General features: G+C 37.4%; 7 protein-coding genes across 9 annotated transcripts in view; 4 read left to right on the forward strand and 3 right to left on the reverse strand.

Moving 5' to 3' along the window:
• Positions 1-8,701: 8,701 nt before the first annotated feature.
• LOC134742971 (coiled-coil domain-containing protein 6) lies at positions 8,702-20,667 on the reverse strand. Its single transcript, XM_063676204.1, has 11 exons — positions 20,361-20,667; positions 20,154-20,283; positions 19,923-20,013; positions 18,101-18,250; positions 16,451-16,594; positions 15,230-15,369; positions 13,843-13,920; positions 12,787-12,901; positions 12,044-12,136; positions 11,337-11,447; positions 8,702-10,690 (listed from the first exon to the last, which is right to left on the reverse strand). The coding sequence occupies exons 1-11, from the start codon at positions 20,383-20,385 to the stop codon at positions 10,505-10,507; spliced, it is 1,263 nt and encodes a 420-aa protein (XP_063532274.1). The 5' UTR covers positions 20,386-20,667; the 3' UTR covers positions 8,702-10,504.
• A 1,330-nt stretch (positions 20,668-21,997) lies between these two features.
• Positions 21,998-66,815, forward strand: LOC134742789 (putative mediator of RNA polymerase II transcription subunit 26). Its single transcript, XM_063675975.1, has 30 exons — positions 21,998-22,150; positions 22,691-22,832; positions 23,569-23,766; positions 25,186-25,296; positions 29,456-29,563; positions 30,113-30,328; positions 31,451-31,714; positions 32,175-32,342; positions 36,897-37,104; positions 37,317-37,744; positions 38,139-38,317; positions 41,693-41,787; positions 43,597-43,745; positions 44,026-44,148; positions 44,730-44,832; positions 46,085-46,199; positions 47,379-47,483; positions 47,588-47,651; positions 48,776-48,901; positions 49,414-49,504; positions 57,614-57,720; positions 58,670-58,871; positions 59,416-59,656; positions 61,203-61,672; positions 62,056-62,174; positions 62,910-63,019; positions 63,802-63,898; positions 64,634-64,756; positions 65,166-65,337; positions 66,085-66,815. Exons 2-30 carry the CDS (start codon positions 22,707-22,709, stop codon positions 66,609-66,611), a joined length of 5,145 nt encoding a protein of 1,714 aa, XP_063532045.1. The 5' UTR covers positions 21,998-22,150; positions 22,691-22,706; the 3' UTR covers positions 66,612-66,815.
• Positions 66,816-85,506: 18,691 nt separating this feature from the next.
• On the forward strand, positions 85,507-87,635 carry LOC134742972 (programmed cell death protein 2). Its single transcript, XM_063676205.1, has 5 exons — positions 85,507-85,790; positions 85,900-86,079; positions 86,537-86,692; positions 86,779-87,177; positions 87,447-87,635. Exons 1-5 carry the CDS (start codon positions 85,611-85,613, stop codon positions 87,597-87,599), a joined length of 1,068 nt encoding a protein of 355 aa, XP_063532275.1. The 5' UTR covers positions 85,507-85,610; the 3' UTR covers positions 87,600-87,635.
• LOC134742973 (transmembrane protein 242) lies at positions 87,589-88,981 on the reverse strand. The gene is made up of 4 exons (XM_063676207.1): positions 88,833-88,981; positions 88,321-88,422; positions 88,088-88,224; positions 87,589-87,781 (listed from the first exon to the last, which is right to left on the reverse strand). Exons 1-4 carry the CDS (start codon positions 88,864-88,866, stop codon positions 87,644-87,646), a joined length of 411 nt encoding a protein of 136 aa, XP_063532277.1. The 5' UTR covers positions 88,867-88,981; the 3' UTR covers positions 87,589-87,643.
• A 1,243-nt stretch (positions 88,982-90,224) lies between these two features.
• On the forward strand, positions 90,225-98,306 carry LOC134742974 (tRNA-dihydrouridine(20a/20b) synthase [NAD(P)+]-like). Its single transcript, XM_063676208.1, has 2 exons — positions 90,225-90,557; positions 97,248-98,306. The coding sequence occupies exons 1-2, from the start codon at positions 90,421-90,423 to the stop codon at positions 98,287-98,289; spliced, it is 1,179 nt and encodes a 392-aa protein (XP_063532278.1). The 5' UTR covers positions 90,225-90,420; the 3' UTR covers positions 98,290-98,306.
• Positions 98,307-111,470: 13,164 nt separating this feature from the next.
• On the forward strand, positions 111,471-119,789 carry LOC134742790 (zinc finger and SCAN domain-containing protein 12-like). Its single transcript, XM_063675976.1, has 7 exons — positions 111,471-111,581; positions 112,438-113,481; positions 114,582-114,737; positions 115,801-115,982; positions 117,078-117,163; positions 118,817-118,984; positions 119,574-119,789. Exons 1-7 carry the CDS (start codon positions 111,471-111,473, stop codon positions 119,780-119,782), a joined length of 1,956 nt encoding a protein of 651 aa, XP_063532046.1. The 3' UTR covers positions 119,783-119,789.
• A 1,244-nt stretch (positions 119,790-121,033) lies between these two features.
• LOC134742981 (PR domain zinc finger protein 1) overlaps positions 121,034-144,179 on the reverse strand; it is a 27,695-nt gene continuing 4,549 nt past the window's right edge. Inside the window, exons 1-9 of one of the 3 annotated variants that reach the window (XM_063676233.1) lie at positions 137,055-137,358; positions 129,489-129,567; positions 128,686-128,940; positions 128,446-128,562; positions 128,162-128,203; positions 126,560-126,708; positions 126,357-126,457; positions 124,055-126,274; positions 121,034-123,834 (exon numbers count right to left, since the gene is read on the reverse strand). In XM_063676233.1, the coding sequence (XP_063532303.1) occupies positions 123,587-123,834; positions 124,055-126,274; positions 126,357-126,457; positions 126,560-126,708; positions 128,162-128,203; positions 128,446-128,562; positions 128,686-128,940; positions 129,489-129,497 (3,141 nt within the window). In that variant the 5' untranslated portion in view covers positions 129,498-129,567; positions 137,055-137,358 and the 3' untranslated portion in view covers positions 121,034-123,586. Of the gene's footprint in view, positions 123,835-124,054; positions 126,275-126,356; positions 126,458-126,559; positions 126,709-128,161; positions 128,204-128,445; positions 128,563-128,685; positions 128,941-129,488; positions 129,568-137,054; positions 137,359-144,179 lie in introns of those variants that run through there. The other 2 variants (XM_063676235.1, XM_063676236.1) reach the window with 2 other exon arrangements.

Here is a 144,179-nt window from a genome sequence, read left to right on the forward strand (position 1 = left end):
TAGAAAAGCCTTGAAATTGGACATGTGCCGCCGGATTTAGTAAGTAAATAAAATACCTACCTATCTGCCAACGTTGAATACAAATGGACAGTCTTGAATTCGGGGCAGGCTTCGCCGATAAAACACTATTTAGTTGAGTCAACAACTGATGTAGGCTTCACAATCCAAATTGTAGGTCGTGGGGTTGGCAATGTATAGAAAAAGAGAAGCAGAAGGTACCTACATTGAAAACCACAATGCATCATGTGGCAGTTTTGCCAGGGGCACGAAGAGCGAAGGCATTAGATGTGCTGCAATCGAGATCATATCCAAACCTGGCGGCCTAGCCAGGGTGACGAGGACAATCGCTTGCGCTTCGCCATCGAATCGCTTTGTGTCTCTCTATCACTCTTCCTTATTAGTGTGACAGTGACAGTTGCGTTTCGCACCTTGGCTAGGCAGCCAGATCTTATTTCGTTTTATTCGCGCTCATAAAATAAGTAGTAAAAATAATAATAAAATTTTCGTTTCCGAAATAACTACTGACTCATACGTATGCCTAACAAAACCTGAAAATTATATACTGGTCCACTCTCCAGGTTTGACTAAAAAGGTATTCTCGCTATTCCGACGGGCATTGCTCTCACTGGTTTCTGTTGGCTCTACACTACTGCTTACCTGTACTTTACGATTTCGTACGTAAACCCACAAACAGTCTCCATACTCGTCCACTTTAGTGTTTGAACATGGTGACAAACTTGTTCGATAATTATTGGAAGGATCAATACCGTCCAACTATTCGACTCTAGGCAAACATGGTTTATGGCTCGCTGCGCTTGAGTTTCTATTTGAATCTTAAATTCAAACACGGTTTACTTGGAGTGCGTCGAAACCTGCGACTATGTATTTACTGTATGTAGGCATACTTTGTTGCTTGGGCTTGAAATTCATCAGGATTTATGATTTTAGGGTCATTGACTGGACTTGTTATTTTCGCTACGACTGAAAAATTACTGATATATACCTGCTTTTAGTTTAAATTGTGCCAGCCTACTTTGACAATAGTTATTTACGATACAAGTGCGGAAAAGAGGAAATTCGAAACGAGTGGCGATAAATTAAAACACGCCGCAGGGAGTGTTTTAAATCGACACGAGTTGCGAATTACCTATTCGCACGTGTATCGTACAACGTTTCACAGTACACAATACATATGGCCGTTTAAACTTTCGACATATGCACGAAAAGTGCTCTTTTACGCACTAGTGCGAGAAAGAAGCACCATATGTACTGTAAAAAGTATTAGATTAGGTTGGGAACATTGTTTAAACTAGGTTCTCTTGAAATAAACTCTATTATTAGTTTATTTGTCTTACATACATAATATCAAGCGAACATACTTACGTCATTACTGAATTATCCGGCCAAGCTGCGAGGCGGACTCGCGCACGAAGGGTTCCATAGGTACCATTACGCAAAAAACGGCAAAAAATATCACGTTTGTTGTATGGAAGCCCCACTTAAATATTAATTTTATTCTGTTTTAGTATTTGTTGTTATAGCGGCAACAGAAATACATCATCTATGAAAATTTCAACTATCTAGCTATCACGGTTCATGATATACAGACAGACAGACAGTCGGACAGAGGAGTCTTAGTAATAGGAATAGGGTCCCGTTTTTACCCTTTGGGTACGAAACCCTAAAAACTATCCTATGTCCTTCCTCGCGGGCCACAAACTATCTCCATACTCTAATGGCATTAAGTTCACCTTTTGTACGTTTGTATTTCTTTTGTGCAATAAAGATTAAATAAATAAATACCAAATTTCATCTAAATCGGCACAGCAGTAAAGGGGCCCACTGATTATCAGTCCACCGGACGATATCAGCCTGTCAGTTAGAACAAAAGTTGACAGTTCCGAACAACTGACAGGCTGACATATACCTATGCTGACATCAGTGGTAAAACTTACAAGTGTAATTCTGGCCTTATAGACGTACTTACGTCACTTTGCCACAGATTAATAAATAGTTACTAACTTTGCGTAGAGACCACCTCTATCAGTAACAATATTTACTAGCAAAATCACACTGTACTTAAACATTTTGCTTCCGACGGGCATGCAGATAGGCCCATAGGTACCTCTACCTACAGCTACACTATCGATGACCTTTTTTAAAGGGAAGGTGCAATTAATGCAAGTGCACCTCCCTCCTAGCCTACTTACCAACTAGGTATCTCGTGTGTTGTCACTTTTCCCCCTGTTTGTGCGACTTTGTAAAATAGCTACTAAAGCTACCTAAATATATTATTACCTATAAGCTAGGTATAATTTATGACAGGTAAAATGACAAGGTAGAAAACTATCGGGTGGTAAACAAAAAATTGTTTCTTTTTCAGGGTTCCGTACCCAAAGGGTAAAAACGGGACCTTATTAGCATATTACTAAGACTCCGCTGTCCGTCCGTCTGTCACCAGGATGTATCTCAAGAAACGTGATAGCTAGACTACAGTTGAAATTTTTACAGATGATGTATTTCTGTTGCCGCTTTGACAAATACTAAAAAAAGAATGAAATAAATATTTAAGGGTCCCCGGACTCCCCGGTTCTCTGTACAAACGTAGTTCCGCTCTCATTTTAAAACCACAGATTGCTCTGAAACATTTTACTTACAATAGGATAAGGTATATCTATGTCTGTATTTAGTTTATGTAGCTTCAGATACCATAGTTAAAAAAATACAGCGAATTTAAGTTTTTCATACAAACAAGTTTGGGAACAAACCAAATTATTTTATTGGGCCTATTAGTGGGCCGTTTTTTGCGTAATGGTACGGAACCCTTCGTGCGCGTTTCCGACTCGCATTTGGCCTGCTTGGCCAGTTTTTATATTTTTATAATATTCAACCTTAGAAATACATTAAAACACATGTCATCTCATCCCAATCAGGAACTAGCAAAGGTAGGTAGGTAATTAACTTACCTTTCGCAGTTTTGTTTACACTGCCCTAAAAGTCGCCTTTGCGACTTATTTGAGGGTCATAAAAATATTTTTAATATGGTCAAGGCATCGTGGGGGGCAGTATGCAAATCACTCTACCTGTAACCTAGCTTGGGCAAATACGCCTTATCCTGTGTTTGCACAAAAAGGCTTAAGCGACGGGTGTTGTTTTGTTTAAACCGTCTTTTTGTCTTGGGTTAGTGGAGTTTGCTTAGGTTTATGACAGGAGTAAAGTGCGATTATGTGGTCCATTGAAGTTGCCGAATGGATAACAGCGGTAGGACATGATTGCGTTTTGGTGTTGGTTATTCCCGCTTGTTAAGTTTGCATTTGAGTAAAAATCTTTTTTTTTAATTACAATTTAGTAATTAAATATGTAATAGGTAATACCCATATCATGACCAACGTCTCGGCCATTCATATCTGAAGTCGAATAGCTCCCCTAGTATTCCAGTATTTGACATTTAATTTCAACCCGCATTTTTTTTATTTCTCCGTGTTTGAGGAACTGAAAGCTATGCTGGAGCATTCCACGAAATTGTCTACTGTTGTCACAGAATAACTAATAGTGCTGATGCTGTTGTCCCGTACAAAGCTGAATTTCCTGAAAATTTGCAAGTATAGGAGTTCTGTTTCACTGTTTGTTCTGTTCTGTCGCAATGGATGTAAAAAACCGGCCAAGTGCGAGTCGGACTCGCGCACCGAGGGTTCCGTACCCAAAGGATAAAAACGGGACCCTATTACTAAAACTCCGCTGTCCGTCCGTCCGACCCTATTACAAAGACTTCGCTATCTGTCTGTCTGTCACCAGGCTGTATCTCATGAACCGTGATAGCTAGACAGTTGAAATTTTCACAGATGATGTATTTCTGTTGCCGCTATAACAAATACTAAAAACAGAATAATATAAATATTTAAATGGGGCTCCCATACAACAAACGTGATTTTTTTGCTGTTTTTTCCGTAATGGTACGGAACCATTCGTGCGCGAGTCTGACTCGCACTTGGCCGGTTTTTAGTATTTGTTGTTATAGCGGCAACAGAAATACATCATCTGTGAAAATTTCAACTATCACGGTTCGTGAGATACAGCCTGGTGACAGACAGACGGACAGAGGGACAGACGGACAGCGGAGTCTTAGTAATAGGGTCCCGTTTTTAGCCTTTGGGTACGGAACCCTAACAATCGTCAGAAAATAATCATCGACTTGAAACGTTGAAATCGTCTGTGTGAACATTTGTGACGTTTTCAACCAAAAGGTAACACATTGTCGCTCGTCGATAAGGCTGATTTCGAATTGAAGCTATATGGAAATAGCGCCTTATTGACAACCGACAATAAGTACCCTTTTGGTTGAAAATGGCACATTTTCGTCGAATAAGAAATAATAAAGAAATGATAACTACTTACCTATACACGGTGGCTAAAAAATAAGTGCATTCCCGTTGCCAGGGAGATTTTGGGATTATACTAAGCAATTTTTACTATGGGACAACCACGAAATCGCGAAAAAAAAAATTTACCTTCCCATAGAAAATGGACCAACCAAAATGTATGAAACAGGCAAAATTTTTTTCGCGATTTCGGGGTTGGTTTCATAGTAAAAATTGCTTAGTATAATCCCAAAATCTCCCTGGCAACGGGAATGCACTTATTTTTTAGCCACCGTGTATAGGTAAGTAGTTATCATTTCTTTATTATTTCTTATTCGACGAAAATGTGCCGTTGCCAGGGGAGCAACGGGAATGCACTTATTTTTTAACAACCTGTCTAACCTGTCTGTGTCTGTTATGGTCAGTCGTCTGGTATAGGTAACTTTATTTCAGCAGTATGGTGGGTGATGGGACTCACAGGTGTGATGTGTGACAAACGAATGCCCATAAAAGTAAAGGGAAACATCTACAAAACTGCCATAAGACCTGCAGTACTTTACGGCTCTGAGTGCTGGGCCACGAACAAATGCCATCTAAACAAACTTCACACCACAGAGATGCGCATGCTGCGTTGGTCTGCTGGCGTCACTCTGTTGGATAAGATTAGAAACCAGTACATCAGGGGCAGTTTCAAAGTCGCACCGATAACTGATAAACTTGTTGAGAAACGCCTACGGTGGTACGGGCATATTCAGAGACGACCTCCCGAACATATGATCAATGTAGCCTTAGCGATGCCTACCACGACGCGAGGACGCGGGAGACCACCAGCCACTTGGTTGACGACGGTGGAGAAAAGCCTGAGAGAGCAAGGAATAAAGGACGCACACCTGGCACTAAACCGTGCAGAATGGAAGAAGAGGACAGGGAGGGCCGACCCCAAGTAAATGGGATAAGGTCTGGGAAGAAGAAGAAGATGGTGGGTGATGGGAGGATACAAGATTAAAACGAGAGCATAAGTTTAGTGAATTTATTTTTGTTTTCATTAATCATAACATTGAAAAAAAATAAACTATATTTAAGTGAAAATATGCAAATTATTGAATAGCGTCCGAGGATCACCCACTACTCCACATGTCCATCGAACTTCTTTTTAACCATAACACAACATAACAAACTATAACCATGTGGAGGCAATTCGCTCAACTCAGATGTGATAAATGGAGTACAATACATATGCAACGGTACAACGAACATATATCATTGCAAAGAAGAACCTTTTCCCTGCGTGCTAAGATTCGAAATTGACCTTACAATGATCAACCTCTAAACCCTAAGGGCACGTTCACCTTAGACTTACAGCTAGCTGCGTTTATTCAGAGTCGTGAACGCTCTTAGGTAAGCTGAACTGGACGACGATGGCTCACCGTGAAATTATAAGCCTAATGTGAACATACCTTAAATTACTATTCCCTAAAATACCTGAAGTGATTTTAGTACACAGCCAATATAGAACTTTCTGCCCATAATTTCAAAAGTATTCAAGAATGATTCCTATTCAAATACTTATAGCGGTAGCATTCGAGAAATATAAATAAAATAATTGCCCATTAGAATCGAGATATTCTCGTAAATTGTATACTTATATCTACCAGAGATAGATATAACTCCGTAATAGACGGATACAGTCTAAGGAAAAAACGTGCCTGGAAAATCACAAAAATTTGATTCTCGATTAGATGGCGCCACTACCTTTGGCCTACTCTCGGATAGATGGCGTTGACGGTTTCGTTTGTTATTTAACAATTTAACGCATATCAGTGAAAGATCATGGGTCAAAATCATATAAAAATAATTTATGCAAATAAAAAAATTATTTATCCATATATAAATGCATTTTATCGTATTTTTACAAATCTTCATTTTTAGTTATAAAGTGTGTCGATAGATGGCGGTGAATTTTCTGTGGTTACAAAATTTACTATGACAGTACCGCTCTATCCTATTATATCCTTTTTGTATCTACTAAACTAGAAAAAAAAAAACATGTTTTTGCAACACTTACTAAGACACTGGCTAGTGCTGCCAAAGTATGAAGTGTTTCTAGTTCAGTACATATTTCTGAAGTTATCCCAATGCGTTTTACCCACGATTACTATACGACTGTGAATCTTTTCAAAAAAACGTTTACTAATTTTGTGTAGAAGCCGCCGGTCGAATATGCCTTACGAACTTCGCTTGATCTTACGCTAGTATTTTTCTGTGCATGATATTCTTCAAACTCAAAATTACTTCGACGATTAGATTCTTTTTCAAAAGCTTGCCAAACAATTCAGCAATCAGCAATATTATCGCGTAACAGTTTACTGAAGAAAACATGCTTTTAATGACTGATGTCATGATTTAGTTTGAATAATTTTTATTTACTTAAATAAACAAGGATATAAACAGCTTTTCACACAATCCTAGACGATTCCTCGAGAATCCTAAATTCAGATTACAGTTATTTTGAAGTGATTTCACCTTTTAAATAAATAAATAAAACGATCACTAACAAATGAATTTAAAGGCAGGTAAGAAAACCTTTTTTTTAATACCTATTAAAATAAAGAAGAGGGATATGTTATAAAATTACACTTCCTTGAAGACTAAAGTTTAAAGACCCGTCCATAACCTAGGTTTTATTATCTGCAGTATTTAACTGTCATCGTAACATACGCTTGATAAGTTCCAAGGCAAACGAGTCACTAAGAAGTAAAATAAAATGGATTTGAAAGATTTGTTTGCGTACAATGTTGCATGAACCTCGGTAAAGCTAATAAAACTCGTAATTTGAATGACCTCACGCGGAGTCTATTCGCATAGGTATGCCAGTACCCATATTATGACCCAGAGATACTCTACTATTTATACAGAAGAAAATAGTCGTGAAAAAAAAAGAGAAATCAACCCATCGCGCCTGATTTTCAAATTTGCCGCCTTTTTCTACTAAAGAAATTGGGTTGCCAGACAAGTTGTATTATCTTTAGCCGGAGAACCGGAGATTTATATTTGTCTGCCAGTAGCGGTAGGTAGCTTTTTGAATTGATATAAATTTGCCGCCTTTTTGAGAACTGCCGGCCTAGACAACGGCGGCGGTGACAATCGCTATCGCTACGACAACGAAACGCTTTATGTGTCTCTCTATCACTTTTCCATATTAGTGCGACAGTGACAGTTGCGTTTCGATCGCTACGGAGCGTAAGCGGTTGGCATGTTGCCTACGCGGCCTGGATGGAGATTTATATTGGTCTACCAGTAGGGGCAGGAAAGCTTTTTGAATTGCTGCTTAGTTCCGAGCATATAAACTGGTACATTATAGTTGCGTTTATAACACAGCATAGATTTGTCAGTATGCTAATAACACGCGGTTATATTGCTGATTGCTCACATAAATAAGCGCAAACATTGACGTTTACAGCTGTCAAGCGTAGATTTGTCAAAAGTTTCTTTCCCCATTCCTCAAGTGCTCACCACTTTGATGGGCTCTTAATGCTCAAATAGTGTCCTAGGTATTCAAGGCTCTGCCCTGTTAGTTTATATAATTTTGGGAGTACATATATTCTTTAAACATGAGATAGTATTATATTACCAAGCTGTACATAATGATCGATAAATATGAAAATAAACAATCGAACTTCTTTATATTGCCAAAGTTTAGGGCGCATTCTCATTAAAACATGTTGATAATTTCCAAAGAAGAAAGTGACATATCAGGTGTTGTCTGTATTTTTTTTACATTCCTCGAAGTTATTAGTTTCCAAGGTAGGTATTCGTTTTAAGTTTCGTACAATATTAGTTTCTCAGATATTATAATAGCGATCGCTTAGATTTCTCAATTTACTTAAACACACATTTGACCTGATATTACAATCTATGAAAATTTGAACACGATTTTTTCACACAACGCCCCCTGCATGCATACTTAAACGTGATATTCCGGATTATAATGAGAAATCTGACAGCAAAAAGAAAAAAATGCGAATCGGAATTTTTTCGTGAAAATCTTAGATCATACTATATTAACGCGGTGATCAGAATTATACACCGCAAAAGTGAAATTGCTCTTTCTAATTCTAAATATCAAGTATACCAGACCGCAGCACGACCTGCGTTGTTGTCGCGGGCGACGTATGGTGTCGCGCGCGACAACGCAAATCATTGCTAAGCTGTGCGCTCTTGTCACCTATTTTGAAGGACAAAGTAATATATTAAATATGTATGCAGAAGATTGTGGCAAGTGAGCCGAAATTATGAACTATCCGACGATGGCGACGGCACCTCCCCTCCCAGCGAATACCCTGTTCATAATTTTATAACATCTCGTTTTAATCTAATCTAATCGACTATTTAAAGATTAAATATTATCTTATAACATAAAAAAAACCAGAACATATTAATTTCAATCTCGAATATACAAGCCGTGCGAGGAAACTTTAACAATAGAAAATCACTGAGTCAATTTTAATAATAATTCTTCCATATTTCTTTCTACAGATTAAACGATTGGATTGTTGGACATTCCTCAACTTTATATATTTTTCATGGAGGAATTATTACCAAAATCCACTGCACACGAAGACTGGACTACAAATAAATCCAGTTTCACTGGAACGGACGCTGAATGTGTGCGGAAGCAACCTTACGAACAAAGCTGCCGGAGACGTCCACCTAACTACAATATCTATTTGCATGTTTACAGTTTTTATACAAATTTCGAAATATACACCACCATGACTGCCATTCGTCTCTTAGAAAAATGAGACACCAAAATCTTTACACAAACTATAGAGCATTATACCATGTTTTTTTTGCCGCATTGATAAAACTCAATTATATACATCTCTTGCGCACAAAGAGACCATAGAGTTAGATGGTATACCAATTGGTCCATCATAACTTTTTAACGAGTATGTAAATGCAAGACAAACGTGTTTCACATCGTCTATCAGTCGAGAACTCAGTATTGGAATACACACAAAGCTTAAATTACAGTATCCATCCTGTCTGGCCTAAAGTAACCGGTCAGCTGACAAAGAGTACTGGTATCAAATCTGGTACCAACCTGTAAGAATACTAATAGCAACACTCTTACCTGATCATTGGTGGGCCATGTGACTTCGTTACAGTAGAACCTCGATTATCAGAACCCTTAGTTATCCAAACACCGACTTAGTTTATCCGAACGTTGGCCTGAATTTGTTGCTGCATAGGTAGGTATCGAGCGTGTTGAAACGCGTTTTGTTACATCGAATGTTGTTAGACCACTTACGTTAATATGTATATATGTAATTGTTTTTGATTAATCTCGTCTTAAAAAAACCCACATTTTTATTATCCGAACTAGTCTCGGTCCCAATTACTTACTTAGTTCGGATAATCGAGGTTCTACTGTATAAGGTTTACAGTCTAAACGATGGAACTTTAATTGCGCCATTAGGTACGTGTGCATTTCGAAATTTGTAGTACAACGGTAGAACCGCGGACCGACCGAATCATCAGTTTCGATATCTTCGCCAATCGACAGCGATCGTGTTGTACACTTACGTGCTTAAAGGACGTGCTTTCGTCGTCGACGACGAAAACCGATATTAATTGGTTTCATTGTCTGATTTTCGACCTTATTTTAAAGTGCGTTAGGTTGCGCGATGCTGGAGATGTATAATGCCAAGGTTGAAATGTTATTATGGTGTTATCCTTATTTTTTGAAATGGTGAAAGAGAATGTTAAGCGTATGTTGGAATGGAATAATGAAGATATCAGTGATTTTTATTTAAAAAAAAATGCTTTTTGAGAATTATATGGCAACATATGTTTGTTCGTTTGCATCGGTACATCGGGGAAGGACCGTTAAGCGGCCTCAACATTATACGAACGGAGCATCATTAACCCTTCACCGCACACAATGCTATAAACGGCGAATATGATATTCAACTCTATTGATAGTTATTAAAGTTCAAATTTAAACAAATATTTTTTATTACAAGGGGTTAAGACCATAATGTTTCAGAACGCTTTAAGAAATCGCGATTTTAAAGTCCGCACTGGATAAAATAAGGTCGAAAATCGATTACAAAACCACGCACCGGCCTTCTACATTATGTCGGCTAGTCTTTCGACGAGGTGTCCATGGGGCTGGCCGGCTGCAGGGCGGGCTCGGCGAGCGCGACGGCGATGGCGTGCGCGGGGGCGGGGGCGGGGGCGGGCGGCGCGGGGGGCGGCAGGGGCTCCAGGCGCGGCAGCCCCAGCGACGGCGGCGCCGGCTTCACGAAGCGCTCGTTGGGCCGGCGCGGCTGCAGGGAGGGGGGGACTTAGCGACCTGAACATTAGACCCACCCCCCACTATCGTCTAGTCAACTCTATAGCTGTTGCTCGACGCAACGTTGGCGCCACCGACGCCATTTTCCATATCGCTGACTAGACGCCGACGCTAGTGTGGGGTGAGCCCTTAGAGAGTTGGTAGCATTTTTATCATCATTAACCGACCTCAAAAGAGAGATGGATGCGTCGGGGTTTTTGTTGTGTATGTTTCTCGATTGCTCAAGGACTCGACAGATTTAAAAAAAAAAATATTTTTTTGAGAAGACTACGTCGAGATCTGATGATGGGGGATCCTAGAGAAAGCTTTGAATTTTGCAAATATTATACTGATTCGAATATATGTATTTTATAGACAACTGGTGAAAACTTTAAAATGATGCACATATTAAATTGTTTTAAAGATTTAAAAAAAAAAAGGTTCTTTTATAACAAATGATCCCTATTCATAAAACTTTACGGGCCGGATTCAGTTAAATTATGTTTTATCCCTTTCTTACAAATACTTAAGTCAAAATGACAGATAAAGACAAACGATTCATAGCTAATTCAGGCTAGTAACACATGAATAACGCCATGAGTGTATGCGAGTCAGTCAGTCAGTGTCAGTGTGTGTAGTACCTGCGAGTTGAAATGCATCGCGGGCCTGTGTCCGGCGCCGGGCAGCAGCGGCGAGGCGTACGGCGACAGCGGCCGCGACCCGCCCGGGGACGACACGCTGCGGGACCGGGCCTGCACCAAACACACAATAGTACATTGTGCAACGTGGGGGGTAGGTAAGTCAAACGATGTACGAGTCTATATATTCACGACAGCCGTAGGCTGGAGTGGATTAAAGACTCGAGTAACAATATTCTTACCCCCGGAGTTACATTGTTTTTCATCACACTTGCAAAACCTAAATTTTATTCGAAATCATTCTTAAATACGGTGACATTTCATACATTCGTCCGCCATTTTGAAACCATTTGGCAGTTTAGGCATCGAAGGCACAGACCCATCGGCATTCAGCCGCAATTGAAAATTGAAAAAATATTTTTAACGGCTATTAAATTAATCAAATTAGATATCTTAAAGCATAAATAAATAAAAAATTGATAAACGGCAGTATTGACAAATGTCAACTTTTAAGCAAACAGAATAATTTACGAGGGCGTACATCTACATCACCGGACAAATTCTAGGTATGAATATTTTTTAAATTTTATACCTCCTACTATTACTAACTTTTTGGCTTGCATTACTGACCATTGACCAACCAACAACTTTTAAATGGAAAACACAAAGCAATCGAAGTATTAATGTTACTTAAGATCAACAACGCTTACACTTAACGCTTCGTTAAATTGCCGCTCCTCCTCCATTTCCAATGAAGATTCGCTCTCAGAAAGATGCCGGCATAGCGCTTCGCGGCGCTCAACCTGCAATTAGAGATTTGATCAAACTTTTTTACATTAACAAAGTTACAATCTCAATCAAGTAACCTTTTGATTTGAGCGCCAATAACAAATACACATTTGCCTTGTCAAACAACCACAGAACGCACGCTCCGAACGAGCACGCTCGACGCTGACACGCTCGGGATAATACTGCAATGTTCTGTCAGCAGAGTGCAGTACTAGCCTTTTTAGTAAACCATAGAGTAACTTATACTGTACCTTTTTTGACAAGTTTTCAGAGATAATAAAATATTACATTGATGCATAAAGGCGGTTTGTTTACAGAGGATCTACCGGGAAACGTAAATCCGACATTTCGCTATCTGCCTCTTTATCGCTTGAATATGCAAGACTGACAGAGATGAAATATAACGAAATTTCGATTTTCTTATTTTTTTGCGATAGACCCTCAGATTGTGGTAATGGCGCCACCTACGCAGAGTTTCGTAAAATATTCCCTATACTTATTTATTTTATACTCTGCTTAACCCACTTTGTCAGTAGGAAAAGGCGCGAAATTCAAATTTCCTATGGGAAGACAACCCTTCGTGCTTACATTTATTAAATTTGCCACCATTTTTTATTGACGGAAATGGCTGGCCAAACTACCTCCTAACAGCCTGTCAAATTACCTCTTGCTGAAGTTTTCGTTGTAGGCGAACGTTTTCCTCTCGAATGTGTTTCTCCTCTAAGGCAAAACGATGCATCTTCTCTTTGTTTTCATTTTGAGACACGGCTAATTGATTCCTGCAACAAACAAGAATGTGTAGTTTAGTTTAGTTAGAATTACAACTCGAGAACCAGTGTAGTTATACAAAATAATTAAATTATTTAATTTTATTACATTTTGAAAAATGGCCCCGGAAAAACCTCGGTTTAGTTATAGCTTCGAGCTAGAAGGAGCATATGTAGAAAAATAAATTAGTCAGAATCAAATATCTTTGTTTTTTCGTCTTCATTTCGGAAACCCACCAACCCACCCTCGCAGGTACAATATTTTTTTTATTCAATTCTAGTTTTGGGGAGGATTTAAGTTTAGTGAGCGTTATTGTTGGTAATTCATATTTGAAGAAAATTTGTCTATCGACTTCAAAGATACAGTGTGGGTGCAAAATTGCCCTATTTTGTATTAAAAAAGGACAGTATGGCTGTGCCCGTTTGTTTGCTTGACTTGGCGGGGCTACCACCGTGCCCGTATATCTATGAATAGATTAAGAATAGAATATCCGTTACAAATAAATATTTTTCCTTATCTGTTAAACAATTGTTTTATTGGAATTCAAGTTAATTAACAATGTTATCTCAATCTCCATTTAGATTACATTCATTAAAAAAGTAAATAAAAGTAAAAAAGTAAAAAAAGTTTATTTCTAACTAGTCGCCAGATTTATTTTTGAATAAGTTTCATTTTTAAAACAAAAGGTATCTGACTCTGTGTGAGTATGAAGGGCAGATCCGGTCCGAGTTCCTCACGATTCCTTTATGATTCAGACTTCTTTTCTAGCACATTGAAAATGTTTGGTATCAGTATTTTTAATTTCAAATTATTTATACATATATTATTTTTCCATAAAACTTTTGTTTTTTACTACAGGGTCATGCCTGTAGACAACTGTGACTCAAATCATTACCCAAACGAACGCTTATTGCTCAGATAATTATAATAAGCAAAAAAAGTAAATAAATACCTTAATTTGACAACCTCCGAGCGTAATGTTTGAATATGATTGCTAAGATTCGACGCAGTATCACCGTTGCTAATGTCTCTGAAAGGAACAAAAGTAAATTAATTAGTACGTACTTGTATAGTATATGTATACCTGGCTGCCTAAGCATCAAAGTAAAGTTAGAGTTTTGAATGATTCACGGTTAGTTTCATTAGACTTATATTGACCGGGCTATAGACCGTGATTACCTTTTGTATTTAATATTGTCTTCGGTTACCGCGATAGTTACTCATGAAATAAAACTATGAAAACGGATTATATCGCGTATATTGAATTTATAATACATCCCGACGTTTCGAACCTTTTACATAATGGGGATCGGGATGTATTATAAATTATACAATATACGCGATAATTAATGTATGAGACTAACTAATAGGTTACTAAACCACTGATACGCTAATATGTTAATTTTATGATGTTACCTTAATTGCAATGTGTAAATTAGAATTAATAGAATAGAAAAACTGTACTATTGTGTGCCCTTACAGGGTGTCATGAACTGGCTATATAAAATGTAACACCTTATTATGTACATGACAATGCAATATTGAATAAATGACTAAATGACTAAATGACTAATCCGTTTTCAGTTTTATTTTACCTTTTATACAAACAACGGGAGCTCATAAACAATACAAAAGGTAATCACGGTCTATATCCCGGTCAATATAAGGCTAGAGTAAAGTTAATTTTACGTTTAACTCGCAGCGAAAAAAAACCGCAGTAGTTTAGCTTAGCAGTACATATAACGACTGAATAGGTACCAGGGAAGACCGTTATAGGGCAAGAACTCTCGTATTTGTATACGTTCGTCGCTCAGACACAATCAGAAACGAAGAGTTTCACTCCTTCTGCTCTACAGACCTTCAGTAAGTCGAGTATGTGTACAAACGCAAAGTTAAAAGCGACGAAAAGCTTGTAGACAGTCTTCCCTTATAGATGGTCTTCCCCACGTTGACCTTAAATATATTAATTAAATGTCAGACACACAACAGATCTCTTTCCTTCAACGGGGCAACGCTGCCAGTGTCGACTTGCGCTGCAAGAAGTGAGGATTTGGCCTAGTTCAATTTAGTGTTTAAGATTAACTAATCCTGTTGCGGATTATATCATTTGTTAGTAAATGACGAAGCCTGTAGCTGATTTGTTGTTGTAAGCACTTGACGAAGCCTGCGTTGCTGATCATGAACTATGTATATTTGCTACTAAATTAAATAAATAGTTTGGGTTAAAAAAAAATGTCATGGCATATACATACTAGTATATACCTATACATATTGCACCTGAACTGGTTCCGCCACCTGTTAAAAATTAATGCTTTTTTCTTAATGTCTTCCTAACATACCTTGGACTAGCAGGATCGGAGACTGGCTGGTCGAGGCGGATCTGCAGGGAACGTTTCTCAGCCTCTAGTTTGTCCATGCGTTTCCACAGCCTGTTCACGAGCGCTTCCTGCTCTTGCTCCAATGTGTTTTCCAATTCCACCTGAAATTAGCAAGTTAGTAAAGTTTTGTGTTTGAACCCAGACCCAACCTTTAGTCTTCTTAATCAGATCAGCTCTATTTAAAAAAAAAGCATTATCACTGTTCTTTCATAAGAATCATAAGTACAGTCAAGGGCATAAATATATATACATTCCCAAAGTTTCAAAAACATGTGTAAGCTCTTACACCTTAGACAATAAAGTCGTGTTCACATATTTTTGAGCCATTTGTCTGGATCGATATTTTGCCTTCGACTGTATGTAAAATTTCAATCAATTGGATACCAAGAAGTAGTTGTACACTAAAAATATAACACTTCAGAACTATTACAATTATTTAACATTAAAAGAATTCTGTTTAATATTAAAAGTTTTAAAAATACCAAAAAACAAATAAATCCTTAAAGTAAAAATTATAAACTAAATTTAAAAACTACATAAAACTAAAACTATAAATAAAAAACTGGTAGTTTGCAAATTTTGAAGATTATTTACACCTATAGATTTGTGACATAACAGCATTACAAAATAAAGTGTATCTTGCAAAAACGAACTAAAGATTAAATGTAACATTATTTCAGGGAAAGAAAATATGACCTTGGACTACGACATGCATCACATGCATGCATGCTATGCTATGTCGTGGGTGTAAGTCGCCTTGTGTAGAGCTACCTTCAACAGAATCACCCAGCAGAATAAGATTAAGTATACATAAAAAACCGGCAAAGTGCGAGTCGGACTCGCGCACGAAGGACTCCGTACCATTACGCAAAAAACGGCAAAAACATCACGTTTGTTGTATGGGAGCCCCACTTAAATATTTATTTTATTCTGTTTTTAGTATTTGTTGTTATAACGGCAACAGAAATACATCATCTGTGAAAATTCACGATTCATGAGATACAGCCTAGTGACAGACGGACAGACAGACATATAGACAGACAGACAGCGAAGTCTTAGTAATAGGGTCCCATTTTTACCCTTTGGGTACGGAACCCTAAAAACCTTTTTGTTCCAATCTCCAGCCTGTTTGGGTCTTACTTTTGGATTTGACACACGGATTAATGGCCAAGCTTTGCTTACCTTTTCCCTGCGGAGTCTTTCCAGATTAGTCTGTTTAGCAAGAGTCTCAGCCTCAAGCTTCTCAATCTTCCGCATGAGTTTGTTCACTAAGCATTCCTGCTCTTGCTCCAGCGTCTGCTCGAGGCGACATTTTTCCTGACGTAACTGTAAGAGTACCTTTAATTTAAGAATAGTGGGCTGGGCTAATCTAGAGATGCAACGGATAGTTGTTTGGCCGGATACCGGATATTCGGCCTGACCATAGGCCGAATATTCGATATCAGGCCGCCAAATATTCGGCCGACGGAACTATATCTACATTTCGGTTATTCAGGTGCGCACGCGCATTGACCTGTTTTGTAGTGAACGTTCGCGCGGACTTATGTGCAAGTGAGTTGAATGTTTAAATTGTTTTAAAATAAACGAGTACGACCGTAACTTTCTTAAAATCAATTTGTTTACTCCGAAAGCAAACAATGATACTATTCGGTATCCGGCCGGATAGTAAGTCACTGTCCAGTATCCGGTCGGATATTAAAATAAGGGCCGGATACCGAATAGTAACCGAATATCCGGTGCATCTTTAGCTAATACACTGATCAAAAATAAACAAGGTAATAATAATCAAGGGTCAGATGCAGAAGTCTGAAGTGACTGTAGTCATGGACGCAGCGTGAATAGTCCGTCTCTAAAAGAACGCTCCACCGCTGGCAGCACCCTAGGTTAGGTTTTTTTTTAAATGTATTTACGTTTTTTAAGCCAATTCCAAGACAAATAACTCTAAAATAAATATATTTCATGAGTAACTATCGCGGTAACCGAAGACAATATTAGAAATAACTCTAATTGTATTTTATTTTACTGTTCATACATAACCAAAGTAAAATCAAGGGAATAATAATAGTAAGAATGATTTAACTGATGAGAAGAATGACCTACTCAACAGACTCATAATCCTCATCAATGATTAATTTGACCCAATGCTATTTTCTTGAATTAACAAAAATTTCAATTGTATTACGTATAGGGGATAGGTTTTGACATTTGAGCAGGGACCGGCCCGCTATCCCTTATCCGGGTTTTATAAGGCTTAACTCACCATACAATTTGCCAGACCCTGTCTCTGTGTTTGTCGTCTGGCAAAGGGTATGGTGAGTTAAGCCTTATGCAATACCCTTATAAAACCCGGATAAGGGATAGCGGGCCGGTCCCTGCTACTGACCCCTCTTTAGGGTTGTCATATGAAAATTTAAAATATGACAATATGACATCACCCTAATAACCTGACATTTCCTTGACGATAAATTCCACAATTTACTTTAACTTTTTAAGCCTTTATAAGGCAGAGGGAATATATTTCCCACCTGATTTTGAACTTTATTTCAAAGTGATAGGGTTCAATTATGCATAATTCCTGACTCCCTTATGCCTTATAAAGCTACCAAGCACCTTATGCTGTAGCTACAGCAAGTATAACCTTCCCTTTACCCAACTCCAAACTTTTAGCTAGTGGTTACCTGAAGTTTCTAAAAAAACCTGACACTCGCAAAGTTCCCTGACAATCCAGATGAACAACTAAAAATCTTGATATGTCAGGGGAAATCCTGACATATATGGCAACCCTACCTCTACATAACAATTTGGATGATGGTATGTATAACCTGTTCTTACCTGAATTAATTTTCTGGACAGATCATTTGTGAGACACTCTTCTTCCCTTTCATAATGATGTGCTAATGTTTCCTTTTCCTTCTTCAAGGCTTGAATTTTTTTCAATAGTGTGTTGGAAATGTATTCTTCCTCTTGTTCAGCCTTAGCTTGCTGTAAAATAAACGCTTGTAAGAATCTAAGTGCCATTTTTCACTACTCAGTATCTAACCCTTTATTATGTAATTTAAATTAAATTAAAATTAAAATTCGTTCATTTCGAGTAACATAATGAGCCATACATATTAATTTAGAACAGTACACTTAAGAGTCCCCGGCAAGCTCAGTTCTTCATACAAACTTATTCGGCTCTCATTTCAAAATGTAATGTAGGTCAAGCACAACATAACTAGGCTCTCTTGCATTTTTTTTTCATAATCTGAATCATTAGGATTAGGACTATTGACAGTAAGGAGACTTGGCTATTTTGTATACATTAAAGGATTAATTTGGGTAACATGTTAACTGTTCACAAGTAGCCAATAGTGTGCAAGAGAATAGCGACCCACCCTAACAATTACCTAAAAACTATACGATAAAACCTTCCTTAAGAATTACTCTATTGATTGGTGAAAACCGCATCAAAATCCGTTGCGAAGTTTTAAAGATCTAAGCATACATAGGAACAGACAGACAGCGGAAAACGATTAAGTTGTTTTATACTATGTAGTGATGTTGGTACTTTTTGTCTGCTCATTGAATTGCTCAAAGATTTACTTTTAATCTAGCTATGTACGGTGTAAGTCTATAATATTGATATGGACAAATGGCCAAAAATATCTACACACTACATTAATGTCAAAGCAATAAGGTTATGTACACATATTTTTGGTGATTTGTGTCTCAACAATTTAGACTTTGACTGTAATTGTCTTGTGCAAAAAAGTATTTTACAACTACTATTTAAAAAAAATATGTTTGCTCAGTTTGCTCTGCACTAGTGTAATTGGAACAAGTATGTAACATTGTAAATTTAAACAATGTCCCATTACATGGCTGTACATAGACATATATGTTTAGATCACTCAACTATAGCAGGGTGATTGCAAAAAATGTGTACATAGTTAAGGACCTGTAATTATAATTAGACTTGAGTTAATTGATTCCATTGCAGGGGTCGGAAACCGGTATTTGCTCCATACAAAAATACCAGTATTATTATGTTCTTTTTCGTTCTTTTGTTTATAATTTCATTTTTAATGGGACGTTTTAATAATGCAAAATTGTTTCCTAAATACATGATTCAGTCCTACGTAATGAGCATAAAAAAAATCAAAATATTGGGCTATTTCAGGGTTTTAAAAAAATACTGGTTCCGAGCCCTGATCCATTGTGTTACAATAATAAAGCACTTTCTTGTTAAGTTGTTCCATGTACGAAAGTGTATTATCATATGCTATAAAGTTTATATAAGTTTATGGTATAAACTTATTAGTGTAAGAATTAGGTACAATAAATACAAAACAATACAATTTACATGGTAAATTTTTGTAACACAATGAAATCAATTAACTTAAGACTAATTACAGATATAATATGATACCAACATTCCCTTTCCCACAAATACATTAGTACAAGAATGACATGCCAAGATTGATGTGAAGAATGTTCCTTAATCACTAACCAACATATGTTACAAAAGTAAGTGATATCACTTATATCATTACAACAGAATGTAGTGAGTGAGTTGTCTATAGATATATATCTGGAATGGCCGTATGACAGTAATGCATACAATGGGACTGAATAACAAGTGCCCAATGGAGATAATAATGTAAATGCATACTATTGATACAGAAGCTTGTCTCAGTGCGCGATTTTCTTCCTGCAGGGCCTTCACTCTGAGCTTATATGTGTCCAGCTCTACTTTTAAGACCCTGAAATCATCACAAGTATTTGAACAACTGTTTTAGTAGATTTAAACATCATTTGTTGTATAAGAATACAAGTAGATGACGTCCAATAAGACTATTAAATGTAAAATAGGTTAAATAGGTATAGAAAATACGGTAAATACCTGTTTTGCTGTTGAAGAGATTCAATTCTTTTTTGTAACTGATCACGAGAAACCGTGGTAGGAGGTAACATCGCCCCGCCATCGAGAGAACTGGAATCGCTCTCCGATGCAGAGTTATCTATTTTATTCCCTAAAAAAAGAAATAAACAGAATTGAAAACCAAATGTCATTTTATAAGCCTTGACGAATTACAAACACATTTCGTACCTTGGGAAATCACAGAATCATCCATTAGCACGAATGTAATGAGGACGGTCAAAATATCTACGAATTGAACTGGTAGTGTTTAAAATTTATGATAACTATCTTATATATCCAAACGAAAGCAACGGCAATAATAAATTTTGAACACAACTTCGAGGAAAATTATTGAATTGCACTTAAAAACACATGAAAACTGTCGTTGTAGGCAGCCACCCATTAAGCACGGTGTTTTTCTTTAAGATACAAGCTCAGTTTTAATTTCTACCAATACTTTTACGGAAAAACATTTACGATTGACGCTCCTAAGAACGTCATTGGTCGAAAAGTCTAAATGAAACCACGTGATGTAACTGGAGGAGATTTCAACTAATCAAAGAATGGTAAAAAGCCACAGACTACGTATCTTACTTTTGAGTAGTAAGGAGCACAATCGTAATTTTACCTTATAAATCTTATAAGGTAAAATATCGGTTTTTACTACATTAAATAAATTCACTCAACATAAACAAAAAAAGCCAAGTTCGACACAAGATATAGATTAACATTTTTGCATTATAATCAAAATACTGAATGAATGTAAATAAACTTTACATGTTTTCTCAAACATTTCACTACGTAACACACATAGAACTGTGTTCTCAAGTAAAAAATCCTGCTATTAAAATAGGATCTGGCAAACCAATTTTGTCAGTAGCATTGGGCTTAAAAACGGTATGTTTCCCTTTTTATGGGGTAATACAGCACAAAAAAGACAATATGATTCTCTCTGGGCTCTGGCTATGCTCCAAGCTCCAAGCGACCGTTGCCAAACTATAGAAAAATTTTTTTCCTATGCAGCACCGAGATTGCGTATATCACGATCAATTAAAATAAATAATCTTTATACAATTTATAGTGTTGATTTGCTTTTATTTTTAAACAATAATGTTGGTTTTTTATTTTAGTAAAGTGTATTGGAAAATTTACTTCTTTTGTGTAGAACATAATGTACGTTTTTTTTAATAACGCAAAATTCAGTGGATTCGGTTTAAACTTTAGTTACGTAGGTAAATTTAATTATTTTATTTCTAAACAATAGTTTAGGATAAGGTCTCAATGTTAATCTAATAATGAAGATATACAAAAAATGTGTATTTAACAAACGAAAACACTCAAATATGGTGATTGTTTATAAGAAAAAGCACATTTTTCCCTTCAGTGTAACTTTTTTGAACTTGGCTTTTGCACTACAGTGCCCTCTGCCAAAAACAGCTGTTCACGCATTTTTTTTAATCTGTGAAGACCAATTTCTTGATATTAAATTTTAAATAAGTCTAGAATGTAAATTTTCGTTCTATAATCATCCAAGTATTATAAAAAAGTAGTAGAAAAAAGAGCCTTGAAAGCACTATTGATATAAACTCTGCCGTTCTTTTAAGACGTGTTGTGAAGGTATTTATAGTATAATTATGAGGTAAAGTCCAAATTATAGATACTAAAGACTCAAAAATACATATTAATCGAATAAAATACGAAAAAAAATCATTACTTTCACTAAAACTACAAGAATATTCCGAGATCTGTTTGGGAGTTGACATCCAATTAATGCTCTAGCTGGCAACTCTGGAACTAACGCAACCTTTTCGCAGCAACACCGAATTAAAAAACATACAATTATAAAAAAAAAGTGACACACACGCCATAATGTAAATTGCTTCTGGATTTGGCGTTTGTTAAAAAATTACAATTTCGTGTTAAATAGTTGATATTTTAATGGATAAATACGGCATATAAAATGTCCAACGTTAATATTGGTGAGATATACGTTAACATCTTTGGTTTTCATGCAATGATCTTGCAGGACATAATGTAGGTTGTATCAAAGGAATCGAAGCCATTTCGTTTTATCCCTTGATATTATAATCGAAAATGCTTTTGTTGACACTATTGTAATAAATTATAACATCATAGCACAAAAAGTGCGGTGAATCTTTTGATCGTAAAACGGTCGATGTGTCGTCGCCATAGTTGAGTCTTCTTACGGTTTACGAAGTCATTGGTTCTGGGTTGTGTACGTACTGCTCCGTAGGGAAGGTGTATGAATATCTGTCATCTTTATATGGGTTTGTTCAATGTTTGGCACATTTTAACTTTTGTTTCTGTACATTATCATTAGGTCAGTGGTTGAAGTGGTTCACGTAATTAATTTACTAAAGTTGTGATTGATGTAAACAAATTGTTTAAGGAAAGTTACGTTTGATTACATGTTCGTTTTGAGTATAAAAATATATGATTTTCAATGTTTTAACTTGCATCAATGTGTTGTGTGTGTGACAAATGATGCTTTTTTTCAGGCTAAGGCTTATTGCAATGGCTCAATATTATCAGATAGTTGGACAAGCCGGTCGCACGACACTTACTCTTGAAGATCTACAAAGATATTGTCCTAACATTTGCTTGGTTAATCAAGATGATCAGCAGTATTCTCAACAACAGGTAGGCTACTATTACATTGCTACAACACTGTATCTTTCCTAGATAATGTCATACAAAATTTAACTGCTAAATATCTAGGAATTGTCACTAATAAAAAATATGTAGCAATTATCAATCCACAGTTATAAAATTGTTAAATGCCCATCTATTCTTTTACACATTATTTATCATTATTTAATTCCTCCATCTAATCACTTATCTTGTTTTTTAACCATTGCATACCTATTTTGTATGTTACAAATGTTACTAGTAGATCTTAAGAAAGTCAGTATTTAAGTAATTTTCTGTCTCAGTACTAAAATAAGCTAATTGTAAAATAGATTAGCTAGTGAATTTTTGGTAGACAGACAATCTATTCTATTTGGTTAAATCTAATATTTTATTTGTATTTATACACTGACTGTTTACAGTGTAGTGATTGTAATAAAGACAGATAATGATACTAATCTCATTCTTATTGATAGTCTAAACAGTTTTTTTCACATTACATTATATTTTCACTATTAAAACTTACTGCTTACTGCTAGCCTTTCTCTACAGACGTCTAGTTGCTCTTGGCATAGGCCTCTCCCATATTCCTCCACAAGTCCCTGTCCAGAGCCTGTCTTCTCCACAAGGCTCCAGCCACCTGCCTGAATTCGTCTACATCTCATTTTAGGTCCTCCATCATTCCTTTTTCCATCTCCTGGGTACCATGTTGTGATATCACAACTATTAAAACTATTTATCTGTAAAGGTGGTGGTCCAGCCAGCAGATCAGCCTAATGATATAATAGTAAGCGAAGGAGTCCAACCTCAACTAGTTGTGGGCGATGGCGGCCTGCAATACCAGCAGCAGTACATCATCCGCCATGACCCTCCACCACCGCCCCCGCCTACGGACTTCCAACAACAACAGCAGCAACAACAGCACCAGCAGGCGTTGCACAGACAAGTAAGTGTAGCTAGTAATATGATAGTATATTAGCAATGTGGTTAGCCAGTCGAAGTATTAACAAGATGGCACCAGCATAGCTTGCCCTGTCAATCCCTAGAATTCTGTCAAGTTTTCTTTTTTATGGAATTTTATGCCCTGGATGCCAGCCCTTTAAGCCTTAAAACTTCATAAGCTTAAGCTTTTCTCATAGAAAAGGGGGCAAGCTATGATGGCGCCATCTATTCAAACCTTTGGTAGTTGCCAACCCGAGTCTCATAATGAGTGTATATAGGAGTATATAGGAGTTTTCTGACAGAAATGGGTTAATCATATGTATTTCTTGATGTGTTTGAAACAAATTATGGTAAATTTGCTTTTGTTACTTTAAATCTGTAGTTCAAGGAGCATAACCTGCTATTAGGGTTTGCAATGAATACCCAAATTTTAGATCCCGACCCACTGTCTACTAGACACACATTTCTGGATTATCAAAGAATGCAAGATAAAGATATTATTCAGATAGAACATGGCATGTTAATGAAAGGTCATAAAGACACACCACTGTCTATTATAGCAATACATAGTATTCATACCACTAATTTTAACAGGTCCTTTTGTCTCTTAATCATGACTTTATAAAGGTCTATGGAATTTTACAATCAAAATATTCAAAAAATCAGCAAGCATTGCAAACCCTACCTTGCTGGCAGCAAGTATGTAATCCATCATTTATTTGTATAAAAGAGGCAAAATGACTGTACTTTGCTGTTTTAGGTGTAGGTCTCCTACTAAAGGTCATTTATTTGCCTAAAAAGAAATTGTATGTTGTATCAAGGTAGACCAACATATGTCAATAGCCGGGTCCACACAGAGCGAGCATACGCGCGAGGCGATTTCTTTGCGCACAAAACTGCCAGTGTAGACGTTCCTCGGCCGAGGCGCCGCGCGCGGGGCACGTCCACACTGGCCGTTTTGTGCGCGAGGAAATTGCCTCGCGCATATGCTTGCTCTGTGTGGACCCAGCTAATTAATGATATTTTTTAAGTGTTGGAAGAGAGATCTTATGTGTATATCTACAAACTGTGAATGTAATCTTTTCTGAAAACAACATGGACATAAATTAAAATATTTGTAACAAAAATAATGTGTTGATTGGATGACTTCAATGCTTCTCAAACTACTTCTAATGTTTTGTACTAACTAGCATGCAAACATAATTTTTCAAAATTTTTATCTTGGTATTTGTAACCAATATAATATTTCTATCTCTATTTATTTTATGACAAAATTAACTTATGTCCAATGAGTGCAGTCTGTATTAGGAATAGGAATACTTATCCTGAGACACAAGAGTTCTTAGAGTTCTTTATAAGTAAGTTTGTGTTAGATAAATGTTATATAATGTAAGTTGTGTGTTCATATACAATTTATTTGTAGGTTTACTACACATCTGATTTACCAGTGGATGCTCAGGTTGTCTTGCAACAGGCTCAGCAAATCATTGACGCATCTATGATGCAACAGTCCTCTCCACAACACCCTCAACATGTATGTTGGCTAGATAATTGTGCATTTCATAGTACACATATACTATAATACTTGTACTCTTAGTAGACTCAACGCAATTCTAGATAGATCCTGCTTAGCATGAAACTGTGATCTATTTTTATGTGGTTCACACTTAACATGCCATTAAGTCAATTGATTAATTTCAGTTAGCAAGTATGCTTTTAATAATTTTGTTGTTGAATTAGTTGCAAGAGCTTGGAATAACAAACACTTGGTAACCAAAGGTACAAGGAATACTGTACTGTTCACATTATTTTACCTACATTGTCTTTCCCACATTAATTTACCTACATGTTACCTTACCATAGCATTGTTCTTTTGTTTCTAACTCCAGATGATTCTCAGTTTCGTAAAATAGTATCCAGCACTTTTAGTCCCAGTTTCTTCAATTCTTACATCCCAAGGGTTTCCAAATTCGGCGTATGAGATTCAGATCTTGCACTTTGGACCCGCTGAAAGAATGCAGGTGAGCCAAAGGCCATATTATAATCCGGCCCGCGGAAAAAGCAGTAGCGCCCAAGGCCTGACCCTGACCTTCAAGTCAAAAAGTTTGAAGATCCCTGAAGAACCAAAAAATATTTGGTTTTGAAGCTCATGGCCGCAAAATTGTTAAGTTAATTAAATACAGCCACAACTGATTGTGGGTGTGGCTTTAAGAACTTAGTTTGGCTAAAACTTGTCGAAATTTTAATTTATGTTTGTGATTATTTCTTTATCATAATTATGGAAATTAATCCCATCAAATTAATTTCTAATACTTTTGAACTTTAGAATTGTAACAAAGCACGGATACTAACACTAACATTTTATAAACATCCAATGTATGTGACAACTTATACCTGGAAAATAAGTTTATATAATTTTTGTGGTAATTTGTTTGATTACTTACTTCTGGTTAACTTTTATTTTTTTGTTATATTTAAGTTCATTGTATTAGGTAGAGATGTAGTAACGTGATTGTATAAAAGTTCAATTATTTTGTTAATGCTAAATCTGGCTACATGTAGGCAATGAATGGTGGATTTCATAAAACTGATTTTATTAGGTAAATGTAATGGGATTGGAGACCAAACAAAACTGCTTTTTTTCACACATTTCATACACTTTTTTGAAAACCACCAATTTCACACGTTGAATTTGTTATAAGCTTGTATTTTTTATTATTTCGTTGATTACAACTTACAACTTAAAAATAGTAAAAACATTCTAAAATATAAGAAGGAAACATTTGGTGTTGATTATTTAAATTTTTAATAATCACTTTAAAAATACAAGTCTTGTAATGGTTTGCTATTTAATGGTGTCTTGTGTACAAATATATCCATAGAAAAAAATCCCCAATATTGGGTAGGTACTTTAAAGATTCAAAAAATTCTGAATATTAAAAACGCTCACGTCACGGGAGTTTTACATTATATACAAAAAATAAATATTTTTAACGCCAATTATTGAAACTAAATATACAAAATAAAAATATTTATAAAAAGTAATAGTTGTTACAATAAAATTAGAAAATGTCCATAAGTCATTGGCTTGGCGAGAATGAAGAACTATGTTGTCACTCTCCTGTTATTCATGTTGCAAGCATGAATAACTTGATTTAGCAATGATGCTGATATTGGTATACTTAGAATGAATCTGGTTTCATAATATAAATGAACATTATTATAAATTGGAATGCAATACAATGTACCGTAAGGTCGGGGTACTTTAGCCCTCCAAGGTTACTGCACACCCATGAAAACCTATTTTATTGAATTGATACATTCTTAAAAACGACATTATGTGATTAATCTGTTTTTGTGTAAGCGTTAAGTGTCGTTTTTAAGAATTTATTAATTCAATAAATGGGGTTTTTATGGGTGGACAAAGTAACCTTGTAATAACGGCTAAAGTACCCCGACCTTATGGTATATGTACTATACATTTTGATTTTCACTCGAAATTTTAGGTTTTCGACGCATCTGGCGGGCTCATCTAATATTTTAATTATAATTAGATAGGCTTTTGTAATTAACCTTTTTTTCACAACAAATGGGTATTTTTGCACTTACTCTGGTTGACAACCAGAATTCTCTACCTAACAAAAACTTCCATAGAGTTTTTTAACAATATGGATAAGTACTGAACTAGTCAGCAGTAGAAATAGCTAAAAGTTCAAAGTTATCTGAACACAACTTTGTTGTGAAGAGGATATAAGAGCATAAATAAGATAATTATGGACATCTAGGGGGACATCACACTATATAGGGGGGCCTAGATAAGACGACAATCGGCTGCAGAAAACGAAACAATATCATTTCCAATTTTCCATATATTATTTGTATGTTTAACTTAACGTTTCGTTTCGGTTTCTGCATACAATTTTCATTTTGGCTAGTAGGCCCCCTGGTCCGTTAAGACATTTCTGCTACTGACTTTACTAAGCTAAAACTAATTACAGTTTTGGTTATAAACTGAATATTTCACCTTTTAATATGCTTCAATTTACTTCGCTTGTACATATTATGTCCTTCCTGTGTCATCTCGTAACATCAATGTCTCAAAACTGGGTCTCTATTGTTTTCCATAAAGTTTTTAGCCATAAAGTATTGTTTGTCCGCATTTTTGTTAGTCATACCTAATTTGTTATTTTTTTTTCAGAAACGCGTGACTTTTCAGGATTATCATAAAACAAACCTAACTTAACCTATCTATAACCTTATGAAAATCCTGAAAAGTTAACGGTTTTAGAATTATGACTAAATGATAATCTGACAATCATTACATTATGACTTTCAATAATTATGTCAAACAAAGGGATCCCCTCAAAACTACGTCATGGGTGTGGTGCGATTCGCTACTACTGTCTCCCTTTGCTGCTTTATGAGCTAACTTTTAACACACAGATTACAGAGATGGTTTTGTGTTCGAATAATTTGACTGACTGGGCGACATTATGCAATAATAAACCATGAAGCAAGTTCAAAGTTTTGATTTGAACTGGTGAACTACCCATTGTTTTTGTATGTTATCTCACCAATATGTTTAGATAAATAAAACAACTTAGATAGGGGTTAACATTACTAGCATCTGGGCTTTCCGATTTATTTAATCTTTTCCTTCTAATTAACAGCTATTAATTTTTTTTTATAAGATAACAAAAAAGTAGTAACATTTTCTCTCCTGCTTGATCATGAGGGTAAATACGACGTAGACGTACGATAAAATATAAAAAAAAACTACTAATCTGTAGCAGCATTGGTGTGACGTAGTGTTAAAAAAACGCCGGGGGAAAATATCTTGTTTAAATAATTGCACTATGGGGTGGGTCATGTGTATGTCCATGGCAACCCAAAAAGTAGCGATCAATGGTCTTTTTTTATTTTTATTTTTTCATTCTTAATTTTTATAGAGGCTTCCGTACACTCGTGGTGACGATGCCAGCCTCATAGGGGAGTTCACGTGTATAACTAACCTTCAGACTTGAGTTCCAGATATTTTTTATAATATGTAAACATTTTCTCAGCACCTTCTGATAGCGGTTGAGAAAGCAAGCTATTCAAGGATAATGCGCTGTCCAAAATATTTCCTAAAATGTTTTTCCGCTCTACTTGGCCTCTAGTGTTAGACGTAGACGTACGATAATATAAAATAAAAACTACTAATCAGTAGCAGCATTGGTGTGACGTAGTGTTAAGAAAACGCCGGGGGAAAATATCTTGTTTAAATAATTGCACTATGGGGTGGGTCATGTGTATGTCCATGGCAACCCAAAAAGTAGCGATCAATGGTCTTGAATTGTTATTTATTACACAAATCGATCTTACCACCAAGGCAGACAACGTTTTAAAATCGCATTTATACCTGTAGTTCAAGCATGTTTTAGTTTACAGTATGATAAATATTAAATAGTATTCGTATATTATCTTTCTTGTGGCTAACATTTTATTTTCACAACTACCTAAACTTTAGTTGTTACCTATATCTAAACCTTGTTTTTATATTCCAGATAGGTACTAAAGTGACAGATCCCTAATATTTTTGACTCTTCTGCTTTACAATTTTAGTACAAAACCACTAATTAGATCGTAAAAATTGCCCAATTGAACTGCCATTTTAGTGTCCAGGGTGTAAGTAAAAGGCGTATCATTTTCAGCTGGTGAGCCCCGCTCATGTGCTGTCTCAGCCGACGGTGATACACCCGGCGCAGCAGCCGCCGCCGCAGCCCCCGCCCCCTCCGCCGCCGCAACATGCTCCGCAGCCGGTAACCATTTAAAATTTACTACACGAGGGAACCGACAATTTGAATTCGAATTTAAAGTTGACTGTTGGACGTCGATTGGTCGTTGTTTTTGAGATATCTGTACGCCATTGAGCGTAGTCCGGCTACACATTGCATTAAAATCGCCATGTGACCAACAGCGCTAGGACTGAATACTTGCCAATTTCCATTGCTTTAGCCGTCAATACAACTGAAGGCCAGGCTGTGTGTAATAACCTAAACGGCCTCTTTTCATGTTACTTACATAATTTATACTACTAAGTATTTTCTATCATGTAGCCATATACCAGCCAGCCATTCTCAAAGTGTGCTCCGCGGACCCCTAGGGCTCAGCAAAGACTGTGTTGGGGCTTCACGAGAATACTTGTAATAATAAGAAAAAAACAGCTCTTCTATCAGTATATCTGATCCACAGTGACCAACGGAATTCTTAATTTGGGAGTCCGTCAAATATTTCGCTTTCCAAAAGGGTTCAGTCACCAAAAAAGTTTGAGAACCGCTGACTAGTCATTCGCAATATATTTGTAACAGCCGCAACAACAACAAATGCCGCGGGCAGCCACGCAGCAATCCCAACTTATGCAGCAACTGCAGCAGCACCAGCACAACATACACATGCAGCAGTTGCAGCAACAGCAATTGCAGCAGCATTTGCAACAGCAGCAGCAACAGCATCAGCAGCATATTCCGCAGCAGCAAATTCAGCATCAGCAAGTTGTGATGCACGCGGCGTATATTAACCAAGCTGTAAGTTGGATAGTATAATATGTTAAGTTTTTAGAAACGCCCAACACCCAATTGAAGCAATAGGATTGTTGACACATGTTCAATTTTGTAACTAAATCTAGTTATATAGATAGAAAATGAGCAATTTATCACAATAAATTTAAAACTAAAAAAAAAGTAATATAACGGAATAATAACGAAACGAAACGAAAGACCACAAAGTTTCAAAATTTAAGTTTTTTTAAACATCTAAAAAAGAAAAAAAATAATGGTACCATTCGATTCCTTACATTTTATTAAAAATAATATTATATGGCAACAAATACATAAACGCAACATTTCATTGACAAAATCGCAATTTCCTTCTTTTCCATACATCGAAACTGCTTCTAAGCATAGCGACATTACATGGTGACGTCACGATGTATTGACATTTTGTTAGAAGCGTTTCGTCAGAAGTGCGGGCGCCAGACTTTGACCATCATTTGTGACCTTTATATTGCTTTAAGACAATGGGTCCCATACAGACATTTGATCCTCAAAACAAACCTGACCGACTGATTATACCATTCATAAAAAAATGACAAAATCCCTATTGTAGCAGTGTCTGAAACAGGACCAGCAAGTTGTTACGCGTGCAGTGTAAGTTGGGTAGCATATTGTATACAAGTTAGTCATCTCATAATAATTTTTACCGGAGGGCTACGGTACGGTTGGTGCGTTGCGTGGCTGAGACGTTAGAAGGACTAAATTGATTAGTATAACTAGTTTCTCTAACTAAACTAAATCTAAACTCTTTAAAATTTAATAATACTTAACTTCGTATCATTTCTTCTTCGCTCTCTTAAAACCACATACTCAGGCCAACCAAAAACAAATATCTGTGTAAACTTAAAAAAAAGATACGGCGGTTTATGCCGCAAAAAACGTAAATTTCGACACTCAAGGGAATTAAAATTGGTAGGGTTACTTCCCGTTGTCCTAGAACTATGAAATTTAGCAAGTAATATCGCCTTAAAACTGTAAGCTTGTAAAAAATAAATAAAAAAGTAGTTAAATTTTGTATGTTTATGACCATTAGAATCTTACAAGATACCAAAAAGCTTTACCACCCACCTCTTCATCACTGATATTTTGGTACAGGGTACACCAACTCGCCAAGCGCCCCCAAAGCTCCTCAACCAAGCGCTAAGCAGCCCGGGCTCTGTGACCCTCGTACGGACGCCAGTGCGGACCGTACGGCCGCGGCGGCCCGCCGTGCGCCCGCCCATGCCCAACCCACAGATGCAGACACGTCTGCTGAACCCCCAACACCAGCAGGTGGGTACTGTGGGTTCGGTGACGCTGCCGGTGCGGCCGCCCGCGTCCGTTCCGCAGATGCAGACGCGGCTTCTTAATCCCCAGCAGGTCAGTTTTCTTATCACATTACGTGATATATAGCTTTATATAAGGTACACAACACATACACATATATCAAAGAAATAAGATGCGTCAGCAATTTGGCAAGCGGTTTTTGTACCGTGTGAAAAGTTCCTTATAAAAATTGTAGTTTGTTTTGTATGTTTTTTTTTCTGATTCGAAATATATACAGGGCCTTGGAAGAGTCTTCCAAATAACGCTTAGACATTAACGCTTTCAATTTCACGTGGTTGTTGCACGAAAATTGAGCAAAAGAAGGTTATAATTGTTCACAACAGGGTGCAAGATTTTCGAATACGAAAACTGTGGATACGGAGCCCATGGAAGCGTGAATCAGGGTGTGCTGCGGTTGAGTATCTGGCGCGTGATGGCCAAACGGGTTGACACACTGCTTCCTCAGACTTTGACCTCGAATTGTATCAGAAAGTAAACGGTAATTACTTTGCAGGGTGTAGGCAGCGTGACGCTAGGCGGCGCTAGCGCGCTGCGCGTGAGCACGCCACGCGCGACGGCGCGGGCGCCGGGCGTCGCGGGCGGCGTGCGCGCCGAGCCGCGCCTGCTCAACCCTCACGCGCAACAACACCGCCCGCCACGACCGCGCACTCCCATCAACCAGGTATGTACACTGTTTAGTCGGGTGTAGGTAACGTGACGCTAGGCGGCGCTAGCGCGCTGCGCGTGAGCACGCCGAGCCGCGCCTGCTCAACCCTCACGCACAACAACACCGCCCGCCACGACAGCGCACTCCCATCAACCAGGTATGTACACTGTTCAGTCGGGTATAGGTAGCGTGACGCTAGGGGACCAGTGTGACTCAACCCGCAAGCGTAGCAGCACCGTCTGCCGAGACCTTGTCGCCTATCAACCAGGCATGACATAAAAGGACCACTGTTCAGTTAACTTCAGTCTCGCGTGCTCTGATAATCGCTCTGACGGGGTCGCATTGAGATTAAGCCGAAGCGCACTCCGTGGATCGCGGCCGAGCCAATGTACATACTTGTAGGTAGTTATGACAAATATGAAGTTGATAAAATTACAAAAACTATATATAACGACTGCCCTGAACCACTGCAGATCATTCGCCTAGGTAAATACGTCGAAAACAAAGTCCGCCCAATAAAGGCAACCTTCGCATCAAAGGCTACAGTGAAAAACATACTCCGAAATAAAAATAAAGCACATGATGTTAGAATATACTCAGACCAAACGCCCTACCAGAGAGAATTTCTAAAAAGTGTAAAAGAAGAATTTCAAGCTCGTACATCCAATGGTGAGACAAATTTATACATCAAATATGTAAAGGGCATACCAAAAATTTTATCTTCACAGCCAAAACCAACGGACAAATAACGAGGACGGAGACTCCGCCTGTGTATCTATGAAGGTGCTCAACTTTACAAGTTACCAAAAGATATCAAGGAATTGAAATCCATAACAGCTTCAAAAAAAAAAAAAAAAAAAACTTAAAATTCTATGTACCTAATAAATAATGTAATAATTATATGAGCTAGTGCATGTATATTTGTTAAGCAAATAGTATGCACATAATACCTATGTATTATATGACTATATTATAGTCAATTAAATTGTTCATTCATATAAAAAAGTTATTTTTAAGTAGGGTAAATATTTTGAAAACATATATTATCCGTATAAAAAAAAAAAAAAAAAAAAAAACCGCACGTAAATTAATATTTAATATAATATATATTGCACAAAACAACCAAATTTTATACTGTACATATTAAAACTGCTAAATATTAACAATTAATACTAAACATACTAATACAAACTATATTATTAAACAACATACCAAAATAAACATAAATAACAATATACTGTAACTATAAATGCAAAAACTTTATTTAATTATTTTTTATTGCATAAAATTACATACATATAAATAATATACATCAATAAAAAAAACTATGTAAGAACTATATATATATATATATATATATATATATATAATAAAAACTATACAAAAAAAAAAACCCTATTATATTATTTCTAACAAATACTATATAATTAATACTATCTGACCTGCGTTATTATAATTAAACCAATTGCCTTCTCCATGCTAACTGCTTCGTAGCTTGCCGACATTCGTTAGGCAACGAGTTCCCTTTGACCCGCTGTCGGACGCATGATTGGTAAACCAGCATAACGTAACTCACAATTTCTAATGACCGCGCTTAATCATAAGTCACACTTATACTGGATAGCGTAAACTCGCATGCGCTTGGTAAGCGTTGGGAATGCACCATATGGTTAGTAACCTTTTTCTATTTCTACCCACTTTGTAACCAAACGAATCTTTGTAATGATTATTTATAATGAATATTTATGTCACATTGTCTGCACGCTAGTCCTAAGATATACTTATTATAATTTTTTGTATTCTCAAGTAAGCGAATTTTGTAAATTCTTTTTGAGAATAAAGTTCTTCTTCTTCTTAAACCATAGTTATGACCAGTGAAATCGGGAGGAGTCCTTCCTAAATTTTTCCTTCCAAAATTCTCAGTCGGTGAAAGTTCCAAGATTCCTTGAGACTGGTCATTTTTTTCCGATCCCAAGCAGGCCTCCTTCACTCGCTCAAGGCCACGCGCTATATGCCTACCGCTCGGCGTATCGTCGACGATACAACCGACAGAGGGCCGCCGAACGCCCGCCTGAGCGCGCGCACCGCGCGTTTCCCGCGCGTACGCTTCGAAATGCCGAAAGCACGAAACTATTGTGCAGTAGATGGGTGTAAAAGTCAAAAAACAAAGGAAAATTTGTCGTATTTACCGAGTAGTATATTAAATCTATCTTTATGAATTTTGTCACCATTTATTTCTATGAACATAAGTAGGTAAATCGTAAATGAAGGAGTTTTTTGAGTCAGGTAATATAATTGTTGTTTTTAAATATTTGATTGACTAATAAAAAATATGGTTGATTCGCAATATTCGTTTTATTACAATAATAACATAAGTAACAGTACAACCCTAGCGCATTCTTACGATGACGCGTTGGCACGTGACTCGCACAGCGAGCAAGGCAGTCTCGACTATTTGTTCGCGTACTTATGGTACATTTCTTCTCGTCCTGATTATTAAGACTTTGTAGGCTATTATAGCGTAGGTATTTTCGCTTTTGTATGGGAATGATGTATCTGTTACGTAGTAACTATTTATTAATCTGTGTCCCAAGCGATCCTGGATTACTGAGTAGCGCTATAAGCGTAGTTTGGCAATGAATGGTTTAAGAATGAAGCCCCATAATATCAAGGAAAGAGTAAATACTCTTTAGTGAAATCACTATGAAAATTAGTAGGTACATTTCTAATTGGGAGTTTGAACATCCCAATATTAAAGCTTGTCCCAGAAAAAATCGTTTGTTGGTTGCACCGGTTGCAAACACCTACAAACAAAGTATCTAAAAAAAATGCAAAATAGTAAACTGAAGTGAAAACCACATCTAGATAACTTTACTCGAAAATTACAACAAAAAAATTTGACTTCAAATCGCTACCCAGTCAGCATTTTTGTTCCGGACCTGATAGAAAAACCGCTAAGGACAAGTATAACATGATTAAAATGAATACATTTTCGAATAATAGAATCTAAATTACGATATAGCATTAAATTGTGGGGTAACAGCTACCTATATAACACTAGAAGTGCTTTCTTGATGCAGAAAAGGGCTATCCGAATTATAGTTAGAATACCACAGTGGGAATCGTGCAGGGAGCATTTTAAAAAACTTAAAATTTTGACTGTGCTTTGCCTATATATTTTAGTTCTCCTATCAGGTCTAGTCAAAAATTTGGAGGAAACTGAAAGCGATTACGACAGAGCTTTGAGACTTGCAACGAGAAGAAAAGACCTTAAAAATAGTTTAGTGCCTAAATTCAAAATTGTACAACATTCAGCAAGCTACCAGGCAGTTAATCTTTTTAATAAACTACCGATAGAGTATAAACAGATCTCTGACTGTAAGGTATTCAACCGCAAATTAAAGGCTTTTCTTGTAGAAAAATGTTACTACTCTATCAATGAATTTGTAAATGACATATTTTAATTTGTATCGCAATAGTAACCTTTTTTATTAAGATTAATAATTATGTTCTTTTAGTTGACTATTTTATGCGTTGTGAATGACATACCTATAATATCAATTGTTGACAATATTTTATTCGTAGAAGTCATTAATTTAGTATTAGAATAATTTTTTGTTGTTTTGTACTGTGAATATATTATTTTTAATGTGATTATTTCAAGTATTTAATGTATGTAATCATTTTATATGCATGAATTAATATTCGACACAATGTATATTGTTAAGAATTAAATAAATAAATAATAATAAAAAAATTATAAGTTTCTCGTATGGCAGGTGATCTGTTTTTGTTGCAAATGTAGCACATTTTTTTTTTTAACGGATCTGGGAACTTGGACGCATTCTACCCCAAATGGTGGGAAAATGGCGATGACAGGGTCGAGTGGAGAAAACGAGGGGAGGCCTTTGCCCAGCAGTGGGACACCAAAATAGGCTAATAAAAAAAATAAAAAAACGGATCTGTAACTGGCGACATATACTAAACCGAGTGTTTGAAAAAACCGTTGTATTTAACTGTCTAATGTTGTACCCGTTGTAACTGTGTAATTGTCAATGAATATAGATCACCACAACAAGCCCTTTCTGTCTTGGCCTGGTTAGGCCATGTACCATTATCCAAGAAAGCGATACTAAGTCAATAATATCGAATTTGTGGAAAAACACCTTTTTCCTTCCAACTGCTCTGAATTATGATCGATTGAAAAACAATGGGTTCGTATGAAGCAGAAACTCTTTAAACATACAACTAACGCCATATCAGTTGAAATCTTCAACACGAAATGGAAAAAAGCTTAAAAATTAATAACAGTCCTATGTATAAAACCTGATGGTAGGAATTACAACAAAATTACGAAATTTCTGGATGTATAAAGTGAAAAACTGCAAACGTACGTCCATACATGTTGTTTATTACATTTCTAAGAAGAATTTACCGTACAACTGTCGTGTAAGATTTTGTGAAAATTAACATGCATAATTTTTTTCTGGGACAACAAGCTTTATAATCAGAAAACAGAATCCACATCTACTCTCTCCTTTACATTCACATATTCCTTTCCCTTTTTAGCAGCAGCCGCACCAGCAACACCAGCTTTCCCCACACGTGAACCAACTTGTGAACCAACAGCAGGCTATGAACCAGCAACAAGTTCACCAGCAACAACAACAGTTTAATCAACTAAAGCTCACCCAACAAGTAAGTATTCACACTAAGGTCATTGCGGAGAAGTCCAACATATATACACACATACGCCTCCATCCACGGCTATGCACTGGTACTTTAACGATAGTCTGGTAAACTAGCGCGAATGCCGCGTTAATAATATAAGTCTGGCAAACAAGTTTTGTCAGTAGAAAAAAAAACTACTATTGTACCTCTTTTTGTGGTTATAATTCTAGAATAATAAAAAGACAGTATGATGCACTATAACTATGCTCCACTGACTTGCCAAACTATATTTACAAAAAGTCTGCCTCTTAACAATAGGCTCCTATTTCAAAACTTTTCTATTCCAGCAACAACTACTTAACCAGCAAAATCAAAGTCAAGCGACGCGGATCATAACCCAACAAGGAACGATCGTGACGCAAGGAAACCAGCCTATGATGCAGCACAACGTTGTCCAACAACCAAACCAGAATGGTCCCATGCAGAACACCCTCACTGTGATACCTCAGCGTTCCTCCCCGCACCCACAACAGCAGCAACAGTCGAAGAAAGTCATCGTCCAACCCAACAATGCTAATGACATGGATGATCTCGAAGAGAGCATAACAGCCGCTATACTAACGAAACACACCGTCAACGAACCTACTATACCCCAGCAGTACCATTCACCATCACCGCAGATACGACCGCCGCAGGCTTCAACGCATCAGCAAATGAGCTACAGTCCGCAGTTGGGCTATCAGCAGGTAATTAGGGATAAATTGTACCCCCAACTTTTCTTTTAGAATTGGAAATTGCGATTTGGGTATACTCAAAATCACGAGATTAACGAGCTCTTTGATCTTTGACGAGAAAAAGAAATCCCCAATGTTTTGGGTCCATTTGGTTACGTTTTCATCAATACAATCTTCTGGGACCGTAACAAAACGGACAGAAACATTTTAGAAACACTTTTTTTCTCGAAAACTTATGAAAATTCTAAAATTCAAGCTGGGGGTAGAGTAGAACTATAGATATTACTATCAAATGTTGTTTTTTTATGTGTATGATTTTTGTAAGTTTGTAAGGATTTATGTTTTGATTATTATAAAAGATATTGTACAACTTTAGTCTAAATTAAGAGTAAAAATCCTTAAACAGCCGATGTCATACGAGCAGCAGCCGCACACGCACCAGGTCCTGATGGACACGGACGCGGAGGACGAGCGGCAGCTGCTGACGCTGTCTACTGGGCAGAGGATGACGTTGGCGGAGTACAAGCGGATCCACCAGCCCGGCATGCGGGTGCCGGGGGCGCAGCCTCAACTGCAACAACCTAGGTAACTAACATAATACAGAGGATGACGTTGGCGGAGTACAAGCGGATCCACCAGCCCGGCATGCGGGTGCCGGGGGCGCAGCCTCAACTGCAACAACCTAGGTAACTAACATAATACAGAGGATGACGTTGGCGGAGTACAAGCGGATCCACCAGCCCGGCATGCGGGTGCCGGGGGCGCAGCCTCAACTGCAACAACCTAGGTAACTAACATAATACAGAGGATGACGTTGGCGGAGTACAAGCGGATCCACCAGCCCGGCATGCGGGTGCCGGGGGCGCAGCCTCAACTGCAACAACCTAGGTAACTAACATAATACAGAGGATGACGTTGGCGGAGTACAAGCGGATCCACCAGCCCGGTATGCGGGTGCCGGGGGCGCAGCCTCAACTGCAACAACCTAGGTAACTAACATAATACAGAGGATGACGTTGGCGGAGTACAAGCGGATCCACCAGCCCGGCATGCGGGTGCCGGGGGCGCAGCCTCAACTGCAACAACCTAGGTAACTAACATAATACAGAGGATGACGTTGGCGGAGTACAAGCGGATCCACCAGCCCGGCATGCGGGTGCCGGGGGCGCAGCCTCAACTGCAACAACCTAGGTAACTAACATAATACAGAGGATGACGTTGGCGGAGTACAAGCGGATCCACCAGCCCGGCATGCGGGTGCCGGGGGCGCAGCCTCAACTGCAACAACCTAGGTAACTAACATAATACAGAGGATGACGTTGGCGGAGTACAAGCGGATCCACCAGCCCGGCATGCGGGTGCCGGGGGCGCAGCCTCAACTGCAACAACCTAGGTAACTAACATAATACAGAGGATGACGTTGGCGGAGTACAAGCGGATCCACCAGCCCGGCATGCGGGTGCCGGGGGCGCAGCCTCAACTGCAACAACCTAGGTAACTAACATAATACAGAGGATGACGTTGGCGGAGTACAAGCGGATCCACCAGCCCGGCATGCGGGTGCCGGGGGCGCAGCCTCAACTGCAACAACCTAGGTAACTAACATAATACAGAGGATGACGTTGGCGGAGTACAAGCGGATCCACCAGCCCGGCATGCGGGTGCCGGGGGCGCAGCCTCAACTGCAACAACCTAGGTAACTAACATAATACAGAGGATGACGTTGGCGGAGTACAAGCGGATCCACCAGCCCGGCATGCGGGTGCCGGGGGCGCAGCCTCAACTGCAACAACCTAGGTAAAAAAAAAAGTTATTTATTAGCTGGGTCCACACATAGCGAGCATACGCGCGAGGCAATTTCCTCGCGCACAAAACGGCCAGTGTAGACGTGCCGGGACGTGCAGTGTAGGCGGCGCACGCGAGCCCGTCTAAAAATGTCGATACTACACGCGCGCCTCGACCGAGGCACGTCTACACTGGCCGTTTTGTGCGCGAGGAAATTGCCTCGCGCGTATGCTCGCATTGTGTGGACCCGGCTATTGTCGCAGAAAAAAAAAAACAGTAGTAGTAAGCTCAAATTACAGCAGTATACAAGTACATATTAGGAACTAACTAACATTTAAAACTCGCGTTTTGAACACATATTAAATCACATTTACAATCGGGTCTGTCGCGAATTTATTTTGTTACCTTTATTTACCGACGTTTCGACACAGGTTTCACTGGTCGTGGTCGCGGCTAACTGACGTCCCGCAAAATGTCAAAACAGAGATTTGTGTGACTATCCCATGAAAAGTGCATTTAAAAGTTTGGGGTAGACATGACATTTTCAAACCACCCGCTACACATAAATGTTAGTTATTGTCACTAGTCCGACATGCAACACTCTCAACATCCGCGCACACATCCGAAGATAGATCCTTACTTACCTTTTCTGGATGTCAATCTGATGGTGAGATCGGACGGCACCTTGGCACACTCTGTATACAGCCTCTGTGTAACCTGCGCATACCGACAGATACCTACAGGCATCCTCTCATCATCACCCAAGGCACCTACAATCCGTGATTACGTCCTTGGTGAACAGGGCACATGACTTATGTGACCCTGAGCACCTGGACAGTGAACTAGCGCATGTCCAAGCTGTACTGGAAAATAATGGATACCGAGGGGGGATGAAACGCAAGCCGAAGAGAACGGAAAGACATCCAGAGGTCAATAGACAACCAGCGTTCTTACCATATGTGAAAGGGATAACGGACAAAGTAGGAGCAGTACTTAAGAAATTCTCCATCAAGTCTGTATACAAGCCGTTATTCAAAGTAGCAGTTCTTTTACGCAGTCCAAAAGATGTCATTCCGTATTTAAATCCGGGCGTTTACAAAATAGAATGTAGTTGCGGAAGTGAGTACATTGGTCAAACCAAACGAAGTGTGCAAGAGAGAGTGAAAGAACACATAGCGGCAGTTAAAAATCGCCAAGTACACAAGTCCGCGATCGCCGAACATCTACTTACATGCGGCGCAAATCACTGGATTGAGCTTCATAAACCAAAAGTTGTCTCCACTGAACGCCATTATTATCCTCGAGTTGTGCGAGAAGCGATTGAAATCAAGAAGCACCCCAGAAATTTTAATAGGGAAGATGGTTTTAACTTATCGGCAACTTGGGGACCAGTGATCCAGAAGTTAAAGCCAAGGGATCTATCTTCGGATGTGTGCGCGGATGTTGTGTGTTGCGTGTCGGACTAGTGACAATAACTAACATTTATGTGTAGTGGGTGGTTTGAAAATGTGATGTCTACCCCAAACTTTTAAATGCCCTTTTCATGAGGTAGTCACATAAATCTCTGTTTTAACATTTTGCTGGGACGTCAGTTAGCCGCCACCACGACCAGTGAAACCTGTGTCGAAACGTCGGTAAATAAAGGTAACAAATTAAATTCGCGATAGACCCGATTGTAAATGTGATTTAATAACATTTATTTCATTTTTTTTGTAACTAACATTTATTACAAGCTTTTAAACATGCAATGTACCTATGTATGTTCGGGTCAAATCTTTTAAGCTAAATTACACCTACTTCCCATTGTTTGACCAGAAACTGCACATACTTGCGTAATATGGGTGACAATGCAATATTATTCTCTATGGTACGAGATGATCTGGTGATGGATACCGTAATTCATTGTGTTTGGGTGTGTTAGAATTGTCGCGTTGAGTATTAGTTGACTTTTGACTAAAAGCTTATTTAAAAAAATATTTTTTTGTCAAAAACTTGTTTTATAAAATTTCTTGATGTATTTCTGCCATGTCACTGTGGCTTACGCCGATAAGTCTTCACTACAAATTAAATGATTTTAGTAACTTGACACGTCACAATGACAAGGAATGTGCTGAAAGTTGATTGATCCCATCATTGTAAATACAAATATTGTTGACATGTTGATTATATTCACAGGGATAATGGCCGCCAAACGCTGGTGCGTAGCAAAGAGCAGCAACGGCCTGTGCAACGTGTTCCTCCTATGCAATCACAACAAGTGCCTCAGCATGGTAATGTTTAAGGGCCCACTGATTATCAGTTCGCCGGACGATATCAGCCTGTCAGTTAGAACAAAAATTGGACAGTTCCGAACAACTGACGGGCCGATATCGTCCGGCGGACTGGTAATCAGTGGGCCCCTTTAGTAAATATCTTACACGATTTAAACCCTAAATGGGATGCTGAATAACCAGCACCAATTAACAAGTTTGGGAACAAATCAAATTATTTTATTAAATATTTTGATTTGTGTTTTTTTAAGTAGTCTCACTACTATGTATAAATTAAAAACTGTAATAGATGTCATATATTAAAGAAAAAGTGACGAAGCCCTACAGTGGTGAAGGCCGGATTCGAACCGGCGTCTTTAGCTATCGCGGCTAACGCCATGAACCCCTAGGCCACCCCGCCACGGCGGTGCCCGTCCGAATTTCTCGACTATATGCCATCTTAGTAAGACTAGGCGTCTTTGACCAGCTCTAAGGGCAAGCAGTGCGCGCTTGCACCTCCTAAACGAACTCCTTACGGATTTACGTTGTAGCGAGAGACTGGTGCTGCCATTTATGAGCAATACAATAAAGAATAAACAAGTTTGGGAACAAATCAAATTATTTTATTAAATACTTTGATTTGTGTTTTTTTAAGTAGTCACACTACTATATATAAATTAAAAACTGTAATAGATGTCATATATTAAAGAAAAAGTGACGAAGCCCTCCAGTGGTGAAGGCCAGATTCGAACCGGCGTCTTTAGCTATCGCGGCTAACGCCATGAACCCCTAGGCCACCCCGCCACGGCGGTGCCCGTCCGAATTTCTCGATTATATGCCATCTTAGTAAGACTAGGCGTCTTTGACCAGCTCTAAGCAGCTCTCTTTTCTTTAATATATGACATCTATTACAGTTTTCAGCACCAATTAACTTAGGTCAGTTAGTGAAACCCTGTTTTAAAACGAAGGCTACCTTGTATAGATGCTTGATGATAGGCATCTGTACTAGCAAGTGAATTATGGATGGCTTATCCACGTGATAAAATAAGTGTAACTTTTTAACTCAGCGCGATTGAAAGAGACGGACACTGCCTTCATCACGCTGTCACGTAGACAAATACGACCATCCATATACAAAGATAGATATAACTCCGTAATAGATGGACACAGTCTAAGGAACAAACGTGCCTCGAAAATCAAGAAAATTTGATTCTCGATCAGAGGGCGCTACTAGCTTTGGCCTCCTGTCGTATAGATGGCGTTGACGGTTTCGTTTGTTATTTAACAATTTTAACGCATATCAGTGAAAGAACATGGGTCAAAATCATAAAAAAAATTAATGCAAATAAAAAAAATCATTTATCCATTTTTATAAATCTTCATTTTTAGTTTTAAGGTGTGTCGATAGATGGCAGTGAATTTACTGTGGTTACAAAATCTACTATGACAGTACCGCTCTATCTTATTATATCCTCTTTGGACATACTATATATGATGTATCCATACAGATGGTCTTTGTGATTAATGAACTATTTTACTCCCACCGTTTTCAAAGGAGATCCTTTGTGATAGGATGTTGGTTATTCAACTCCCTATACCTTACATTATAAATTAACCGTAATCAGCAGAAAATTATTTTTGTTGCAATAATATCTCGCTGTTTTGTATGATCCAGCCAAGACAAACTGGTTTTTACTTATATCAGACCGCTTAGCATGACTTGCGTTGTCGCGCGCCACTCCATATTTAGTCGCGAACGAGAACACAAGTTATGCTAAGCGCGGTTACATCATCATTGCTGCTTAATAGATTATTTTACTTGGCCCGCAGATAACAATGAGCCACCAAGTGGACCGTCAGAGCAGTCATCAGAACCTCAGTCAGCAAAAATGTTGATATTCCTACAAAATGGTGAACAGAGACTTATCACATTCACACTGCCAAAAGAAAGTTGTACGCTTCAAGAGGTTTTAGAACAGGTATTTAGTTTGTTATTTTTTATACAGTATGAATGGAGACACAATCAGAATTATTCGTTACTCATATACAGTAGGACCCACTTAATACGATCTCGTATAATAAGATTTCCGGCCTAATACGCCTCTGCAACTTGTTTTAATACATTTTATCACTGTTAAGACGATTTCCCGCTTGATACGCGTTTTTGACGTGGCCCTTGAGAATCTTCTAAAACGGGTTTACCGTATTTACTCGACTATACAAAAATTTCAAAATATTCCATGCATCTGTGTTTTTTAGGTGAATGTTCCATTTTCCGAAGATACTCATATACAATGTATGCAAAACACAAGCAGCGAGATTGATTACTTTGTGTCAGTTGGCTCGACTTCCAGAATTGAAGACTTGCTGGAGAACCATCCGGTAAGGCTTTAATTCCGTAATGTATGTTACTTTGTTGACTTAGTAAGTAAATATTACAGGTTTTCACACTGTCCGATTCGATATCGAATGTTCGAATGTCTGATACGACCACAAAAAAGTAAAATTCTATACAGTGCCTTTTTATATTTATTTATTCATTGATGGCCACTCTCTATCAGCTGCTTTTCCGATATTGGATCGGACATTCTGAAAACGCTTTTATATTGTCGACTATCAAGAGATCGATGAAATACCGTTTCGTGACCAAACTCGCATTCGAATTCTCGCACCGTCTATACCTCGTTTTTTTGAGCATTAGAAAAACGGTAAACAATCTTGACGTGTCTTTTTATTGAAAATCATTTTTGAATACAGCAAATATGTAACACTATTTTGGTTTCATAAGTAACAGTTACTAGTTTTTTAAAAGCGTTTTTCAATAAAAATACATGTCAAGATTGTCAATTTTTCAAATGCTACAAAAGCGAGGTGTAAACGGACGTTTACAATCCTCTTGTGTGATGTAGATTTTATTTAAAGAAACACAGTTCACATTCTAAGATATAGTTTGTGTATAACAGATGCTAGTTGGCGATATGAGCAGTCGAAGCTCGCCTAATGTGTCTTTGCAACCTCAAAGCAGCGAAATGTCTACCCCAGAAAAGTCTTCATGCCCTGAAACTGGTAAGCTTGGTGCAATGATAATAATAAATATTATAGGACATTCTTACACAGATTGACTAAGTCCGATAGTAAGCCCAAGGAGGTTTGTGTTATGGGTACTCAGACAACGATATATATAATATATAAATACTTTAATACATAGAAAACACCCATGACTCAGGAACAAATATCTGTGCTCATCACTCAAATAAATGCCCTTACCGGGATTCGAACCCAGGACCATCGGCTTCACAGGTAGAGTCACTACCCACTAGGCCAGACCGGTCGGCAATACACAAACAGTAAGAGCTTAGAGTATTTGGAGTAGTGCCATTTGCAAATTGCAAGTTTCACTTGACGCAGTTATAACAACCCCATCAATCCCAGAATTGGCCCTTTCTCCCTGATTTAGCAGGTGTGTCAATTTTTAGGTCTCCGTACCCAAAGGGTAAAAACGGGACCCTATTACAAAGACTTCGCTATCTGTCTGTCTGTCTGTCACCAGGCTGTATCTCATGAACCGTGATAGCTAGACTGTTGAAATTTTCACAGATGATGTATTTCTGTTGTCGCTATAACAACAAATACTAAAAACAGAATAAAATAAATATTCAAGTGGGGCTCCCATACAACAAACGTGATTATTTTGCCGTTTTTTGCGTAATGGTACGGAACCCTTCGTGCGCGAGTCCGACTCGCACTTGGCCGGGTTTTTTTTTCATTATCTCGATTCTGACCACTGTCACGCTAAAAGCGTGTGTTTTCTATCAAATTAATTTAAAAACGTCCAGTGCCATTTATATTAATGTTTCTCTAGCTGTAGATGACATGACATGAAAAAACTAAATTTCATCTCGCACAAAAAGCTCCACTCCGTGACTTTGTAGGAACCATAAAGAAATAAAGCTTGAAAAGCCTGACTCTCCCATGCACAAACATCTTAACAATTTAATGGTCATGGGTAGCTGATTTTGTCAAATTTAAGTTTATATTTTTAATTTAATTATTTTAATTTAATGTACTTGTTATTAATTTTTTACAAACATTAACAATAGATTTTAAGTAATTATGTACTCTAACCAATGGATCATAGAAATCTGAATAAAGAAATTATATTATTATTATTAAAGCTTAGACTACTGGCGTGAGAAAGTTATAATATGATTTTCTCAGCCTCTTTAGTATATCATCTGCTCTCTATCACTATCATCACTCGTTCAACTGGATATATATATGTGAAACAGTTTCCTAATGTGGCCCTTTATACTTGCAGCGAGTCAAAGCCCAGAATCTCCGGCGCACACGCCGCCGCCGCGCTACGTGGACGGCATGCTCGCGCTCTGCAAGACTTGCGGCTACACGGGATTTGACTTCAGTCGCTGCGAAAGGTATTTTTTCTTAAATACATTATGGTAAACTATTCTTATTTATTTATTTATTTTAATCAGGTAAATACACATAATATGCAACTTAATTACAAAAGTACCGTTAAACCAGTAAGGTTTGTCTCGGTACACCATCCGCAGTAGATTTAATACAATAATAAGCATAGACTATAGTCTTGTACCCTCGCTCGGCTGCGCTCTAAAACTCAAATAATAGATGTAGCTTGAAAAACGGCCAAGTTAAAGTGGAACTGGGCTGGTCATGTCTGCCGCATGCCGAATGACTTGTGGGCCAAGATAACCACGGAGTGGGTGCCCCGGGTGTCCGGCAGACATCGTCGGCGATGGCGGGATAACTTGGACTCCTTTTTAAGAGACTGGCCGGGAGGAGTGGAAGAAGAGGGGGGAGGCCTTTGCCCAGCAGTGGAACACAATATGCTCGTAATAATAACAATGAATACACGGAAATGCGAAATCCGAAATTTTTCATACATTTTGGTAAAATAATCTGGCAAACAAGTTTTGTCAGTAACATAGAATAAACAAATTATAATCAATCCCTCTTTTTTGGGTTAAAATACTAGCTTTACAAAAATCAGTATATGTGACCTTTTAAAGTAAAAGGTACCACATTGTCGCTTACCATAAGGACGAAATTTGTTAGTATCCTTATATGAATAACCTGTCAGAGCGTTCTTATGGCAAGCGACAAAGTGGTACCTTTTGCTTGAAAACGACACATATATATATTTAATCTCCATCTTTGCTCTGACAGGCGGCCCTTACCAAACTATAGTAGTGTAAGGCAAATAATGTACTACCAAGTATAGCTCGACCCAATATTGTCCTACCCGGTAATCAGCGTCCATAATGTTCAAGTTACATGGGTTATGCATTGTTAAAGCTGAGCGTTATCGGTCCGACCAACCTCGATCTGGGGCTAATCCAAAGTTACTTTTTGGTCCATCCAATATTGCTTCCAAAAAAAGTGTAAGTAAGCTGGCCATTGAGTCAGGACAGAATGCACCAAACTATTAGACGGGCGCACTGCCAATGTCAATCAATAGGCAGAGAAGGACATAATTTTAAACAATTCAATTAACAAAATGTTATTTTTCTTTCCATAATAAAGTACACTACACGTTAGATCCTTTCTTTACTAAACTTTTTATTGCATTGCAGATGTAAAAGAGTATTTACTGAAGAACCTAAAAGTGTACCAATAGCAAGTAAGAAAGTAGAACAAAAGAAAAAGGACCCCGAGAAATTAATTTTAGAAAAACAAAAGTGAGTACTTTTATATACGAAAAGTTGTTTTTGTTTTATGAAAGTAAAGTAGAAGTGATAATAATGTTTGCTCGAGCCATTAACTAACAAGAGTTTTCTTTCAGCTGTGGCGATGGAATAAAATTAAACTTATTAAAGACTACAGTGAAGAATTTAAATAGTAAAACGGTAAGACCTTCTTTCCCATTGTTCATGTTTCAAAAAGGGTGGATAAACAATAAAGTTTAATGACTTTTTGTTCAGAAAAGTAATTAATAATTAGTGTTGGGTAAGACTAGTGGGGGGAAACTCGTCCGTTTGGGCAAACTCTGCTTCGTTCGGCACAGCATAAAGTTTAATAACTTTTTGTTCAGAAAAGTAATTAATAATTAGTTTTGGGTAAGACCAGTGGGGGGACACTCCTCCGTTCGGGCAAACTCTGCTTTGTTCGGCTCAGCATAAAGTTTAATAACTTTTTATTCAGAAAAGTTATTAATAATTAGTGTTGGGTAAGACCAGTGGGGGGACACTCCTCCTTTCGGGCAAACTCTGCTTCGTTCGGCTTAGCATAAAGTTTAATAACTTTTTGTTCAGAAAAGTAATTAATAATTAGTGTTGGGTAAGACCAGTGGGAGGACACTCCCCTTTTCGGGCAAACTCTGCTTCGTTCGGTTCAGCATTGCTCCGAGCAATTATAGGGGTTGGCACAACTTGACGTCCCTTTGCGTGCACAACCACAGATAAGATAATGACTTGAATTTTGACAACCCTAAATAGCCGAAAGAGATAGTTCCATACATTAGAAAGGGCCAACATGATTCGACCCTGAATTGCTATCAATCTTCGGGTTTATTAATCTTCTGCTATGGGCAATGCCTGAAGTAAATGATTATTTAATTTATAGGAATTGTCCTTTCTGTATGGTAGTACTACTACTGTGGTAAGACCTTTGAGTCCAATGCTTTAATAATCGACTCAGTTTTTCACCTAAGTTGAAACTCGTATTCTATTAAGTATTTAGATAAACCTACAAAATTGTTGAAAGTCTATTCAGAGGCTCGTCTTTATAAGATAAGATAAAAAAATACTCAATAAAGGACTCGACTCTGGACAGTCTGGACTTAAGACTCGTTCCTAAGAAGAGTTCCTATCATCACTTAGCGCCACTTGCATCATCCCACTAACCCGGGGTTAAGCGGTTAAACCGTTAACCCAGTGTCAAATTGTAACCATGGTAACTCCAGGTTTAACCGGTTAACCCCGGGTTAGTGGAATTGTGCGAGTGACGCTTAATAATATTTGTTTTTATCTAGCCTGTTCAAGACAAAAAGCCACCCAGAGTGAGAAAGCCTAGAGGGAAACAACCAGATCCGGAACCTGTTATACTGACATTAAGCTCTGACGAAGAAGATTCCAATAGTTCTCTTCTCGGCAACCAGGTATTTATTGATAGCAAAGATTAGATGAAAACTAGATGGATCATAAAAGCCGACCTAGAGGCCAATCCAAACGTAAACTTGACATCAAAACGATCTAATGTCATTTAGTTATTATTCGTGCGTTCATTTTGCTTGGACTTGTTCGTACATATATTAGCGCGAGCGAGAGGCACGGGCGAATGAGAACAAAATGACATCATTTTGATGTCAATAGTAGGTTTGGCCTCCCGTTCCCTATTTCCCGATGCTGAAAATCGTGAACGAGTAAACACTGACGCTACGGCAGTCGTTACATAGGTAATACCCAGAACTGTACAGTCAATGTCAGGTTTTAATTGTCAAGTTGGTGAAACAGGCGCCTACGAAGTGGGCCTGTTCGTTTGTGCGCAAATCGCGTTTGTGCCTATCTTTACTTTCGAAATCTTTGGCGCCTGGGAGATGTTTTTACTTTGATATTTAATATTAAGGAGCGTTGGGGCGATATTTCTCTTATACTTACATTCTTTTTTTAGCATGAACATTCCATAATGATGAAGGAACCCTCTATGAGCGAGATTGAAAGTGGCACACCTGACAGCGGCATTGGGGTGGATCACATGGACGGTGAGTACAGATGTGAAAGTTGCGGAAAGTTTCCAATAAGTTGCAAAAGTTCCCGGAAATGTTCACAGGATATCAAGGAAAATTTCATTTTGGGAATATAATATTACGATCCCCATGTAAAAACATGTCTCCGAAATTAAGCTAATATTACGGTTTAATTCGCGTGTTTTTAGTCACTCGCTGTTTTTAGGACACGTTTCGGAGAGCCCATGGATCTCCTTTTTCAAGCATTAACACGACACGACAGTTTAAATTTGAGACTCCGAAATATTTCCCTGTGGAAACTTCGCAATTTTGGTAATTTTTCGACGGCAAATTAGTAATGCTGAGCGATCAAAACCTCGTTTATTCATGAAAGTGTAACGATATATTATAGTTTATAAGAAACGTACAAAACTCTGTGACACAAAAACTGTGAGACTGTGACAAACTGTGAGTACAGTTCCATCGCATGGGACCCTCGGGAAGCAAAGTATAACATCATGGTCGAGCGCGTCCAACGTAAATTTACTAGACATCTTTACAAAAGGTATTATGGATACTACCCGTACTTATTTCCGTCATCCTTTGTACTGGGAATGGTAGGGTTGGAGTCTCTCGAGCTAAGGCGTAAGCAAACGCTTGCCTTACACTACTGTCTACTTCTAAGAAATCAAATTGACAACCCATCTGTTCTGGAGCGTATGCGTATTTTTACCCCAGACAACTACATAGCTGCAGTAGGGCGTAGCGCACGTAGAGCCAGAAACCTTTTCGCATATCCAAATGTCCGCACCTATCACGGTTCAAACGCACCCACGTACCGAGCAATAGAATTACTAAATAACTTCTTAGCTTCAATCCAAAACGCAGACATATTCGCAGACAAGTGGCCGTCCTTACAAAGTAGTGTCAGGATTTTTTTAAACTCTACCTATGTAACTTTGTAGTATGTATGTTTAATTTAAGTTCCTAGAGATACTCGTAGTTCGAAAAATGTATACATGTTTATGATACTGACTATGTATTAACAGTATAAGTATCTTGGCGTAGGTCGCTGTAAACTTATACTTGTGTTTGTTTGAATAAAGAATAAAGAGAAACAATAACGCTTTCAAACAAACGCTTTCGCTGCTACTCCTACTGAAAGATACATAAGACTATCCCGTTCGGTCATTTCCCCCCACCCCTCATGCCTGATCCAGTGTTCTGTATGCACTACAAATCGAAACCTTTGATATCGATTGATTTATGTGCATACTAACCAATTCCTGAAAAATTAAGTTGTTTCATTTTTACGATTGATTGCAATGAGCTCTCAAGTTTTAAATTTTATCTATTAGAAAACGATATTAAGATAAATTTTAAGCAAAAAAAAAATCGTTTTAGAGGTGAAAATGTAGTTTCTGACATTTCATGTAAAATAACAAAATTGAATATTTTTTACTTTTATTGTAACCCACAATCAATTTTTTACGAGCACATATGAATGAAATTCCTTTATCCAAATAAAATAAATCCTAAAATCTCAACTAAATACTATATTTCACTTTTTATGCCACTTTAAACTTACATAATAACGGTCTTTGCTCCTTACTGCTCCTTACATTTAAGAAAAGGTACCTTATGAAAATAAATTAATCATCACTATCACTACAAATAATCTTTTTATGAACTGAAAGTATGAATTTACATTAAACTGTCACAAATATAATTAGTTCTTCGTCCTAATAATTAATAATCTTTAAAAAAACACTGATTTATATGTAAAGAAAAGGTAGGTACCTTGTGGATATTATTAGTTTATCCTAACTGTTCTGTTAGGATAAACTAATAATATTTTGGGGTTGATGGTAAAGGCGTAACACACCATCGCACCCATAAGTAAGAGCGAGAAAGCGATATCTCTTTTCGAGATCGTCTATTTATAGTTGGTCAAGCAAATCTTGTCAGTAAATAGGAACAAAAAAAACTACTCATCCTTTTCTTTTGGGTGCTAGTACTAGTGTAAGACAAAGATAGTATGATTCTCTCTGTCTAAAGAGCTTATTACAATATCCTAATTTAGTGACTAACAAGAGGGACGCCGCTATACGTGAGAAACTATAGAATGTATCTCTTATCGCGTCTCACGTATAGCGGCGTCCCTCTTGTTAGTCACTAAATTAGGATAGTGTAATAAGCTCTTATGTGTGAAATGAGACAACAAACTATATTTTATAATACAGACGTCGGGTCCGTTCGCAAGTGTGGAACCATAGACCTAGCATTACATAGACCAGCTATACGCGTGCGCCCGTAAGGGATAGAGATAGATGACGTCATAAACGTGGGGATACCATATTGGTAAAAAATACCCCAATATTTGATATCACGTTGGGGCGATTACCCTGGAGGCAAAGTTAGCTTGTTTGACGGTATTAAAAAATTGTTAAATAAAATGTCAATGGGCCGTTCTTTTTAGGCGTATAAACAATGAAATACCTCCTATAATTCGCGCAGGTGGTTAAAAACTAAACATGTTTAGTAAATAAAACGTAAAATAAAATGTATTATGGGTTTTAATTTAAAGAAATCACAAATCGCAATCACACCAATTAATGTACACCACATTTAATCTTCACAACATTTGTTTATTTATTTTTTGGAATTAGAAGTACGAAAAAACTTCGAGGTCAAAATTACCCATAAAATTATGATATTTTCATCTGGTATCCCTAACATGATTGTTATGCAGCTAAATTAAGAAGAAGTTTAAAAATGGCTGACCTCAGACTCTTACCTACCTACGTAATTTGGGCGGATAATTTTACAAATAATGTTTTGTTAATTTGCGTAAATAATTGTGATATTTTTATTGAAATCGTTTGATTCTACATTGCTTTGAGTGTAACGTAATTTTACGATGTTATTCTCACATATTGCGTTAAGAGGAAGGTATAAAATACCGTACTTACGTGTGAAAGGTTATGATCTCATATTTTTGCTCAGAGCGGCTATTACAGCCGATTACAGAACAATTCACCAGTATTTTATCAAAGTTCAAGCATTCAAAACGCTAACCATCACTATATTTCATAAGAGAAAGCACAATTTCATACAAAACAACGATAATTAAACAAGCAACGAACAAACATAACATGTCACGTACTTATTTGTTTGCCACAACCTCGGTTGTGGCAGCGGTGGAAAAGTGAAACTATGACAAGGACAAACAATAACAGCGCTTTCTCTGCTACTCCTACTGAAAGATACATAAGACTATCCCGTTCGGTCATTTTCCCCCACTCCTCATGACCGATCCAGTTATACTAGATTCATGTGTGGAACTAATAGGCACTTATCTCCCTCTTTATCGCTCAAATAGACAAGAGCGTGTGTTGTGTTCGTACCGGTTTTCGGTTCGTTGCGTGCAGCACTACTAATGTATAGTGTTGCCTGTTAAAAAATTAAAAAGTTAATGCGCGCGTTACTACAATGCCGCTTGCGACAGAAACGTCAAAGTCATCCCCAATATCTCCGTAACTTAGTTTCGCCAGGCGAGCACGTCATGAAATAATTATAATTTACCATCGATTGAGGACTCAAAATGCTTCCAAAAAGAGAAATTCACCTTAATAAAGGTACATTTTATGTTCATTATTTGTAGTTCCGAAACTGTTTTAAGAAAACACGTTGATGTGTTGCGCCGCAAAGTGAGTTATACTTTTATATAGCTATTGAAATGTGTTCACATTGCCGTAAGAAGCTTCATTTCATGCTTAAATATGTTTAATACGCTGGATTGGTCACGAAAAACACTCCGAGCGTCTATTAAATCTCTTTCTAGATAACTAGGATATTGTAACCTATACACAAACATAACATCTCAAAAAAATCGTTAAAAGCTTGCCTTCAGTTCGACACTGACAATTTGGCGTGCTTTTTATAAATGTTTCCGACCTGGCGATAATTTTAAAGCGGAATAGGTAATGAAGATACGAGTGGAGGTACAAATATTCGCGGAATGAAGTATTTGCATATTAAATTAAAAAATAGAAGTATTTTTCTTTTTCAATATATTTAAAAAATAAAACCCTCTATTAAATACCACCATCAAAAAATATTTTTTATCTTTGCCCTCATAATGAGCTGAAATAGCCTCCTTAACTTTTTCATCATCACTTTTTTTTCTCTTATAGTTCTTTTTCTTAATTTGGGAACAAATAATAATTGCTGGGAGCCAGATCCAGGCTGTAGGGTGGGTGGACCAGCGATTCGAAGCCGCACAATTGTCATGTAACAGAAACACACCCTTTGATAGTTTTCTCCGCCTTTTTAGGGTTCTGTACCCAAATTGTAAAAACGGGACCCTTATACTAAGACTCCGCTGTCCGTCCCTCTGTCTGTCACCAGGCTGTGTCTCATGAACTGTGATAGCTAGACAGTTGTAATTTTCACAGTTGATGTTTTTCTGTTGCCGCTATAACAACAAATACTAAAAACAGAATAAATTCAATATTTAAGTGGGGCTCCTATACAACAATCGTGATGTTTTTGCCGTTTTTTGCGTAATGGTACGGAACCCTTCTTGCGCGAGTCCAACTCTCACTTGGCCGGTTTTTTTCTTTAATGGCTTCACATAGTTTTTCTAATAGCATTGCATAATATGTCTCAGTTATGGCAACACCCTTGTCTTTGTAGTAGATCATGATAATTCCTTTTGAAGCCCAAAAAATCGTAGCCATCACCTTTCCGGCCGATTCTGATACCCTGAATTTCCTCGGAGGTGGTGCACCCTTCTTATGCCACTGCATAGACTCTTGTTTTGACTCTCATCTCCAATTGTTTCTCTTTCGCTACCATCACATGGACGTAAGGTGAAAAATTGTTCACTATTCATTATTCTTTATTATACATTATCTTTGTAAAATGTAATCCAAACCTTTTTGATAAAATTTCTGACACACGAAAGCTCCCTGTACGATCTCAATATAAAAATGATTTATGCCACAAAGTATGTAAAACAGCCATGATGCGCAAAAGTGTGCTAGGAATGGCACCTCAAATATATAATAAAATTCCGAACACTATAAAAGAATTAAATATTGTACATTTTAAGAAGACTTTAAAATCACTGCTAATCAAGAAATGTTACTATAGTGTACAGCAGTTCTTGAATGATAATAATTTATAGCTCGTTTTCCTATTTTTGTAATTCTTTTGTAGTTTTCTTTGAAATTTTCATTGTTGACATTCTTTAATATTTATTGTTTTAAATTTTATTATTATTGTGAATTATCTTTCTGTTCTTATTTATTATTTTTGTAATTGATTTGATTATGGAAGCATGAATACCTTAGACTGGCGCATGTTTAACTTAGTTTATATAGGTAAACAAATTCGTACGCCTAGCGGCAAACCATAGCGTTCGCAATATGCTCTAACTATAAGACCAATACAATGTACCTATGTTATAACGAATAAATGCATTCTGATTCTGATACAATATTTGTTGTAGTAACGAAACGGCCAAGCCACTTGACTAAGATGTAGTTTTTGTGAAGTTAGGGCTTGTAGAGTTAGAAGCTTGGCTGTACAAGAGATTGACAACTTTTTGACAGTGCGAGCCTTATGGTTTCGTCTTGGCAACATTCTACATGAAAAATATTTTTGGTGGGATTTCACTTCTTTTTGTAAGTTGCTTATGACAATGTTCCGTCCCCTAATTAGGATTGTTCATTTTTTTTAAATGTTCTAATTCGAAAACCATTTTGAGATATGGGGTTTTTAAACAGTTTCCGACATTTGCTGCGATATAATAATCAAGAATTGAAGATATTTCAACAAATATACTGATGACCTTAGTTTATGAATATAATAAAGTCATCGTATAATAAAAGTTATCGAACCATAATAAATCCGTCACTCACGTAATGTCAAAGTTGTCATTGTCATCAATTGTCATAATTAAAAATTTCAGTTAAACCGCTAGTTTCGTACGATTTGATTTATAATTTTTAATACCTAAACGGTAGATTTTGATTGCTTAACCCTTAAATGCATAATGATGTATATATGCATCGTATATTTAATACATAATATTTAATACTATGATTTTTTTCTTTATTTTTCCCTCAATCTATACAACATGACACATCTATTTCAATTTATTAAAAAGTTATACAAAAAATCATGCATTTAAGGGTTAATATATCAAAAACCTTATTCCCACTTGTGGGAATGATTCACAAAATTTTGAGTCCGCGAAGACCTACGTGAAAGACGGTGTTGTCGTGAAGTAAATGTGGAATGGAATACTTCAAGTGTTACACACAATATTGCTGTGAGGATCACGTCGATGTAAGTATAAAATTAATATTATTTTACTATGAATATTTAAAAATCCATTTTGGTGGTCGGGTCACTATTACCTATTTATTTTCTGTGATGATGTGGCCAGAATATCCAAAGACAAACCGTCTAACACAGCCTATCCCCTACTAGCTCCGTTTTACTGCTTTGAAGTTAAATTCAACAAACAGACATACATATATGTAACCTATAACCATCTTGTAAGCAATAAATAATATACATACAAGAATACATGGATGAATACATTATTCATACTCAAAATACAACATGAAACTGAAAAGATAATTTCTAATTTCCAGGTACCTACAAGTTGCAGTTCAAGGTTCAAGCTGCTGATATCACGATCATGGCGGACAAAACTAAAGTTAATAAAGAGTTGTGAAAAATAAAACATCTTATTTTTTATTTTTTTATTAATTTAGGAAAAACCTGTTTCCCAAAAAAGTGTATACATTATATGTTCAACATGTTCTGCACGTGAGGGCTTTGTTTAGTAGCATTCAGTTGAAGTTGATGTAGGTTCTACTCTTGTTGAACCAGATAATAATTGTATAGTTTGTTATTAAATCTATGCCCAAGCCCAGGCACTATTCTTGTTACAACTTTACATTCTCCGCCTTTTCTAGAAATTTGTACATTATATACATCCAATAAAACTAAGTTTGTGGATTCAGCTTTCACAAATTTAGCGTATTTTTTTAGATTATTGATTTAGGGATTCAAATAATACGACGATATTATTTATAGAAACGCGTTATACTAACATTAATGACATTAATGACAGATGACAATTACAATCAATTGACAACATAGAAGGTAGCATATAATAACGCTTTCTCTGCTACTCCTTCTGAAAGATACATAAGACTATCCCGTTCTAACAGTTCCCCCCACCACTCATGCCTATTCCAGATCTATACTAGATTCATGATTGACAATGACAACTACATATTTTTTAATGCTTGTTGTTGCTTGTGCTTTATCAACAGCCACGACATGTAATTTACGAGAAGTCGTATCTCATATTTTCAATAAATTATAAGTATTCAACCGAGCCATGAATTACTAAATCATTCAAATTGGTATCCTAAATGAACCTATATTTTCATAAAATAAAATAAAAATGGGGGGTTAAAAAAATGAACAATGCTAATTGAAATTGTTGGGGGTAATTTACTATTAAAAATCCTGAAATACGTATCTGGAGGCATCTTTTACACAATCTGCAAGTAAAAATACTGATTCCCCATACAAACTGTAACCCCCTTTTAACCCCTAACGCTCTTTTCCACCCCCTTACGGGGTGATTTTGGGGTTGAAAACTTTTTATATCCCTCCCCATAACAAAAACTATCTGCATACCAAATTTCAACTAAATCGGTCAAGCGGTTATTAATTCCCCATACAAAATCCCCCCCCCCCCCATTTCACCCCTTAGGGGCTAAAAATTTCAAGTTTTTGAATTTTTCTGTTTGTGTACTAAGGCTATCTCACATACCAAATTTCAGCTTCCTAGGATTTCAGGAAGTACCCTAAAGGTTTTGATGATCATCAGTGAGTGAGTGAGTGACGAAATCGGGTTTTTTTAGATATGAATAAAATCTAAAGTATAAGAGCTACGTAATTCAAATTTTTTATGCTTAATAAGTCCACTAATGACATCATATCCCGAGAATTTAGCTTAGATATAAGGCTGCCTTAAGCTGTTCCAAAATTTAACCACAAGTGTTTTCTATGACTATAATATGGTGAAACTAACAATAATAATAATTTCAGATGCCAGCAGGGACGAGATGAGCCAGAGCTCCATACAAGATGCGATTGCATCTCTTACATGCCGCACCATCAGGATTGGCTCATATAAATATACTCCAAAAGAAAAGGTAAGTAGTAAAGTATAACTCTTCATTTTATATCAATTTGCAGTAATTGGAACCATTAATGGCATGATGTCCTGTTTTTTAAACCTATTAATGTTTGTAATTATGCTTCGGAATTAATCATCATTTTACGATTTTTTACTTTGGAGCAGCCCGTATGTGTTAGTAGCTCCTGAGAATTACCTCAGTAAGCTTAGAGTGCTCACTCCAATCAAGATTTTTCTTATTAATAATAATAAAGTGTATGGGAGGTATGGTAAAATGTACTATTAATAAGATCAAAACTGAATACTTATTAAGCTTCAATCTTATTACAAATAAGTTTTCACACAGCTTGGTTAAAACTTACTAATCTTATTATAAATGGGTTTTTATCTTTGTATGAAGTGAGCACTATAAGCCTACTTATTTCACTATGATGCCGGGAGAGTTGTACACTATAGCTAAAAGTAAGTAAAAACGGAAACTAATTTAAATTTTCTAAGCACATTTGATGATGGAAAAAAAAAATATCTTAGTCATCAAAACATTAACTGTTGACACGTTGGTAGATAATATATAAAGTATATAAAAGACAAGTGTTTGTGGCGAATCGTGGGAGTCTACTGGTCACGGACCATCTCCAATATTAAATTATGGAAATTGACCGGACAAAACGCTTTAGCTAAAGAGATACTTCTGCGGAAATGGCGCTGGCTTATTGGATAGGACTATACACCTATCCAAGCAAGGGCTGACTTCGGAAATTCCCGGAAAAAGGGGGCAAGGTCGCCTACGTACAGTGGAAAAGGAGGCTGCACCAGTTGGCCTCGGCTGGGCGGAGTTGGACGAGGCCGCGCTGGACCGCAAAAAATGGAAATCCCTTCTGAGAGCCCTATGTCCCTGATGAGGGATAACAGGATACCATCATCATCATCATGTCAGTTTTAGTACAAATTTATGTTGTTTGCAGGTCACTATCTCATCCAAAGGAGTTAAAATTGTTGCACCCTCACTTAAAGATGAATCCCGAGATGTGGCACTTCAAATTCCGCTGAAAGAGGTCGTGAGATTATTAGCACATTTCTCTAAAGGTGTACCTGTCATTTTCTTGTATACTGTTAACAAGTGTGGGATTTATATAAGAAGAGCTCTTGACATGGTGGATGAATCAGGTTTGTGTTTTAGAAATATTTATATTACTCTTATCATATCTTATGTTTCATATTCTTGTGTATCAATGATTAGTTTTGTACAAATTAAAGTGATTCAAAAAGCTTGCTGTTTAACCCTACAGAATTTCTGTTATTCTTTTTTTTATAAGTTCTTTATTTAACAATTTATTACAAGGTAATTACTTAATCTAGTGTACATTTGGCATCCTAGACAGTAATAACAATAGGTTAATACAGTTTAGTGAGCTACAGGCGCTCATTATAAACTCTGTTATTCTTTAAAGTAGTTTTAATTTACACTATCAATGGAAAGTTTACATTTTCGATACACACAGTTTTTGTAACTGTACTTGTATTTTGTTCATAATACAAGATGTAAGGTAAACTTCCTAGTGCTCGACATCCTAATGCCCAATAGATGACATCTGCTGTCACTTGTGTATGGACAATGACTTAAGTTAAGATGACATGTACTGGCACAGTGACAAGGACTCGGAAGTTTACCTCAGATTGATAAATAATGAAGTATAATATCTGTCTACAGGTCCATATTATAATCCTATGTCAAAAATCGATCCCCAAAGAAGAATAACATTGTTGCCGGACTGTATAACAGATGAAGCAAAGTCAGCATTTAAAATATTGTTCGGCAAAACTATGGACGAACTGAATGGTCGAGAGGCTAATGATATTTTGGTCAGAACATGTACGAAAGAAGGCAACAACAGCGTTACGAAGATGGCCACGCGGTCGACGAGTGCTTCCAGTACTAGTGGAGCTAAAAGGTAACTATTAACATAATATACTCATGGACAAATTTAGAGGAACGCAAAAACAAGGTTTAATTACTGGATTATTAGCACCTAAAGTAATTTCAAAATTAGTAATTGAACTTTTTTGTTACGTTCCTCTGAATTTGTCCATGAGTGTATTAGCTAATAAAGTAAAACCTACTTAATACGCACACGCACACGTTTAAGAGGGAAGGGGACGAAGTCACGTGACTGCTTTTCCATACGAAACTTTTATAATAATTAAAAATTAGAAAAAAAAGTATAAAAAAATCATATGTAGGGGCATAGTTTTGGTTGATATAGATTAAATTGTGTTGAAATATTTTCGATAATGTTAATATCCAGAGAAGAAAATGAGGACTATTTGTATGGAAAGGTTATTTCGCGCGGTCGTCCACTTTCGTCTTCACAATAGTTAGAGCCGGACCAAGCTAACTCTGCACATCATTTGCAATGACAAAGTGTGGAAACGTCATTAATGTCAGATTTCTATGAAAAAGTGACTATTTCTAACGATACGCATTCACTATGCTGTATTGAAATCGGTGCAAAGTTAAGTTAGACACTAATACATTGAACATTTAAAAGGCATACCTAGAAACCAGAAGCTCTATTCCAACGATACAACCATTCCTACATTACATTACACAAATATGACAGACATTTTCAATAAAAGCGTTTTTGCCATGCATGCGTTTTGAGATTTCTGTGAGACTGGCAGCTCTTTTTCCTACTAATAGACATGTAACTCAAATATTTGACAAAAGACAGCTGTCAAAATGGAACAAAATCATTTTTCACATCACCAATTTGAAAAAGGGGTTTTTCTTCCCTGCTAGGAGGGATCAAAGTGGCACTTTTCTTCCCTGTTAGGAGGGATCAAAGTAACATTTTTCTGTTCTAGGACACTTTAAAAAAAAAATTGCACATGTTTTTGTAGCTTAAATAATATTTTCATCTATGAAACTCGACTTTGATGACTTGACTATGAAACATCATAATTATCTCATAGATGATGTGAAAAGCATTATGTGTCACATGGTAGCAAAAATATTTCCATCTTGGGCGTGACACACTTGAATCCCTCACTACGCTTAGGATTCTACTTTAGAATCCATCGCTTCGTTTAGGATTCAATGTACGCCCTCGCCGTAAATATGTCATTTTGCTCCCTTGTAACTTCTTCTTGTTGTGCCATATCCTCAGCGGATGTCGGCGACCATCTTACGGAACTTGGTTCTATCCTGTGCCAGTCTAGACAAACTGGCAGTGTCATTAATATTGGACCAGCTTTTAATGTTGTCTATCCAGGTTAGCTTTCTCCTTCCTCTGCTCCTTTTGCCGTCGATTTTCCCTTCCAAGATGTTACGAATTATGTTATACTTGTCGTGTCTATAGATATGTCCAAAATATGAGGTTTTCCTTGTCTGTATGGTGGTCAAAAGTTAACACCCTCCCTTGTAACACAATCTACTATTTACAGAATACTTTTAAAAAAATTAGAGAACTATGTAATTATAACCTTATTTTCTTTCAGCTCTGGCCCTACAGATATAAGACAAATATTAATATATCCACCTGGGAAAGGTGGTATACCTATCAATACAGAAGACTATATGTGCCTAGCCCAAGACCAATTCTTAAATGACGTGATAATAGACTTCTATTTAAAATATTTAGTTCATGATGTCCTCACACACATACAGAGAGAAAAGACTCATATATTTAGTACTTTCTTTTACAAAAGACTAACTACAAAACCGAGTAAAGTTAACAAAAGTTCGAACCCCCACGAGTGGGACAGCAGTCTGACGCCGGCGCAAAAGAGACACGCGCGAGTCAAGACGTGGACTAAGAACGTCAATATATTTGAAAAAGACTTCATCGTAGTTCCTATTAATGAGAATTGTCATTGGTTTGTGGCTATAATATGTTTTCCCACTATTGAGGGATGCCGAAGTATGATAGACAACCGGACGGTTACGCCGCAGGAGATTAAAAAAAGAGGTAAGATTATAGAAAAAAAATTAAACTTCCGTTAAGCGAGGTTTAGACTAGCAAGAACTTGCAGGCAATTTACGTTACATTGCCGACTACTGAGGTAATCTGCATTCAAAAGTTTGATCAGATACCGCAATGTAATGAAAATTGCATGCAAGTTCTTGCTAGTCTAAGTGCTTTACAACTAAAATTTTAAGATGTTGGGTTTGACTCGTTTGAATAATAGCAACCTATGTAACTCCGTATAAGATGAATATAGTCTAAGGAAAAAGCGTGCCTCGGAAAGCTATCACGGATCATGATTCAGTGACAGACATATTGACAGTGGAGTCTTAGTAATAGTAAAAAAAAATTTTTTGCTAAAAAACTTACTTATGATTTGTTTTTAGAACGGCGGTCGTCTATGCAGATAGGCAACACCACGATAACACCGCTGACCAAACAGGAGCAGCTTACATTAAGTTGCGACTCGGACAATCTCAGCGAGCGAGACGAGGCTGAAGCAGAGGTAAGGATGTTCACTAACACTTAGAAAGGTTCCCCTGTAGCGTCCCTTCCCCCATAAACTGAAATAGATATCATACACTAAAGAAAAAGTGACCAAGTCGTCCCTTCCTTCTTAACATTATACAAATCAGCTTCTTGCAGCCAAGCCAACCAGTCCGTAGCTCGCCATAATATCTTCTTACCAACCACCTCATTCAAGTTAAAACTTCTAACTACTATACTCCGTTTTTTATCACATTTGAAATTCTATAAGTTTATTTAGTGGTAACTTTTTTCCTCCAAAATCGTGGCATCCAACTTCCGTGGGGTCCTGACAAAGACCGACTGACTGATTGGCTGATAGGCTGATATTTGGAACGACATTTAAATTCAAAATTAGACATGACAATCACAAGACCAGTTCACGACAGACAGCGGAGGACGACAGACAGTGCAGTATGCACTGCATTATAGTCGTTTTGAAATTCTAATCTAAAATTAAATAAGCGGTTTTGACTTATTTACAATATTAGTGGTGGTAATTGCTATAACTGTTTCAAATTTTAGGTATCTATGTCAAAAGGTCTGCGAAAAACGCATTTAACTGATTTGCAAGACCGAAGTGATCCCATAAGTGTTCCGTTTGTCAAAACAAAGTTTTGCACGGAACACTAAAAACGGAGTATACTCAGATCTCGAATATATGGCTAGCAAAAGGTGTGGCTCAAATTCATGAAATGTTTTTTTTTTTTACCAGGAGAGTGACTTGGACATGCAGTGCGATTCCGACGAGGAGGAGGCCGAGGCGGCCGCGCCAGAGAAGAAGGTAGAGGCGCCGCCGGCGACCCAAACGGAACCTATTAAGCAGTAAGTTCCTGTTGGAACCTTGCATTATTTGTAACTTGTAAAAGATCACCGTGTGATGATCGATTTTTTGCAATATGGCCAGGGGTGCGAAACTCCTCGCTTCGGGCAAACTCGGCTCCGTTCGGCTCAGCATTGCTCCGAGCGATTAGGGTTGGCACAACTTGACGTCCCTTTGCGTCCCACAGATAAGATAATGACTTGAATTTTGACAACCCTAAATGGTCGAAAGGGATAGTGACATATATTAGAAAGGGACAGCATGATTCGACCCTGAACCGCTGTCAAACTTCGGTTTTGTAGGAAGTTTCCTTTCTGTATGGTAGTACTATTATTTATTCTGTGATATGGCCGTCTCTTATCGCGGAACAAGTGAAGAAAAAAAAATGTATAAATTAATCTTACCGCAGTAGTGAAAATTAAAATTTACTTCGTATTTGCTATAATTAAAATTGGACATCTAGGTGTTTGCCGGCACGCGCTGAGTAAAAAGTCCAAGACTCAGTACTACAAACAATAGACAATTTTATTGCTTGTCTTCCTTTTGATCTGTCGCCTGCGGTATTTCTGGACCGATACGACCTTCAAACCTTCAATAAAAGAGCGCATTCCCGTCTTAAAGTCCGGCAACGCACTTACAACCCCTCTGGTGTTGCAGGTGTCCATGGACGACGGTAATCGCTTACCATCAGGCGATTCGTCTGGTCGTTTGCCTCCTGTATCATAAAAAAATATGTTACAAGTTACAGCTTAGGTATTTGACCTAATAAACACATTTTTTACAGACCCTGTATACTAATCTTCGATTCCCTCGCCGGAGCGTCCAGGTCAAGAGTGGTGGCTACCTTGCGAGATTACTTGACCTGTGAATATCAAGCAAAGGTAAAAAAAATCTTTATTATTTCAGATCCTTTTGCTTCACAAAGACTAGGATATAAAAACAACGAAATAGCAACAAAACAAATTCACAAATTTTACAAGGGGGCAAAGTTGTTGTTTAACCTCTCGTGCTAATATTGATACCCGAGCAAGCGAAAGATTCTAAAATGGACTCTTGAGCGTTGCGAGGGTTTAAAGGCACGAGGGTTAAACAAATATTGTCCCCGAGTGAAACACAAAAATTTTCACCACACCAAGACAAGGAAAATACTAACTGTAAAATATCAAACTATGTGACATACAAACATGTTACATGCTGTTGCATTAAATTACGACACTTGCACAATTTTATTATTACATTTGTTTACGAAAGTAATTCCTTCATCAAGCTGTTCGGCACGTTACAAAAATTAATTAACTTGTTGTCTTTATTCACTCCAGCATTGATCAATAAATAGTTATGTACATTATCAACAAAAATCAATCTTATTAAATGTACCTAGTAGAGATGCAACGGATATCCGGTCACTATTCGGTATCCGGCCATATTTTTACTATCCGGCCGGATACCGCATATTAATTAAGCACAATATTTATTAATAACATATATTAAACACAAACTTCCGCGGATGTGAGCCTTTAAAAATCCGCATCCGCATCCGCGCATGTCAAAAAATCGGCATCCGCAACATCCCTGATCTCTACCTAGTTTAAAAAAAATCGTTATTTATGTTACAGCTCTCGGCTACGAAAGTATTTAACAAAGATAACATTAAAGGAAGCTGTCCCAAAATCCCGCAACAAAACAATTTCACCGATTGCGGGCTCTATCTGCTGCAATACGTGGAACAGTTCTTCAAGGTAAGAAATAATACTTTGTATTATAGTCCTTTAGTATCCCTAATACAGTAACCCTGCCTGTGAAGCCGGTGGTTCTGGGTCGAATCCCGATAAGGGCATTTATTTGTGTGATCAACACAAATATTTGCTCCTGAGTCATGGGCGTTTTCTATGTATATAAGTATGTATTTATCTATTAAGTATGTATATCGTCGCCTAGCACCCATATTACAAGCTTTACTTAGTTTGGGACTGGGTTGATCTGTGTAAGATGTCACGTAATATTTATTTATTTAATATTTTTTTACCATTTCTATTTCTACATATAAAATCTTTTGTCATTATCACTCAATGTTATGGCGATACCGGATATATAATACCGGTCGTTACTTCTTTATGATGACATTTGTGAACCAAAAATTTTTTTCAGGATCCAGTAAAAGACTACGCGCTGCCGATCAAACAGTTGGCGAATTGGTTCGACGAAATCGTAGTGACGCGGAAGCGAGAAGAAATATCCTTGTTGCTGAAGGCGCTCATGAACCGCTTCAACCCGGACTCGCATTTGACGCTGCCCGACATTGCATTCCCTACTCTCAACGGTGCGTGCATAATTGCATATCCATCTAGTTTTGTTTAGGACGATTTTTCCTAATATTTTTGTGATAAATATATAATTATAAATATATAATTTTGCATCTAACAGCAGTTATTAATAGGGTATTTGACTACTAAGAAAAATCAGTTTGTTTTTTTTTTTCAAACTGTCAAAACTATTTTGCTACTGTGAAATTTATATGAAACACTACATGTGACGTCACAATCAAATGGGGTTCGCAACTGTCAAAGGTTTGCAGAGATGGCGCCATCATAGCTTGCCCCTTTTTCTATGAGATTTGGCTTAAAGGGCATTAAAAGAACAAAGATTTGACACAATTCTATGGGTTGACAGGGCAAGCTATGCTGGCGCCATCTGCTAAATATTTAGATAAGATAAAGATAACTGCTGTCTATGTTTCTCTATTAATCTTCTGGTGCTTTATTTCATGCATGGTGTAAAATAATTTATTTTAAATACAGTCAAATACCCTATTGTAGAAGTGTCAAGTGTAAAAAAAATGAATAGGCTTTCATAGGAATGTATAATTTTTGTTGTCTTACTAAACAACGAAACACACTATTTGATATTTGAAGTATTCTTCAAATATCAAAGCTAGCTTACTTCAAGAACTAAGTTGATTTGTTTAAGAATCCTAATATGAACATAATATGAATATAATGATTATTATTATAGCATGAATAAATAACTTTCTTACCTGTTGTTTAATGATTATTTTCCTATATTACAGGTAAATTGGTCGAAAATGAAGAACACCAAGATGAATCAGACGGAGATAAAGCGAATTCCAGCACAAGCAAAATCATCAAAACAGAACTAAAGGAGTCGGAGGGCGGAACAATGCTCACATTCGTCAAACAAATATCGGGTGACATCCTACTTAAGCCCAACTTCTCGGATGCTGCTGACGCGTTGCTTCGCAAAACCATCAGGATCTCCAGTGACGCAGAGAACAGACTCCAACTCAAGCCGGGGTTCATTAAAAAGGGTGACAATGAAAATCAAATTCTGATTCCTATAAAGCTCCACTCTAGTAGTGAATTAGTTAAAGACATTCAAAATACGTTACTAGTTAATAAGAATAATAAAAGTATGGGTGATAAAAAACATGGTGTAAATAATCAAAATGTATCCAGTGTGCACTTCAGACAGACCGTGAGTGAAAGTGACGGCAATTCATTCCTAAAGACGCGGCGGATCAACAAACTTGACGACGTCAACGAATCCAGCAAAAAATTCAAACGGAATGAGTGCTAATTGTTGCCTGTCCATAATTATACCATATCTATTAAATTATTATTAATTTAATAATGTGTAAAGTTGTTACATGGACACTGTAAATATTAGTTAATAATTAATATGTATTAAATTTACTGTATTTTATAATGTAAAGATTTAAAATTAACTTATGTAATGTAATTATATTAGTTTCCACAAAATATAAACCAGGAGGTTAAGTTATTTCGAGGTTTTATTTTTTTAAGTTATTCCTCACAGAATCCTTCAATCCTTAATTCAATTTCAGTAACCATAGAGTAACTTATACTAGAGCGGTACTGTCATAGTAAATTTTGTAACCCCAGTAAATTCACTGCCATCTGTCGACACACTTTAAAACTAAAAATAAATATTTATAAAAATACGATAAATGTATTTATTTCATTTCATTTATTTCGTTGTAAAGTCATGTACATAGTAAATCAAGCTGTTATTCAATAAAATACAAGTCAGACCATGACACCCTGTAAGGGCAAACAACATTAACTTAAAAACTAAACTATACAAGTATTTCCATTTATAAATAACAATTAATAATATATTACAAAAAAAATTTATAAACTATCGTCATTAAGAAAATCCTAATTTAATACGAATACGAATAAATGATTTTTTTTATTTGCATTAATTATTTTTATGATTTTGACCCATGTTCTTTCACTGATATGCGTTAAAATTGATAAATAACAAACGAAACCGTCAACGCCATGTATATGACAGTAAGCCAAAGCTAGTAGCACACTCTGAACGAGAATCAAATTTTCTTGATTTTCGAGGTACGTTTTTTCCTTAGACTGTATCCATTTGGTATCCATATGGTATCCATCTATTACGATCTTTGGTAGTACTATAGGCGTTTTTTTTTTTAAATCTTTATTTATTTCATAGACCTAACAGATTCATGATTTATTTATAGAGGGTACTATAGGCGTGGCTTCCACACTATCGCACCGAACCGTCAAAACGGTGCGATCCTAACTTCCAAGCATCCATATTACCATGTTTTTCATAGACAAACATGGAAATATGGGACACTTGGCAACGTATTTATAGCTGCGTCCCTGTCGTCAGTTACTGAATTAAAGTAAGGTTTGTGAAACGCTAAACTTTACACCGACTTGAATACAACAAAGTGAGATTTTCGTAGATATTTGACATTGATTACCTACTTATGACATTGCCACAGTATGTCATTCCAAACACCATGCAGTTAGCTTGGTCCGACTAAAATGCATTTAAGATCGGAACCCTATTCTGACTAAACCTCCGCTGTCCGTCTGTGATGTCTATCAGCGGGCGGGCTCCGGCTCTACTCGCAGGCTCTACATCCTATCCCATGAGCCCGTGATTGACCCCAAAGAGTTCGGAAGTTGGCGTTTTTAACATTTCATACAAGTTATATTGGCTTGAAATGGAACTTTAATTTACGATTACCTGAGATATTCATTTAAATTGTATAGCTCGTTCCAGTGTGGAGTCGTTTTCTCTGATTAGCGAACTAGGCTCTACACTCGCATTCGCGACTTCGCGCACGAGTGTGGAGGACCCTTATGGTGTAAGGGACCATTGTAATTTGTATGAAATGCTTAATATAACTAACGTATTTAATTTGATAATAACATTATTAATACACATAAAGGGCCCTCCACACTCGTGCGCGAATTGCGGCGCGAAGCCGCGAACGTGAGTGTGGAGTCCAGTTCTGAAATCGACTCCACACTCCCATGGAGACTATATAAAGGAGCCAAATCTCTATGTATGGAAAGTGTCCATCAAAAAACAGTAATTAGGCGGCGCCACCATACACCGAAATACTACCAAAAACAACCTACGTAATTTTGACGGGTTATTTGTTGCCTTACATGTTATGCTCACGTCCCAGAGCGTAACTAGCGCCACCGGAGAGATTAGGAACTATTATTTAAAGCTGAAAGCGGTCACTTTTGCAACAATTCTGCCATAAGAGATTGGCATCCTTTCTATACCATCCATACACACTCCACTAGAGCGAGCTTAATATAGTTTGTCAAGGAACTGTCTCATTTCGGGCGTAGACGGAGAGAGTCATACTGTCTTTGTCTTGCACTGGTGCTGGCGCCCAGAAGAAGGGGATGAGTGTAGATTTTTTTGTTCTTATTTACTGACAAGATTGGCTTGACCAACTATATATTATGAAATCCTCAGAATAATGACTAAAGCATAGAAGTCGGGCAAAAATGCTTCGCAAATATGTATACCCGTACTTTACTTCCTTACGAATTAGATAATGTGCCGAAAAGAGATGCATATATGCTTGTTATTTCTCATTTACGTACGGTGTCATAAGTTTGATAATTTGCTAGGGATGTGACTGTGTCGACTTTTTATATCGATAAATTATGCATAAGTTTATGTGCCGTGTAAAAGAATAATCACGAAATTGGCAAATTGATAATAGTCTGGCTAATGAAAGTTGAACCTGAAAAAACGCGGCAATTTCAAGAAATCTGTAGCAGGCGGCTCGTTGAAATGAAATGAAATGCGTGGAATACAAGGATTGCATAACTTTTATACTTTTTATAATTTTCATATTCTAAAAATCATTAAAAAGTATAAAAATTATGCAATCCTTGGAATCAAAGAGCCGCCTGATATGAGGATTAATGCATGTACCTAATATAGCTTTTATCTCATTTGCAGTCTACTACTCAGAACCGTCTAACTATACCTCTCGTTTTTTTATCATTAGAAAGAAGTCGAGCGATCTTAACGTGTCGTTTTATCGAAAAACACTTTGAAAATAAGTCACAACAAATATAATATACGATTATTTACATACTTTTGCTTTCATAAGTAAAATATTGCTATATTTATAAAAAAACTTGTCAATAAAAAGACACGTGGAAATGGTTTACCGTTTTTTCTAATGCTAATAGACTAAGTATAGTTTCTAGTCATGTACAGTCAGCTGCAGAGAAAAGGCACCCCCCCTGCATACAAAGTTCTGTAAATTAGTATGGACGTGGGGTACCTTTTCTCTGCAGCTGACTGTACCAAATAGGAAATGAAAAAAAAAACGTACGTGTAATATATTTTTTTTATTTAATAATAGGGAATATTACGCGAAACTCGGCGTAGGTGGCGCCACTATCACAATCTGAGGGTCTATCGCGAAACAAGAAAATCGAACTTTCGTTATCTAACATCTCTTTTACTCTTGCGTATTCGAGCGATAAAGAGGCAGCTAGATAACGAAATTTCGGATTCGAGTTTTTCGGTAGGTCCCCTGAAAACTTGTCAAAAACCTGTTAAAGGTACATTATGAATAAGTTACGATACGGTGCACTAAAAAAGCTAGTGCTGCACTCTGGTGGCAGAACATTGCAGTAATATCCCCTATTCCTCGTCCTTTGTAAATCTGAAATAAAAAGTTAAGTTTTGTGACCAACAATATTAATAAAAGGAACATTGATGACAATGATCATTAATGTCTTTTTTATTAGGGTTCCGTACCCAAAGGGTCAAGACGGGACCCTATTACTAATACTTCGCTGTCCGTCTGTCTGTCACCAGGCTGTATCTCATGAACCGTGATAGCTAGACAGTTGAAATTTTCACAGATGATGTATTTCTGTTGCCGCTATAACAACAAATACTAAAAAGTACGGTCCCCTTGGTGCGCGCGTCCGACCCGCACTTGACCGGTTTTTAGTATTAAACTATAGTCTGGCAAACACAATCTGTCAGTAAGTAAGAACAAAGAAAACTATAGGTACAGTCGAAGGCAAAAATATCGATCCAGACAAATGGCTTAAAAATATGTGAACACGATTTTATTGTCTGAGCGTACACATATTTTAGAGACTTTGCGAATGTATATATATTTATGCCCTTGACTGTACTCATCAATTAAAATGAGACAGTCCTGGGCCAAACTATAAGAAAGCTGTAAATGTCGATAGGTTATTGATCTGAGGTCGATACATCACTATGCCAAAAATATAACCTTTCATACTTAGCAGAAAAGTTCGAAAATATATGCAAAAATCTATATAGACTTGAATGCAAGTAATAATTACATAAACAATATGTCGATTTCTATGTTTAGGGTCAGGTCCTATAAATTAATTTCTTCAAAATTGAACAAAACTCACCGATTAAAGGTTATCGGTTCGTGCGTATTTTCTTTTCTTCCTGTATGCGATTTACAGCCCTCGATCACACAAGACATTATCACAAAGGGAACTTCAAACCATTACAAATAAAAACTCAACACGTTTTCCAACAATCTTTCAGGAATAGCAAGAATATAATTAAAATAAACCAAGATGACCGCTGAAACATCCCGAAATATTTCAACTAAAATAATACGACTATGTCAAGTTGTTACAGTTGACACCTACCTGTGAAATAACGAACTTATATTTAATTTGGCTGGATTATATTATAGAACCACATAGGACCATTTGACATTTCCCTCAGTTCATCTTATGACAATGTTATGCAGAGCCCGGTCTCGGGGTGCACACAGCAGAAGGAAATGGTGCGATGGTGAACAAAAACCACGTCGTCCTTTAAACACTGATGTATTCTATCATAATCCACAAAATGTTAAAGGTCGTCAACAGATACAATAACTTATAATGTTATAATATTAAGAGAGTAACTCTAGTTACGTTGTACATCGAACGTGTCGCGAAGAACCGCGAGTATCAAGCAGTTGGTAAGTTGCACAACAAATAATTTATAGATTCTATATATCTTCAACCCTGCTTGCAACACTAACCTCTATATAGTCGATGGACATTAAAAAAAGAAGGTTAGTTCAAGAAGGAGGGAAAAACAATGTCAGACAAACAAATAGATAAAGTTGTGTTGAGTGAGTAATAAAATAAAAGAATAGATTACCAGCTGTGGTAAGTTTCCTATACAATTTCTATTCTCTAATGAACCGTAGAATAAAGCATATAACAAGTATTCAAGTCCGCACTGGACGGTTGTGGAACAGCAATATGTAGTCCAAGCAAAGTCGAGTGTGATACTCATTGCAAGTCAAGTCAATATATCAAGTGAGGCAATATCAGGGCAGGTTGTAAGGGGTTGGAGGAGACCTGTGGGGACCTAAATGGTTCCAACCAAATATGACTCGAGTAAGGGTATGTTACACAAGCGATCAATGTAGTGATTGCACACCTTGCCATGACCCCGTGTTGTGGCAAGATTAGTTCCCCGTGATGTCAATAGCTCGTCTAGGCGAGGCTAGACCGTAGCCGTGCAGAAGCCACGGGTCGCTCGAGTCAGATTACAATGTTAATAAATGTTCACAAAGTATTATGTAAATATTGCAGTTCCAAAACCTAAATGCAGATACTTTATTCAATATCAATTGTTAGTCTTGTCGTCTATTACATCCTCATCAATAAACGCGGCGACAAGATTAATTGGTGGAGATGCCGGAGATATTTCACGTTTACTGTGTGGGAACAGAAAGAGTGGGAGCTGGATCCTTTTTCAGTTACCTTACCAGTAGTAATTGTGTTTGACTCCAAGTAACAATCAAGGTCTGGAGGCCCGTAGTGGCTCCATCAAGGTCTGGAGGCCCGTAGTGGCTCAAGGTCTGGAGGCCCGTAGTGGCTCCATCAAGGTCCGGAGGCCCGTAGTGGCTCCACAAGGGAGGCTCGTAGTAGCTCCACAAGGTTTAGTAGGATGTCATGTTGGCTCACCAAGAGCCGTAAAACAACGTGGCTCTGAACGACACAAAGGGTCTTATTTGGCTCTGTCAATATCTAGTAACAGCCATGTTGGTCCAACAAGGACCGTAAAACAACATCGCTCCAAATACCAACAAGGAGTCCTGTAGTGGTTCCACCAGGGAGGCCCGTAGTGGCTCCACAAGGGAGGCTCTTAGTAGCTCCACAAGGCAAGGTTTAGTAGGATGTCATGTTGGCTCACCAAGAGCTGTAAAACAACGTGGCTCTGAACGCCATCAACAATCAACAAACAATCAACAAAGGTCTATACTATATTGACACTATGAAAGTAGTAGGGAGTCAATTTATCAAGTAATTCAAAGTTCAAGTTCCCACACAGCAGCGAGAAGTTGCCCAGATTGTTCCATACTTAAAGATATTATGTTTTTTAATTATTACTTTTAATTATATTTGAGGTTACAGTAATTTCACATATTTGTGGGTTACATTATTTCTACCATTCAGTGGTGCATATTTGATTGTTGCATAGTTCTTGTGTATCACATGAACCCTGAATAGGGTCAGCAAATACATATTATTAATTTAATTAAATGTTTAAGGTTTCTGAGATAATCATTTAAATAACAACAATAATTATGCAACAATTTACAATAATAATAAAAAGAAAACGAGATAATAAATACATACACAATGAATGTTTGTTTTAATATAATCTTATTTCGATATTATTGATTGAATTGTTTTGCGTTTCGATTCCACGTTCAAGCGTGTTGGAATGATATATGCCTCTCATTCGGACTGATTATTCAGTACAATGTCGATTGCGTCTATAAAAGTCTATCTCCCTTAATCGTAATCCTGAACGCATCCATTTCTGTATCAACCAAGGATGTAGTCGGATGTTAGGTCAATTCGACTGTCTACTATCGGTTTTATTTTCGGTCGAGTTGAATATATCATTACTCGTATTAATGCCTAGGATTTTTTTTCCTATACGTAAAAGTAAGTAAAATCTAAACTTTGATGTGTATGCGATGTCGATTGTCTTTAAGATACATTAATTCGTACTCCTAGATGCTCAATCGATTTTTTACGGTTGGAGTGGCGCATCACTATTGCCGCGTTTTTTGGTTGTCAAACTGAAATTTTTTTCACTTTGACATTGACGGGACGGAATAAAACAAGGGCGAAGTTTCTATAAGGTACAAAGTTTGTGTTTGGTTGGTACAGAAAAGTGATTTTTACCAGAAAAACAGCGAATTGGATCAATAAAGGAAGCGTGAATTGTGGTAAGCAGTGTATTCATAAAAAAAAACCCGCTGTGGGATGATAGTAGGAAGATTCTTCTTGATGTTGCCTTTTCATCAATGTTTGAAACTATATAGTAGAAGTTTTTGTCTGTTATTTCATACCTGAACTATAAGAGTGAGACATTCAGTGAAACAATAATACTTTGTTTAAACAACGTAATAGTTACTGTTATCACGATATCAACCAAGTTGTGTGTTATTTTCAGGCAATTGAACTTATTGCAGTTTTCATTAAAAAAAACGGGCAGGATCTTCACTCAATTAAAGACGTAATACATAAATCAACTGCAAAAATGGACGAAGCATTGCAGGCGCGTGTAAAAGTCAGACATCGTAGAGTAAAGGAATTGACAGCGAATGCTGCAGCTATACTTGAGGGAGGAGAAGTGCAGTTGATGGACTTGCTGCAGATGCGTACCCAGTTAAGGCGGTCTATTGATGCGTTAGAGAAGGAGACTCTCAACTTTATGCAGCATTGTGGCAATACTGGTAGCATGTCGGAAGAGTATATGGCGGATCAAATAATAGCGGAAGATGTCCTATCTCGACTAGACACTTATACCGAGTTAAATGTTAATAGTGAAAAAGGAACAAACCCTGGCCAAGTTGCAAGGCTACCAAAACTAGAACTCCAAAAATTTAGTGGAGATTTCCTGAAATTTACTGAGTTTTGGGATCATTTTGAGGCTAGTGTCGGGACAAGAAACCTAAAAAATGTGGATAAACTTTCTTATTTGCTTGCTTCGCTACAAGGAGCTGCGTTAGGAACGGTAGAAGGAATTTCCATTACAAATGAAAACTATGAAGTAGCGGTCAGCATGCTGAAAGAAAGGTATGGGAGTAAAGAGAAGGTTATTGATGCTCATTATAAAGCCCTAATGAATATAAGAAAGAGTAACAATGACGCTACTAGTTGCAGACAAACAATAAATGCCCTCGAGAGACACTTACGTGTGTTACACAATCTGGGGGAGGATACCAACAGTAGTCACCTTCGTGTTCTAATGACTGATAAATTTCCTGAAAATGTTATTTACCAAGTACACCTATTGTCTCCTGAAGATCAAAGCATTGAAAAGCTGCGTATGGGTCTGGAACAAGTAATTACAGCAATGGAACGTTCAGGTCAGAATAACCAATCTGGAAGTTGTGTAACATCAAGCTCAACTCCATCACTTCCATCTACCTCAACAGCTTCATTGACAGGATTGGCAAAGGCGGGATCAAAAAGAAAGTATATCTCATATCAACAGAAGAAGGGCGGTCAGCCGTCTAAAAAAATCCGAAAGAATTGCATTTTTTGTGAAGGAACCCATTATAGTAACGAATGTCGGAAAGTGGCGAATCTAAAAGGAAGAAAGAAGAAACTAAAGGATAGATGCTACAAATGTTTTAAGCGAGGACACAACGCTTCAAGCTGCAGATTGAAGAAGAATTGTTACTTCTGTAAAGGTGATCACAATAGTGCCTTGTGCCCGAAGCAATTTAAGAAGAGTAAGCCTGAATTTAAAGATACCGAAAAGGGTGAGACACCACATATTAATAGTGCTGTCATAGCAGAGACTGACACTTTAAATTCTACTACTAAAGAAAACTCATCATTTTTACAGATGGCAGTGGCGACAATCCACAACAAGAATAAGCATCTACTTTGCAGGCTGATTTTAGATGGTGGATCACAACGTAGTTACATTACCTCAGCAATAGCAAACAAATTAAAAATTATTCCAGATGGAGAAGATTTTCTCACGATGTACACTTTTTCGTCAACTTCACCGAAAACTATATGTAGCCCATCAGCTGAAATCAAAATTAAAACAAAAAGAGACATCATTAAGGAATTAAGAATCAACATAGTTCCTCATATAACAAGAGGAATTCCTATTGTAAAGATTAATATAGAAAAGCCAATAGATTTTCTAGCAGATGATGACACCAGGGGGGAAAATGTTGATTTACTAATAGGTAATGACTATTATTTTTCGCTTATTCGAAACGAGCGCATTGAAAAGGAAAACATGATTCTTGTAGATACAGATTTTGGTTGGATTGTATCTGGGAATGGCGAACAAAACAAAGAATATAATACTTTATCAGTCATTACATACTATTGTCAGTGCCACAATACCGATTGTACATACTTCAATGAACCTGATCTACCGCTAAGAAGTATTGACATGAAATTCCTTTGGAGTTTAGAAAGCATTGGTATAACAGATTCTCCCAAAACTACCAGAGAAGAAGAAGCTGTTAAATATTTTAATGAAACTGTACATTATAACAATGGCAGATATGAGGTCAAGTGGCCATGGATCCAATACCCGCCTGATTTACCAACCAATTATGGTTTAGCCTATGGCAGGTTAAAAGGTTTACTGCGGAGATCTGACGAGAGTACGCTCAGCGAGTATGACCGAATTATAAAGGAACAATTGGATGCAAAAATCATCGAAGAAATAGAACCTAAAACAGTACCTATCTATCAAGTAAGTCCTCCGGTACACTATTTGCCACATCATATAGTGAGACAAGAAGGAAAGAACGGGCGGATCGTTTATGATGGTTCAGCAAAAATAAAGGAAGGTAATAGTTTAAATGAATGCATGTACCGAGGTCCTTCGTTATTAGAAGATCTTACTGCGCTATTGATTAAATTTAGAACCGGCAAAGTAGGAATTACTGCAGATGTTGAAAAGGCGTTCCTACAAATTGGCCTCCAAAATGAAGACAGAGACGTGACGAGATTTCTCTGGGTTAAGGACCCTAGTAAAGAACTAACGGATGATAACATACGCCATTTCCGATTTTGTAGAATCCCGTTTGGGATAATTTCTAGTCCATTCTTGCTAACAGCATCAATTCGATACCATATATCCAAAACAAATGAAGCACTACTCACAAAAATAGCAGACAAGTGCTATGTTGATAATTTAGTGACATCTGTTGAATCCCTAGATGAAGCTTTACGCTTGTATGATGAAACTAGGACAGTATTTAATGAGCTTTCAATGAATATAAGAGACTGGGTGTCAAATGATAGTAAATTTATGGAGAAGATCCCTAAGAACCAGTCTGGAAATCAGTCAGGAGAAATGAAAATTCTGGGTCTAATTTGGAACCTACAAGATGACACTTTACAACTGAAAATGGAAGATAAGGCGCTTGAGACTCAAGCCAATGATGAACTAAACAAAAAGGATATCCTTAGAACTCTTGCTCGTGTCTATGATCCATGTGGGTTTGCGTCACCTCTTATTCTACCAGCTAAATTACTGTTTCAAGACTTGTGCATCCAGAAATTTAAATGGGACTCACCCTTACCAATGAATATAGTTCAAAAATGGAAGTCCATTGTAGACAAATTAAAGACAGCAAAAGATATAAAGATCCCTAGATATGTGGCTGAAGACATGCCGGTAGGTGCAAAACAATATGAACTTCATGTCTTTACCGATGCTTCCAAGTTCGCCTACTCAGCTGTTGCGTATTTACGCACTCATTGTAGAGGGACTATTAAGACTGCGTTCTTAATGTCAAAATCGCGCGTGACACCTGTAGAAGACAAAGAAAACTTGAAGATTCCCCGTCTGGAATTACTGGGCTATTTGATAGGAAGCAGGTTGCTTAAGTACTTGAAGGATAACCTGAATCTGACAATTAATAAGCAGTATTTATGGACGGACAGCCAAGTCGTGCTTTACTGGCTTAGAACTAACAACTTACTGCCACCCTTCGTAAAAAGACGCATAGATGAAATAAATCAACTAAGGGATGTCGAGTTCTGTTACATACACACTAACGAAAATCCAGCCGATTTAGGGACACGCCCGGAGCTATGGGAAGAAAAGCAAGCCTCTTGGTTTACAGGGCCACCTTTCCTCGTAAAAGATTCAAAATTCTGGCCAAGTAACAGGTACTTAGAACAAAATACTCTTCTTTCGGCCGGGGAGGCTCTGGACAGTATAGATGGTCCAGAAATGGTACTGAAAGGGTATGAAGTAGACCCACCTGCCTACCTTACGGGAGAAATTCAGGAAGTAGATGCCAGAAGTGAGACAGAAGTTATTAATGATACTGAGACTGAAATCGGTATTACAGAAATCTTGGAAGTACAAAAGAAACATTTCCCTGATGAGATAAACGGGAAAAAGACAGCGTTAATGAGAAGCCTTGATCTGTTCCTAGATGTGGATGGAATCTTGCGGTGTGGTGGACGTATGAAACATACGAATTGGTCTTATGATAAGAAGCATCCAATACTTATTCCAAAAAACTCCGAGTTTACCAACAGGGTTATACAAGAAGTACACGAAAAGAACTACCATGTAGGCCCACCTCATACTTTGAATATTATTCGAGAGCACTATTGGATTCCGCAAGGTAAAGCTCAAGTAATGAAGGTCATAAAAAAGTGTAAGAAATGTTTGAAGCAAGGTGGAGGACCCTACAAATTGCCCCAAACTGCAGCATTGCCTCCCGAGCGAGTAAACTACAGCCCTCCCTTTACGTTTACTGGGGTTGATTACTTCGGCCCAATGTATGTTAGCACCACAAATGGAAACCAAGAAAAAAGATGGGTCTGCCTTTTCACCTGTCTAGCAGTTCGTGCGATACATTTAGAACTAGTGAAAGATTTAACAGCAGAGGAGTGTCTACTTGCAGTAAGACGATTGGTGGCAGCTAGAGGCTCACCAAATACAATTATATCAGACAACGCTTTGCAATTTAAGCTAACTTCCGAAATACTAATTAACTCTTACTGTACAGAAAATAAAATAAAATGGAAATTCATTCCGCAGCTAGCCCCGTGGCACGGTGGTTTTTATGAGCGGCTAGTTGGAATTGTAAAACACTGTCTTAAAAGGACTCTGGATAAGCATTTATTGAATGACAGCCAATTAGTCACTATTATCAAAGAAGTCGAATCAGTGGTCAACACAAGACCTTTGACCAACGTAGGTGCTGATATGGAGTATGTCTTGAAACCTGCAGATTTCTTGACTCTAGGGAAATGTTTGTAGCTGACTGCTTCAAGTAATGTTACAGGTGTTGATGGGACTGTTACAAAAATGGATCTTATTCAAGGATGGAAACGAGGCCAGACAATCTTAGCAGAATTTAAGAAAATGTTTCAAGAACGATATCTGCCTAGCCTGCGTGAGAAACATCGGGGATCCATAAAACAACCTCGAGTAACTTCAGACCGAACTCCTCAGCTCGGAGACATAGTACAGATAAAAGAGGAACTGAAAAATAGGAATGCCTGGAAAGTTGGAAAGATAACTTCATTGATAAAAGGTCAGGATGGACAGTGCCGTGTAGCAAAAGTGAAAGTGGGTAATACAGAATTCACCAGGTCAGTCGGTCATCTTTACCCACTAGAAGTTGACAACTACACTGAAGACACCCAAACTCCTGAGATCTTAAATCCGGTTATTCCAGTTCCATTGGATCCAACTACAAACAATGACCAAGTTGAGATCAACAGTTTGCCAATACCAATACCAATCGACATTAACCCACAACAAAGCTCCGAGTACCCAAAACAACATCCGGGAGATGTGGCTGATCCGGCCAACAAAGAAGTGACTGATCCGGCAGAGGAAGAGGTAGCCAATTCAGCCAATGAAGAGGTACCTTATCCAGTCGACGAATGTGTGTCAGTACCCGAGGACATAGTTATGTCTGAACCAACCGCACAAGATACGTCCAACATGGGGGACGACACTGTCCGTAGGACAACGCCAGCGAGACAAGCAGCCATTCGAGCGAGAGAAAAAATCACCGAATGGACGCGCAACCTAATAATCCTGCTGCAGTAGACTCTCTGTTGTTCGGGAGTGTCGCGAAGAACCGCGAGTATCAAGCAGTTGGTAAGTTGCACAACAAATAATTTATAGATTCTATATATCTTCAACCCTGCTTGCAACACTAACCTCTATATAGTCGATGGACATTAAAAAAAGAAGGTTAGTTCAAGAAGGAGGGAAAAACAATGTCAGACAAACAAATAGATAAAGTTGTGTTGAGTGAGTAATAAAATAAAAGAATAGATTACCAGCTGTGGTAAGTTTCCTATACAATTTCTATTCTCTAATGAACCGTAGAATAAAGCATATAACAAGTATTCAAGTCCGCACTGGACGGTTGTGGAACAGCAATATGTAGTCCAAGCAAAGTCGAGTGTGATACTCATTGCAAGTCAAGTCAATATATCAAGTGAGGCAATATCAGGGCAGGTTGTAAGGGGTTGGAGGAGACCTGTGGGGACCTAAATGGTTCCAACCAAATATGACTCGAGTAAGGGTATGTTACACAAGCGATCAATGTAGTGATTGCACACCTTGCCATGACCCCGTGTTGTGGCAAGATTAGTTCCCCGTGATGTCAATAGCTCGTCTAGGCGAGGCTAGACCGTAGCCGTGCAGAAGCCACGGGTCGCTCGAGTCAGATTACAATGTTAATAAATGTTCACAAAGTATTATGTAAATATTGCAGTTCCAAAACCTAAATGCAGATACTTTATTCAATATCAATTGTTAGTCTTGTCGTCTATTACATCCTCATCAATAAACGCGGCGACAGAACGGTCTGATATCGAAGAAGGGGAGAATGACAAGCGATAAGTTGCCAGAGTCAAAATTAACTTAAGACGCCCATGTATGAGCATGTCACAACTAAAGTGTGCCATTGACTTTCCAACACTTCCCCTCAAGGGCACACTGTTATCTTAATAATAACCATAGTAGAGTCAAATTTTTCAAAAAGAAAATTAATATAAAACAATTTAAAATTTGGCTCTACCATATTAAATGTCACAAATAAACATTGAATGTACATTTCAAACAAATTTATATTGACTCTACCATATACTAGTAATAATATAAATTTAAAGTACAATCATAATTTGGTTTATGTGCTCTAGTTTTCGAATTAAGTCTTAACAAACGTTCATAGCTTTGATAAACTCATTATGCTTAACTCTACCTAATGGTTTAGTCAACACATCGGCAATCATTTTGTCTGTAGGCAAATACTCTACTTTAATTACATTTTTAGATATTAAATCTTTAACATAATGATACCTTATGTCGATGTGTTTCGTTCGCTTATGACAGTATTCCTTAGCTTGTAAAAGTTTTTGAGCACTTTGATTGTCATTATATACAGTACAATTAATTTGCTTAGGCAAAATCTCAGACAAAAGACTCTTAATGAATGATACATCTTTACATACATCAGATATTGCTAAGTATTCTGATTCACATGATGACAAAGAGACACACCTTTGTTTGCGAGACTCCCAATTAACTGTACAATTTCCCAATTTAATGACATAGCCAGTATAGGATTTTCTGTCAGTAATATCATTGGCCCAGTCTGCGTCAGTATAAGCATACATAGACCAATTCTCATTCTTATGAAAACATAAAGAATGATGAATTGTACCTGCTAAATAACGCAAAATACGCTTAGCTGCTAACCAATGTGACCTATCGAAACAGTTGTTAAATTGGCTAAGTTGGCTACATGCATATGATATATCTGGCCGTGTACATACAGACAGATACATCAAGCAACCTAGAAGTTGTCGATAGTTAAAAACATCATCCTGTAAACAGTCATTATTTTCAGATTTTACAAGTTTACAGTTAATTTCCATAGGTGTGGCTACGGCCTTACAATTTTCCATGCCAAAACGTACAAGTAGTTTTCTGATATATTCACTCTGATCCAGAGTCAAAGTTCCCTTAACTTTATCTCTAGAAACATTTATACCTAAACAGCTCTTAAGCGGACCTAAATTTTTAACATTAAATTTACTTTCTAAAATGTTTAACAAATTTTGCTTAATTGAACTGTTTTCGCTGTAAAATACATAAAAGTCATCAACATATAAAGCTAAAATCACTACATCATCTTTGTTACTTTTTACATATACACAAGGTTCACATTTAGATTGAGTGAAGTTATGCTCACTAAGTAGACTATGTATTTTACAGTTCCACATTCTACTTGCCTGTTTGAGGCCATAAATGCTTTTCTTTAACAAACAAACTTTATTTTTATTATTATCACTGAAACCAATAGGCTGTTCCATATATACAGTCTCATTGAGGTCAGCATTGAGAAAAGCTGTTGCCACATCTAGATGGTCAATGTTTAAGTCTAACTGATTAGCTATACAAAATAAAATTCGCATTGTCGAGTGACGGACAACAGGAGCGAACGTTTCGTTATAATCAATGCCTTGCCGTTGGGTAAAGCCCCTGGCGACTAATCTTGCTTTAAAACGATCAAAATTACCAGAAGCATCGTATTTAGTTTTAAACACCCATTTACATTTTATTACATTTTTACCAACGGGTCTATCTACCAATTCCCAGACATTGTTAGTAACTAGAGCATCATACTCACATTTCATGGCATCTAGCCATTGTTGGCTATTAGAGCCACTTACAGCTTCTTCGTAGGTAATGGGTTCATCAGTCGATGGAGGACCATGAGCGAGTAAGGATAAATCATAGTCTAAATACCTCGCAGGGAGTACATTACGCGTAGAGCGAGACGAACGTTGTGGTGTAGCGACGGCCACAGGGCGAGTCGCTTCATCACTTGCAGCTGCTACAGGGGGAAGGCTCACTGGATGTGAGCCGCCGGCACCTGGCGAATCAGCTGTGCTTGAGTCGCTGCTTCCAGTGCAATACTCATCGGACTCTCCACCTGAAAATGACGATGAATTTCTGTCAGATGAATCCAAATTATTATCATTATTATTATCATTGTTTAAAATATCATTATTTAAAATTTCATTATTAATAATTTCATTATTTTCCATTTCATTATAATTATTTGAATTTACTTGACTATTCTGACTAGAAATATTACCAATATCACAGATCTCATTCGACATACCATTATAAGTTATAATGTTATCACTTGTAAGTTCTTGCAAGGGATTTGTACAGGGGTTGTAAAATCTATTCTCAATAAAAGCGACATTTCGAGATTTAATAACCTTTGTGGGATCTAAAGGATCAGCTAAGCGATAGCCTTTAGATGTATCACAATATCCCACAAAAATGTATTCCTTTGCCTTAGCATCCAATTTATTTCGCTTATGTTCAGGTATCAATGAAAAAGCAGTACAGCCAAAAACCCTAAGGTGTCCAAGGTTGACCTTTTTGCCAGACCAGACCTCCTCAGGTATACGTCCGGCCAAAGCCGATGTGGGAGACCTATTCTTTAAATATACAGCAGTCATTGCTGCTTCTCCCCAAAATCGTTTGCCGAGACCTGAATGCTGTAACATGCAGCGTACCTTATCAAATAAAGTGCGAAAAGTCCTCTCTGCTACTCCATTTTGGGCAGAACAGTAGGGAATAGTGGTCTGGTGGATAATACCATGTTCTATTAAATATTGAGTAAATTTAGAACTAGTAAACTCTCCACCATTATCACTACGTAGGCAAAGGATAGGCAAACTCTTTTCTTTTTCTACCATAGCTTTAAAATGTTTAAAACAATCAAATACCTGTGATTTGTTCTTCATTATATAGGCAAAACTCTTCCGGCTGAAGTCGTCCGTGAAGGTGAGTAGGTATTTTCCTCCTCCATGGCTTGTCTCTGGCATTGGTCCACAGACATCACTGTGCACTAGCTCCAGTGGTCTTGTTGTTTTACTGCTGCTAGCCTTAGGGAAAGGCTCGGCCGAAAGCTTCCCCTTAATGCATGCTTCACAGTTCTTCAGTTCTTTTGAATCCTGAAACAACAAACCACATGCATCCCCTAACTTACACATTCCAGCTGAGTGCAGGTGACCAAGTCTAAAATGCCATAAGTCCATCACAGACGGTGTAGAGACAGCAACTGCAGCGCTCGGTGCGACCTGCCTAGGTTGCAGGTCCAAAGAGTGCATCCTGTTAGGATTATACCTCTCAGCCGCAGACACATCCCCAGAGAGTTTATAAATTCCGTTAACACAATTAGCTACAGCTATATAGTCGCTAGGTGCTTTATTGAGACTATGACCCCTATCATAAACAAAACACCCATCATTATTAAATAAAATAGAATGACCATCTTTACATAATTTAGACACAGAAAGTAAATTTGCTGATAAGTTGGGAACTAACAAGACATTTTTAAAGGTTCTCACCTGTCCATTCATAACAACATTTAAGTCTCCAATTTTGGAACTTGACATGGTCTCACTATTTGCCAAACTAATACCTTGCTTCTTCATATCCTTTATATTACTGAGCAAGTTTGCATCATTAGAAAGGTGAGAAGACGCGCCCGAATCCAGGAATACATCCGTCCGGTTCTGGGCAAAGAAAGCTGTGGTGGTAGACTCCTTCTGCTTCTTGTCCTTCTTGTACTTAAAGCACTTCGGCTTGATGTGTCCAACACGTTGACAGTATGTACACTTTATCTTGCTTGTAACATACGCTGTTGTAGCGCTCCCATTATTTGAAGTCTTCCTTTGCGCCTCTTGAAGGAGACGAGTACGCACCAGGTCACTTTTGAGCTCTTCTGAAGATATACAGTATGTTTCTAAGTTTGATACCAAAGTGTCATAGTCCGCTGGAAGGCCACTCAATAAAATTTCAGCCACCTCCTTATCATCGACCACCCTGTCGATGTCGGCGAGTTGATGAACCAGAGACATAACATGTTCAATGTATGCAGCCATGTCTGCATGCTCGGTGAAGTCTACCCTGTGTAGCTGCCTTAAGAGTAGCACACGCCGATACAGCCCTTTATCTTCAAATATGTCTGACAAGTTTTTCCATGCTTCTTTTGCTGTTGTTGCTGTTCGAACGTATTGATATAATGCCGGCTTTATATTAAGACAGACACGTGCCAAGGCACGCTGGTCGCGCACGGCATCTGCGCCCGTCAAAGCCTCGTCCGAAGTCCTGTCTATAGTATCCCACAATCCTTCTGTGATCAGGATCATCTTTAAAGCGAACTTCCAAGTGACGTAGTTATTCCCGTCGAGCTTTTCGATAGCGGGAGTACCCATGACGACATTAGTGGTTGCATTCACAGCCATCGTGGCAATTTATGATAGAAATATCTATACTTGACGTTGTAGGACGACGTAAAAGGTTATATTTTGTTGATTTTGCCACTTGATCGACAGCCACTTACTTGATGGATCACGATTTTTCTTCTTTCGTGGTATGCTGGGCTTCCTATAACCTGTTATGCAGAGCCCGGTCTCGGGGTGCACACAGCAGAAGGAAATGGTGCGATGGTGAACAAAAACCACGTCGTCCTTTAAACACTGATGTATTCTATCATAATCCACAAAATGTTAAAGGTCGTCAACAGATACAATAACTTATAATGTTATAATATTAAGAGAGTAACTCTAGTTACGTTGTACATCGAACGGTCTGATATCGAAGAAGGGGAGAATGACAAGCGATAAGTTGCCAGAGTCAAAATTAACTTAAGACGCCCATGTATGAGCATGTCACAACTAAAGTGTGCCATTGACTTTCCAACAGACAATACTAAAAAAAACGAAAGAACTTGCGGATTGTTGTCTCACTCACTCATAGACAAAAAGTAATAACGTGTTGTGAATACGATATCTTTTACTGAGCTTTTATTTTTGCCCGGCTTCTTTGCTTTAGTCATTATTCTGAGATGAAATCTTTTTTTTTTGTAGAAGATAAGAATGGGTATAGACTTGGTATAGACCTCCTAGTAAGTATCAAAGCCGTGCGGTGCGGTAGTGTGTCAAGCATAATATATTCTTTGAATGTCGGTCCACTGGCCATAGTGTGTACGTACTTTAGTTTGTTCAAGTAAAATATAAACCGCCAAAAAATTGAGCTCGTCCTCTGTGAAATAAAAAATATTTTTTGACGTTTTGTTGATAAAAGTTAAAAAACTCCACACGTACCACTCTTTACTTAAAGATTACTTCGAAATACCGAATCATTCTGCATTTACAAATTACAATGTCGGCAAACAAAGTGGACATAGGGACATTAGAGAAAAAGAGTAGCTGGCTTCTACATCCCAGATTTTTTCCGAGTAAAATCGGAGGGAAACCTGCATGGCTAAATCTTGAAAATATCCCTCACCCTAAAGATTTAACCTGCAAGAAATGTGGCGATCCCCTCGTTATGATATGTCAAGTAAGTATCATAACATAAAATAAAAAAATATTGCAACTAACCAAGTGCATATTTGTTTTTTCCAACCCATCTGTAGTATCGTTTTATCTTATTATAAATATGTTTATAGGTCTATGCTCCATATGAAGAATCCGACGACGGTTTTCATCGCACAATTTTTGTATTTATCTGTAAAAATGGATCTTGCTGTCAAATAAATTCCTCAGAAAACGTAGTAGCGTTTCGGTGCCAATTACCACGAAGAAACAAATTCTATTCCTATGAGCCCTACAAGGTGGATGAGAATGAAGTAAGTTTTATATAAATACCAAATATACTTGTACTATAATGACTTCGACACAATGTATATTGTTAAGAATTAAAAAAAAAAAAAAATGTGAGCATTTTGCCACCCATGGCCAAAAAACAGATTACTTGAACACAGTACATTTGTCAAGCTCATTTTTAGGGTTCCCTACCCAAAGGGTAAAAACGGAACCCTATTACTAAGACTCCACTGTCCGTCTGTCTGTCACAGTTGAAATTATCACAGATGTATTTCTGTTGCCGCTATAACAATGAATACTAAAAAGTATGGAACCCTCAGTGGGCGTGTCTGACTCACACTTTTTTTGTACTACTATTACTATACTAAGTATAAAACTATAATAAATGTTACTTTTTGTTTTTGATTTACTTTATCACAAAAATTATTATGAACTGATTTATACGTATTTTATTAATATTGGTGCATGACTATTTAACAGGTATTTCCCATGGACAAATGGCCCAAACTGTGTGAGTTGTGTGGACTCCGAGCACCTTCGCATTGCTCAAAATGCAAAAAAACTTACTATTGTAGTCGCAAACACCAAGTACTTGACTGGCAGAATGGTCATAAGCAACTTTGCCCCACTTTGCAGGTAAAATATAATATTTACTGATTTATAAGTACATAATTTGTACTGCATTCTTATAGGATCATAGAGATAATAGTTATTATTTGCAGACAGAGGAAGTTCCCGATAATTACTTCACAGTGACAGAGGCAGGGAAGAATAATCTATATAAAGAATGGGAACTTATAGTGGATGAGGAAGATGAGGAAACTCCAACAGATGTGGATGAAAACAGAGAAATGGCAAAACTTAATGAAATGATAAAAGAAAAGAAAGCTGGAACATTATCCAATGTAAGTGAAAGTGAATTGGAACAATTTGCCGGGAGGGCAGTACCTGATGACAAAGTGTTTAACAAGTTTAACAAGAGAGTGGCAAGGCATCCTGAGCAGGTGCTGAGATATGATAGAGGCGGCACTCCACTGTGGATTACAGGCAATGCAGAGAATTGTATCACACGAGTTGAAAACTGTGAATATTGCAATGGAGAAAGACAATTTGAATTTCAGGTAAGCTATCACTAGCCTGTGGTTTCTGATGTGCCATTGGAAAGTTTTCAGAATGGCAAAATTTCCACAGAAAAAATTCAGAAACTTCTCACATTTTTGTATGTTCCATTTCCAAAATAAAAGTTTCCTATATTTCCTGTAAAATCTTCCTGAAATTTACCAGCCTTTTGAAACTTGCCTGTGTTGGATAAATTAATTCATACAACAACAACAATTTCATTGTTACTGAAGATTAAGTTTAGTAACATTTAAGTCCTGAATTCTTTCAGATCATGCCACAGCTCCTCAATTTCATCAATGTTGGTTTAGACATCAACAGTGTGGATTGGGGAGTCCTTGTGGTGTACACTTGCAAAGCAAGCTGCAACCAAGGCCCTGCTTACAAGAAGGAGTTTATTATAAAACAAGATATAACCAGCTAAATCATTTTTATTAATAAATTATATGTACATGTAAATCACAAGGGTTATTTTTTCTTGCCGTAATCCTCTGCTAAATATGTCATCAAGTCATTGAGCCCGCTGAACTCTGTTCTGGATTGTGGAGGGTTGTTCTTTGGTAGGATTGGCAGCATGTTTCCCATCTTTATTCTGAAATCCTTTAACTGTAACAAGGAAATTTGAGGTTTACATAAGATACTCGACTCACAATTAGATCATATCCAAACGATCAATTCCATGATTATTATTTCCATGTGTTTTATATTTCCACACATTTTTTGTGAATTGTGAGTGAATGGCTCAAAAGTATGCACTTGAGAATTATTATGGGTTCAAACTTACTTAATAAATTGAAGCATTAAATGAAACCTTGGTTTGAGTAATATAATAAATAAGTTATATATCAAGTGTTCACAAGCAGGCATCATAAAAATAACCAAGGTATTTTTAATATGCATAAATTAACTTACATCTTTAGCACCAGAAAGTTTCCAAATTCCATAACATAAACAAGAGGTGCCAGCTACCGCATAGAGTGTACCCCAGCCCAGGGCTCGGAGAGCAAGGATGGCCCCTGCATCTGCTAATTCTGCACTAGCATGTACACCTGCATTTCAAATATTAAAGAATATAATTTTCTTAGACATTATAAAAAAATATTGAAGTAAAATGTAGGTTGTGACATAAAATATGATTCAATAACCTTTATTGAAATATTTGGGGTCTGCTTTTTTTGCTGCTGCTAAAGTGGTTCCAAATCCTACAAATGCAGAAATGCCTGCGACCGTCGTCAAAAATGCACCAGCTGTAATAACAAAATAAAAATGAGTATATGCTCTACTATAGTGAAGCGGTATTCTAAAATCGCTTTATATATAATGCTATTAATGCCATTTTATTAGAATTATATTATGCTATGATTGTGGGACCTTATTGCCAGTCTCCGATTATTCTGGCACGGCACAGACTCCTTTCAGATTCAGAAGGAATTTGTCTTTAGTAACCTCAATGTATAGAATAGAATAGAAGATGCTTTATTCAAAAACGCTTAATTTAAACTTAACTAATGACGCTAACATAGATTGCTGGTTATAAAGCGTTCCTGAAATGGTCTCCACTCAGCTTCATGTCAAGGAACCTTTGAGGTCCCCGACGCTGGTCTTCCGTGAAAACCTTTCCGAGAGAGCGTAACATGGCTGTATCATGTTTACATAACTTTTATTCGTTGAAGTCGTTCTTCCTTTTCCATATTACCAACGTAATTATATTTTTGTACTTCAAAACCACGTATTTTAAGTCATGTTTAACACTTTATAGGTAAAATTGTACCATAAATAACCAAGAAATAGAAACATTCAATGTTGACATGAGTGGAGTACTGTGGAGTACTGCTGATGTACATGAGCTCAGACAGCGTCAAAAAATCGTCCGATACCACAGAATAAACACTCTCTTTTTTGGGCATTGTGTAAATAATAGTACTACCGTAATACGTAAAGGGCCCTCCACACTCGTGCGCGAGTGTGGAATCTAGTTCGCTAATCAGCGAAATCGACTTCACATTCACACTTGCTTCACACACGTTCGCGGCTTCGCGCCGCGTAGACTGGAGCAAGCTGTATACTTAGGCCCCATTCGCATAGGCTTTTTAAGCTCTCGTGCTAATGGCGCCTTAATATTAGTTATTACCAAACGCGCATATGCGACAATATGATAAGGGCCCTCCACACTCGTGCGCGAATTGCGGCGCGAAGCCGCGAACGTGAGTGTGGAGTCCAGTTCGCTAATCAGCGAAATTGACTCCACACTCGCGTTCGTGGCTTCGCGCCGCGTAGTCTGGAGCGAGCTATATGTTCGAGTTTATTGCCCACCATAAACAGCAAGTCTTGTATTGTCAGTAAATAAAAACAAAAATAACTATACTCATCCTTTTCTTTTGGGTGCTAGTACTAGGGTAAGACAAAGATAGTATGATTCTCTCTATCTGTGTTTGAAATGAGACAGTCCTTTGACAAGCTATGTATAATAATATATTAAGTTAGCACATTTTGCTTAAAGGAAACATTCTTTTATTTTTGAAAATAAAACTATTCAAAGATTTTTCCTTTTTTTTTAAATTTTGCTTGTCTATAAATATTCTTGAATACTAAATATTCCATTTTATGGATATTTTGTACGACAGCCTAAGGCCTAATGTTTCTTGGAGAAATGTTATTATTTATATTTACTGTATCGAATAGTAGAATGAAATAGTGTTTATTTTTTTTTAATTTTTAGTCCTTTGACAAGCTATGTATATTAATATACGTTATAAGGACCCTCCACACTCATGCGCGAATCGTGGCGCGAAGCCGCGAACGCGAGTGTGGAGCCTAGTGCGCTAATCAGCGAAATCGACTCCACACGATTCGCGCATGAGTGTGGAGGGCCCTTTAAACGGAGGTTAAAATTACGTTCAGATACTACAGTTTGTTATCTAGACGAATGACGATATTGATAAAACAGTGTTCAAGAAACTAACCCAAATAAACTACATATTTTATTGAATTACATTTAATTTAATCAATCATATTTTTAAATTATCACAGCTTAGTGCCTCCACAAACTCAGTTTAATTACCGTAACGCAGTAATAGCCCGTTCTAGCATAATATTTGAATGCACTGTAGTGCATAGCAGCAGACATGTGTGTCGTAGTATCTCTTATTATAGTCTGTGATGTGTGTGTTGATTAAGTTGATTTGAGTAGTAGGTATACTGTAAAGTAAATCGTCGTGAAAATAAAATGTGACTATGAGACTTGAATGAATAATAGCAAGATGAAGCCTAAAACTGATATAAGTAATTTGTTCAGTGAAGCTACACAGTCGAATACGTATGTTAAAGTCTGCGCACCTATGGTACGATACAGCAAAGTTCAGTTTAGAACTTTAGTCAAAAAGTAAGCCAAAATCACTTACTACTGTAAGCATCATAATAGTTAATATCCTATATGTGGCCTAATACTACTGATAATTACATGTAGTATGTACTTGGCTCTATACTTTTGATTGTTGTATCTATGGTCATTTTAGTTTGGGAGAGAGAGCGGTCAGATTTGGCGGCAGGCCGGTGCGCGAGGTTATGTTACTTATGTTCGATTTGATCTTTATGTAATCTTATAATTAATCCTGTATATCAATGTAATAAAAGTAATGTCAAAGCAAGCAGTGGTTTGTGTGCTAAACCCCTTTTACTGAGCATTAAATCTATGGATGATTTCAACTCAGAAAGCGGGATTGTGAATTCAAATGCCCACATAGAAATTGGATGATTATTTTCACCTATATAGAGATGAAGCACACATCTCGAAGAATGTGAAAAAAAAAAACGCTTAGTTAAGGCGTATATCTGGAGCATTGCTTTAAATGTTTGTGAGACGTGGACAGTGACACAACGGGACAGAGAGCGATTGGAGGCCTTTGAAATCCGGTGTTGGCGGAGGATGCTAAGGATTAGCTGGACAGAAAGGAAGACGAACGTTGAGGAACTGAGCATGGCAGGAGAGAAGAGATGCCTGTTAGGCACAACAGCTAACAGAAGGTGTAAGATGATTAGTCATCTAATACGGCACGACCCGCACGACAGATTCTTTTTAAACATCCTGAAGGGCAAGATTGAGCGAGAAAGACGCAGAGGAACACATATCTCAGCCAAATGAAAGATAGAGTTTCTGTCATGTTGTACGAGGGAGTCAAAAGGCTGGCCCAGCAAAGAATGGTAATTACTCCATCAACAAGAGCATAGCTCTTAAAATTGATGATGATGATGAAAGAGGTACATAGTAATGTAAGTTGCTTGGTCTTTTGAATGTTAATTTCATAATCAAGACAATAGTGTATATATATATAAATATATATGATACATGATTTCATTAGTTTGTTTTGTACGGTAAACAAAATGATTGACAATTGGTTTCATTTGTTTAAAATAAAAGTTGTTTTAAATTTGCAATGCACTGGACATTTGCTATGTATTGATCTAGTTATTAACCTGTGTTTTTTGTCATTGTTTGTTTTTGGACTGACACGTTGAGACACGTTGGAATACAATGAGAATAGATCTCGACGAACATGCAAGCAAACGACCATCACGGTGAGATTGGTGAGACGCAGAGAACTATCATTAAGAGCCAACATGGTTATAAGAAGTCAAAATGGTAAGGATGGTATTGTGCACTGTTCAGGTACAATTCAGGTGCTCAGTGAAGTTAATTATTAACAATGAGTTGTAAAATGACAATAATTGAATATTTACTAGGTATTATTACTATTATTTTTTGGATAGTCTAATGACACTAAAAGGTTATTTTTTGTTCTAATGATGCATGAGTATATAATGCCTATATATGGTAAGAGATAACAAAAAAAAGGTGATTGATTAGTATTGCAGAAGTTATTGCCATGATGAAATGATGAGATAGCAAAGATGAGAGGTAGCGACTGACAGCGGGCTAGAATTGTAGGAGATTGGCCCATGACGGTTGTCAATGGGAAGATTTAGAAAAGGCCTTTACCAAGCATCACACTTATTGAGATAAATACCCCGGTCTCTAATTCAGAATAAAAGAACCTTAATAGATAAATGTGCATATCGGTTATTTAGGTGAAAAGACAAAGAAACTAGTTTTTGTTTTGATGCAAACAAATTATTTATAAACATTTGTATATAGGCAAATGTAAAAAAAAAAATGTTAATTAAAGATGGTATATTCTACATAGTAGTACTGTAGGTACATGCATTTAGTTGCCAATCATTGTTGTACTGAAAATTATTAGTCTGGATACTCCGAGAGATGCATATAGAAACAATAATGAATTAATGGAATTACACACAGTATGAATTCTAAATTTGAAATGAATGACATTGATAGTTTTACATCTATTTCATACTACTGTTTTAAATGTCATGCAATTGAAAATCAAAGTAACAATTTTAAAACATCATTATTATCATTCAGGGAGCATGATTTACATGATGACTGGTTGCGTTGTGAATATTGACATAGCATAAGAAAATGAAAAAAATGAAATATAAATGTTTATTTTCTGATAACAATAAGTACAGTTCACTTTCAGTGGTTAAGATCTCCTAGTAGGTATTTAAAAGAAGTTATATTTCACTCTATTTAGAAATCTTGAATACCTACTTCATACCTTTGAATTGGTGACAAGCGGTATTTATATTTAAACCTTATTGCACAAAATATACACCAATGTACACATTTGTTTCTCTAAATTTATAAGTTTAGTGCAAGTTCTGTCTAGTAAAAGCAGATTGGCTAAACAAGAACAGATTACTTTTTCCATGCTGTTGACACAATATTCAATATTTGTATTAAGCATATTGCATAGTATTCAGTTGTATTTTGCAGTTGTACAATACAATAACAAACCACAAATGAAACTATGAATTGTTGCTATGAAATACAATTAATTTGTGACTTTATGGTTTCATTTGCATAAAGGGTGAATCTGAAATAATTATTGTATGACAGATTCAGGTTAAGAAATTTTACAGTTAGTGATGCCTAACTAAGTTAATCAAACTCTTAGGTCACAAATTATGAAATTCAGGTTACTAATAGGTAAGGACCATAAAGTGTCAAGAAAAGGTAAAAGCAGCATACTTGTGTATACATTATCAAGTTAAGAAAGTCTATTTGTAAAATTAAAAAGTACAAAAACAGTCCCTGTTTGAAAAAAAACAAGACAAAGAATTCTCATTGAAAATTGACTTGAAATGCAAAATCGATGAATAAGTACAACCACTGTCACAAGTGTTAGTACAAAATTTTAGTATGGTCCTGAGCAGAAGTCTGTGACTGACCTTAACAAAAGAATCAACACCAGAGTAGGTAAGTTAAATAAACGAAGCTAAAAGTAGATAACATTCAAACTTGAAGAAGCCTTATAAAGTAGGCTCAAGAAGCCTTATAAGGAGCTTGGAACTAATTTTTATTTTTCATTTCAATTCATGAAACTTTGTATTCTTAAAATTTGCTTGATCAGTAGGTTTAACAGAAGGTACCATGGAAGGTAACATGTATGATTTTATGACAGAGATACAGTGATGACAAGAAATAAGTTGGTAATATTAATTAAAGTATAGTAAGGCAAAAGAACCATGATTCATAAAGACAAAATGTATGGTTGCATTTTTGTCATTAAGTGCGTTGTCGCCACGATTAGCATAGCCAGGAAATATTGGCTGTATCAATTAACAAAAAGTGAATAAATGTATATTGGAATAACTTTTAATCACTTCCAATACTTCCAATAATATAGTAGGTGGGGTAATGACACTAATGACGCTAGTATATGTTACGGTGTACTCGGTGTAGTACCTATACGCTATTATTTAGAGCTACTTTTTTTGGGTGCATGTCATCCCGAGATATAGTTGCTGCGTTCTTGCCGATTCCTGGGGCTGAATATTACCATTGTGAAATACTGAACGAAGTTTAGGACGAAACATCAGGATCATAAGGTCATTGAATAAATAATTATCTGTTTATATAAATAAATTAATAAAAACCTGTTTTAAATGTAATCTTCTTAAAGTTGATGAATCGATGGAATATTTGTCATTTTATTTAATTAATGTTGAGGATTTTTCGATGAAGATAATGACTGATATCCATGACGTCATTGACGTCTGATTACGATTTCAGTAACGATGAGTAGGTATCTAAGGAAGATCTTAGGTAACAGAGGTCCGAGAACGATGATTATGTATATGACCGAACATATCGATTACAGTGTCGATGTCAACGAATGTTTGCCTCGATGTCCACGACAGGGTCAATAACTGACCATATCGATGATGAAAACGGAGCTGAACGACTTCGATAACAATGTCGGCGATAATGCTTGACTGACCATATTGATGATGATATCGATGATGATTACCGAACAGATCGATTTTGATGATGATAGATGATGATTAGGTATATAGGTATAGTAAGATTAATTGATGATGATAATGATTGACTGAGTCGATGTTTATATTTCAATTATTAAATTGTTGAGAATGACTGTGACTAAAATTATCTTTGCTACTGCTAATGATTATAACTATTTTTATTTTTGTATGTTTCAACGCTGGTAACCTGGCTGAACGGATGAAGTTGATGATAAGCGAGGGCATCGCAGCAAGAGCTGACTGAAGCAAAGGAGGTGAAACTGTTAAGGCAGAGCTGCCAGCAGTGGGCAGGGCCCAAGCTGCCGATGGTCAGGGCCGCAGAGTGAGCAACCGACGTACTATGCGCCGTGTCCACGATTACCGTCTTATGCATTTGATCAAGCGACTCGGCGAGAGTCTCTCTCGGTGTTGGTCGAGACTCTTCGCTGACACGACTGCTAGTTATTATATTAATATTATGAATCTAGAATATAACCGTTGAGTTTTGGCAGACTGTCTAGTGCAGGCCGTAATGGCAGACTGTTTATTATGTTAGTTTATATTTTGGCAAAGATAGGTACTTGTAATATGGACCTTGTAGTTAGATTCAAAAATAAATAAATAATTAGTTATACTTTGGCAAACTGTCCAGCGCAGGCCTTGAGGGCAGACTGTCTGGGGCAGGCCGTGATGGCAGACAGGCCATAACAAATTAAATGATTAGGTTGGCTATAGGTATGAATGTTGGCAGACTGTCTAGAACAGGCTTTGATAGCAGCCTGTCTTCTAGAGCAGGCCGTGATGGCAGACTGTCTAGACTGGTCTAGTCTAGAGCAGGCCATAACAACAGTCTAAATAAATAATTAGATTGACTAGGTTGAATGTTGGCAGACTGTCTAGAACAGGCTTTGATAGCAGCCTGCCTTCTAGAGCAGGCCGTGATGGCAGACTGTCTAGACTGGTCCAGTCTAGAGCAGGCCATAACAACAGTCTAATTAAATAATTAGATTGACTAGGTTGAATGTTGGCAGACTGTCTAGAACGGGCTTTGATAGCAGCCTGTCTTCTAGAGCAGGCCGTGATGGCAGACTGTCTAGACTAGTCTAGTCTAGAGCAGGCCATAACAATTTTTATACTTTGGAATGATGTCTAGAGCAGGCCTTAGGGCAGACTGTGATTGTTTATGATGAATTATACTTTGCCAAACTATTTAGAGCAGGCCTTAAAGGCAGACTGTGATTGTTTATGATGTGTTATACTTTGCCAAATTGTTTAGAGCAGGCCTTAAGGGCAGACTGTGGTTGTTTATCATGAATTATACTTTGCCAAACTATTTAGAGCAGGCCTTAAGGGCAGACTGTGGTTGTTTATCATGAATTATACTTTGCCAAACTATTTAGAGCAGGCCTTAAGGGCAGACTGTGGTTGTTTATCATGAATTATACTTTGCCAAACTATTTAGAGCAGGCCTTAAGGGCAGACTGTGATTGTTTATGATGTGTTATACTTTGCCAAATTGTTTAGAGCAAGCCTTAAGGGCAGACTGTGATTGTTTATGATATGTTATACTTTGCCAAATTGTTTAGAGCAGGCCTTAAGGGCAGACTGTGATTGTTTATCATGAATTATACTTTGCCAAACTATTTAGAGCAGGCCTTAAGGGCAGACTGTGATTGTTTATGATGTGTTATACTTTATACTTTGCCAAATTGTTTAGAGCAGGCCTTAAGGGCAGACTGTGATTGTTTATGATGTGTTATACTTTGCCAAGCTATTTAGAGCAGGCCTTAAGGGCAGACTGATTGTTTATGATGTGTCATACTATGTCAAACAGCTTAGAGCAGGCCTTAAGGGCAGATTGTGATTGTATATGATGTATTATGCTTTGCCATAGAGCAGGCCTTAAGGGCAGACTATGATTGTTTATAACGTGTTATACTTTACCAAACTGTTTAGAGCAGGCCTTGAGGGCAGACTGTAAATGTTGATGTTGGTTTATACTTTAACAGACTGTCTAGAGCAGACCATGACTGTAAGTTAGTTCATATAGTGAAAGACTAGAAGAAGGCTGTAAATGCTACTATAGGTGCTGGTTGTATGAAATGACTGTTTACATGATCTCAGGTTAAAGCATCAGGTTAATATACATATTGTCACTGGCTGCGATTGATTAATGAGGAACTGAATAACCAGAAGGTTAAAATAATGTTGTTATGTATGTTTATCTTTCGTTAATGTTAAGGTGGATGACATGTTATGATATATGGTTGTTGATATAAATGTTTAATTACTTTAGTGAGAGGACTCACTAAAATAAAAAGGATGGCCGAGCTGTAAGCATCATAATAGTTAATATCCTATATGTGGCCTAATACTACTGATAATTACATGTAGTATGTACTTGGCTCTATACTTTTGATTGTTGTATCTATGGTCATTTTAGTTTGGGAGAGAGAGCGGTCAGATTTGGCGGCAGGCCGGTGCGCGAGGTTATGTTACTTATGTTCGATTTGATCTTTATGTAATCTTATAATTAATCCTGTATATCAATGTAATAAAAGTAATGTCAAAGCAAGCAGTGGTTTGTGTGCTAAACCCCTTTTACTGAGCATTAAATCTATGGATGATTTCACTACTTATAACATTTTTACGTTATTACGCAAACTATGTTTCATTACTTTTTTTCCAGTTATGGAGTAGACCTATGCTTCACGCCAATGATATTAGCCGATTCCTTCTGCCAAAACGAAAAGGCGCGCTCCAGCGAGTTTGGCACCACTTTTAGCGACACACCAGTTGTCGCTCAATTCGCTGCTAATAACGCAAACGACTTTGTGGATGCTGCAACATTACTATATCCATACACAGATGGGGTTGATTTAAACTGTGGTTGTCCTCAGCCTTGGGCCATGAAGGACGGGTATGGGTGCGCATTACTCTCCAAGCCTGACATAGTTCACAGCATAGTGCGAGAAGTCAAAAATAGATTACCTGAAAATTTCAGTATGTCAGTGAAGATAAGAATATTGAAAGATTTGAAGAAGACTATAGATATGTGTCAGCAACTTGAGAAATGTGGAGTTGATTTCCTGACTGTTCACGGAAGGACACCCACACAAAAATCGGGAGATAGTATAGACAAACCTGCTTTAAAGGAGGTCTGCACTTCTGTTAATGTGCCTGTTATAGCTAATGGAGGAATTAAGACTTTAGAAGATGCAGATGAATTGTTTGAAGTCATCCATTGCAATGGAGTAATGGCTGCCAGTGGAATATTATCAAACCCAGCATTATTCAGTGGAGCCACCCGCACCCCATTAGACTGTGTCCATATGTGGATAGACTTGAAAAATCAAAACAGAGAAAAGATAACATTCCAATGCTATCATCATCACTTAGTTTTTATGCTTGAGAAAATATTGACTAAAACACAAAAACCAGTATTCAATTTGCTCAATACTTTTGAAGATGTTGATGATTTTTTGTATGAAAACTTGAATATTCCAGAATGTTTAAGTATTACTTGTAATCTGGATGAGTTTTTGACTTGTGAGTTTGATGAAGAAGTGATAGTGAAGCACAGGGGCAAGTGCCGGGGCTGTGGCAAAAGCACATATTATTGTATTTGTGTGAAGTATGACTACAATACAACAGATGGTAACTACTTCACATCTTATGTGCAAGATGAAGATTGTGATGCTTATTGTAATATATTTGATGAGCCCACATGAAATCAAGTAAAATACATGTAAATGTAATTATTTTATTTTTCATTTTAAATTATCGTATCATATCGTAATCGTTTATTGCAGACAAATAGTCCATATTATGTACCTACACAATATTTACAAGTAGAATTAAAAATAATCAATCACAAAATTCATAAACCAAGTCAAAAAATATACGAACAATTAAATAATAAAAAAAAAATATTAAATAAAAATTGAAATAAAAATTAAAAGGATTAAAATTCAAAGATTCAAAATTACAAATTTAAAATGATTATATATGTATATGCATTTGTATTATATGATCTTTTATACGAATAAATATAATATGGAGTCAAGTTATATAAAGGGTATATGTCAAAATTTATAAGCATATACTAATTCTACCGATAATTTTGAAATTTTGAAAATTAAAACAGTATAAGTATAACATTCAATAAATTAAAATCTTAAAATTAAACAGTCCAAACGATTTGCTAATATGTTGAGGATGCTGATGGAGCTAGATCGCGCCCTGCGTGCCAGCGAGGCGATAAGTTTGCGCATAATGGCGTGGAAACCATCCGTGCGCGCCTCTGCGAACATGGCTGACGCGCTACAGTAGCGCGGCAAACCCAACAGCATCCTGAACGCATTATTATATTGAACTCGGAGGGCACTGATGGTCCATCGCGTATAGTTGACCCACAGGCTACAGGTATAAAATGACTGACAGAAGGCTCTAAAGAGCGTGGTTTTTACTTCTGTGGTACACCTCGCAAACCTGCAATTATAAGTTTACTTACACAGGTGACACAGGTAAACTCGTTAAACAAAAAGAGGATTGTGCTGTGAAATCTTCAATAAATGGCATTGATCCTATATTTTGTAGTAATTTGGGGTTTGACTAGTTTAGTTTATACATAGAAGTTTTTCACCTGTGTCACAGAATAGGTAATAGTATTATCATACAGAATGGCCACGCAACGCCCCGCCCTGACTCAAATTTCCTCGCCCTGCGATAGAAACCTGGCGGACTTCTGGTGCCCTGGCGTACTCTCAGTATGGTGAATAGCCGAAGCTTGCCGAGGCCGGCCGAAGTGACACGACGAGCAGCCCGCCGCGTTGGATAATTCGACCGAAATACGTTATCAAACAAAACGTATATTCAAATTTTCTATGGGACAATATCCTTTCGCGCCTACATTTTTTAAATTTGCCGCCTATTTCTACTGACAAGATTTGCTTGACCAGCTATATGTATTATGTAATTTATGTACTTATATATGGGACCAACCACGAAATCGCGAAAAATTTTTTTACCCTCCCATAGAAAATGGACCAGCCAAAATGTAAGAAACAGCCAAAATTTTTTTCGCGATTTCGGAGTTGGTCCCATAGTAAAAGTTACTCAGTATAATCCCAAAATCTCCCTGGCAACGGGAATGCACATATTTTTTGGCCATCCTGTATACAGTGTGGAAAGAATGAATGGGCCCTGAAGGGAAAGTACCTCAAAACCTTAAGTTAGCACATTTTGCTTAAAGGAAACATTCTTTTATTTTTGAAAATAAACAAAACTCTATTCAAAGATGTTTCCTTTTTTTTCAATTTTGCTTGTCTAAAAATATTCTTGAATATGAATACTAAATATTCGATTTTATGGATATTTTGTACGACAGCCTAAGGCCTAATGTTTCTTGGAGAAATGTTATTATTTACATTTACTGTATCGAATAGTAAAATGAAATAGTGTATATTTTTTTTTAATTTTTAGTCGGTTCGGTTTCCGGATGAAACAAGCGAATTTCAAAAAATCTTTGAATGCAGTTTTGTTTCTTTTTTTAAATAAAGGAATGTTTCCTTTGAGCAAATTGAGCTAACTTAAGGTTTTAAGGCGTTTTCCCTCCATTCTTTCCACACTGTATATATAATAAATAAAAAAATCACAAATTATCCTTAGAGATGTAAAGGGTCTCCAAGACTTGAATTGTTATATAAATAATTAAAAGTCAAGAAATCAAAACAGACAAGAACCGAATGAAGTGTCTCACGTTAATGCCACTCAAAAGTAAAGTTACTTATAATATAACATGAAGCCCGTGTAAACTTAAACATAGGTACCGGTTTCCACAAACAGCACCCGATTTATTATTACGATAGTTCTCACGGTAAAATGCTAACCTTCAGCAACTAACGAGGTTTTTAATGTCGCTACTAACAGCGTCAAGTGTATTACGACTATTTAACTCGCAATAAACTAATTCACCGTTAGAATTAAGTAGGTAGGTACTAAACCTTCTGTGGGGACTTGCTCAATGTTAAGCTCACTCCAGACTACGCGGCGCGAAGCCGCGAACGCGAGTGTGAAGTCGATTTCGCTGATTAGCGAACTAGACTCCACACACGCGTTCGCGGCTTCGCGCCGCGTAGTCTGGAGTGAGCTACGCTCTAATACTAATAGGTACAGTGAGCATCAAAAGTATCGCATCATGGGGTCCCTTTGTTTGACATAATTATTGAAAGTCATAATGTAGTGATTGTCATATATTATCATTAGTCATCATTCTGAAACCGTTAACTTATCAGAATTTTCCTCAGGTTATCCCAAGATAGGTTAGGTTAGGTTTGTTTTATGGCAATCTTGAAAAGTTTCTGAGAAAAACCAAATTATAAGTAACGAAAATGTGGACAAACAATACATTATGACTTAAAACTATATGGGAAACAATAGAGACCCAGCGGATCATATTATGCGTCAAAAGTAAATTAGACTGTGATAGATACTTTTGAAAGAGAACTGAAGGAAAATATTTTATTGTTTCATCCGCTACTATTGATGCTGACTGTACTACAAGACAACCCTATAAGCGCCACTTGCACCATCCCGCTAACCCGTGGTTAACCGATTAAACCGTTAACCCAGTGTCGAATTGTAACTCCAGGTTTAACCGGTTAACCCCGGGTTAGTGGGATAATGCAAGTGGCCCTAAGTGTAACAGCGTCAAGCAAGACACTGTCATAAGACGCAGTTTATTCTCTCTCTTAGGGCCACTTGGACCATTCACTAACCCGGGGTTAATCGGTTAAACTTATATAAAATCTTTTTACGTGCATTTAGCATTCCGCCTAGCCGAGGAACGAGGACGGATATGCCGGACTCGTGGCCAAGGGGCCAAATACCGACTAAACCCTCCACGGTATAGGGTTCCGTACCCAAAGGGTAAAAACGGGACCCTATTACTAAGACTCCGCTGTCTGTCTGTCTGGCCGTCTATCACCAGGCTGTATCTCATGAACCGTGATAGCTAGACAGTTGAAATTTTCACAGATGATGTATTTCTGTTGCCGCTATAACAACCCTATAAGCGATACTTGACAGATGTCATTGTCTTTTTTTTTATAGTTCGTGTAGTTGGCGCTAGTTGCATATGTAGCTGTAATGTTCAGCCAAGGTATGGTTGGACCGGACCGATACAGGGACTGACTGTTATGTTACAAGTACGATGCTTACTTTATATAAATAATTTTTAATTTAAGCGTTATGTTGTATCTTCTTGCTTGTTGTATTTAACTATTTGTTCATTGTATGTTATTTTATGTATCTTTTCTTCTTGTCTGTTACCTTCCGTGATTCTTCTCACCTGATGGTCTCATCGGAAGATCAGCGCTGGAAGTCACCAGCAACATGCTGAGCTGAGATGAGGCCATTTCGTGGCACTTTAATCTTATTTTATGTTTTCTTTTGTATTATGTAATGTCTTGTTTGTTTGTGCTTACGAATAAAATCTCATTCTATTCTATTCTATTCTAAATACTAAAAACAGAATAAAATAACTATTTAAGTGGGGCTCCCATACAACAAACATGTTTTTTTTTTGCCGTTTTTGCGTAAGACGGGGCCACTTGTCACACAGCCCGAGAAACGATGCAATTCCTAGTCGTGTGATCTCTCGATTCGGTGATCAGAATTGACCCCCTAGATCTTGCGATTAAACGTCTTTAGATTTATTTTTATGGGGTTATTTAAAGTCTAAAGTCTATGCCAATAAGTCCACAACCACTCATGCTTTATAAGAGGAAATTCGACGCTGCATCGGAGAAATTCAGCCGCATCTATGCAAAATGGTTATAGAAATTTTTGACAAAAGAGTGCATATGTGCCAGCAAAGCCTAGGAGGACATTTGCCTGACGTATTATTCCACAAATAACCCTATTTTATGTATTTCAAGATTTTATATACAAATATATTATAACGAAAAAAAAAATTGTGTTTTTCATCAATTTCAAGTCTTGCGTCCTTTTTGGGACACCCTTTAGTACTACTGCTTACTCTGTAGGTACTCGTATGTATTATTGTGTTCCTGATGGTAAGTCTGACTGATCTGATGGTTTTTAAACGCGAACTAGACATGTGTCGCTCACGAGTGAGTGATTTAAATGAAATATATCTTTGGATTGAACTCACTCACTCTTCAACTCACTGATGATTTAACTCGGTCAGTAACTCATCTATCTCAGTGTTCCTTGCTCGCCCTTTCCCACTCATCACTAACTTGTAGGTACTCTAGTATACAATACTACATGAAACATATTCGTATGGGCTTGTGATATGGGCTAGGTGTTCGCGGGGTCGCGATAATGCGAAATTTTGTGGGCCCTAATTTATAATGTATTATGAATTTATATTATTTGGAAAGTAACAACTGGCATATACAATATAATCAACTAAAATTAGGTGAAAGATGACAAGCAGATTAATTTAACACGATCGAAGAGCGCGAGTTTCATATAGGGTAATTTTGTTATCTCTGACCAAACTGAGGGGTGAATATGTTACGTCATACTGAACAACGTTTACTATGGGACCAACCCCGAAATCGCGAAAAAATTTTTGAAAGACCTATCCAACGATATCATACCCCACACCATATTGGATTAAAGCGATTTTTTTTTCTAAAAAAGACATTTCAGAACATTTTTTTTTGTAGTTTTTATTTTACCGTTCGCTCGCCATGCATAATTTATGTATTCATGCCAAATTGCAGCTTTTTAACCGACTTCAAGATTTCAAAGGAGAAGGTTCTCAATTCGGTTGTGTTTTTTTTTTGTTTTTTTTTTGTTTTTTTTTTTTTTTAATGTTTGTTACTCCATAACTCCGTCATTTCTGGACCGATTTTGAAAATTCTTTTTTTGATTGTAAGTATATACATACAGATTGGTCCCGTTTTTGTCAAAAAGCAGTTCTGATGATGGGATCCATGAGGAATCGAGGGAACTCCTCAAATGTTAAAGGCATACATATAGTGATTTTAGTATTTTCATCAACAAATCAAGCACTTACATTTAAAAAAGTGACATTTGATGTAGTGGAACTGCTGATGATGATCAGAACGGAACTTTTCAATGACGCATAGTTCACGTTTGGCGATTTGTCCTCTTCGTTATGTTTGTTAAGCAAGTTAGGTTTTCAAGAAACATTTTTGTCAAGCTCGAGTTCTGATGATGGGATCCATGAGGAATCGAGGGAACTCCTCAAATGTGAAAGGCATACATATAGTGATTTTTGTATTTTTATAAACAAATCCAGCACTTCCATTTAAAAAAGTGACATTTGATGAAGTGGAACTGCTGATGATGATCAGAACGGAACTCTTCAATGACGCATAGTTCACGTTTGGCGATTTGTCCTCTTCGTTATGTTTGTTAAGCAAGTTAGGTTTTCAAGAAACATTTTTGTCAAGCTCGAGTTCTGATGATGGGATCCATGAGGAATCGAGGGAACTCCTCAAATGTGAAAGGCATACATATAGTGATTTTTGTATTTTTATAAACAAATCCAGCACTTCCATTTTAAAAAGTGACATTTGATGAAGTGGAACTGCTGATGATGATCAGAACGGAACTCTTCAATGACGCATAGTTCACGTTTGGCGATTTGTCCTCTTCGTTATGTTTGTTAAGCAAGTTAGGTTTTCAAGAAACATTTTTGTCAAGCTCGAGTTCTGATGATGGGATCCATGAGGAATCGAGGGAACTCCTCAAATGTAAAAGGCATACATATAGTGATTTTTGTATTTTTATAAACAAATCCAGCACTTCCATTTTAAAAAGTGACATTTGATGAAGTGGAAACTGCTGATGATGATCAGAATGGAACTCTTCAATGACACATAGTTCACGTTTGGCGATTTGTTCTCTTCCTTATGGACTCAGACCTAAACTTAACTTGGACCCGGACTCGGACCCGGACCCGGGTCTGAACATGGACCCCAACTCGGACCCGGACCCGGACCGAACTCTGACCCAAACTTGAACCCGGACAGCCCGACACGGACCCGGACTCTGATCCGGACCAAGACCCGGACCCGGAAATGCTACTAGAAAAGTGGGTTAGGTGGGTGGTTGGGTTTTGAACTGCGATTCTCACAGAACAGAACTGCTATCAGAAAAGTAGGTTAGGTTAGAGCTGTGACCCTTACAGAAACGAAATATCAGAAAAGTAGGTTAGGTTAGGTTAGAACTGCGATCCTTACAAAAACGAAATGCTACTAGAAAAGTGGGTAGTTTTACCTCCTTTTCTACATAATTAGGCAACAGATGCTGTCTTTTTCATTTCATTGTCTGGAATCTAAGAGTGCACCATCAACAATAAGTGAACTTTCAGCGGCCCTCATTGAAGGCGGTTTTTTTTTCTTAAAAATTATTAGCACTAACGATCACGGAGCAAAGCCGCGGACGGACAGACAAACGGACATGGCGAAACTATAAGGGTTCCTAGTTGACTACGGAAACCTAAAAACCAGCCTAGAGCAATGCTCAGTGCATTTTCTTGGCCCTTATTTATTTGTGACTGCGATGCATAGAGCTATCATATAAATATCAAATCAATTTGTAACATTTTTTCATAATTTGAATGCCACTCACGCCTTGCCTTTGCGTAGAAGATTCGACACGTGAAAATATAAAGCTACGGCGTAGCGCTACGAAATAAGCTTACAGGCCAATTCGAACGTACACTGAATTTTTTAGAATATCTAAATGATGTCATTTAGTTAAGTATCGTGCATTTTGTTCGTACTTGTCCGTACATGTATTCGCGATCAAGTTTATGCCTAACAAGTAACAACCAACCATACATCGGGGTTTTTGGTGCGGGAATGTTTTAGACTAGCCAAAAAATAGGTAAAAACTGTGAAAACCGATACTATTTTAACATTTTTTACACATTTGGAGCTTAATATTCCTATGGATCAGCTCCATGTTATCATAATATTGCATTGTCATCCGATGTACATATCAAAGTTAGATATAACTCCGTAATAAATGCATATAGTCTAAGGAAAAAACGTGCCTCGAAAATCAAGAAAATTTGATTCTCGAACAGATGGCGCCACTACCTTTGGGCTACTCTCAAATAGAGGGCGTTGACGGTTTCGTTTGTTATTTAACAATTTTAACGCATATCAGTGAAAGAACATGGGTCAAAATCATATAAAAATAATTAATGCAAATATTAAAAAAAACATTTATCTATCCATATACAAATACATTTTACATAAGAGTTAGAACAAGTCAAAGAGTTTGGGAACCTTGTTCACTAGGGACGGTAAGCATGATAAAGATATTGATAGGAGAGTGAATGTGTATGAGGAATGTTATGTAAGTGAAGAAAGCGAAAGAGGTATGTCAGGATTGTAGCAAGTGGAAATCCGTGGTCTCTGCCTACCCCTCCGGGAAATAGGGTGATTATAATATGTATGTATGTATGTAAATACATTTTATGGCATTTTTATACATCTTCATTTTTAGTTTTAATCGTGTGTCGATAGATGGCAGTGAATTTACTGTGGCTACAAAATTTACTATGAAAGTACCGCTCTATCCTATTATATCCTCTTTGTATATACTTATACAAAATTTCAGCCCAATCGGAAATCGGGAAGTGGGTCAAATTTAGCTTCCAAGATTTGACTCACATTAACTAACAGGGTTAGTTAAATAAAAGCTTGTAAAACTCAAGTATCTGAAAAACACATGTACTACACGAAAATCACAAAGCCAAAATAAACTATATACCTAGTAAATAGTTTGTATTCATAATACTATGGACGCCTTATTTTCTCATCAAGAACATTCCCGAGAATATGCTCGGGAATTTCCCCAGAGTGAAGAAGTAGTCGCCTTTATAATATAATATAGGTACTACTTATAGCATTTTAACGTTTGCGGATGTCTATCAATTATTTAAATAATGATAAACGAACATTAGAATTTAAACTTTTTTTAAAAAAATTATAACTTTCTCGGTAATTCTCATCCAACAGAATGTTCTCGAGAAAGTCAAGTGAAGGAATTCCCAAGACCGAGAACATTCTCGCTGGCACAACTCTAACTTGACTGTACAAGGCGGTTAATCATCTCATCACATTCTTTAGTACCATAGTACAACACATATTGGTAGACAAGATTGGGACCATTAAAGCTCTTTTTTTGTAAATATTTAAATTAACGACTGTCAATCTATTTAGGTAATTAAAAACTTGAATTTTTGTATTCCACGACGCGCATAACAGCGGTGCCAAAATCTAAGTACGTGTACGTGTAGTATGCCTCTTCTTTGATGTTAATATATGCTCGCCAAATAGGTGCCAAAAAGAGTTGTTTGCTCTCAAACAGGTGCCATTAATCTGTAGTGAAGGCAGGCAGCAATGGTACGCACATGCATTGCGCTTGCGGGCCGTAGACGCGTCGGTAGTGCTCCCGACTTCTACATGTGTGAGCTTTAATTTTCCAGTTTTTTTTTCAAGTTTTGTTATATTGAGTTGGACTTAGGATTTTGGAAGTGTAAGTGTCAATGTCAATATTAATTTGCGACCGTTCTGACCTAGTGGGTAGTTAGTGACCCTGCCTGTGAAGCCGATGGTCCCGGGTTCGAATCCCGGTAAGGGCATTTATTTGTGTGATGAACAGACATTCGTTCCTGAGTCATGGGTGCTTTCTATGTATTGGGTGCTTTCTATGTACTTATATGAGTATGTATTTTTATCTATGTACGTAGTTATATCGTCGCCTAGTACCTATAGTCAAAGCTTTGTTTAGTTTGGGGCTAGGTCGATCTATGTAAGATTGTCCCCAAATATTTATTTATTTATTTTACAGTACCTATAGACCTATGCCCAACCAACTTTGCCAGTAGAATAAGGCGGCAAATTTGAAAAGTGGAGGCGCGTTGGTTTAGAGGTTTGGTAAATCTTAAATACCGCCAAATAGCGCCTTTCTACCAACAAATTGGTTTGCCACACTACAAGTATATACCAATCCGTCATTTTACATTTATTACGCATAAACTTTTTAGATGAATTTTTGAAAATCTCCATCTGTAAGCTCTAAAAATTTGAAATAGAACTATTAAAACGGATTATATCGCGTACTCATATTGAACTTATAATACTTAGTACATCCCGACGTTTCGAACCCTTTACAGTAATTGCATACCTACCTACAAGTACAAGTAGGTATTAGGTACCTACATTCGAAATAGTTATTTGTTATACGAGGGTGCAAAGTTGTATTTTACCCGCGAGTGTGGAATTGAAACACGAGCAAGCGAAAGGATTCTATAGTTGAAAAATAGAATCCTGAGCGTAGCAAGTGTTTCAACACACGAGAAGTAAAATACATTTGCACCCGTGTGTAACACAAAACTTTTTACCTCACTATAGCGAGGAAAGTGCAACATCCACAGGCGTTAGATCATCTTCATCACTGAAATCACTCATTTTTTTACGATATTATAACAAAAAACTCTGGAAATTCTGTATTTTTACGTGAGAAGTTTTTAAGTAAAAATTTTGTTGACAATGTTGACATTTCTGACGTATGAAATGTCAATGATGCGTTTTAAAATTGCATCGACTCAACTTGTGCGTTCAGAATTATATTTAACATCATTATTAAAAAACAAACGTTTCTTATGGAACTTTAAGGTTTATGACATAAAATCATTGAATAAAGCTAAATTTGGTATTTTTTATTAGATTTCAAACCATTTGTTTAATGATAATTAATATCAAACGAATCATTATTATGAGCGTTTACGTTTTGTTATCTGTCAAGCTACTTAAACATGCTCCATCCAAGGTCAAATTACTTTCCCCACTAGTGGATAAAATGCGTTTTTCCCCGCTTGTTTTAAAGGATAAAAGACAACTTTAGGGAACCAAAGGGGAAAAATATTGTCCGCCTGTGCAAAAAAAAAGTTTTCATGTACCTCAGTAAAAAAAATACCTTTCTATAGGTACCAGTTTTTATTGCGGTATCGGTATTGATTTTCTACTTCACGTTCTGCCCTTTTCGCACTTTTCTTGGTTCAACTTTTGTCAACAACTTCACCTTCGCGTATTGGGGCGTTTAATTATGTTTTAGTTTCTAACAAGTTTACTTTTTCAATATAAGTGATCGTTTACCCCTGAGCAAGGGAAAGATTCTAAAATAACGTAGCAAATGGTTCAAAAATTGGAATCTTGAGCGGTGCGACGTGCGACAGTTTCAAGCGTTGATGTCATGGAGACTATATAAAGGAGCCAAATCTCTATGTATGAAAAGTCCCCATCAAAAGACAGTAATTAGGCGGCGCCACCATACACCGAAATACTACCAAAAACAACCTACGTAATTTGGTCGGGTTATTTGTTGCCTTATATGGTTCATGTTATACTCATGTCCCAGAGATTAACTAGCGCCACCGGAGAGATTAGGAACTATTATTTAAAGCTGAAAGCGGTCACTTTTGCAACAATTCTGCCATAAGTGATTGGCATCCTTTCTATACCATCCATAGTTGATGTGCTGAAACGCAACATGTTTCACATTATTTTGGACCTTCATTGAGATTATTATAAAAAGGATTCGCTTAATTAAAAAAAACCTCTTTATACATACCTATCTTATAATAAAATTTTCAAGGTCCGATTTTGGCTACGTAACCCTAAGATGGAAAACTTCTGTTGTCATACCTACTTCAAGTTCGGAATGTAACTTATGTAATAATAAAACAATACCATTCGTTCAAGTTAAGCTTTATTTTAGCGTGAAATCACAGACTATTACTTGAAAATTTAACATACCTATGATTTTAACGGTTATTTGTCAATGTCCATGATCAACAAATCAATTAACCAACCTTAAGTGGTTAACGTTATAAATAGCGGTCGCACTCAACTTTGCCCCTAGTCTTGACATTTTTATTTTTATTTTGAACATATTTTTATATTGCACAAAGTCGCTTTTAGCATGTGTTCGAATAACGTTTTTTGACCTTTGACGGTAGGTAGTTGTGTAATAAGTACCAATCAATAATTTTAATATTATGTTAGATAACGTACGCTTCTCGGGTACGATATTGGTTTACGTTTATGTATGATTATTCTTGGAAGAACTGGGTGGAAATAATTGATAATATACGACATTGCTGTGAATCGACTTTCTATTGTTGTTCATAATAGTACTTACATAGGAAGATAAAATGATTCTGAATGTTTTTTTAGATGTCTATAAATATACCCTGAATTAATTGATTTCTTTAGGAGAAAGTTAGATTTGCGTAGGAATGGAGAAAGGACTTAAAAATGAAACTATTGACTATGGAGTTTCGCTTCGTAGTATTATTTTAATGTTGCTGAGACAATTTATTTCGTTATTTTGTACTTAAGTATGTCATATATTTCGACATGTAGTTAGGTATCTAATTGAGAACGTCAACCTAAATCCAATTCTAATACTGTGCCTAGGTAAAGCAAACAACCTTAAGTGGTCTACCACAAACTACCTCAATCCGGATCCAAATTGTACCAAAGTCCGTTGGATCCGAGATCAGATCTGTAAAATAACCATACAAGTTGGATCCGAACTGCAAACCCTCTATACTTAATTCATTAATCAACACTTAGATGCCAGCGTAGCTATTCGTAGATATCGATTTGCTAATGTACTCTTAGTTTGATCAAAGTGAATTAGATTTAAGAAACATTAGCCCGAAACGAGTTCTTCAGGCGCTAAAATATTCAACAACCGTTGACATTTATTAAAACGATGTCATGTCAACATGCCCCAACATGGACCCTGCAAACATACGGAATTCTGCTACTCGGACACCAGCCGCAATGAGACTTGTTCTCTACTCAAACAATTGACAAATCGGTAAAAATGACGATTGCATCCAATTTTCTCTTTGGTCACTTATGTTTGCACTTTCACGGGTGCTAGTTTAAAAACGTTGACCTGGTCATACGTATGTGCTCTGCTCATCTCCCCAGTGATCGCTACAGGTTACGGCGGAGGCTTCTATTTGCTCTACTGGAGTATTAAAAGTGTGTCGCAGTCGCAAACATGGCGTGTTTGCATGTCTGAGTTTGAAGCTACTCTGATCAATGAAGGAATTGACGATAGCATTTCCAGAGTATTATATATGTGCCTTAGATATCACCTGACAATTTAAATAAAATCAGGAGTTTTAGGTAACTGTAGTAGAGTCTGAATATCGTAAAATATTCATATGTTTTTGTAGCTCATAGTTATTGTCGTTACGCTTACTGTATCAAATTTATGGACTCGAGTTTACAATAGAATTAAAGATACTTAATTGTGCATCAACATTTTAGCACTTCGCCCATAACTAAGCTACTTTGTTTGCGAACGGTCCAGCGTAACAACTTGACTAAAATGACAAACTCGGCAGAATTTATTGGAGTACCTACCTCCCTCCCTACCTACCTACCTCCTGCTCTGTTGCATTGCCAAATACGCGGAAATTACCGACGACTAAGTATAATTGTTATAATAGCGGTAATAACATCATGAATTTCACAAAACGCCCGCACGTGACTAGTTTAAGTTTAATTATGGCCGTAAAGTAACGGAAAGTGGCATACAGATAGGCTATATGCCTACTGGCAGCTCTATGCTGTACACGTGCTGTACTGTAGACTGCGCTCGCCAATAAATGTGATATTCGAAATAATATAGATAGGAGACAAGGTTTAGATTTTAGATCCCCAACCTTCGTTTAAAAGCTGCACGGCGCACCTTACCGGTCAACTACCAGACCTACCAGAGCTTTGCTAATCTTCAAAGTTCATACTAAATTTACAAATACTTGAAAATAGTTTATTATCAATTCACTTGTATGATTTGTGATCCCCAGATGTGCGAGTGGCTGTCACGCGAGGAATGGTGCGACGTTAGCCTGCTGTGCGACGGCCGCGCGTTCGGCGCCCACCGCGCCGTGCTTGCTAGCGTCAGCTGCTTCCTCAGGGTACATCCTTCCTGTATAACATACGTAATTGTTTAGTGACTCTATTTGACTGCGCAATATGCTTGTATGTTGTAGCGATGTCGTAGCCAAACCACAAGCCCGCTCCAGACTAGCGGCGCGAATCCGCGAACGCGAGTATGGAGTCGATTTCGCTGATTAGCGAACTAGACTCCACACTGGCGTTCGCGGCTTCGCGCCGCGATTCGCGCACGAGTGTGGAGGGCCCTATAGAATATGATAATTTCATGAAATGTTATTTTATAATTGATCACTTTATGATATGGTTAGGTTTGACTATTGGATGATATGGCCAACCGATCATTTCATGAAATGATTGCGACATGATGAAATGATCAATTTTAAGATCTGGCCACGATAGCTATATGACAAGTACCTAATTACTAATTAACTAATTACTTACGAAATTGCCTCGCCTTGCGTGCCTAGAATTGGACAGCTGAAGTAGGTAGGTACCTAAATGTTGTTGTATGGCCCCGTGTTGCCATTGTTATCACATTGTCACTGAAGGAATACAGCTACAACTACAATTACAACTCGTTAGCAGGAATTGATCTAAACGCACACACAGATGAAACAATTTAACATACATTGCAAGTAAATAAAAGCTAGTCGTTTGTTTTCAATATTTGACAACGCTATTCTAATGTTCGAAACCTTTCATAACAGAGATGGAATATTAACGTTTTTGCCGCAATTGCGTTGTTCAAAAACTTCTTGAATAACGCCTGAATAGACCCTAAAGGCTTAAAGCGCCTCATAACATAATAAGGTAAATGCTACCGCTATTTTGCTCAGTGTTATTCGTTAAAACTAATTAGCATTCATTTTCTTTCAGCGGATCCTGCTTTCTTGTCCTATAGAAGACACGCCGACGTTAATTGTCTTGCCCGACTTCGACCTAGAAGCCTTGTCGGCGGTCCTTTATTACATTTACAACGGCGAAGTGACGATGCCGAGACAAAAGGTCGATAAGTTTTTAGATATCGTGAAAGCCATGCAAATTTTCGTCGACCGGCAGTATTTGACGGAACTCTCTATTAATATTGACATTGATTATACTGTAAACAAACGCACACCTAACGATGCAAGTGTATTTGTATTACGCTCCGAGAAGGATGATAGTAACTCGTCACTAGTAACTTTTAAGAAACGGTATCAGCATACGGCTTCATGCAATACAAAAGATGTTACAGATTATAAAGACTGTAAACAAGCGTCTCGGAATTGGAATGAACAGTTTAAGCCCGCTTTGGGAAATCTGCAATCGTCGCATAAAGACCGACAAAGAGACTATTTTCTACGTGATTCATTTATGGAGACATATCCTCGAAATCGTAACGCTAACGGTCGGGCGGCGGGCGCGGGCGTGCCAGCAATACCAAACACATGCTATCATTCCCCGACATCTCTGTTCTTGACTAATGCAAATGTGAATGGATCTTTTAGCCATGACACGGTGAATTTGCCATCCGATGGTGCATCTAGTCAAATGCCTTATAATTTAAGATTAACAAGTAAACCACATCAGGATAACGTGGCCAAAACGGAGCTCCATAGAAAATTGTCTGATTTAAGTAAGCTGTGGATGGGCCCAGGATCTTCGTCATCTTCCATGGAAACGTTGCGGAATAATTCTAAACATAAGCCGTATTTAGACCTTAGCATACAACAGAAAGCTCATACAGCTATGCCGACATCAGTTGCCAAAAATAATTTGACTAAGACAGATTATTGCATAGAGATCAAAGTTGAGAAAAATTTGTCATATAACAGCCAGCATAAGGTGGCGATCTTAAATAAAGCTTTGGGTAGCCCCTGGTGTCCTCGATTACCTAACAGCTATAGACCCTTTAGAAGAAAAGGTCCCAGTTTGAATGGTGTAAGTTATTAATAAGTAAACTAATTCCCTTCAAACGAAATCATGATAGCGAAATGATGAATTCGACTTTATTTAATCGTGTGAAAAAAAAAAGTACTTTTATTTACTGTATTTTCGAAAACCTAACAACTTTTGGGTTATTTTGACTCAGAATCACGAGGACTATTAATTGAAACTAAGAAATAAAGTGACCCCAGTTTTTCATACAAATTTTGGGTGTCAGTTTTGTGACGGTCCATATAAAATGTATGAAAATGTCCGTCACAAAACTGACTTTTTTCCTTTATAAATCTATAGTACTCTTAGTTCTGACTGTTCTGAGTGAAAATAACTCAAAAGAAGATGGTTTTTAGGGTTCCGTACCTCAAAAGGAAAAAAAAACGGAATCCTTATAGGATCACTCGTGCGTCTGTCTGTCCGTCTGTCACAGTCTAGGTTCTCCGAAACTACTGGACCAATTAAGTTGAAATTTGGTATACATATGTAAGTTTGTAACCCAAAGACGGACATGTAACGTAAAAAAATAAATTTTAAACATGGGGGCCACTTTTGGTGGGTAAATGAGAAAATAAAAAAAAAAGTTTTTCAAACTATACTGTGTTACATATAAAATGAAAGAGCTCATTGTAAGAATGTCAAATATATTTTTTGTATAATTTTAGGATAAACAGTTTAGAAGTTATTCAAGAAAATAGGCAAGAAATGATCATCCCCCCTTTATCTCCGAAACTACTGGCCCTAAAACTTTGAAAATAATGCAAAAAATAGTTCTTTACCTATGATGTCAGGAAAACCTATTAGAAATGTGCAGTCAAGCGTGAGTCGGACTTAATTACTTAGTTTTTGATCCGACCCCTACGGGTTTTTTAAAGACATTTCACTCACATTTCACATAAAAAATACATTGCTTAAATTGTGTAATGTACGGAACCCTTGGAACGCGAGTCCGACTCGCACTTGGCCGTTTTTTTGAAATAAGGTAGATACCTAAATGGTACACTTTTAACTATAAACGCCCGTTCAGAACTTTTACACCAGTTGTTTTTTAATTTGAAAGAATACTGTTATCAATCTATAACACATCATACATAATGTTTCAGCATTTTCCAAATGATAGTAATAACAACGTCCATGTCATACCTACATTACTGAAGGATGAACGTTTGCAGATTCCGTCTGATATATGTAATAGTGGTAATTTTATACCGAAGACAATTTTATCTCCCGAAGATAGCAATTACCCGGATAATAATCAGGTAAGATTTAATGTGAAAACGAAGTTAACAGATGATAGGTAATTAAAACTTAGTCGAAGACGCCTGACACTAAATGAATAGCAACCATACTTCAAATGTGAAATGCTATGTTCAAATCTCTACTTCACTGGTGATTGTTTTAATATTTCAGTCGAATCATACTCGTATTTTGTAATTAATTATGTATTTAAGAAAATAATAGATAACAAGGTATTCAAAAATTCAGATATATTCTACCCTGAGCCCTTAACCATCTACACAGGATACCATCTACGTGAAGACAACTGAAATAGGTAATAAAGTATTTGAGTAGAAAATTTTATTTTCAGTCCATGAAACAATAAAACAGTAGCATTCATCATTGGGCTTCCTTTGAGTATTGATTTTTAAAATGTTGTTATTATTACGATAGATAAACAATAAATTGAAAACCTCTGTGAAACACAAATTAGCTTTAAAATACCTGTACAGTCAGTATCAGACTACGCGTCAAAAGTATATATATATATATATATATATATATATATATATAATATATAGTATATAATGTGCAGAATTATAGGTTAATTATACGTTCTCAAATAATTTAAAAAAAGGAGATAAGTATGTCTCTATATGTACAACAATTTGACTTAACAGATACTTTTGAACGCGAACTGTAGAAATATATCCCTATTTGGAAAAGTATTCCAGGGTGGCATACAATAAAATACAATACAATAATTTTTATTTGCAAAAAAAGGGTAACGTTTACAGGTGTTAATGTAAGTAAACAGTGGTCTGTTTCACCTTTTCAGCTGTGTACAACTTTACTTATACTTTTACTTATACTTTTTGGCACGTTATTTCATCCGCTACTATTGATGCTGACTATACAACTTAACTTACGACCTAGATCCTAAGAATTTTCCCTCTTTGAAACAAGCTATCATGATTTAAAATAAAATGTCATAAACGAAAGAAAAACTGACAATAACGCTTCCAGTGTCGTCTCCTATTTTGTTTCCTAGATAAGCTATCATGATTTTCAAGAAAACTGTTTTAAGTTTTGAACTCCTTTCAGCAACCGCCAACTGGCGGAAGATACACCTGCAACGAGTGTGGCAAGACCTTCTCCCAGCTGAGGAACTTCAAGTACCACATGTCGGTGCACCGCGGCACCCGCGAGTTTGCCGCCTCCTGCGCCGTGTGCGGCAAGTCTTTCAACGACCGCGGGTATCTCAGTAGCCACATGAAGATACACAGGTCGGTGCGGACATTTTAGATATGGTAAACGCCTGCAGGCTGCAACGCGTGTGGCTAGACCTTCTCCCAGCTGAGGAACTTCAAGTAAAACATGTCGGTGCACCGTGGCACCCGCGAGTTTGCCGCCTCCTGCGCCGTGTGCGGCAAGTCTTTCAACGACCGCGGTTACCTCAGTAGCCACATGAAGATTTTAATTTATGACCCATTTCGTACCTTGTTGCAGTGACAATTAATCTGAAAGTTACCTCATACAATGTCACTGTGAGAAGGTACAAATGGGACCCATGAGAGTCCATGGGTCCGAAAGTGAAATCATTGACTGTACCTACCATAATTTAAAAAGCACTCAAGAGCTATGAAGGCGTGTAGTCTGCTGGTATGAAATATGCCAATCTTATCATAAGTATCTTTCCACACTGGTGTAGACATACATTTAACAGTAATAATACGGATCATTTTCTATAGAACACTCCACACAGTCAGATACGGTCACTTTCTCCAGCCTTCTGTAAGATTCGCACAGGAGCGCTGCGACAGTCTCGCCCGCGAGATAGACTACACGACCGTACTCGTATCTCTTCAATTAGTACAGTTATAACAAGACGCGTAGTCTATCTGGCAGGATAATCTCTATATCGAGATAATGTCGCGGGGCTCCTGTGCTATGCCTACAAGGCCAATTTGATTCGAGAAAGTTACACATAGTGACATTACATTATACTAGTTACTAGATTTGAGGTGCGGCGATGTTATAGGACGAACAATTCTACGGTCTGTCATCTTGCATATTTGATTCATATCGCTACTATGTGACACGTCACCTATCACTGCCTATCACTTTCTCGAGACAAAAAGCATACATTAATTTAATCTAGTACTTATATTCATATTGCGTCTTCAATTTTAAATTGGTTTGCCCTTTAAAGACGTCCTATATATACAAAGGTGTGGTATTTAATGCACGCCTCTTAGTGCATTTGAGAAAGACGCAAGGTTAATTTAAGAACCCAATAATGAGTATCCCTATCACCATGGTCAAGGCTAGTCATATTGCCTTAACCTTTTCTAGTTCTCAAAACCTTATCTTCTTTTCAGAAACCGCAAGGAATACAAATGTTCGCAATGTCCGAAATCCTTCAATCAACGAGTCGCCTACAACATGCATGTACGAATACACACAGGCTAGTATCCCAATATTAAATTACCCAGGGCCCAAGCCTTTGGCAAGCCACTTGATTCAAAAATATACTGATAATTGTGACTAAATTGGGTGTTAGTTATAAGTTCCATGAGGAATATATACGCAATAATTGACTGGAAGAGTTAATATTTTAGATAGCCACCATTTTGTTTGTAGTTGGTTTAGCTAACTTTTGTCATACAATAAAGAATGCTCACTTCATACCTAATCAAATAAAGAATCATTTATTTTGTTACCTGTTCTAAATCAAAAGCAAGAGCACATTATGTGTAAGCAGGAATTTGATCCGATTTTTTTCCTTTGAATGAGCACTGCTCGGAAATTATAATATAAAAAAAACCGGCCAAGTGCGAGTAGGACTCGCGCACCGAGGGTTCCGTACATTACACAATTTAAACAATGTATTTTTATGTGAAACGTGAGTGAAATGTACATTGCGGTTTACGATTCATGACGAATTAAAAAAAAACAATTTACTAGATCTCGTTCAAACCAATTTTCGGTGGAACTTTGTATGTTAATGTACATCATATATTTTTTTTAGTTTTATCATTCTGTTATTTTAGAAGTTAGAGGGGGGGGGGGGACACATTTTACCACTTTGGAAGTATCTCTCGCGCAAACTATTCAGTTTAGAAAAAAATGATATTAGAAACCTCAATATCATTTTTGAAGACCTATCCCTAGATACCCCACACGTATGGGTTTGATGAAAAAAAATTTTTGAGTATCAGAGTTCTAAGTATGGGCAACCCCCAAAATGTATTGTTTTTTTTTCTATTTTTGAGTGAAAATCTTAATGCGGTTCACAGAATACATCTACTTACCAAGTTTCAACAGTTATAGTTTCTTATAGTTTCGGAAAAGAGTGGCTGACATACGGACGGACAGACAGGCAGACATGACGAATCCATAAGTGTTCCGTTTTTTGCCATTTGGCTACGGAACCCTAAAAATGGTGGTGGCTAATTTTTCCTGATATCATAAGGATAGTTCTCAATTTTTTGTATTCAAATTAAAAATCACACGGCGCACCCATTTGTTGAAATCAGATGGCATTGGCTCAGATAAGAGTATGTACACACGCAAGTACAGTAGGTGCAATCACTAAGTTAGTTCAGGCCACAGCCGCGGCTGTGCTAGCCGCTAGTTTTTCCTCGAATGCGTTGCACTTTTCCCTCCCCGCGCCGCGCCGCCCGTCACACTTGAACGAGTTTCGCTTTCACCGCGAGGCTGCATCTATGTCTTGTATCTAGATAGATTTTATTTCTTGTTAAATAGTTACGCTGTTTCGAGATAGCCTACACCAATCACCAAAACCTATGGTAAAGTCATGCACCTGCATCGTTCGTATTCTGTACTGGCTGAAGTATAGTTTACTTATAAACAATGGCTTATGAAGGAAAGGAAATCTCATGATTACACTATCTTCGTTGTTGAATAATATCGTTATGTTTTTTGACTACGCGGATGTAGGATCCTACATCCGATATCGGATCGGACAATATGAAAACGCTCTAAGGGTGCTACAGTGTATGTATAGCGATATTTGGGCGAAAGAGCCACTGTTCCCGCCTTGACCCTACATAGATCACTTACTCCCGAGTGTTAAAACAACATATATTGATTTCAGGAGTCAAACCTCACGTTTGCCCTACGTGTGGTAAGGCATTTTCACGCAAGATGCTTCTTAAACAGCATCAACGCACGCACTCCGGGGAGCGGCCCTACGCCTGTCCACACTGCGAGAAGCGATTTGCTGATCGATCTAACATGAGTTTGCATCTTCGGCTTCATACAGGTATGAATTTGAATACTTATGATGCTTACAAGGGACATGCTGCGGAAGGTATTTCTTGTCCAGAAATGTCACGTTTAACAGCTGATAGAACAAATCTACATATAACAGTTTCAGAATAAGAAATTATAATCAGAATCGGGCACATCTGGGCATAATATCTTCTTCTTCTTCTTCTTATCAGCCTTCTATCGCCCACTGCTGAGCATAGGCCTCTCCTCGTGTACGCCACTTATCCCGGTCCTGAGCCAATCTCATCCAGAAGTGACCCGCAGTCTTCCGAATGTCGTCCACAATATCTAATGTCGTGCATAATATCTACGTTTTAATAACTAAACTTCCGTGAGGCACTGACATATTAAATATGAAAACCCGGACCCGAATCTTGGGTTATCGTAGCCGTTCACACTCTGAGCTCCTTTAGATTACAGTAGAACCGAATAATTCGGTTCGGTAAGGTCTGAACCGAACATTCGGCCCATTATTCCTATTCGGAAAACTCCATATTCGGCCCATCTGTACTTTAGAATATGTCTGAGCAAGCTCTTAGATTAGGAGGAGTTAACTAATATTATATTTTGATTTTTTGCAGGCGTGAAGCCCTTCAAATGCCCGATGTGTCCCAAATCGTTCACAAAAAAGCATCATCTCAAGTCGCACGTCAACTTTCACACCGGGGCTAAGCCTTATTCCTGTCCACGGTGCAGTATAGCCTTCACGCAGTCTTCAAACATGAGGACCCATTTAAAGAGATGCACTGCCCCAGAACCAACTACTGGAACTTCAGAGAACTCTACATAATGATATGACCTACACGATGGGGGCACCTGGGACCTGGGGGCGTTGGGACCGAAAAAGTATCATCGGAAAATGGACAAGTTTTAGGCGCCATTCATTTATTACGTAAGACGATTTTTGCTCGTTCTTAACCCTCTCTCATCGTAAGAAAAAATAAGAATAGACCGACTCTCTCCCCCCTATATTACGTAATAATCTAAAGGAAAAAATTAATTCACGTTTGGTTTGTTTTAGTGTTCATTTTTCAAAAAACCCGGACAAGTGCGAGTCGGACTCGCCCACAGAATTTAAAATAATACAAATTTAACTAATTTTTTATTTTATTTTAATTTTCTCCAAATGTATACTTATGAGATTTTTCCCTGTATTTGTAGTGTAAGACGATATTACTTGCCAAATTTTATAGTTCTAGGTCAACGGGAAGTACCCTATAAATTTTGATTCTGTGGAGAGTGACGAAATCATTTTTTTTTGCAGCATAAACGGCCGTATCTTTTATTTGCGTTTACTTACAAGTTTGATTTTTTTACAGCTTTAAGGGACCGTGAGTATATGGTTTTAATTTCAACTCAATACCTCCACGCGTTTCCGAGATAATAAAAGGGTCTTGACAGACAGACGGACGGACGGATGGACAACAAAGTGATCCTATAAGGGTCCCGTTTTTCCTTTTGAGGTACAGAACCCTAAAAATCATTTTTGGAATGTTTATATGTACCAACAAAGGTACTGGAGCCTGTCTAAGCTAACTCTGCACTGTGTTTGATAGCATAGTGTGGAAGTATTATTTTAAACGTCATACTTTCATAGAAATTAAAAAAAAAATCGCATCTGTGTGAAAACTATGAAAACCCCCTTCCACCCCTTGTAAGAAAAAATAAGACATGTTCGACCCTCCCTTAATCGTCTTACGTAATAAATGAACGGCGCCTTACAGGATGTTAGGTTAGAAGGCATTTGGCAATAGGAGATGTACCTACCACTTCAGGAAACTACGTGTGATCTGATCACACCCGTCCTGAATCTTTCCTGATTTGCATCCCGAAGGAGCCTAGGGACGGCTTGGCTGCTTTAACCTTATCATGGCATATTTAATGTATATTACCTATATACTCACCTCCATTTTTTTTTAGTTTGTAGTGTGGAATGCATATTATATTTGTGTGCCAGGAATAAAAGTAATTTTGAAAGCTATCACGTAATACCGTATGTGTTAATATACATATGTATAATAAAGTTCATAATGAAACCACATTATTTTAATTTTCTTCCTGCTTTATTATTATTTTATCAGGATTTGGTGTTGTAAAATAATTACCGATCAAGGTGTACAAAATTACAGGCCTTTACAATAGGTAGCGCCCACGTGCCCGCAACGGAGCACGAGGAACATTACATAAACAGTGTGTTTAACGCTTCTTCTCACCGATGTTTTTAGATACAATTTTAAATATGTATTTCACTATCCACAGGCTCCGCAACTCTTATTTGCAGTGTACTGAACTATTGTTGTAACCCGGTTTCTTTATTAATAGAATTTTACGAGGTTATGATGTAATTGATACATTCAAAGTGATTTTATCTAATAACTTCGGTGTGTTGATACATGCTCGATATAATGTTAAATTTACAGTACCTTAAGTACTTAAAAATATTATTTATGAAGATCTATTTTATTTATAAGTGTTATTATCGTTTATACAAGACTGATACAGTTTTATGACGGCATAATGATTGATATCTTATTTCGAACATTTGAAGATTAGCTTACCCTTTTTGGGGAAGTATTTACAACGAGAAACTAAATAGAACACAATTATTCGTTTCTCAGTTCTGCAAATTAAAATCTAAGACAACTTTCATTACTTAGTAGTGGCAAAATAGTTTTATTCAAAACAAATATTAAACGATTTATATTATGTATATGTAAATTTAAACAATTTTTTTTACGGTAGTATAAGGAATTGCGAGAAGACTTCAAGTAGGTGTTCCAATATTTCTTATGTTTATTTGATATTATATACGTTTATGTGCTTAAGAAGTGCAATCTCATAAAATCAATTTGAATGCTGGGAAGAAATCGGAAGCATATATTTACTTAAGGATCTCTTCTGATGTTATAAAAATGTAACTACATGCCTACTTATGCACCTATATCAATTATCATCAATTATCGTTTGTCAAGAAGACGCGACATCATCTATAAAGTAGACGAAAACCCTAATCGATTTCCCTCAGTATTTTAGTTCCTGTGTACAGCACCCTGTACTAGGCATAGTTTAATAGGTAAACTTACCATACCATATATCAATTATACATACATAAAATATTAAAATTTGTAATGAATGTTAACGACGATGAAAAAATATTAACGATATCATAGTAAATAAGGGCACGAATAGTAGGTAACCTCGATATATATATATAGTGCTGCCGGCCCCTCTACATACTTAGGGTGAGTATTCGGCATATTATTGTTATAAAACTTTAGGTAGGTACTATATGTAAGTAAGTATAAAATGTACAGACATAATTCAAGTTGATTGCGTGTAAAAATCTTAATAGTATGAATCATAGAAATATACAAAAAGCTATCGTTTGGTGTTACATCACGTAATAAGCTTACTTCTTATCTATCGATCCACGTCCACTAACGTGCGACACTTACACAATATTTAGTAACGACATTCGCCAAACGTTATATTAATATTACTTTGTTTCAGCCTTTTAGAACAGGAGAATCGAAATTGGAATTTAATACAAAATAGTAACTAGTAGACTTGGTGAATTAATGTTACGATAGATACTGTAGTAAGGCCTCGGCGTGCGGAATTCGCCGCCGCCTGGCGTCACTCTACGATGTGAAGCACCATTTGTTCTAGCGTAGGGATAATGTACACATTCGTCTTAATAACATTAGAATTAAGTAGGCGCGCGCAAGCGCTTACTCTCCAAATATTCATTAGGAACAACGATTTAAAATACTATACGAACATCTCATTAGGATAACTTAAACATTATGAGCGCTTTTGGCACCTAGCCTTAATTACTTGATGATTCATGTGACTTGATGCGATTCAATAAACTGGCTTTGTAACAACCTTAACGACCAGTGCTTCTGTAATAAACCTCGTGGATTTTACAGAAACCAAGTGGCATCAATATAAGCTTTGTGACTAATGAGAGACGTTCTTTGGCGACCATTTATTAATTTGTTAAAACACTGGAAAGTTGAAGGCAAATATTAATTTTGCAATAACTGCAGCGTGTATTCATAAACTCATTTCGCGAATAAAATATGTAGCTGAGTTCCTTAAAAAATATTGAAAAAAAAAAATGCTAATATTAATACCACTTTTACAACGACACCAAATAATGCTAAAATGTGTGCATATTGCATAGAAATATATTTAAATAAAATAAAGTCGATGTCACGAAAATTTCTATTTACAATAGAATTCTACCATTATGTATAAAATTGAGCATTACTGTCTATAATCAAAGGCTGCTGATTACCTTAGATCTAATAATATTCAAATGCTTAGCATAATATAATACACGTTCCCAACCGGGACAACCTTTATCTAAGTACTTAGTACTCATCAACTTCTCTTATCGATCCTACGCTTACGTCTATTAACTAAAATATATTTACACCTTAACGTTCGAAACGTAATCTCATAGCCACTGGAGAAGACGAGAGGACGCGCTCGTCACGCTATCGTTCCTTAGTTTACACGAATACTTGAGTGATCACATGTAGCGGCGGGGTCGGGCGCCCGGCGGCGGCGGCGTCGGCGGCGCGCCTCAGGTGCACTCGATGATGAGTGGCTGGCTGGACTCGATGACGCTGGGCCGCGGCTCGCCGGCCGCGTAGTGCTCGTGCTCAGGCCGGTACTGCGGCGCGTGCGGCGCCAGGTGCGGCGTCGTCGTGTGCGCGTGCGCGCCCAGCAGCTCGCTCGCACGCGCCCCTCCGACCAGCCCTCCCTGCCCGGCCGAGTGCACCTCGTAAGCCTCGAGCCCCTCCCTTTCGTGGCAGTCTTTGTCGATAGGACCTGCAAAGTGCACGCGAAATTGAAATCGGCCGCGTTCAGTGAGAGCGCAAGTGAAAGTTACGGTTCACCCGCGAAGAGAAAGTGCAGCGCGCTGCAGTTGCTCTCGCGGCGGTGCTCGTGTATACACTCTCTCGTGAATATTTGAATGAAATTGCAAATTAAATTAAAAATGAAAGTGCAAATATGATTAAGTGTGGTGCATTAAAAAACTTAAACTCACATTCAGTATTAGCAGCATTCGTGATGGATAGGACTTCTTCGATATTGTTCGGCTTACAGCTAGTAGTTTTCCAGTGAGTTCGAAGGCCTGAAGCACTAATGTACTTCTTATCGCATCCTTGGCAGACGTACGGCCTATCGTTTGTGTGCAACCGCTTGTGAAGTTTTAAGTGGACGAATTGTGTGAATTTCTGCATGCACAGATCACAGGCATACGGCTTCTGGCCTGAGTGCAAGCGGAGATGAGTCTTCAAATTTGATGTGGAGGAAAATCGTTTTTGGCAAATATCACACTGATGAGGCTTTTCTCCCGTGTGCACGAGATAGTGCTTCTGAAGATGAGCGAGCTGCGTAAATGACTTACTGCAGACATTGCACTTGAATGGTCGCTCTCCTGAATGTGTCCGCAGGTGGACCTTAAGGTTTGAAAGCTGACCGAATGTTTTACAACAAACATTGCATTCGTAGTGCATTTTTCCGTCCTTCTTTTTCAAAGGATAAGGTAAACTTCTGTAGCCGCGGGATGCTTGCGAGTTTGGGCTCAGAGGGGCCATCATTAGGCTGCAGGAGCCGTCGGGGCTCATGCTTCCATGCGGAGGGACAAGTTGCGGGCTCCCGTTTGAATTTTGAATCAAACTTAATTGTGAGCAGTTTTTGAGAGTGATCACACTCGTAGTGGATGGATAGTGATGATTGCTGTGCCCGTTTTGAGATCTTTCATATTGATGCGTCGAAGTAACTGTCGGTGAATATGTGCTAGGAGGAGACCCAAGTTGAGTAATTATTGTAGAATTCGGTGGAGAATAAATATTGTACGAGTAGTTGGGATAGTGACTTTCATATCTCGTTTCTCTTATTTCCCTTATTTCTCTGATTTCTCGGATCTCGGTAGTATGAGGAATAGTGTGCGGTGGTGACGATGAATAAACGGACATTGCATTTGGTGTCGGCAGTTGTTGTGGCAGTGGCAATAAAGATGGCAGCGGTGTTAAATTAGAACTGGAGTCCGGACTGCAGGCATTTCCATACCTTTGACTCTTCTTGTACGAGTAAGCCATTTCTGTGGGCGAAGAAGGTGGGGGCGTCGCGTTGGGCTGTCTACGGTTTGGATCGTTATTGTTTGTATCAATCCGGTTGCCTGTAGTTAAAATAGTTTCTAGAATTCGAGTGTCAGAAGGAGAGCATCTCATAAAAACTGGTTGTGGGGATGGTGACGTTGACCCGTCTTCATAATATGGCTTATTTAATGGAACAACGGTATTCTGAGATGATTCGAGGACAATGACAGTCGATGTCGCTGGATCGCGCCGTGGTGACGATAGGTTTTGAGGCGAAACGTCCCCAACTTCTTCCGCTATTACCAGCTCTTTTTCACTTTCGCAATCCATGTCTTTGTGATTTTGGTATTGGTACGCTCTTGGCATCTTAATCTTTACTTTTCTGTATTCATTGCGATGCATATCTTGATCCATTTTCTGAACAATAACTGTTTCTTTGGGTTCATTTGTTTTATTAGAGCAGTCTAAAACATAGTTTTCAACATCAGAGTCGCTTGAATCTTCTGGAGGTGTAAATTCGTCATGATAACCATTGCTATGGTAGCCTTCATCGGACCTGACAGAGCCGTCGGCAGGGGCTAGCTGATGGTCATAGTGGGGTCCGCAATGAGAGAGGCTGGGTGACCGATTTCCAATTTTTTCTTGAAGATGCTGAGCCATTGGTGAAGGTCCTCGCATGTCCCTTAAGTGATGATTTTGAGCAGGTGATCTATTAGCGTGAACTCTTTGGCTCTCCATTTGATGAATGACCACGTGTGATGTGCTCTCTTTGTGTTGGTGAATTATTAAAGTTGAATTGTCTCTGTGGTGAACTTTCACTGGTGATGGTGGTTGCATTAAGCCGCTAGGTGACAAAGGTGTGTGTTCACTTACAACAGGGCTTTCAGTATTTGAATGAATGATGGTCGGGGAAATGTCGGTTCTGACAAGTGTCCTGTCAGTTTTGGCGACATTTCTGGGATCCTCCCGGCACAGCAGGGGCGGACTATCGTGGAACGATTTATCACTAAGTTCTCGCTTCCTACGTCTGCTCGGGATTTCAGTCTCTAAAAGTTCTTTGGCATTTGTAAGTCCAAGAACATACTTCATGTGGTTGAAAGCAATCTCGGGATGAACTGGAGCAGGCGGTATGCCATATGCCTTTTTGATGGTTTCCTCTTTGCCTGAAAAAAGGGGATTTCGTTAAATTTATTCACACAGGGAAAATAATATTTCTATTCATAATTTTTTGCTGTCTGTACTTACAGATAGAGTACGTGGCGCGCTCTGGATCGATATCGTAGCCCAGCCTAGTTGCAAAATCTTTGCAATACCACACCATCAGTTCTTCGTTTGGCATGATGTCCCTGAAATCAGACATGAATTTAAAGCAAACTGTTTTGTCCGGTGTATGATTCAATACAATGAAAATTAGATTTTATAGAAATGTGATAAAGTGTGAGTGCTACCTTATGGTGTAGAAGTATATGTGTTCTTGATGCTGGCACGCGACGAGGTTCATCACGGACAAGGAGTAAGCCGACGCCACGTATCGCATCCAGTTCGCCACACTCGTGTCCGACCCATCAAGGTAATAGTAGTCACTATCCTTGAATATCTGTAAATAGACATTTCAGAATGAAAAATATAGACTTACAAGTTCAGGAGCCTTATTCGTAACAAATCAACAGCAATATAATATTAATTTAATGAGAATTATGGCGTCGCATTCGCACACTTGTGTAGTCCTTGTGTTCCACTAGACTTACTTTTATCGGGAGCTCGAAAAAAATACAAAAGGTAATCACGGTCCATATCCCGGCCAATATAAGTCTAATGAAACTAACCGTGAATCATTCAAAACTGTTAGTCATTGTATTTTCGTTAAGTATCATTAAATTTTGACACTATTTACAATGCGCGTGCAGCAGGTAGCGTGCATTAGTAAATGTAGCAAATAGGCCAAGCAATAAGAAGGTATTGAGGGAAATGCCTGGAACACAATTTTTGACTCCGTAACTTTGTTTGGACTAGTTAGGAGGTGAACATATCAAAAGTCCCCTGCCGCGTGCCGTAGCCTTTGAGTTGGGGGGGAGGGGGGTAAGAAGGTCCCATTTTTCGGTTTTTCACATATCTTGGAAACTGTGCATCTTAGCGACACGACTACTTAGATAAACCGAAAGCTGATTAAATTTGCTACAAGTTTAATTCAGTAAGTTTTTCGATATCTTGAATAGTTTTCGGGACCAAATTTCAACGCAATCGGTTCAGCGATTAAAGCGCGAGGAGGAGTTAAAAAAAGGGTTTTTTTTTTAAATTTAGTTTTTACGACGAAATGGTGTCAATGTGATACCATAAATAAATTTAGCACCCCCGATTTATACGAAAGCGATACCAAACACGGCCTAGCAGCTTCACTGATGTAGATATCAAGATAAAATTGAGAGCACCAAATAAACTTACAAGAGCGGATATATCAAAAACAAGATATCGAAAAACTTGACGAAATAAAACTTGTAAAACAAATTTGATCACCTTTCATTTTGTAAAAGTTGCCGTGCCGATATAATCGAAAAACAGAAAAATTTAACCTTCAAACCCCCCCTCCCCCCGCCGGCTCAAGGGCTACGGCCGGGCAGGGACTTGATATGTTCACCTCCTAACTAGTTCAAACAAAGTTACGAAGTCAAAAATAGTGTTCCAAGCATTTCCCTCTATAACTTTTTTAAACATTCATTTCCTGGCCTAAAAGTGAAGCATGGTGTCACTCAATTCATTATTGACAACGGGAGATAACGATGTTTTATTGGCTAAAAGAGTGGGTTGTTATGAACAGTTAAAGCGGCTAGTAAATGGATAAATTTATGACAAATTGACAACTATTTCATGTATGTAGGGATTGCCGTATACTTAATTCTAAAAATCTGCGTTCAGAGAAATTTATTGAAGAACTACTTATGTATAGTTAGGGTTGATTTGGTAATCAACCCTAATTACCACCCCCACTATAAATACCATGCCAATTACAAAAGATACCATCACCAAGAATGAAAAATTAAGCCCGATCTCACCTTTATATTTCCGTAAGTATGATGTCTGACAGTTTCTTGTACCTGGCCCAAAATAGAGATGAATCGGTTAGTTAAAGAAGAATAACTAGTGCATATTGTACAAAAGCTATTTAGCTATATTGTTAGTTGAACGTGCCTATTTGCCAGATAGATGGCTCAGAAAACGCTACTAAATGAAGACTGATCCATTATTTACAAGGGTCGTAGGGAAGGGTCGTACCCATAGAAGTCTTAAGCAAAGTGGAAGATCTATGTTATAGTTTTTGTAATGTTTGTGGACTTACCCTCCAATAATATCTCCAAGAGACTTTGTCGTTGGGCTTGTTTGGCGTTCGGGTGCCTTCAAAAGGTCCAAAGCGCGTGCCGCGGGGTATTACGCCTATGCTCCATACACCTTCAGTCTGTAGGTATGAAATTTTCAACATTAATTAGTGATCGTGGAGATGAGAATCTGGAAAGAGAATCCCGGTAACATTTATTAAAGAGAAAAAAATATATTTGAAGGTCTCTGTTACTAGACTTACCGGTGTGTTAGGAGTGGAAAGAACTGCCGACGGCCTCAGCGCCAGGCTGCGTGGTAGAGTCTTCTCGGCTCGGTTGGTTGTGCCCCGCTCGCAGGGCACGTCTATCACTATGTACACTGTGAGCCTCTCAAACTCCTCTTCGCGCATGCGCGTGACATCGTAAGCGCTGGCGCTGGACACGGCGACGGCGGTGGCGGCCGCGGGGCTGCCCGTGCGGCCCACTAGCGTCGTGCTGGCTACCTCTTCACTGGTTGACTGTTGGCAGTACAGTATTGTTAAAAGCCTGATACCATTCTTATTGCAAGGAGTTCTTGTCTTTAATTATAACACTGTTTCTCGTAAAGGGTTTATGTAAAGTGTGTATTAGAAGATTTCTTTAAACTATACTTTTATTATTTTGATAGATATTTAAAGGACGCTAAAACACAGCTCAGCATTCAATAAGTCCCAAAAATATGCAAACATCACGGTGAAATGCATTTTCCACTTCACACCCGCATGCATCCTAAGGCTTTAGCGACCTAATTTGAAATTTATTTTTGTCTTAAAAGGGTTTATTTTAGCTCGGCGAGACGCTACCGGAGCCGCTCGATAAAGGGGAGGTGCCACTACTGACCCAGTTTCGCGATAAGTGCGCACTTTCCACTGCGCATCGACACTTCCCTTTTGCCTACTTATATCTATTTTCGCAAATTAAATTTGCCGTTAGACACTTCCAAATTTGCGCAAAAGGTCAAGCGGCACTAATAGACAGGCTAATTTAAATCATTTTACATTTAGCTTTGAAACATCAGTGTACTCACCAGTCTCATTTTGATCGATTATTGTTGTTTCTTCAAATCAGTATGTTCATATTTGTCTTGAATCGTTGGCAGCATATACCTATAAAAGAAAAAGAAAAATGTTATTCACCATATGTTGTCAGAATAATATACTTATATTTTACTTCCTACATTAAAATAAACACGCTCCAAGGTTTACAATAAATAATTGCAGAAAACTTGCCAAGCCTTTCGTTAAATTTTGCGGTTTTAGAGAAAATGTACCAAAAATTAATCTATACATTGAAGCACATATTTTAAATAAATGTTAAGTGTAACAAGTGTAAAAAAAATTTAATACAAAAATATAATAGTTATGTAATTTCTAGCAAAAACCTCGCATTGATTTGCTGCAGAAACCTACCAAGGAACTAAGAATTGTGAAAAATGTGTATTACCTAACATTTTTTGTATGGTCTACTGAATCTAAAAAAACTTCTTGTAATTATAAAACGATGATAATAGACAAAAAATTGTAAGTCAGATCCGATTCGAAGCGCTAAAAATCGTTAAAGCCCCACGGTGTCTCTATTACGCAATCCCACCGAGAACTTTAAAGCTAAGATTCTCTCAATGTTGCAATCCACGAGCAGTCATGAAGCAACCTCAAGTTCAACAGTTTGTTGCACAATCGCCGGAAGAGCGAGTGCGACGACTCGACTGCCGATGGGACCAAAAATATGTTTTTCAAAACCGGCCCATTTGACATTCAGAACGTTGCGCAAGTAACCAAACATTATGTGTAGATTCGACGCATTGACGCATTTGTGTACAGTACATGCTTTTTAAGCAGTACCTACAGACAGTAAATACGCGGTAGTTTATCGGGACCAACCTCGAAAGCTTTAAAAATATTATGACTATCCCATATAAAACATTGACATCTGATCTGAAAAAAATTCGCGATTTCCTCGTTGGTCCCATTGTAAATGTTGCTCAGTACAACCTATACAGGGTGGATAATAAATAAGTGCATTCCCGTTGCCAGCGAGGTTTTGGGATTAAACTGCGCAACTTTTACTATGGGACCAACCATGCGAAAAAAAAATTACTCCCATAGAAAATGGACCAGCGAAAATGTATGAAACAGCCAAATTTTTTTCGCAATTTCGTGGTTGGCCCAATAGTAAAAGTTGTTCAGTATAATCCCAAAATCTCCTTGGCAACGGGAATGCACTTATTTTTTAGCCACAGTGTATATTCACCTAGCAAAACATGGATAAGGGTTGAAAAATCTCCTTGTATGTATGTACCTTTTCGCCGCCAATTGACTTGATATAAAGTCAGTACATTTTGTGCCCCACACGCCACGACTTGATATGTTATACGGGTTGTCTACGTGCATTTTTTGACATGGCATTGATGACACTTTATGAGTTCATTGACGTGGCGGCGAAAAGCTTAAACACTGAGTTTGAATAATCCCTTTTTTTAATTTATCTTTGATGTTAATATGCAAGTGAAACACAATGACGACACGAGTGAAATGAACGTTCAAAATCAAAAAAATCAAAAATCAAAAATGTTTATTTTCTTTAACAATCTCATCATCTTAAAAATTAGTGGTTGGAACCTCCTTTTAAGTTTTAAAAGCCTGTGCCAGGAGGTACCGCCCTTCCTTATCTGGAGAATATTAACAATAGCGCGTGCTACATTTATGAGTAGGTATTTATGCTAGGTAAATATTACATTAAGATTTACTTACAGTTACAAATGTTACAATAATAATGCTGAGAAGCTTTATACAAGACATGCAAAAGGTATGTACATATAATTAGAAAAATAAACAGATGTAAAATCCCTCGTGTGTGTGTGTGTGTGTGTGTGAAATTTTTTTGTACGGCTGTGTGTATTTTATGTTCAATAGGTTAGTCAAATGAGCAATTCTTCTGTTTCCTCATATGTCTGTGTTAAAAGCCAAGCCGGTATAATCTTTTTGCACTCATAATAGTTTTTACTGTGAATATTAAGGTGTTTGTTAAAGAAGTTATATAAGTGTGCAGATAATGCTACGTAATGCCGTTTTGCAAATTTAGTATTATTTTGAGGTACAGTAGCAACTTTATACATTCGTCTTCTTTGTGTGCAAGTGTTATCATATGGTAATAAGTTATGTTTTTTCAGAACTATGTAAAGAATAAACAATCTTCTTATGGAAAGAAGTTTTGTCATACTATATAGTTTTTTAGTGGAAAATCTTTTTTTCTTAAAATACATGACCTTTAATAGGCTGCGCTGTGCACGTTCCAGTTGTAAGAAACGCGTTTTGGCTGCGCCTCCCCAGATAGGTATACAGTAAATTATGACGGACTGTACCAAAGCAATATATATCTCTTTGAGTAAATCTTTGGCAGAGTCTCTAGATTCATCCACTCCCCTTGGCACCACATATCTTAAACTTTTAAAGATCCAGATTAATTTTCTTATTCGTGAGGAGACATATTCAAGGTGTGGGTACCAAGAGAGCCGCTGATCCATGAAAACTCCTAGGTATTTGGCTTGTGCAACTTTTTGGATGATTGGACAGCTACAACTACATATTCCAGAGGTCAGCGTATCTTCGCAAATATGTATTTTAATAGTAAAATTACTGCTAGGTTGTGTGTTGTTAGAAATACTAAAGCAAACATAGTTTGTTTTTGCTGTGTTAAGCGTTAGTATATTATTATGCAACCATTTCTGGATTTGTCGTAATCCTTGCTCAGCGTGAACTCTAACTTCATCCCAAGTCGCCCCTGTAAAAACGACAGCGGTGTCGTCGGCATACGAGAAGATTTTAGCATTAGTGATTTGCATACCGCAGAGATCATTTATGTAAACTAGGAATAAGGTTGGACCAAGAACGCTTCCCTGCGGTACGCCGTAAGTGATTTCCTTAAGCCCCCCTGTACAGTTTTCTAGTTTTACTTTTTGTTTTCTATCAGACAGGTAGTCCTTAAGTAAAAGAAGCGGAGTTCCTCTTATTCCAATTTTTTCTAGTTTATGTACAAGGATGGGAACAGAAACGTTGCATTGCTTTGACAACAGTCAGACCATGCCAATCACTCGGCGTGCCAAAATCAAGCTATTATTAAACGACTCTAACTTCTATTTCCTGGCGATGACGTCACCTAACTAATATTACCTATACATAATTTTAGTAGTTATATGACATGGTCCGAAAGTGAGTTGTATTGTGACGTTTGCTTTTGCTTTCCAACATTGTAATTTATGGCACTAATTTTATGTCAACGCAGTTAAACTGTATTTACACATTTGGAAACTCCTATTCCAATTTGATTTAAATATCAGTAGGTATCATCTTAATGTTCTAAACATATGGACTAAACTATGTATTTCTATTCATAAACCCATTTAATTTGTAAATATGTAGGTAAGTTAAAGCGAAACTGAAGCGATTATTATAAGCGCTCCAAAATTTACAAATAGTAAGGAAAGAATACGAGCGTACTTTTATTGTGTGCCTGTAAATAATTCCAGGATGAGATGGATGACTCTGTCGAAAAGATGCCGCGCCAATACTGAAGTGAACCAAAGTTACGTAAGCTCAAGAAACAATTACCGGACTATTATATGCGCAATGCAGCTAATGATTGCGTAAGGGCATGTTTACACCCTGCGCACGTGACCGGTTGCGCAAGAGCAATGTCACACGCGGCGCGCACCCCTGCCGATAATGGAGCGACAATGCCTTCGTTTATTTACTCGTATCGATAAACGATAGCGGGTTTTCTTCGTTTTTTGTACATGCGTGTTGTAATTATTCTTAATTAATAATAATCTGGTGTTTTGGTATTACTAGTAGGTACCTATAAACCGTAGTGTTATTTATAATGAATGTCATTTTTTTTTTCAACTTAATTGTAATGTCAATCTCAACATAGTACTTATCCTGGTTGTATCCTCAGCTCCTGCTTTGAAGTCCAAGGTCCGTTTCAAAATAAATTCAACTACAATAATGTAAATTATTTGTACAGATAAAGTTAATTCAGTTTAGAATCCTAGCCCAATATACTTGTAAATTTTATTCCTTAGTCAATAGCCGTAACCTATTCTCTTAGTCTTATTATTTGTCAATTTTCCTAATAAATACAAATATTATTTCATTCCCTCAAAGTTTAGGCAAAGGGTAATCAATATAGGCCATAGGTTAAATTCATAAGAGCTGCCGCGAGATTTGCACTGAACTGTCAACGTTTTCATAGAAAATCCACGCTAGCTTTCGCGATCCTGTCCTGTACTTGCACTTTTGTAATTCTGATCTTTTTGATGAAAATTAACTCAATTTGAAACAATAAAATCTTAGTTTGTTAAACATTTTGTTGGTAGATAGGCCATAGGCGGAATTGATTAATCATTATGCAAGCGGATTTGATATATTAATTGGTTTGCTATGTCAAACAATCTAACAATATTTGTTTATACGTATGTTATCATAATGTCATGTCACCACAGCTAATAAACCAGATAGCAAATACAGGATATTATGAATTGTAAATTGTAAATAATTATTCGTAAGTACTAAAAAATTATCAATCTTCACGTAGGTACTCTTCTAATGTAATTCAATGAAATAGTTTTAATATCATAAAATTCGTAAAATAAAGAACAAAAGGTATTTAATATTTCTAATAGACATGTAATAAAAGCAATACAAGATGAGTGACGTAACGGTGCATATATGCACGCTTGTTAAGTTAGATTTTGGATAAAATGATGCTCGTCCAGATTATGCAGTAGGTACATATTATATAGTAACTCGTAATATAGTACGCCTATAGGTAACCCCGGTAAAAGTGACTAGTTATATTCTGAGTGGCTAATGGCGTTGCTTTCCATCGGATAGAAACCCTATAATTCTATATAATAGTTACGTTTGACATTACGAAAGTCATTACTTTCAGTTATCTGATCTAATGTAAACATGTGTTGCATACTGGCGAGCGCGGCGCCGGCGCAGCGGGCAACCTTGGTGCGCGCACTTGAACTTGCCCTTTGGCGTCGCGACGTCATCGTCACCGCTGCGCCCGCACATTGCAGCAGGCTTCTTCAATAGTTACACCGGTTACACCTACACGCATATGACCTGTGAGAACCGGTCAGGTGAAATTGCCAAAATTTAAATGTTAAATTATGTTGGCGATTCTCGGTCTGGATCTTTTTAGAATTTTCGCAAGGTGCCGGACATATACATATCATATGTGGCATTCTCAACCAAAAGGGTACTTATTGTCGGTTGTCAATAAGGCGCTATTTCCATATAGTTTCAATTTGAAATCAACCTTATCGACAAGCGACAATGTGGTACCTTTTGGTTGAAAACGTCACATATGGTCATTTAAAGAAATTGGATATCGTTAACAAAACGATTAATATGGTTTCAAGGCTAAACCGTTAAAAAGAATTTTTTCACCTTACGACTATAGCGTAATTAACTCTTTGTATTTTAGTTTTTATTTTATTTTGGGTAGTTCCATTTCATAACTTTGACGATAAACAGGAAAAACCACCTCACTCCGTAGTCCCTCGTAATTAGAGTAAGATGGGTTTTCATACAAAGGTGATTTTGGAAGATTGTTGTATCGATTTTTTTTATAGCTCCATTTTAAATTGGAATACATAATTTTTAAACAGTAGCCCTAAAAACCCATCTTTCAAACCTTCTCTACCCATTCATAACCCGACTATCCCCGCGAAACCTACTCACCCCATTCTACGGTACCTATCAATAAACATACAAGTAACTATCATAGTTAGGTACCTACTGAAACGAGAAGGGTGAAAAGAACACATTACAATTTTCAGGAGTAAATTTTTACTTATTATCGCAATATTCACAGATAAGCCGTTATTGTTTACGTGAAATACTTCCGCAGTATATTAGAGAACAAATGACGGCCAGTTTTATTGCGGGCGATGGAAGCGACGCCAAGCGCGCAAGGTCATGTGTGCATATTGAAAAATACTCTTGGCTGATTGTGCATTTTCTTCATGCTTTATGATATAATACAGCCTTGAACAGTTCGGTTTCCTCGTACAGATGCTGTAATACGCGACTCGGAGCGACGGGTTATCCCTGTCATGAGTGATTTGTGGGACTTGTGAGCGAAAAGACGCATACAGATTTTAAAAATATTACCTATTTAAGTTCTTATTAATAGTGCGACCAGATCTTACTATGTACTAGAAACATATCAAATTACAATATTTTTATCTACATACTTACTGACATCCTAATCTAATAATACAAAGGGCGTCATTTTCTTTAAAATATGGGAAACGCGAAATACTAACTAACAAGATTATAATCTTAAGATTATGGCCAGTTTTCTAAAGAGTTCAATTCCCTTTGATTACATAACATACTTATCTATTTCTATATTTTACTGAGATTACATTTGTTAGGTAATTAATACATTTAGTTACGTGTAATAAATTGCTTGCTTTGAAACAAATCAGATGTGTTGGAGACACATAAACGGGTTTGAACACTGAAATTGTCATATCGTCAATCTCCCTACAATTTAGATTACGTCCGTGATTTCTAGTTATGAAAATGCATCGTACATATACTCGTGTGTTAATATCGCATGCATCAGCTATGCCAGAGTGCGACGGGAACAGTTAACCTTGCCGTCTAATAATAAATTGATGTATAAGTGCATGCATACATCTCGATACGCTATATGTTACTGTTAGACAAATACAAACGCGGAAATGTTTGGCGATATCAGTTGTGTAAGAGCACGTAAGTGCATCGTTATCTGCATTATGTGAAGATAACTGCACAATACTTTGCATAACCTTGAGATCATAACAAGTAAGTAATAGGTAGGTTTATGTCTGAAATATAAATATGGCCAAACTTACGTAATTATTGGTAATTGTAATTTTAAGCTAATTAAACTAATATGTAGTATGTGTAGCATATAATTTGGTGTAGTATATGTATAATGGACGCTGCAATACATACTACACTAAACAGCAAACAACATAGTACTTTTACTTTTTTACAGATTTTTAATGACGTTATATACTTGCTATATGTAAGTGCTGCAAATGTCTGCTATGGCGTACAAACGGTACAGGATTTAATGATGTCTCTTCATGGAAGACAAATATTATGAGCAATTATGGCATAATCAGATCATCTTTCGTTATAATTTTAAAACATATTTACAAACAGTTTTTATAGGTAATGGTTTTATTAAATCATACCATGGCTGGTAATAAATATTAGTCTCACATTCCAAGATAATCTTTAAATCTGCATGTGACTCTATGAACACCTAAGATTTTTTTACGCGGAACATAACACATTTAATCAAATCATACGATAAGACGGTACAAAATTCGATAACTTACCGAATTAGGAATATAACTTCACTGACACTTATATCAACATTAGAATCCGCGTCTTAGGAAAATTTATTCAATAGGCACTTCATGTTGTGATCCGCTTTCATTACACTCCACTTCCTGATTGATATGATTTTACAGTAGAATTTGGTAGTAGTAAATTTTTTGAAAAAAAAAAAATTAACTTACAATATCATTCCTTATTAAGTGCATCCAAACTTCTATTTTCGTGTATTCTTTGCGCCGCGAAAAGTGTTTGGTTTAGTGAAGACGAGCGTTCAGCAGAGAGCGGTGTCGTGCGAGTTGAGGCGCTCGAGGAGTATGCGGAGCTCTGGCACCGGGACTCGGGGCCGCAGCCGGCGCGCTCGTGGCCAGCCCGGCGGGCGCCGGGGCGGCTCGGGACCTGCCGGCGTGCTGGGCGCCGAAGCGCTGTGCGCATTATGCAACGGAGGCCACAGCTCCGACCTGCCCTACGTCTACCCGCTTCGCATCGTACTAACCCGCCGCGCCGACCGACCTAGATGCACTTTTACGACGAGAATGCAATCGACATACATATTCGCGTCTCGTTCCGATAAACGCATCGACGACGAAAGCGGCCGGTGATGGAGAATACGGACGAATTTGACAGCAAATGCAGTGAGTGCGTCACGTTCGCGCCTAGGGTTTGGCTAGGAGCTGGAGCGGGACAGAGCGGCGGCGCCGCGAACTGCATTCAAGTTCATTACTTCCGTACCGCGAGCGGCCGCGACCGTGCTCCCGATCCGAGGCGAGGCCTTATTGACGATCATCGCACTCCAAGCTACTTTCTATTTTAATAAAACTATTTTCTATTATAAAAACTTACAGAAAGTATAAAGGAAAAGTCATAGATAGGACAATTATGAGAGCATTATTTTGTTGACCGGTAGCAATTTTCCTTACTTGAGTCTGACTTGAGAATGGGCAGTCCGTTGAACACTCTTTTCTACAATTAGGATACTCTTTTTCTACAATTTTAAATTAAATTATATTACTAAAAAAAATCAAAATTTATTAATCTACGTATAATTTGACAAGATAAACTATCCATGCTACTTACTATATGTTACTACTTATATGTTTGTATGTATGTATGAATGCCACTTAAGACATAACTTCATTCTGAATATAATTTTTATCGGAAAGTATTGTAATAAATGTAATAATGGAACAGTGAACGAAACGAATATGATTCAATGGTTACATTATACGATATATTATTACCCTGTTTATAAGTAGATTTGGCGCGGATTAGTCCGCATGGCTGATAAAAAGCCTTAATTAAAACTAGTTGAAAACAACGTGCGAGCGAGTAGCGTGAGAACGGTAGCGAAAGCCTGAGCCACCCCGGAACACGCTTTCACTATCGCGGGTCGATGACACGACGCACCCCTACCCTGGGATCTCGGGGGCAGCCTACAGGATCCATCAAACACCTCCACCGATTAAAAACAAATCACTTATGTATTTCCACCAATATAGGATTAGAACACACACACATAAGTAAAGTATTTTCTTGAGATTTATGTTGAAGTGGATTAAAATAATGACCCAAATTGGGAAAACCCAAATATTCCGAAATACGTTTTTCCGATTTTTATAATCACGATTTTCATAATCCCGATTTTTTATAAGTTCGAAATATCAAAATTACGATTTTTAAAAACACGATGGAATGAAATCACGCATGTGCTATTTCCGAAAACTTAAAATCCGATTGTCACTTGACCGAAAGCTTAAAGTTCTGGTTTTACACTTTTCCGAAAAAAAAATTTTCCGAATTCCTAAATTCCGAAAAATCATTGTCTGATCGGAAATAAAACAATTCGATATTTAGAAATTCGGTCTTTTGCAAGGTCGGAATAATTAAATTCGTGATATTCAAATAAACACTCACGTTTTACTTTAGTAATTCGGTATTCAGAATTCGGTTTTTTGTAAGGTTAGAAAAATGAAATCCGTGATATTCAAATGAAGACTCACGTTTTAGTAATTATTACGGGTGCCTGTCGTGCCGCATCATGTTAAATTCGGCATAAAAAAATTAGGCAGAACTGCGAACCCTGCGAACCCGAACTGTTGTAAGAAGTGGGTTAGGTTAGGTTAGAACTGCGACCCCCAAGAAAACGAACTGTTGCCAGAAAAGTGGGCTAGGTTAGGTTAGAAGGTTAGAACTGCGACCCCCAAGAAAACGAACTGTTGCCAGAAAAATGAATTAGGTTAGGTTAGAACTGCGACCCTCAAGAAAACGAACTATAACAATATATTCGGAATATCGTTATTCGGAAATAAAAATTGGGATATTTTAAAATAGGAATCACGTCAATTCGGAATAAGAGCAATTCAGAATTCGTGATTTTGAAAATCGTAAATCTTAAATTCGGCGTTTGACACTGTCTGAATTGTTATAATCGGAATTATGTGCTTCGGAATTAAAAATTTCGGGATAATGGCAATTCGGAATTCGTAATTGTTAAATTCGCTGTTTGTCATCATCGGAATTGTTATAATGGGAATTATGTTTTTCGGAATTTACATATTGGCTTTTTGTGTTTTCGAAAATATAAATCTTCGTGATTTTCATCATTCGTAATTACGACAGTCGGAATTTTGATGGGTCGAGCATTTAAAAATCGGAATGATAAAATCGGAATGATAAAATTCGACATTCTAAAATTTGGAATAAATTTTTTCGGCATTATGTAGTCCCTATCAAATTATTATTTTTAAAGAGGTATTAGGAACTGAAATAGATGGCCCAGGGCTGGATAGGATACTGGAGGCCTTGGTTACTAACTTATTCTATTGTATATGACATCTATTTCAGATAGCTAGACAGATAGATTTCCTTAGTTAATAGCACAATTTAAAATACTGTCATAAAATAAATTGTTAAAAGATCTATCCCATGTTGACGTCGCACGCGTGAGCATAGGTTGCGTGTTTTTGCAAAACAAGTAAAGTAAGTGGTAAGGGAGTTCGGCCTCCACAGACGCCACGCCGCGCCCACCACCTCCCATTATCCAATATTGATTTCACTATTTACAGGCTGTAATCTGTTAACAACTGAAAACTGCTAGCATTGAATGATGGACGTGTTTTCAATATGCAATTCGTTGTAGAGTCTTTGTTTGAGTTCTGCTCGGAATATTTAATTTTAAATATTCGTTGTGCACACATATATTATTAGCTTTTATGTACTTAATAGTGTTTTTTGTTTCAGATCATACAGGCGTTTATTATTATGTAAGTAGAACATAACGTGGGTCTGAAATATTTTAAACTTGGGATGACGATGGAAATCCAATTAACTAATGTTAAGCATGAAAAACCTGGGCCATCAATAAGCAATTAAAGTTGAATAGAGTTTTTAATTTCAATTTAATTTACAGTACAATTTACAGTAGTTACGATATTTCTTTAAAAAATACTGGATACATTAATTACATTAACAATTTTAATAAAACTACTTATAGGTACAAAAAGGAACTTATGTTTAACTCTCAGAATGCTCATTACTCATTACTACGTATTACCCGATCTGGTGCCGCCGACCCCTGACCGATTTATCAATGAGTCTGACTATTATAGGTATGGATGCGTATTTTTCTTGCCGTAGGACATGGAAGGTCTAGGGGGCGACCTACCCCAATGTCTGGGGCTGCAGGCACAGCCTCTATCGATTCACGCGCCTTGCAATTTGCAATGTAAATGAGAGCTTATAAAAATGACACGCGTGTTTTAAAGAATTCAATGTCACTCATGCTAGTTAGAGATTTCTTTATACATTATGTAGGTATTTAATAGGTCTGATGAGATAAGGCTCCGTTTGTTTTAAGAATATAAGTTTCTAATTTATGCATTCTTAAAATAGGTTACCTATGTAACGCAATCTAATACAATATATATGTTGAACAGAAACGTCGATTGGCGTCATGTGAAATTGAACCTAACCAATTGACAAGCAATTAGTGCGTTAAAAGTTGTGGCGCATTAAAGAAAATGCAGTTTTCCATCGTCGGAGGCTTGAGCGGTATCAAAACACTGTATCTTCCGGGGTGAACGGCCTGGGTCGCCGTCCCACACTACTCGCGCCGCCCGGCGTCGGTCCCGCTCTCGCGCGCCACGGCGAATAAATCGCTCTGCGGCCGTGTGCGGGCAATGCGTTGTACTGTGTACTGTGCTGCGCGAGTATTGGGCACAGGTCGTTGACATCCTAAACAATTTCCTTTAGGCTTCTAAACTGTAACTTTTCTCGTGTTTAGATTTGCGAGCTCTGATTGCCTGGTCGTCCAGAATAGAAAGCAAATTAGAATTAATTTAATTTCAACCTCATCGCTGAGGTCAGATGTGTTTGTCAGAGTCTGTCAGCGATTTAACTATGAGCAATTGAGCAGGGTAGAAATGAAGATCTAAATGTGACAAATATAACCGTTAAATATATTTCATTTGTAAAATTTAGGGTCACATTTTGGCAACTTGTAAAATTTGGGACAGATTAAGAGACCTTAGTAAAGCAGATTTAAACTTTTAAGTCTCTAGCGATTTCAGAACTGGCCAAAAGGAAGTTTGATAGTTGGCTGTTACCGAAACATGAGAGCCACGCCGCCCCCGGCGAGATGCATAAATTATATGACGCGATTTCACAGAATAGGAAAAGACACAACTCAAAATAAGTTTCCTAAGAGAAAAGTTCTCAGTTTAGCAATCGGGACGTATGTATTTCAATACGTGATAGATATGTTTAAGTTATTTGATTACAAGAGCACGTTGTGGGTTTGTGTCGTTCAAATATAAAATGCACATGTTTTTCGGCGGAACGATTATTGATTCCATTTAGTGTAATGCTCGACGTAGGGCCTGTCTATACCCGTATCTGTGAAGCGCCGCTCCGCAGTGCAAACTCGATTTCCCCCTTCTTGGGGCAGGCTTCAATACTCATTCATGCCTTTTTCCCTCTCTTACCGGAAGCGGGTGCATAGCGTGCTCCCTCTCCGCCGCTTCCGTGTTCATAGCAGCATACGCGCATGTACTAGACCTAGCCCAATGCAGCGAATTTTGCGTAGGGTCGTTGTCCTCTCCTATATCTATATCCAAACAACTAGCCGGCTACCCCGACAGTGCTGGCGAAATTTTCTAATCTCGTCCCTTTTGTGAAATATTCCACAAAACACGTTTTCGTTTTTGACGCAAACTGTGCAATTTTCTTTGTCGGCACATTACGCAGGTAATTGCCAAATATAAATGACGCTACAGCTATGAAGTAACAAAGCATTGTTCATATAACCTTCGTGTTTTGGACGGTTGGGTTAATAAAGCAAGGGCCATTTGCACAAATTGCTTTAGCGAATTGAAAAGGTTGTCTTAGAAATGAGTCTTTAGTCGTTACAGACAATAAGGTCGATGACAAAAAGTGCAAAAAGTTTAGAAACTGGAAAAAATGCCAGCAACGCAATGGTATTCTTTTTTAAGTATAATTGCTTTAGTGTTTACCGAAATGTTTAATTACGGTTTTCTTATATTATTTCATGTCGGTTTGACGATGACTTCTTCGAAGTTCGTAATGTTTTTTGGATATACAGTATCTTTTACTGTTCAGCATTTTGCAACACTATTACCTTGTTGACTTGGTTTTAAATTAATCATATAATGAATAATTGGAAATAATATGCATTGGAATTTAATTTAAAATAAATAAAATATAATTTTAACTGCCTTACAATTTTAAGTATGAATACTTCTGTATAAAAAATATATTTATGTCACACGCAAATTCGTGACATGACGAACCCGTTATATCTAAATATGTATAGGTATATTATAAGCCTTCAAGTTTCATAACTGCAAAAGTTTAATGGCGTTATTCATAAACGCGTTACTGGCCTAAATTAGCTACGAATCGTTTGTTTTTATCTGTCATTTTGACTTATGTACTTGTAAGAAAGGGATAAAACATAATTAAAATAAATCAGGCCCATAAGTTTTATGAATTAGTCGACATAATTTCAGATGTCTGGATACCGAATGCGCCAAAGACCGTTATTTTTCGCTTTTCCACGCATCACGCATAGGTAAGCTATAATAGTGCATAAGCTCCAGCTCGAGTCTAGAATGTGCTAGGGTCAAAAGCCGCCTTGTGTGTCAGTGCTTAGTATTCCGTGAGCCGAGGCTCGAGCGGCTAACGGGACCGTGGTCTGCACCGGCCTTTACTTTCATCGATCGGCCAAACCACATCGATGCCGATGGTATACTTTTCTTTGTTAGCTTTGGCTCTTACCGTCCTCGAAATATAACACTCGAATGAAATTATACCTAATTATTATTTTACTGACTACGACATGTTAATTTTAACGTCTTAGTCTAAGTATTGTTTGGCAAAAAAAATGTTTAAGTGATGACATAATAAACATTAGAACGACATTAATGAAGGTATGAATTTTGAATCATAAATGGCTTTTGAGAGCAATAATCAATGAAGTCGTAAAAAGCTGATTACCCACGGTTACCGTCTTATAAAAAATCAAAAGGACCCGGCAAGTGATTAAACGCAGGTAGACGAAAACACCGCAGTCAAAAGAGAAAGGTCGCAATAGGATATGACGCCCCTACTCTGTTAGTGTCTTTTGGAAGACAGAATGGAACGATATATCAAAGGCGGGACAACGGGCCTTTGTGAAGCGTACCGTTACCGTTACGATAGATGCTCACTATCAACAAAAGTGGAAATGTGGTCAAATCGCTTGTTTGTTATTAATTTTTGGAGCTTAAACTTAATCCCCGCATCTGTTTTGTCTACAAAAAATATCTATCGCGATGAATATAAATTTAAGCCGATAATTATTTCGGCTCGTATTTTGGTCGGTAGCTTACTATGAGTAAAACACAAATAAAACTAATCCTGCTTTAGGTTATGAAAGCCCTACTATTAAAATGCTAACAACCTGATTACAGTCTTACTTTGAAATCTTTGTAACATAAATATTGTAAAACATAACTTACTCGGATTACTAAATTCTGTCATCCTTTAATGATATTTTTAAGAATTTAAATACATTCCAGAAATATAAGAAAATTATTCGAAACTCGTCGTCCCTAAAATTCTCCCAAGTGACTAGTCAACCTGTACATTTTTTTCCGAACAGGTAAATTCACCCATGGTTTAATGTTACCTTACGTATGCTGCCCTAATAGCTTCTCATACGGTATCTGGTCCCGTTAGGTTGTGTATAAAAGGGAAAAAATAAATACAAGAGGGTGAAATCAGAGCGCAGCGGGATACACGCCGACGATGAC

Source organism: Cydia strobilella, chromosome 7 (genome assembly GCF_947568885.1).
Source record: "Cydia strobilella chromosome 7, ilCydStro3.1, whole genome shotgun sequence".
NCBI classification, from domain to species: Eukaryota; Metazoa; Arthropoda; class Insecta; order Lepidoptera; family Tortricidae; genus Cydia; species Cydia strobilella.

What these genes read in the sequence shown, in the direction of transcription:
- LOC134742972 (XM_063676205.1), top strand. Translation starts at nt 85,611, where the DNA reads ATGTCGGCAAACAAAGTGGACATAGGGACATTAGAGAAAAAGAGTAGC. An exon ending in ACAAGGTGGATGAGAATGAA is followed by an intron (nt 86,080 to 86,536) that starts GTAAGTTTTATA and finishes ACTATTTAACAG; the next exon opens with GTATTTCCCATGGACAAATG. An exon ending in AAAGACAATTTGAATTTCAG is followed by an intron (nt 87,178 to 87,446) that starts GTAAGCTATCAC and finishes GAATTCTTTCAG; the next exon opens with ATCATGCCACAGCTCCTCAA.
- LOC134742971 (XM_063676204.1), bottom strand. Translation starts at nt 20,385, where the DNA reads ATGGATGATTCTGTGATTTCCCAAG. An exon ending in TCTCTTCAACAGCAAAACAG is followed by an intron (nt 20,014 to 20,153) that starts GTATTTACCGTA and finishes TGATGATTTCAG; the next exon opens with GGTCTTAAAAGTAGAGCTGG. An exon ending in AACGAAAACTTCAGCAAGAG is followed by an intron (nt 12,137 to 12,786) that starts GTAATTTGACAG and finishes CTCTAATTGCAG; the next exon opens with GTTGAGCGCCGCGAAGCGCT.
- LOC134742790 (XM_063675976.1), top strand. Translation starts at nt 111,471, where the DNA reads ATGTGCGAGTGGCTGTCACGCGAGGAATGGTGCGACGTTAGCCTGCTG. An exon ending in ATTACCCGGATAATAATCAG is followed by an intron (nt 114,738 to 115,800) that starts GTAAGATTTAAT and finishes AACTCCTTTCAG; the next exon opens with CAACCGCCAACTGGCGGAAG. An exon ending in AGCCACATGAAGATACACAG is followed by an intron (nt 115,983 to 117,077) that starts GTCGGTGCGGAC and finishes TCTTCTTTTCAG; the next exon opens with AAACCGCAAGGAATACAAAT.
- LOC134742973 (XM_063676207.1), bottom strand. Translation starts at nt 88,866, where the DNA reads ATGGAAAAGGAAGAACGACTTCAACGAATAAAAG. An exon ending in CCCCAAATATTTCAATAAAG is followed by an intron (nt 88,225 to 88,320) that starts GTTATTGAATCA and finishes TTTGAAATGCAG; the next exon opens with GTGTACATGCTAGTGCAGAA. An exon ending in AACTTTCTGGTGCTAAAGAT is followed by an intron (nt 87,782 to 88,087) that starts GTAAGTTAATTT and finishes TCCTTGTTACAG; the next exon opens with TTAAAGGATTTCAGAATAAA.
- LOC134742974 (XM_063676208.1), top strand. Translation starts at nt 90,421, where the DNA reads ATGAATAATAGCAAGATGAAGCCTAAAACTGATATAAGTAATTTGTTC. An exon ending in TTTAGAACTTTAGTCAAAAA is followed by an intron (nt 90,558 to 97,247) that starts GTAAGCCAAAAT and finishes CTTTTTTTCCAG; the next exon opens with TTATGGAGTAGACCTATGCT.
- LOC134742789 (XM_063675975.1), top strand. Translation starts at nt 22,707, where the DNA reads ATGGCTCAATATTATCAGATAGTTGGACAAGCCGGTCGCACGACACTT. An exon ending in AGCAGGCGTTGCACAGACAA is followed by an intron (nt 23,767 to 25,185) that starts GTAAGTGTAGCT and finishes ATTTATTTGTAG; the next exon opens with GTTTACTACACATCTGATTT. An exon ending in CGCGCACTCCCATCAACCAG is followed by an intron (nt 32,343 to 36,896) that starts GTATGTACACTG and finishes TTCCCTTTTTAG; the next exon opens with CAGCAGCCGCACCAGCAACA.